General features: G+C 51.8%; 1 protein-coding gene across 1 annotated transcript; it reads left to right on the top strand.

Moving 5' to 3' along the window:
* The first annotated feature begins 62,675 nt into the window (after positions 1-62,675).
* Positions 62,676-133,649, top strand: PSD2 (pleckstrin and Sec7 domain containing 2). Its single transcript, XM_075009558.1, has 14 exons — positions 62,676-63,226; positions 77,155-77,643; positions 83,992-84,186; positions 90,445-90,525; positions 93,503-93,615; positions 101,184-101,242; positions 108,699-108,788; positions 110,093-110,136; positions 114,049-114,239; positions 115,771-115,841; positions 127,056-127,213; positions 130,184-130,328; positions 131,995-132,138; positions 133,443-133,649. Exons 1-14 carry the CDS (start codon positions 62,676-62,678, stop codon positions 133,647-133,649), a joined length of 2,538 nt encoding a protein of 845 aa, XP_074865659.1.
* Positions 133,650-138,264: the final 4,615 nt, after the last annotated feature.

Here is a 138,264-nt window from a genome sequence, read left to right as displayed (position 1 = left end):
AGCAGACCAGACTTCCCCGTACTTGATGTGCTCTTCGCGACTGTGAATTTGGTAGGGCCCTAATGGTACATCGAGGGCCTGCCAGCGGGGATCTCGGCCGAGCCCAGGAGGGCCATGAAGCACGGCCTGTCCCTGCTTGTGCGAGGAGAGCGTGGGAAAGACATCGCAGTGTATCCCAGAAGTCTGCAGGTTGGAGGGCGGCGGGTGGGCACACAGGGCTTCCCACGTTGCCTCCCCTCCATCCGGCCAGGCTTCAGACAGACACAGGGCACCTGTGGAACACGACTGAGGGTGCCAGGAGGTTAATGTAGCAGCACCCACCGGCAATGGGGCCGGGGCGAGGGAGTGGGTCCTTTGCAGGAGAAAGGAGACTGAGGGCCACAGAAGGGAGGGGAGCTTGAGGACAGTGGGATGGAGTTTGCCTTACCACCCCTCTGGCCACGTTGCTGAGGGCCGGGAGGGTCGCAGTGTTCTTCTGTGCTGGGTCTCTAGTACCATTCAGCCCCAATTAGCTCCAGAAGCCTCTCTAATGATTCCCACCGAATCGCTCCGTTAGCAACCGAGGCTCTGCTGCCTTCTTTTGTCTGCAGCTCCGCTGCAAATGCCCCAGCATCCCCGCACACAGAGCAGCCAGCAGGACGCTTGAGCGGAGCACACGGAGCCTGCATCCAGCCAGAGGCCGCCTCGCAACGCCTAATGTAAGTAGACAGGCAGCAGGGTTTAATGAGGGGGAAGGGCTCGCTTAATTAACTCGAGGGGCTCTGTTGTATCGTCTGCCTTGGCGGTCAGGGGAAATACGGCAGATTGTGCCTGGCTAGGTTAGCCAAAAACAGGTTAGTCCCTGCAAGGAGAGCCCTAACTAAGAGCACTATAGTGAGGGTGAGGGGAGAGACTGTGGGAGCAGAGGGTGACCCCTCCTGCCAGTGCAACTGCTCTTGATGGTGGCACTGAGGTGACAAGATGGGAAGGATTGGTCGGATCATATCCTCTGTCAGGACAGGCTCTTGCTCCCTCATGTATTTCCTAGCCTGGGTCCAGCCTAGTCTGGTTTTTCAGGGCTTCAGGTCTAGGTGTTCTGAATGGAGGGTTGCCCTGACTGTTCATGAGCCAGAATTGTCCCTTTCCTGTGCCACATCCCACCCTCCAGAATTAGCTCCCTGCTCTGCACACCTGCAAAATAGCCCCACCGCCCTGTCCTGGCCAGCCCCCAGCCATAGGTCTTTCATACCACCCTCCCGAGTCGTCATCCTTCCTCTTTTCCAATCCCCTTCTCTGCTTCCTGGGTTTGCTCGGTGCCTTTCGGCTCCGTCTGTTGCACTGTGTGTATCAAATGGATCTGGACGACCGTCGGAGGCAGGTCTCCAAGCCTGCCGATGCCCAGGCTGGAGCGGCGGCAAATTACAAGGAGCAAAGCAAACACCTTGCGAGCAATTTGGGTCTTTGAGCTGAGGTGGCCAATAAACTGAAAGTGCCATTTCACGTGGGCAAAGAGGTGTGCAAGAGACACAGGACATTTGTGGTGGGCAGAGCAGAGTCATGCAGGAGACGGAGTAGGACAAGATCTTAGGATGACAGGCAGTGAGTCCTTTGAAGTCTTATTACCCCTCTATAGGGGAATTGCGTTAAATGCCCAGAACAACCTGCTCAGTTACTGATCTGTGGTCTCACCTCCACCTTCGGGGTATGTACGCGGTTCTTCTTACCACGACCAATGTACCCTGGAAGCTGAGCGCATGGGCGGCTGCCCTGGAGAGATTCGTGTGCTGCCTAGCTGAGTAGCAGAGCACCCACAGCCGGTAGCGTGTGTTTCCACTGGTGGCGCATGTTCACATATGTGGGGGCACAGAACACAGTTTATTCTGCCCAGGGACTGGGAAAAATTAGAGGGAGCCCTGACCGCGGTATGGCCCCTTGCTGGGGGATGGCCTCACTTCTAGAACCCCTGGTGGCCTCTTCTTCTGGTGGCTCCACATGGCCTAGTTCCGTCCAAGCCTTCTGGCCTCCAGCCAGGTCACTTAGTTCAGTCCCATTCCGGGACGATGGAAGGTCCAACTCTAAATGAATGATTCTTCTGCCCTTCTTGCGCTCCACTGAAATTCTCTGCTCCTCGACCCCAGTTCCCGAACTCTGCAGAGCTTCTTCTATGCTGTTCCTCCCAGGAGGCTTTTCCAATTGCCTCGCTCCAAGGGGACTCAGGCAGCTTCCCTCAAGGAACCCCGATCTCCATACAAGGTCCCCCCTTACCCCTGCAACAGGAACCAGACGTGATCCCGATGGGTTTCTTCCAGCTGGACCTCTCCGGTCCATTCCCAGACAGAGAAGCTCCCCTCGCCTGGGTCTCCTTCCTTAGGCTGAATTCACAGCTCTCTTGAAGCAGCCCACAGCTGAGCTTACTCGTTATGAACCAGTTACCCACATGCTTGACTGGGAGAGCGTTGTCTGCGCCAAGCTCGCCTTAAAGGCCCAGCTGGCTTGTGACAAGGGAAAAGGAGGGGGGAGGTATAGCTCAGTGGTTTGAGCATTGGCCTGCTAAACCTAGGGTTGTGAGGTCAATCCTTGAGCAGGCTATTGAGGCAAATAGATGTCAGGGATGGTGTTTGGCCCTGCCAAGGGGGCAGGGGACTGGATTAGATGACCTCCTAAGATCCCTTCCAGCTCTGAGGTATATTATATAATATCCACACACTTTATTATCCCAAGCCAATCATTAACAAAAGAGTTCACCTTATACCGAAAGAATGTTAAGGCAGGAATGGAATGTAAAGCATTATAATACACTTAACTCTGTCCTCTGGTGACACCATGCAGTAAACATCAGATTCAGGCATTTTAGTGTTTCTAGTCCCAGATTCAATTGTTTTTCATGTTTTTTCTGCTCATGGGCCTTAATGGGCCTAAAACAGGAGAGGAAGGAGGTGGCAGTGAGCCCCACAGGTGTACTCACATGCATAGCTCCGGTCTGGAGCCCACCAGGAAAGCGGGGCCCATATTTTTGCTAATTCACTCTCACTAATGCTAAAGAAACTTCACTCTGTCTGCGATGGCTGCCCTGTGACAACAAGTGTTTCTAGATCTAAAAGTGCGTGTGGATCAGCCCAGCATCTGCAGCTGTGCACAAGCTCCTGTCTTTGTGGTTAGGTGCAGAGAGAGATGTGAAGGCCCCAAGGACCAGCACGTGATATATGCTCATAAGGAAGGGGATCAGGGAAACTAAGCAGATGGACAACTTAGCAAAGGTTTAGTGCAGGAAATAAATGTTTGGTGAAACATTTCCTGCCAAGGAAAGACCTCTGCCCTTTACCTTGGGGTGGAGGGGAAGGAGCGGAAATAAAGACAAGGACAAAACTTGCTAAACTCAGGGAGTAGTTTCTGATAAAGACAATCAGAGGTTAAGGTGCCTGGGTAAACCCCTGGGAGACTGGCTGTCTCTTAGTTAAGAACAGAGCAATAGAAAAAGCGCACAAATATTTGTTCCTATGTTTAAACAAGTTCACATCAGCCGTGTTGTCCCTTAGATGTGTCCATCCCATGCACCTTCACATCAAGGACTTTATTAGCACAAAGGCTTGTTTTACACACTCGTACTTGAGCACTGATGGAAAGTAAGGTCTAGATTCCCTGTGCGCTGGCACTTGCAAAAAAAAAAAAAAAATTACTCTCGAGAGACATGAAACCAGATGTGACGTCTGTGCCCAGTCAGAACAAAGCTCCAACAGCAAGCCAGCGAGGAAAATAAATTCAGGAAATATTATGAAACAGTTTGCAATAATGATGCCCTCTGAGACAGTCGCCACCTGTTTGCAGATGGACCACAAGCAGGTGAAATTCACCAAGCAACTGATTTGTTTCTAGTTCACTCAATTCAGGCAAAAAAGAAAGGCTTGAATATACCCAACATGTCTGCCAAGGTCAGCAGCAAGTTAGCAAGGCAAAGAAGCAGCTGACATATTCAAATCTTTTGGTGTCCTCCCCCGCGACCGGTCAGAGGTTTGTGTGCCAAGTTCACAATGGACAATTTCCTCCATTCAAACTAGCACCATCGGGGGGGGGGAGGAAGGGCTCCTTGTTCCAAAACTGCTGCTTTTCTTCCTGCTTAGAAAGTTGACCAATTGAATATTAAACAGCCAAGGCAAAGAGCCACGAAAGAGCCCTCTTCCCTTTTGCAGCGCCACTGATCGCAACCATGCGTGAACTGAGAAAGAGGCCAAGCTTGGCCTGAGAAATTGCTCCGGGTAGGCTGGGTTAGCATGCTGGACTTTTTTGCTGCTCGCCAAAGCAGCGACAAACCTCCCCCGCAAAAAGTCTTGAGCTGAGAGCAAGCTCAGAGGTCTTGCTTGCTCGCTCGCTTTGCAGCTGGAGATCTGAAAGGCATTTCTGGCAGCGACCCTTGGAGAGATGCGCTGGTGATGGTTTGAGCCAAATGGCTGGAAAAACCTCCTGTATGGAAATAAATTCAGGCCTCGAGTGGCATGGGGGCAGTGAGCAACGGAACAGAGAGGCTTCTCGTGTTGCATTTAAAATGAATGGAGCGCAGCTGAAAGGTGCTAGGATTCAAGTCAAGTTCTCTGTTTATCCAGAAGATAGGTCCTGCCAACTCCCCTTTTACTGTCCCTGCCCGATTTGCCCCAGCCCTGATCGCCTCAGCTGGCTGGCGCAGAGCCAGCATAAGTGCCCTCCTGCTCCCAGCCCCTGATGGAGGTGGTGGATTCTCCATCCCGAGAGGTTTCTAAGCCCCGGCTGGACAAGGTCCTGGCTGGGATGACTTAGTGGGGTTGATCCTGCTTGATGCAGGGGGCTGGACTAGATGACCTCCTGAGGTCCCTTCCAGCCCTAGGATTCTATGGAGGGGTGAGCTGGGACCACTAGAGAAAGGTGGACACCTTGCACCATGTTCTGTTTGTTCCTCTCTTCCCAGGAGGCTCTGGAGCTGCCATGGGAATGGGAGTGCAAATTAGGGCAGCCCCGAGGCTGCTTTCCTCATATAGCCCAGGTGTCCTGCCGTAAACCCAGCCCAGAGGAATCGTGCCCTGTCTGTTTTTAATCCTTGAACCACTTTGGTTTAAAATAGAAGAGAGGACGGACTGATTGTCTCCAATCTAGGGTAGGTCTGACAAAGCTCTGCAGCAAGTTTCACTTTCAGGCTTGCAGCTGTGTCTAGCCCGGGCAGCAGATGGCTAAGGGGGTTCTACAGAGCGCACCAAGGAGTGAGCGTAGTTCTGGCCACCCTGACACCGTAGGGTGTAGGACACACAAAGGGTTGAGGAAGGGTGACAGCAGTTGAGTTGAAGTCACTGCACCAGTGGACACCACGGTGACGAAATGCCCTGTCAGAGATCAGGTCCTTGTGGTTATGGCCATGTTACACTTGGCGCTCGTGTCTCAGCAGAGGAAAATGACTGCATGGGTCATGGGGACAGAGCTCCCCCCTCGTGGCCACAGGCAGCCCCTCCCTCCAGCACAGCTGAGCCACGTTGGTGGGCTGTGGCAGGAGATGCTTGGATGGCTACTGCTCATGCCACAGCTGTCCCAAGGACAACAAGGGGAGAATTTCCACATCGCATGGTCCATCCAGCATCTTTCTGTGGCACGACACGGTTTCGACTAGGGTGGTTAATGGTAAGCCTCGTCCTAAATGGATGAGACTTGCTGGTTACGGCGGGGTGAGGAGGACAGGGGCAGGGCCTCACAGGGGCAATGTGCTCGGTTTATGGTTGGCAAGCCCAATGCTCAAGGCTGGATGCAGGGGAAGGAAAGCCCAGCAGCTCGGGCTGGTGGGGAAGGAGGATACACAGGCTGCTCTGTTGGGAGGCAGGCAGTTGGGCTTGCTGAGGAACCGGCTGAGACCTGCCAGGTGCCTGTGCAGGAGGCAGACCTGGCCTGGATAGTTGGGTTACCTGGCGCCCAGAGACCCATTGGGAAGCAATGAGGCAGGCTGTTGTGGCTGGGAGCCGGCCTGGCAGGCTGAGCCAAGCGGGGCTGAAAACCTTTGCTGTTGTCTTTGGACATGGGGGGCAGAGGGGGCAGTAAGTGACTTGCTCTGCTCAGTGCTGGGGGGCTTCAGCTCAGTTTGTGTATCTGGTTCAGGTGCCCCGCCGGGAGAGCAGTGGGCAAACTGGGGATGGCTCAGAGGTGGGCAGCACAAATGATCAAAGGTTTAGAAGGTCTGATTTGTGAGGAAGGGGTGAAGAAACTGGGCACATCAGGGCGTTGACCCAATTCCAGTGGGCAGAGGGCCCTGAGAACCACCTTCAGCTGTGTTAAGGCCTCTTCTAAACAGAACAATTCCTATTTGTCTCTCACAACCACGAAGGCAGGCCAAGAAATAATGGGCTTACCTTGCAGCCAGAGAGGGCGTGGCTGGCCGTTAGAACAGCGGTCTGACTCTGAGGACAGCTAAGCTCTGAAGCCCCCATCTTTGGAGGCTTTTAGGAACCAGTTGGACAGGCAGGTCTGGGACAGGCTAGGTTTCCTTGATCCTGCCTCAGCACAAGGGCAGGACTTGATGGCCTCTGGAGGCCCTTCCATGCCATGGGTGTGACAATGAGCCTGGAAGGGCTTGGATGCTACACAATGACCTGTATGGGGAAACACAGGTCTCATCATGGATAGGTGGTCTAGGGGGATCAGTCTCGTACAATGTCGCTTTCCCTCACTGGGGGACTGGCAGACATAGGCCATGTCCATGCAGCTCTGCAGTAGGCCCATATCAGCATGAAGTGCCGTCCTCCCCACCCGCCCCGTCTCCCACGACTCTCCTCTCTGATCCTTGGAGACTAGAATGTCGTCAGGACACGGAGAAACCAACCCTTAAGTACAGCCGCTATAATGCGAGGGGTGGCTGCTTCAGGCTGGGGCCAGAGGGCTGCTGAGGGTTGCTCAGGCGCAGTATGAAGGACACAGCCTCTGACCTGCCGGGGGCTGGGCCATGATTTACAAAGGAGATAAATATCCATTTCACCTGGGAAGTGAAGCCCACGCCCGTGGAAGATGCCAGCCCCAGAGCCTGGAGCCCTCTGCTTACCCACATGGAGAGCAGCAGCCAGTGCTGCTACGGACCTGAACTCTGGTCTGGAGGGTCTAGGGGAGGGGTTGGTGGTAATTTTTCATGGGGGCCCACTCCAATGGTCCGGGGCCGAACTCATATAGAGGGGCCAGGGGGCGGGGCTGGCTGCAGCTGGGAGCTTGGGGTAGGGGACTGCAGCGCAGGATAGGATGTGGGATCTGAGAGGAGTTGGGCTGACGGAGGGGTTGTGACACGGGGCAGGCTGGGGGAGGGGGTGTGGGTGCAGGGGAGGATTTTGGCCTGGTGGAGGGTCTGGGAGGGAGTTGTGATGGGGGGGGCAGGAGAGGGTGGAGACCAGGAGCAGAGAGTTGGGGGGCTGGGGTGCCAGAGGCAGGCTGTGACTTATCTGGGTGACTTCCAGGCTGCAGCACTCCCAAGCAAACTGTCTGCTGCAGCCCCAGATAGGGCAAAATGCTGTCTGCTCCACGTGGTCCTCTGCTCCAGACAGCAGGGAGAAGCAGGGGGCAACCCCCCTGCCCCCCACCAGCAAAATCTTTCCACTCCTATTGGCCAGAAACCAGCCAATGGGAGCTGAAAGATTTTGCAAGAGGGTGGGGCCAGGGAACAAAGCCTCCCCCTGGTGTCTGGAGCACAGAGCTACATGGAGCAAGAAGCCACTCAAAGCAGCATGGGGCTGCTCTGCACCAGAGGGTCCCAGTGGAGGCGGGGTGTGTGCCGGACTGGGTGGCTTGGCTGGCTGGATGCAGCCCACCTGAATCTATGGGGACTTCAACTGCCCAATTCCTCGGCTGAGGCTCCCTGTAACTATTTGGATGTCATGGATCTCTGCCCTGGCGGTGTTTGAGTGAGACCCCCCAGCCCCAGCCCCACCCCCACCAGCACAGGTCCTGGCGCGTTGTTCTTCCAGATGTGAACACACTCTCAAGCCACATGGGGCTTTTTAGAGCACATCAAGACATTGTTCTTGATCCCACTCAGAAATACACAGAAACCTGCTCTGCTGGTGACCTCAGGAGAGAAGCTGAGAGACCCCAGAAAGCACATAAAAATGTTTGTCGTCTGTAGCTCCAATGAGAGTGCCATGACCAGCATAGGATGAGACTGACTGGTACGTTACCCCTCCTGGCTGTGGCCTTATCTCAACGTGACAATGATGGGACTGTGCAACCGCACATCACAGATAAGTGCACGCCTTGGCTGCCCCTACGCTTGCATTCCTCTTTCGAGAGAGGCATGCAAATGAGGGAAACTGAAAATGCAAATGAGGTATAGATTTCCATATCTGGCACCTCATTTGCATATCCTTTCGAAAGAGGAAAAGCCGTGTAGACGCGGCTCTTTCGAAAGTAAACCTCATCTTTGAAACGACCCTTCTTCCCATTAAAAAAGGGGAGGAAGGGCTCTTTTGACGATGGGGTTTACTTTAGAAAGAGCAGCGTCTACACTGCTTTTCATAGCTCGAAAGAAGGTCTTTTGAAAGAAGAATATGCAAATGAGGTGCCAGCTATATATTGCATTTTTGATTTCCCTCATTTGCATGCCTCGTTCAAAAGAGGAATGCAAGTGTAGACGCAGCCCTTGGCTCCAGTTCAGTGTGGCCACAGGCTGGCACTGGCTCTACTAATGTCCGTTCGCATACGCCAATGGTGACAGCAACCCACTATTTCAAGGCAGATTAGCCTTCCGGAATTCAGCATGGTACGAAATGAAGCTTTGCAACAAGACTGTGTCTGTCGTGTAACAGCAATGAAACACTCTCCCAAGCCCCGGCCATCCCAGATAATGGATGCAGTCGCCCTGTGATACATCAGCCATGAACCCACAGGCTGAAGATGGGGGAAAAAAGCTGAAGTTCCTCAATCCCTCATTATAAAGCAGGTGTACACAATGGACTCTTCTGCGGGGTTCGCTCTCGGGACTCGGCGTGTTTTTCTGTCCATGCGGGTAATCATGACAGAAACTTTCCTCCATGAAAGAGCTGATATTTGCACTCTGCTGTGTCTGGAATCCTGGACTGGAACTTATTCTGCTTCAGTTTCCAGGCAGCTGCAGGGCAAGCTTTCAGCCCAGCTCTCTTCCGGAGTGGTTAATCCCCTTAGCTGCTGGGTACTTCTCTTGTTGCACTGGAAGCTGACAACCAGCTGCTGGTAATTCAGTAATAAGCACAACTGGATTGAGCAGTAGAAAAGCTGCTTCCTTTTCCTGGGTGCCCTAGGCACATGCTCGGCTCCCAAGTCAAAGGCGGAGGTGCCATTCCTATATTTGATTTTAAATCTTGTCCATCAGGTTCACTGGGGCCCAGAGCGAGGGCTGTTGCATGCCTCTGTGAACGCAGGCGACCACCTGAAAGATACGGACCGCTCTCTTCACCTGCCCAGGGACTGCAAGGTGCAGGAGACCAAGAAGAGCAGCAAGGTTGTCCAATAAAGCATAGACTCCTAGGCCTGGAAGGGACCTCAGGAGGTCCTTGAGTCAAGCTCCCTGCCCAAAGCAGGATCAACCCTAACTAAATCATGCCGGCCAGGGCTCTGTCAAGCCAAAAACCTCTAGGGATGGAGATTCCACCACCCCACTAGGTAATGCATTCCAGTGCTTCACTGCCCTCCTGGTGAAATAGTTTATACAACCTAGACCTCCCCCAACTGTAATTTGAGACCATTGCTCATTGTTCTGCCATTCATCACTACTGAGAACAGATAAGACCCAGTTCAGAGACTTCAGAGAAGGAACATTGTCCATAACACAACTCCAGCAGGCGACCCTTCCTCCTCAGCTTGGACCCCTGCATTGGAACACCCAGGACCTTACTAGGAGGCTTCTTTATGCCCGACCCTTGGTAGGAAAGAGAAGTCCTTCTCCTCTCACTCTGGGTGATGTGACCAGTCAACACATACTTCTGGTTTATAAAGAAGTTTGCCCCATCACACATACCTCCTATATGCTGAGGGATTAAAGATGTTCACATAGTTTATCCAATGTCAAGTGAAGGACTATAGGAGACAATGGCAGCTTGGCCAATGGCTGAAAGCTCTGGCTAGACAGACCCAGACTGGAAGGACGTGCACAGTTTTAACAGGGAGGGCAATTAGGGAGCTGTTTACCACATCACTGTCACCCGGGGCTTTTAGCTCAAGCTTGGCTGCCTCCCTAACAAGCGTGTGCCCCACATCTGGGTATCTGGCCCTCCATTTCACCTCACTGATGCAGCCAGAGCTCTCACACTGGGTAGGGTTGAAACAAACAAACAGTCCGCTAGGACTTTAAAGACTAACAAAATAATTTATTAGGTGATGGGCTTTTGTGGGACAGACCCACTTCTTCAGACCATAGCTGTACCAGAACAGACTCAATATTTAAGGCATAGAGAACCAAATGTAGTAATCAAGGTTGGCAAATCAGAAAAAAAATGCAATCAAGGTGAGCAAATCAGAGAGCAGAGGGGCGGTAGGTGGGGGTGAAAGTCAAGAGTCAGATAAAACAAAGTATGTAAAAGAGACCCAAGTAATTGGTGTCCCGGTTCAAACCACATGTTAATGTGTCAAATCTGAATGTAAAAGAGAGTTCAGCAGCCTCTCTTTGCAGGTGATTCTTAAAGTTCCTTTTCAGTAAAACACAGACTTTCAGGTTATTAACAGAATGGCCCACCCCATTAAAGCGCTGGCTGACAGGCTTGTGAGTGAAAAGCTTTTTGATGTCTGTATTGTGTCCATTCATTCTTTGTCAAAGTGTGTTTATCGTTTGTCCTATACACAAAGTACGTGGGCATTGTTGGCACATGGGGATATATATGATGTTAGCTGAGGAACATGAAAATGTGCCTGTGATTCTGTGACTAACCTGGTTAGGTCCAGTGATGGTATCTCGAGAATAGATATGTGGACAAAGCTGGCAACAGGGCTTGTTGCAAGGAAAAGTTCCATGATTGGTATTATTGTGGTATAGTCTGTGGATGCTGGTGAGAATCTGCATAAAGTTGGGGGCTTGTCTGTAGGAGAGAACAGGCCTGTCATGTAGGGCCTTCTGGAGCGTGGCATCCTGATCAAGGATAGGTAGTAGGTCTTTAATGATGCGTTGCAGTGGTTTGACTTGGGGGCTGTAGGTTATGACCAGTGGTGTTCTGTTGTTAGTTTTTATGGGCCTATCTTGAAGTAGTTGGTTTCTGGGTATTCATCTGGCCCTGTCAATTTGTTTTTTCACTTCTCCTGGTGGGTAATTCAGGTTTATGACTATTTGGTAGAGATCTTGTAGTTTTCGGTCTCTGTCACTAGGATCAGAGCAAATGCAATTGTACCTAAGGGCTTGACTGTAAACAATGGATCTTATTGTGTGTGTAGGATGGAAGCTAGAAACGTGTAGGTAAGTATAGCGATCAGTGGATTTCCGGTAGAGTGTGGTCCTGACAAGGCCATCCTTAAGTTGTACTGTAGTGTCCAGGAAATGGATCTCTCGTGTGGAGTGGTCAAGGCGTACGTTGATGGTGGGGTGCAGATTGTTAAAGTCTCTGTGGAATTCTTCTAGAGTGTCTATGCCATGGGACCAAATCATAAAGATGCCATCGATGTATTGTAAGTAAAGGAGGGGTAATAGGACAAGAGAGCTGAGGAATCGTTGTTGCAGGTCAGCCATACATATATTAACATATTGGGTGGCCATGTGGGTGCCACTAATCTGGAGGTATAAATTGTCCCCAAATCAGATATCATTGTGGGTGAGAACAAAGTTACAGAGCTCAGACACCAGATTGTCTGTGGTGACAGCAGGGATGATAATTTGTGTTCGCTTGTAATCCATCTTCATGTGGAATATTAGTGTACAGAGCCTCTGCATCCATGGTGGCAAGGATGGTGTTGTCAGGAAGTTTTGCGTTGTTTTGTAATTTCCTCAGGAAGTCAGTGGAATCTCAGCGATAGCTGGGAGTGTTGGCAGCATAGGGTTGGAGGAGGAAGTCCACGTAACTGGATAGTCTGGTGGTAAGGGTGCCAATACCCAAAATGATCAGGCATCTGGGGTTTCCAGGTTTGTGGATTTTGGGAGGTGAATAGAATAATCCAGGCTGGGGCTCTGACGGTGTGTCGGAGCGAATAAAGTCCCACATAGCAGCAGGGAGTTCCTTAAGTAGTTGTTGTAATTTCTTTTGGAATTCCGAAGTGGGGTCAGCGGAGAGAGGTCTGTAAAATGTGATGTTGGAGAGTTGTCTGGTGCCTCCTGTTCATAGGCTGACGGCTTTGTCCCCACCCTGCCCCCAAGGTCCTGCCCCTTCTCCGAGATGCCTTACCCCACTCACTCCAACACTTGGTCTCCCTGCCCTTGCATCGTGACATTCACTGGGCTGGGCCAAGGAGTTGGGGTCCATGAGGGGGTGAAGGCTCCAGGAGTGGGGTGCAGGGTCTGAGGTGGGGCTTGGGATGAGGAGTTTAGGGTGCAGGAGGAGTCCCTGGGCTGAGGGCATGGGGCTTGGAGTGCAGCTCAGGCCTGGGGTAGGGATATGAGGTGTGGGAGGCACTGCAGGGTGCAGGCTCTGTTAGCCGGTGGCCAGGTAATGTGCGGTGAGGTACCAACTATGCCCTTGTTATCATCCAAGTTTAAAACTACAAGAGCAGAGAGCTCGTCGCTGCAAGCAGCCAAGACAGGCTGATGGACTCCCCTGGGTCCTAAGCAACCCAGTTTTTTACTGTTAGAGCAGGCAGCTCCTAGCACTCTTACCTATGGCCAGGCTGTTGTAACCAAATGGTTAAAGTTCTTTTGTTGTGCCGGCTGTGTTGCAGTGACAAAAGGGTTAACAAAATATTTAGGCTCGGATCTTAACTAGTTACAAGTTTATTAAGCTACAGTTATAAGCGTGTGGTTACAAAAGGCTATTGTTTACTTCTTATATGCTAGCAAAGTACAGGTGTTAACAAGTTACATTACAATCCAATACAAAGATATCTGTTACCATCTAACACAATGATATCTTGATACTAGTTACAGAGCTCTAATTCTTTAGCTGTGCACAAAAAAAGTCAGAGACCTAGCATGGGTGTATCTTACCCTCTCTGCGTCTCTCGATACCAGCGTAGCCAAGCCGGATCGGTCACTCAATTCCGCGGAAAGACGAATACGAGGTTGGGCGTCCCCAGTAGTGGACCTCGGGAGGCAATCACCTGACCCGACCAGCAGGAAGTTGGTCGAATGCACTCAAAGTTAGAGTTCTGCTGGACCCATCTTTTATACCCCTTTTGGGTTACGTATTCTCTTTCTTATCTATGGTGCCAGATCATACTGGTTTGTCTTTGTGACTCCAGTTTGTTACAAGGGCATTTCTACTTAGTTTGCACTTGTAAGACAAGAGATAAGCAATTTAGGAGTACAGGACATTCTTTTGTGCGGGCGGGGCACGTCCCCTTCTGAGTGATTGTGTGTGTGCATCATATTGATCAATGCCAGCTGGGGTGATTTCTTGAGGGTTCACCCCCCTCTCTCATGTTGACAGTCTGGCCTGTTAGCCTTCTAGCTGTACTTTCTGCTTCTCAGGGTCACGATAAGCCAGCATATCTGGGCCTCAATGAGGGCATCAAAGACTGTGCTGTCAGCAGCCATTTCCGTGCCCTGTGTGCTCCTCAGTGGTGGGGGGCAACGAGCAAGCTGGCTTGTAAGGGGGAGACTCTGTCTGGCTACAGTGGCGGTTACCTCAGGCAGCTCCCCCAAAGCAGTCAGCATTGCCTCTTGGCTGCTAGGCAGAGGGGTGCTGGTCCTGTGTGCAAGCACAACCCCTGCAGCCCCCATTGGCTGCAGTTTCCAGCCAACAGGAGCAGCGCCTGGACCCTCCCTGGCTCTCCCTGCACCTAGCGGCCAGAGGGACCTACTGTCTGCTTTCAGGAGCCATGTGGCCCACACTGCCAAGTGGACTTTTCACAGCCAGGAGCTTCCCTCGTCCCTTTTCAACCACATGTTCTGGTGGCAAACGGGATCCCTGGCAGCCCTACTTCCAGCCCCCACCATCACCTCTCTTGTGGAGACTCACGTCTTGGTCCCTGCTGGCCAGGGTCCTCCCAGGTCGCACAGTCCCAGCCTTCGCTGGGTCTTTCTTAGCACAGAGAGGATGCCCAAGGACACCAACTCACTTTCTCTTCTGAGACCATGAACAGATGTCCTGGCTACAGTTCTGAGATACCCCTAGTGCTGCCGAGGCAAGCCCACTTCATTCTTATGATGAAAAACCAGGACAGGGAAAATACATTAGTATTTTGTTAGTATTAATAGTGTTCAAAGAAGCCCGGACTGTACATGCAAGAGAAAAGATGACCGGGCAGGTTGTGATGACCATCAGCTGGTAAGATCCTGGCCCAGACCCTTTACAACTGGCTCTCACTACATCTGTTCAAAAATGGCATGATTCCTGAAAGCCAGTGCAGATTTCGTGCCGGTCGAGGCAGTGCTGATATGATACTTGCAGCCAGACAGCTAGAAGAGAAATGTAGGTAGCAACATCAGGATCTCTATGTGATTCTCCTCAACTTGACCAAGGCATTTGACATGGTCAACAGAAATGGCTTGTGGAAAGTACTTGGGCGAACTGGCTGTCCTGAAAAAAAATATCAGCCTTGTTTGGCCTTTTCATGATGGTATGCTTGGGCACGTCCTAAACAATGGAGAATCATCAGCACCTTTGGAAATATCAACCAATACAATGCCAGGATGCATCCTTGCTCCTCTCTTGTTCAACATCTACTTTTCTAGGATGCCGTTAGATGCTTTTAAGGACTGGGCATTGGGCATACAGATGGCAGTCTCTTCAGTCTTCGGAGACTTCAAGCTCGCACTAAAGTGGCTGCTACAAATCTCCACGACCTGCTGTTTGCTGATGACTGTGCATTGTTGGCTCGTTCAGTAGAGGGTGCACAGGAACTTTTTGATCGCTTTCCTTCTGCTTTGGATTCACAGTGAGCCTCCAGAAGGCAGAGACCGTGCCTCAGCCTGTTTGGAAAAAGCCCAGCGCTCCTATGATCTCTGCTGGTGGTACATCCATAAAGCTGTTGAAAAGTTCTGCTACCTCGGAAGAGTACTGTCCTCTAGCATAAACATGGATCGTGACATATCTGCTCAATTAAACAAAGATAGCACTACCTTTGGAAAACTGACAGATGCCTCAGCTGTGGATTGGAATTGAGTACCGCTTTCGCTGGCTAGGATGCCTTTCACAATAGGAATGGCCTATGGAATGGCCAGGGTATTAAATGCCATATCAAGGCAGCAGTTAATCAGGCAGTTGTCCTGAATATCCTGCTGTATGGCTCACAGTCATGGACAATATATCTCCACCATGTTTTGAAACCCGATCAGTTCCATATGTACTGTCTGAGGAAGATTGCCCATGTGAATCGGTAGGACAAAACTCCTAACATGGAGGTTCTTCAGCGGTGTGACGTCGTGGGCATGGAAGCAATGCCTATGAGCAAACAGTCTCACTGAATTGGTCATGTTATGAGGATGGATGATACAGGGATACCAAAAGCGGTCTTCTGTGGCCAGTTTCCCATGGAAAGCATTCTATCGGTAGGCAGTATAAGCACCATGAAGACCTCTTCAAGGCCAATGTGAGGTCATGTGGCATGTCTCCCAACAATCTGGAAACATCAGTTCAGGACAGATTGTCCTGGTGGAAACCATTGTCTGGGCTCTTCGTTGCTTTGAGACTCAGCACACCCAGACACTACAGCAAAAGTGTAGGCTCCGAAAAGAATGCACAACACCTGCAGTTGGCTGGTTTTTATGGGATTGGTTTAGTTGCTCACCAACAGCCTCCTCGAAGATGAGCTCTGTCGATCGACGGCTCAGCCCAAGAAGAAGAGAAGAGCGGTTTGCAACACAGTAGTGCATTCAAGCTAAAGAAGGCTCAGATGCATTCGTGTTTCAGATCCACCGCAGGCTACAATGTCTTAGACAGTGAGCACGAGCACATTTTCGAAATCTGCTCAGTGCCTTGCTGGGGAGGTTGAGTAAACAAGCAAGCTCAGAAAGCTCCCCTCCCCGCCAGCCTGTTGGAGCCAGGTGGTGGCATTTAAACCGTGTCCCAGTGCTAACAGGCTCCCGTCCTCCCTCCCACCTCCCCCCTTGCCACAGCAGGGAGTGGGGACGGGCTCCCTACCAGCTCATTCCAGCCGGGAAGCAGCATTTCAGCTGCCTCCTGGTGAAAATTGGGTCAGGCGGAGTCGGCGTTTCCCCTGCAGAGCGGTGGGTGGGTGGGGGTAATTGACGAATCCCCCAGCCAGCTGGAACTCAGGCCGCCTCGTTGCTTGGGCGCCATCTGGCAGGTGGTGGTCAGCGCCCCCGCCCTCTGCAGCGGCTGTGGAAAGAACCGCCGTGAGGGGAATGGACGAACTTTCACGGCGCTCTTGGACAGTTCTCCCGGTGCACCAGTGCCACTGCGTAGACCTGCCTCTCTGCGTGTAAGGTGACCTGTTACAGAAGTGTTTGTCGCGCTGTGGAACACGTTCATTAGAAACGGAGATGGAGATTTTTGAAGGCGTCTGAGGGGTTCGGACACCCGATTGCTGTTCGTTTTAATGAGCCTTCCAAGCCCCCTGTGGGACTTTGAGCATCTCGGCCGCGAAGCTTCGTTTGATCCCCCTCTTGGCTATTGATATGGGAGATGCGCAAACACAGCACAGCTCCTGCAGATGCCTGGAGGGGCTCTGATGCCTCTGCTGGGGAAGGTTTGCCTGGTGATTTCCAGGGTATTTATATTAGTGTATTTAATCCATCCCATTATTTCCACCTGCTCCCTTGTGGCTTAGTGCCATGCTGATGCCTGAGTGAACCCTAACCCTTCACAGCTTCTGACACAAGCGCTTTGGCATTGGAGACTGACAGCTGCACGGAGAGGGCTGAAAGAAGCGATTGAATTAGCACTTTGACTAAAAACACGCTGTCGTTTGGGAGCCCATGCAGTGGGTATTCGCTTAGATGGCTGACATGAAAGAGGGTGTGTTTTCATGTGCGTATTGAAACAGGCAGGCAGGGGAAAGCTACTTCCACAGCTGATTAGAAAAGCAGCTATGGAGGCTCAGCCTCATTTCAAAAGCTCAAAATCTTTCTGGTGATGGCCTTGAACACGCTGAACCCCTGCATGGCCGTGTGGGTAATCAGTGCTTTGACAGACGTCAGCACTGTCTAGGAAATGGGAACTGGGTTTTTAAAAAGGCTGCAAGATCTGGGCAGCTGCTTTAACTGTATTAGGGTCCTGTAGAAATCTGCAGCTGGGAGAGGATAGATTAACCCGTGGGAATGCTTCCATCCTTGGGCAGAATAAATTTTGTTATGAGCACCAAGACCTGAGCTGATGTGCACCACCAGGCTGCTGGCTGTGGGTGTTCTGCTAATCAGCTGGACAGCACCTATGTTGCTCCTGGGCGCCCACCCAAGAGCTCAGCTTACAGGGAATGCTGGTTGGGGTTCTGAATGTAAAGAAATTGGTCAGTGTCCTCGTTAGCTGGAGGAGGGAAACACGTGCTGTGAAACGCATTCTCCAGCTGTGGCTGTGGCCACAGAGCTGAGACCGAGTGGCACAAAGCATAGATGACGGTTTTCAAACAAGTCAAACAGGCTGTGAGAATTTGGTGTAATTCTACACGGGATTCGTTCTTCCAGGTGATGTCCCCACCGAACACAGTCTCAAATACACATCCGGGGCGCTTTTAAAAGGAAACAGCACTGGAAACAATTATACCCTCAATGGACTGTGAGGATGACTCATGTCAATTACAACTGGGACGTGATTTAGATCATGTGATGTAACTGGATTTCAAAATGAACATGCAGAAAACATTGTTGGGACCACAGGCCTAGGTTGGCAGCAAATTGTGTCCCAAGTGGGCTGCGTGAGGTGTCTAATGAAAGCTGGTGAGTTGCTGAATCTCTTTCTGCTGCTCATAGGTTTGTACCGGTTTTAGACGTGGGGTTGCAAGTGTTGGCTCTGTGCTTGGAGCTGAAATTGTAATATCTGGGAGACTGCAATAGGAGGTGTGCCAACCTACTGTCAGAGGAGTCCTAGCCAGGGAAAGCAGTACTCAGTTCCAATCCACAGCTGAGGCATCTGGCTGTTAATGTCACTGACTCCCCCCCGGCCAGCTCTTCCCTAAGTCTTCAGTCATAAGAGGCATCTTCAGTTAAAAAATTCTTCAGGGGAAGTAAAAGAGTAGGGAAAACACGTAACCAATGGACAGAGGGGAAACTGACAGCACTGACTGCCAATTAACAGAGACCTAATAAGGGCAACTAACAGTATCCATGGCAAATCGATGGCAGGAGAGTTGAGGCTAAGAAGAAAGATATCGATATGAAGAAAGAATGTCACACGATAGTCGCAGTATAAAATTGTCAGAAAGAGACGCACCCCATCATCTTTCCGCCAGGTGGTGCCTGCAGCAACCAGGGGCAGGTTCAGTTTCTAGGGGTTCCTCTCCTTTGGTGCAATGCGGAACTGGGAGCTTCCCCACTTGCATGCTCAGAGCCTGAGGCTGGAAAAGAAACTTTGAAGGCAAGGAGGGAAGTCACTCGGCCTTCATGGGGGGAAAATGCCACAAGCAGGATTCTGAAGTGTGAAAACCGGGAGCAGGACTCCCACCAGGGAGTGTGTGGGGAAAGGTCTTCTGCAGAAGTTCCTTCCCTGGGCCCCACACTTTTCCCTCACCATCTCCCACACCAAGCGGTTGTCCTTGGCCAGTGAGGACCCAGCGTTCAGTGGCTCATCTGTGCGAGTTCACCTCCCACCTGGAGAAGAAGGTACATCGCTCACTCTGTCCTCTGAGCACTTGCGATGACTGGCCAGCCCGTGAACTGTTCTTTCCCTGGCTGTTCCTGCTGCCTGCTGGCTGCTCTTTTCTGCCTCCCAGCTACCTTCTGCTGCTACTTTTCTCTCTGCAGTGACCTCAGCTGGGCAGCTGAGTCGCAATTTTTAGCTCTTAGCATGCTGACCAGAAACACGGTTGAACCACAAGTGAGTTCAGCTCTCAGGGCTTTTAGCTCTTAGCAGGTTGGACGGAAACAAGGTCCCACTGCAGGTGAGTCCAGCTCTGAATGAGCATTTCAAATACCAACGAGGCTCCTACTTAAAGCAATTGAGCCCTTTCTTCGAAAAGTGGGGAGGAACAGGTTGAACCACTCCAGAGACCACTGCAGAGTATCCACCTGTCCTGGCAGGACACCTGTCCCTACCTTTTCTCCACAGGTCTCTGGCTTTCAAGCCCTAGGATTCGTGAGGTCCTTTCTACTGTGTGTGACCCCTCATTTGGGACAGGTTAAGCACAATTGTGTTCCCCTTTATTCAGACTAGAACGACAACATTTCGCTGCCCCAGTATTCAACACTAATGTGATTTGTAACCTAACACCAGCCACAGATGTCACCTTGAGCAACAGTATTATGTCAGCTGGATATCTAAGCAGGGTAAGCATGTCCATGTAAACACAACTTGTTCCTGAATTCTTTCCCCATCCCAGCTAGCTGTCAGGAGAAAATTCATTCAGACCCTGCTTACAATTCAATACATATTTCTGTTCTGTATATGGAAAGAAGCAGGATGATGCGTCCAGATCTTAGAATGATAACAAGATACATTAAACAGTGATTGATGAAGTTAAACATGTTTAAATGTGGAGGATTAAATAAGCAGCACCCAAAAATTTTAAAAGAATTGGCCGAGGAGCTCTGCGTAATTGAGGTGATATTTAAGAAATGAACAAATTTTGGGGAAGTTCCAAAGAAGAGTGGAAAAGTTGATGTTGTGCCAATAGCAAGAGCAAGTGGGATGACCAGGAAGCCATAGGCTGTCTGCCTTGACCCTGAGCAAAATCAGAGGAAGTGTGAAATGAAATGCAATTAGTAAATAACTAATATTGGCAGCATAGTCAATGGAATATTTATGGAAAATAGGTCTTGTCAAACAAAGCTGAAATTCTTTTGTGATGAGACTTGAAGCCAGGCTGATGTTGATGCTATCTGCTTAGACTTGAATAATTGTTTGCAGTGTTGTTATAGCTATGCTGGTCTCAGAATATTAGAGAGACAAGGCAGGGGCAGTAGAATCTTTTTATTGGACCAACTCTAGAAGCTGGGATTTATCTGGCATTGCACAATAGCTCGATTATACCAAATCAATGCAGTAGAATCAATGGATTAAAACCTGACTGGGCGATAGGTTTTTAAATGTTGTTGTAAATGGAGAGTCATCATCCAAGAGGAAGTGCCCCATCCCAGGATGAGGTACCCAGCCAAAGCAGGGTAAGGAAGCTGCAACACACTGTCCTAAGTCTAGACAATAAAGTGACTACACAGCCATGCCATGTTTGGTATAAAACCATTCGCTTGTAGAGACGGTTTGAAAAAATCCAAAACCGTTTTGCGAAAAAATTCTAAATTTATTTCCATTGTGAAGAATTCAGAATGACCATGGGCGTTTTGTTCAAAACATATTGTGATTCCCCACAAAAAACGTATCACAATCGTCAATGACGTGGTTTTTCATAATTTTGCTATTGAAAAATATTAACAACTATTATGACAGTTTTTGATACAAAAAAAAATCAGAAAAAATACTTGGAGGGGAGAAAGGGAGCCTTGTTGCAACATGTGAACATTTTCCTTTTTATGGGAAAAACAAATTGGTTTGGTAAAAAAATGCAGGTTCAGGGGAACAAATTGAGGCCAGGTCAAATAAACAGCAAAGTAAACTAACTACGAGCACGAACCACAGACGACAAGGCGTCAGTGATAGATGGAGAGGAGAGACACCAGAAGCTCTTTCCAATGGCAGTGCTTGGTCAATGGAAAGTGAAGCTATCTGGCCCCTGCTCATGTCAGTCGTGCAGTGAAAGCTAGCCTATGCATTCTGCTTTGAAACAAGACCCTCGTTTTCTCGTGCTGCAAATTGTCCCTTCATAGGATATCAAGTGGCGTGTGGTATTTGCCTTCAAACCTTAGCAGTGCGTCAAACTGATGAATATTGTTCATGATTTCTGACAACTGCCTGACTACAAATACATTAACATTGAGTGGAGGTGAGCAGGTTTGATGGTCACGATAGCATAACCTGAATCTGCCTTTTCGATGAATAAACCTTGCAGAAGTTAAGAATTCCACCCCTGAATTTTCCAGACTAGTATTGGTCTTTCCCATTGCCATGATCTTTATTTAATCTCTCTTTGCAGACTGGTAAACTTCAATCACACCTGCATTTGTTGGCTAACTCATGAATATAGCTGCATGCTGGTTCATTACAGATATGAAACCTGGGAAACAACTTTGTGTGTTGTGCTACAGAGCTACTCCTTGGGGAAAAATATACAGCTGTGTTCCTCAGTGATGCTGTAGGATAGCTAATGTGATACCAATATTTAAAAAAGGCTACAGAAAGACTTACCCGCTGGGATCCTAACTTCAGTAGCAAGCAAAGTGGTTGAAATGATAGTGAAGATCAAACTTGTCAGACGCATAGAGGAACGTAATTTGTTGGGGAAGCGTCAACATGGTTTTGGCAAAGGGAAATCACACCTCGCCAATCTACTAGAATTATTTGAGGTCAACAAGCATGTGGACAAGGGGGAGCCAGTGGATGCAGTGCACTTAGATTTTAAAAAAGCCTTTGACAAGGTCCCTCACCAAAGTAAAGTAAAGTAAGCTGTCAGGGGTTAAGAGAGAAGGTCCTGCCATAGATTGGTAACGGGTTAAAAGATAAAGAAACAACAGGTAAGAATAAATGACCAGTTTTCAAAATGAAGAAAGGTAAATAGTGGTGCTTCCCAGGGATCAGTAGTGGGATACTCCTATGCGACATATTTATAAATGATCCGGACAAAGGAGTAAACCAAGAGGTGGCAAAATTTGCATGTGATACTAAACTGCTCAAGATAGTTAAGAGCAAAGCAGACTGAAGAGCAGCCAAAGGATTTCACAAACCTGGGTGACTGGGCAGTGAAATTCAGCATTGGTCAATGCAACTACTATGCATATTCAGTGATGGAGTCTAAAGTAGCTGTTACCATTGTGGAACATGAGCTGCGGGGGGCGGTGTCCTTGTGGACAGTTCACTGAAAACATCCAGTCAGAATTCAGTACCAGCCAAAACAAGTGAACAGAACACTGGGACTCATTAAGAAAAGGGTAGAGAATAAGACAGAATAGATCACATTGCCTCTGGGGCTGCATCTACACTAGCAAGTTCTTTCGAAAGAGTTTTCTAAATAAGGGGCTCTTTCGAACAATCCCGCAGAGTGTCTACACACAAAGTATTCTTCCAAAAGTAAATAGAAAGAATGCGATGCTCCTTTTAAATTGCTCTTCCTTTCCCGTTTCAGGAAGAGCGCCCCCTTGCAAAAGCTTCTTTTGAAAGAAAACGCATGTAGATGCTCCACAGCCCTTTTTTCACCAAAAGAACAGTCCCCGTGGGACCTGATTTTTCGATCCCTGGCCCTTCTTTCAAAAGAATAGGGACTGCGTGGATGCTTTCTTTTGAAAGAACAGATTGTCTTTTGATCCACTTTTTTGTGTGTGGACGCACTCTTTTGAAAGAAGTTCTTTCAGAAGAGAACTTCCAGAAGGGCTTCTTTTGAAAGATTTCAGTAGTGTAGATGCAGCCTGTATGAATACATGATGCACCCACCTCTCCAGAGCTGTATGCAGATATGGTCACCTCATCTCAAAAAAAGATATACTGGAATTGGAAAAGGTTAGAGAATGGCAACAAAAATGATTATGGGTGTGGAATGGCTGTCTTATCAAGAGAAATTAATCAAACTGGGACTTTTTCAGCTTGGAAAAGAGGTGACCTGGGGTGGATATGATAGGGGTCTATACTATCATGGCAAGTGTGGAGAAAGTAGATAAGGAAATGTTATTAATTCCTTCTGATAAGAACTGGGATCACCAAATGAAATTAATAAGCAGCAGCTTTAAAACAAGCATAAGTAAGTGGTCTTTTACACAGCACACAGCCTTGCCACAGGATGTTGCGAAGGTCAAACTGTCAGAGTTCAAGAAAGCTAGATAAATTCATGGAGGACAGGTCCACCAGTGGTCACTAACCAGGGTGGGCAATGAGGGTGTCCCTAGCCTTAGTTGGCCAGATACTGGGAGAAGGTGACAAGGGAGGGAATACTTGATGGTTATCTGTCCTGTTCATTCCTTCTGGGGCATTGACCACTGTTGGACGACAGGACACTGGGCTAGATGGACCTTTGATCTGACCAGTACAGCCATTATCATGTTCTAACACTACTGCTTGTCATGGTCTCACTACAGTGTCTGGAGGTATGACTGTAGACCACTGAAGTAAAGGGCATTAGACAGCTTTCCAAGGTGTCTGCTGGTAGGTTTTGCCCACGTCCTCAGTGTCCAACTGATCATCATATTTGGGGGCAGGAAGGAATTTTCCCCAGGGTCAGATTGGCAGAGACCCTGGGGAGGAGGGTGTTACCTTTCTCTGCAGCCTGAAGATTGGGTCACTTGCACGCTCATGTAAATGGTAAATTTGCTGTTCCTTTAAGTTTTTAAACCATGATTTCAGGACTTCAGTAAATCCTCCAGCGTTCAGGGGTCAGTTCCAGGACTGGGTGGGTGAGGTTCTGCGGCCTGCGATGTGCAGGAGAACTGAATACATGTTCATGATGGCACCTTCTAGCCTTAAAGCCTATGAGCTCCAGTGCTACTTGTCCCAGGTATATGCTCAGCAGAACATGAATAGCCAAGAGAAGACTTTGTCTGGGCACACCTCCTGGGGGACAGGCCTCCCCATGGGCACACGGATCTAGGGAGAGGTTCTTTTATGGTCCGAGGCTTGAAATAAAGATGATAGTGAATCATTCAGCCATCACCTACATCACCTCTGTCACCGCGCAAGGCTACATCTACGCTACAGGAAAGACCAACCCAGAAAGATCAACCCTGCTGTGCTTGATCTTCTGGAGTTCGATTTAGCACACCCAGCGTGGACGGGCTAAATCAGATGTACACGTTGCTCCATTGACTATGGCACTTCTGCCCCCACTAGGAGAAAGGGAAGTCGACAGGAGCACAGGGTCCCCTCGACCTCCCTTAGTGGAGACAGCGCGGAAGCCCAAATTAAGGTACATCGACTTCAGCTATGTAATTAACATAGCTGAAATTGTGCACCTTAATTTGACCTTCCGCTGTAGTGTAGCCCTGGCCTGAGAGAGAGAGAAATCCAGCACTTTGCTCCCACCATACTGGCCTGTCATGTTAGTTGACGGAGAGCCCGCTTTGGCTGTAGCAGAGCAGGTCCTTGGTCTTCTGTGGCCTCCAGCCAATAGAATATGCACGTGCTCGTTACCCCACATATGAAAGGGTCCAAAAGGTGTGTTGGTTTGTGTGCGCACGCACACACACACACACACACACCCACACACACACACACCCCGTTCCTTATTTCCCAGTCAGTAGGAGTGTGATTTCACGTTTCTCATCAGTGCTCGTGCTGCTTTCCCCATGGAAGTGGTGGCCTTGCCCTCAGGAAGTCATTTGCAAATGAGCCCCTTGTTCTTATGAGCTTTGCCCATGGTCCCAAGACCCAAGATGCTCCATCCAGGAGCTGCTTTTTTATGTCTGGGCAGGGACTTGAGATGACATCAGAATAGAAAGCAGAGTCAGTTTTCCATGAACCTACGGAAACGCAAAGTGTAGTGCGTGGAGGCTTGCTCGTGCCGGTGGGAAGCCAGCCAGGGATACGGCTCCACTTGAAAGCACTGCCAAGCTGGGAGGAAGCCTTCCCAGATACCAATGCATGGGGCGCTTGGCGGGGAAGGACCCTACTGGGGGGTAGCTGCTGGCGATGGGAAGAGTATGGCCAGATGCTGGTGGTACACGGCCCCTGGACAGCTCCAGCAGGGGGAGCCAGGTGGCCACAGGGGAGCAAGTTGGCCCTGCGAAGGCGTTCAGCAGCCACGTGAATTTTACCCAGGCTGGTTGGGGTGGGGGTGTTCATTTATTTATTTATTACATTTCTTAAAGACGGCCCATCTGTTTGGCAGGTATTTGCCGGCCCCAGTTTGCAGGTATTCGATTGGCTGGCCCGCCGCAGCTCTGTCCCTCTGGGCTTTGAGAAAACATTGGCTATCCTTAGCCATTTGCTCGCACTCCACCATAGGGTCTTCTCCTAGACGGCTGCTCAGCCGCAATCTATTCCTCTAGGTTTGTGTAGCAAGGTCTTTCCCTCCACCCTTTCATTGACTGCCATCGCCACCACTCTCTGCCTCCCCTTCCAGTCTTATCTCGCAACCCCCTCCCCTCTCCCTCCTACCCTGCCTGACGGAGCTCTGGCAATCTCTTGACACCTGAAGGAAAGCCTGGGAGGTGTGATCCACTGCAAGGGGGGGAAAAACAATAAAAGGAAAGTCTAGGAAAGGATGGGGGATGGGGCAACTCCTTGTGTGTAGCTGCTGATTATTTTGCATGGATTGGTGAGGAGAAAAGAGCTGCGTTGGGGGGGACCATAAAAGGCTCATTGCTCCGGTAAGTGCAAAGACAATATATACTGTTATCGTTGTTGATCGTGTCCATGATGCATTCTCAAGCATTCTATGTCCTGGTTTGCTTGGTTGGGCACTGCAGCACTATTATTATTATTTGATCTGTCAGCTTTATGCTTGAATGTTAGGGCTCAAATCATCTGTCTGTGTGTGTGTGTGTGTGTGTGTGTGTGTGTGTTTCCAGATGTCCATTCTCTGAATCTGCTTCCAGATATTTTTCCAACTCTCAGCTGGGTGGCTGGACTGGAGATTCGGCGTGGAGGGCTTGCACACGTTACTGCCCCAAAACAATTGATGGTGGTTGTTATTGATTTCCAAGTCCTCTGCCCATTCAGAGGCACATATTAATCCTCCTGGTCATTTAAAGTACCTGGGCTATTTGGAAGCAGAGGATGAAAAAAGGGACTGTTTAATTACCTCCCTCATTTACAGGGCAAGTTTTCTTTACCGAGACTCTGACATATTCTTTACTATGTTTTATAACAAAGCTACGTTTAAAGATCAGCTCAGTGGTGGTTATAGCATCCAAATTACACGGTTGTCATGGAGATGGTACAGGGAAGCTGAAGTGACATGACTGTATCTGGACTATGGAGGGGCTTTACTGATCCGAGGGCTTTTTCTTACCTTCTGAGTCTTTTGGTCTTTGCTAGGTTTTAGTTCTCTATGAATCGTGAGTGAGGCAGGGCAGTATTATGGGATTTAAAGGTCTAGCATTTGGAAGAGCATGTGTTTAGCCACTTTGCACTGTATTATTATCTTAATTTTTATATTGGCATGGATGGCTTGCAGCTTTTCGGTTTATTTATTTATTTATTTATTTTAATACCAGAAAGAGGAAGACGAGAAGGATAGTTTGCCAAACCTCGGCTAGGTATGAAACTATTTTGTAATGAGATGCTTGTAATAATGTGACGTTTTTCTCATTTTGGGACAAAGGAGAAATACTTTTTGAGTTTAGCCTTATTCATTTCTCATTTTTCCTCATCTTAGCTTTGACAATGTAGAGACAGGACTGCCTGAGCGTTTATATACCAGACCATAAGAATTTTTTTTTTTTTTTTTGTAACCAGTAAAGGGAATGTGTTGGCAACTGAAAAAAATATATACATAATTCATGAGGAAGAAATTCTCCTGCCTAAGGCTAGCTAGAATACAAAGAGTATTTCTGCGGGAAAGGCATGTTGTATGTTACAGATGAGTATTTCTCTAGTGGTTTGGATTAAATCGTACTATTGTGCTGTTCATTATTCCGCACGTTAGGCCAGTTTTATTCAATATTTAATCTGATCTCATTGTGTGCTTCCACAATAAACGTGTAATTTGCAGCCAGGGTGACTTACATCTCCAAAATGCATTGGGAATGAATGTGGCTTTGTCTTTCTAAACATAATTTCACCCTTTTATTGTTTGCTGTAGCCTATGGTGGGGATGGAAATAAAATAAAATATATTGGTGGAAACCAGCCCATCGGAATGGCAATGTTTCTGTAATTATAACATCACCAAACATGGGGAGGATTAATTGCTAGGATAAACAGAGATTTGTGGCTGTCGAGTAAGAGGCCGTGGGGTTCCAGGCCTGCATTCTCATTGCTGGTGTTACAGCCTACATTCTCCACATCTGAGTGGATGATATTTTTAGCCAGAAAATGAAGCATATTCTCATTACACTATATAAAAAAGAAATCTGCATGTGTCTACCAGTCTGTGCATTACTGGGGACCTCATAGGGTGCTGTTCTAGGGTTTTTGTGAACAAGGTTTTTCCAGTACAAGTTCAGAGCAAACAATAGGCAAGTCTGAAAGTGGGGGCCTGAGCCCAGAGCGTTTGATTGTAGATTGGCTGTTTCACAAGCTAAATGGCTCTTGGTTCAGGTGCTTTCCCCCAGAAAAAGTTAAGGAGAGGTGCAAATGGCAACCTCTGGTGCTTTCCCCCTTAAGATCATTTTGAAGTGTAAAGCCCAGGGCCCTGAGGTCCCAGGGGGACATGGGAGTATCTAGGACAGGAGGAGGGGTAACTCAGTGGCTTGCACGTTGGCCTGCTAAGCCCAGGGTTGCGAGTTCCATCCTTGAGAGGGACATTTAGGGACTAGGGCAAATAGGTTTAAAAAAAAAATCTGTCAGGCTGTGAGAGCAGGAGACTGGACTCAATGACCTCTAAAGGTCCCTTCCAGCTCTATGGGATAAGTACATCTCCACTTTCTTTAGATACTTTCTCCCCATAGTGACTCTCTGTCCCCTGCAAAAACATGATCCCTGCACAGGGAAACTGAGGCACGGACGGTGGAGTGACTTCACCCAGGTCACTCCACAATGGGTGATGATGCTGGGCAGAGACCCCCCCCACCCCCCGCCAGGAATCCTGCCTGCAAATCTTGGGCTCTAACAGCTAGGCCAGAAACCCAGCAGAAGGCCCTTAGCAAGTACTAAAGTGACCCTGCTTGTAAGGTGCAGCCAGTGGCATCACAGCATTGTTAACAAGAGGCCCACTCGCCGAGGTAAAGGTGCTTCTCTAGTAAGGCCAAGGTTATGGATGCCGGCGGGGAGCCGATGGCCTTATGTAAGGATCAGCCTTTCCCTGGGACACATTAGCAGCCTAGGTATGGACCCACCGAATGACAGTGCTTGCGCGCAGGGCAGTACAGATGCTGTCCAAAAGCAGCTCAGCTGGTGGTAAGGGGAAAGCTGACTTTGTCGTCCCCGTCCCCTCCTCACTCCTGCACAAGCAGGAAGCCTGTGGTGGCCCTGGCTGCATGTGAAGGCCTCGCCGGGAGCCAGCCGGTGTGAGGGGTCTGACTAGAGCCATCCTCCCCAGCTAGAAGCCAGCTCAGGGGACACGTCCGTTGCGCTGGGGCTGGCGTTGTGTCCGATTCACATAGTGCTGAGGGGAAGGAGGCCTGCAGAGTCCCACCCCCAGCAGCCCAGGGGGCTTTCCTGCCTCATTCTCCTGCCACCGTGCACACGCTTTGGAGAGCAGCTCCTCAGAAGGTCCCGGCTCTTGTTCCATCCAGGAGGCTTCCTGCCACACACACAAACAACCCTACGGGCCGCAGGACTAGGTGGCAGGGGCCCAAGAAGCCTCTCTGCTCCCCTTGTGCCAGGGCCAGGCATGGCAGGGCTGGGATGTACAGCCACTCTGAGCTTCGCCTTGGCATTGGCTTACTTCAAGGGAGAAGGGAGGGTGATTTCTGCCCCTGCCCCCATGCACGCGAGTGAGCTCTCCTGCTGGGCTGACACCATCTCACACCCGTTGCAGGGTTGGTGAAAGTCCCTTGTGGGGTTCCCAGCACCAGAGTCATTGAGTTAGACATAATCCAGATGTACCCACTCAACAGAGGTACCATCTAGCTCCTTTTGCCCCATGCAAACCCTTCTGCCCCGTGCAAACCGTAAGGGACAAACCCTACCCTCCCCCCATATGACAGAAACGTGCCTGGTGGGTGCTCCTGGGGCCAGATCAGTAGCAGGTGTAAGTGGGTGCAGCTCTGTGCAAGTCAGTGAGGCTTAGCTGATTCATACCTGCTAAGGGTGCTCCATAGAGAAGAAGGAAGATTCAGTGCTTAAAGAGACCTAGTTCAAACCCCTGCTCTGCTACAGCCTTGCTGAGAGACCTTGGGTAAGTCACTTAGAGCTGCAGGTCCCTGCCTGTAAAATGCGAATAACAGCCCAGGCTTGCCTCCAGGAGCATCGGGAGGAGACAGCCAAGTGCTTGGACTCTGCAGCAAGGGGCAGGGCAGATGAGGGTAATGGATAAACAGGATCTGGCCCATGCATCTCAAGCCTCATCCTTTCTGTTGCAGGAGTAAACTTGGCACGCTCCCCACACCATAGACAGACAGGGACCTGGCCAAAGAAACCCTCAATCCCAAAGGGTCTGCTGGTGGCCAGGACAATCCCCACAGGAGCTCTGTGTCTCTGGGCTGTCGTCCTTGTTCCATTGGCAGCCTGGGTCCTAGAGGAGCCAGTACCACATCCAGCATCCACCAGAAGTTGCCCTAGTCTCCAGGGAGCGTGTTCCTAGGGCAGGTGGCCCTCCAGCAGCATAGGCGGAAGAGCTCGTTAGTCACGCCATCCCTCTGCAGCAAACTTCTGTGCTATAGCACAAGCCTCAGGATATGGGGTGTTTTTCTTCGAGCCCTAGTTCCTGGAGTCTTGGGACTCCGAGAGTCTCGGCTGCCATTTAAAAACGTCAAGTCAGTTTCTAGCCCTCATGCTTGCAAAGAAAAGAAGGAAAATATGAGGGACAAACACAGAAGTCAAGGAAACAGACCCCCTCCGTCCCCCTTTCCCCGCACCCCGGACTCGTCATCTTTAATAGCTCCTGAGTTTTAAGCCAGTCATGGGCCTCAGTTTCGAATTCTTGGGGCTGTCCAAGCAGCATGTTACAGGCGGTAACTATTCTTTGGATGAAGCACAGCAAACAAGACGCTAGCCCTCCTGCTCCCAGGAGGTGAGTGATGGGCCCAGCTCTTGAGTCTGCCACTGACTTCCTGTGGGACCTTGGCCAACCCTCTAATGCCTGCAGAGAGATGCAGTCTTCTCCCTTCCATGGAGATCAGTGAGAGGTAGGACCCCAGTGCACTTTTGAAGGATCTAGGCTTCAGTCACCCCGTGCCTCAGTTTCCCTACTGTAAAACAGTGACAGCGCTATCCACCTGGAGCGAGGCATGCGGCGGAGGCAGCAGGTTGCAGCCCCCCTGGCTGGATGTGGTTTCTGTTCCAGGCGGGGTTTACAGCTTGGCCTCTCCACGCTCCCACAGCCTAAATTGTTCTGACCCCCAGGGGCCACTTCAGCCACTGAGGAGCACAGAGCGCTTTGCAGGCCTCATGAGCAGGGTGCTGCAGAAAAGCCAAGGACCTTGACTTTTGCTAACAGGTCAGCTTGGGAGCCTGCATAGGGAAGCCATGGGGCTCTCAAACGCCCCACACCAGTAGCCTGCCCCCTTGCAACAGGATGTACTAGACTGCCTGGGGGCCTCTTTCCCTTGTTGCTTTATGCAGCTTGGCTCCTACCCTATGAACAGCTCATGGTCGGTGGGGGATGTGTACGTGTGACATCACAGCCAGCTCAGCCAACCAACCAACAGTTGACTCGTAGTGGGTGGGAGAGGGGGTCTGTGAATATATTGGAGCTGTATTGGTTCAAATGCCTTTAAAAGCTTCAGATTTCTGTATTATGCCCCCCCAGCACCATTCTTGTGGCCATCAGCCACATGTGGCTCTGTGGCATGGTACCAGTGCTCAGACAGCGAGAAATATTTCCAGGGGACAAATAGTTAACAATGGGCCTTTTAATCTGAAGAGAAAGGTGCAGCGCACCGTGTTGGCTGGCAGGTACAGCGGGAGATGCTCAGACTGGGAATAAGGTGTCATTTTTAACAGAGGGGGTAACACCCCAAGGGGACAATTGGCCAGGGGTCATGGTGGATTGTCCATCACTGCCCAAATTTTAAATCAGGATTGGAAGTTTGCCTCCAAGATCTGCTCGCTGGATTATCTGGGGCAGGTCTCTGGCTGGTGTTCTGCACGGGATCGGGCGAGGTGGTCTCAAGAGTCCTGCCCAGCCTTGGGGTCTACGAACTGGGGTCCCTGGACAAATTGCAGGCCTGGGTAGTGCTGAGGGCACATTGGTAGGAGTCGATATTGCTGGGGGTCATCTTCACCCCTTTGGCCTCCTTGCCCTCCCTGCCAGGGCTTCAGGGGAGTAATGTTCCAAGCGGGGATCTAGGCGGATCCCCCTCTGGGGCAGGCCAAAGACAAAGAGTTTGCTCTTCTGATGTATCCTAATAAGCCCAGGTGGAAGGGAGTCTTGATGGGAGGAAAGAGCCATATCCAGGAAGGGGGAAAACTCCTCCCTCCCCTTGCCTGTGTTTTCCTCTTCCGGGCAGCACCTCAGCAACGGCACCTTTCCTGCCACCTTTGCGCTTCCGACCCTCCCCTTCCTCGACCGTATGGGGAACCTGAGGCTCCGTCCTGCGCAGGCCCCGTTGGGCTGCAGCAGTGGCACGAAAGGCCCTTACAAAGCTTGTCAAGAGCCTCCAGAGATTCGCCTGGTTACGAGGGAAACCAGACGTTGCCCCAGCAGTGCCTGATGCGGGCGACAGGGCACCCCCTTTCTTTGTGCTTGGTCTGTGAGCTGCACTAGCCAGTCCGTGGCCTCCATTGCTGGACTGCCCAATAAGAGCTCAGAGAGGTGGGGCGCCTCCATGGAAGGGATGGTGCTGGTTGGCTGGCCAGGAGGTGTGGGACAGTGCCAGGGATTGAGCTAGTTGCATTCCTTGGGACGGCCGAGCTGCAGGAGCAGGCAGAAGGACGGCGCTTTACTTAATTAGATCACGAGGCCCCCACGGGCTTCTGACTCATACAAAAAGAGAAATGATTTTTGTAATTGAGGGTGGGGTTTCTGCCAAGAGGGGCTTTAATCAACATTGAGGTTTCCTCCCTTAGCTGAGCGCAAGGGGGCCTGGACCACGGTCACAGCCACCCTGTGCAGAAGGCAGGAGGGGTGCAGGAGATGGTACTTACTTTGGCTGTGATCTCTATCCCTGGTTTCCACAGTAACAGGAATCCCTACAGCCCCGTTCCCTGGAAGGTCTCCACCTGCCTTTCCAAATATTAAGGCACCATCCCCACCATTGTTGTGCCCATCTCTGCTGTACGGATGGGGAAACTGAGGCACGGAGCAGTAAAAGGACAGATTCTAAGCTGTTCCATCATAGATAGCACTGCTAATGCACCACAACTAGTCTCCAAATGCCCCCACTGAAGGATTCTGATGGCCCCCTCCTAATCCCTAGGATAGGGGACAGGAAGGGTAGGGTAGGGATAGATACATAGTACTGTGTGGATTCTGGCCACACAGCAGGGCCCAACATAGGCTGTTCTTGATGGCTTACCAAATGTTAGAGGAGCTGCTGGCTCCTCTGACTTATATCTGGGGCTGTTTTGGAGCAACCTGGATTCTGGAGGATCAAATGGTCATGCAAAGGCAATTTCCTCCTTCCACAGCTTGCAAGGCTGGCAGTGCTGCACAAAATTCCAGCCTGCCTTTCTTGGTGGAGGGCATAGAGTGAGCTAGTGGTAGCAGTAGGAGTGGAAGCTCTGGGTTTCCAGCTCCCAGCACATTGCTTGGTTGCCTAGAGATGCCCTAGCCATGGAAAGTTGTTGCACTGGGACGCTCTCCAGAATGAAAGTTTATTGCTTCTAATAACATGCGAAGGGCTCTCCAGTTGGGCATCCAAAAATCAATCTTAATGGGCCCTTCTGGTGTTAGAATCTAAGATCAATGAAAATCAGAGACCACGTCACAAAACACGTAGAGAGGCACTCAGGAAGGATGGAGGGACTGATCCTTCTCCAGGTTTGTTCTCTCATGGTTGCATGTCCAGCTGTAGCCTTTTAAAGTGTCTGCCCACTTTACTCCTGCCACCAACGTTCTCCTGGACCCTGCCATCAGCAATCACTTCTCATCAAATCTGAAACAGCATCAGAATCTCCGTGCTGGATTTTGGCTTGATTTCTACAATCATCAAGACCAAAGGTGCTCTCAAGCTCAGTTGCGGGACATTTAACATGGTGCCTTTGTCACAGGGGTCAGGGTAACTTTCCAAGCGGCAGCATGTGGCTGGGTCAGATTGGCCTGTCACTTGATTTCAGCACCAGGGGTTCAGGATGATGCTATTTCAGTTTCTGTTGGCTCCGGCTTTAATTTTAGTTTGAGCTGTCTGCTTTTGGTGGAAGTCAGAGAACAGCCTCATATCTTCAAGCTCCTGCCAGGAGCCCCATGAAATAAACATGCCTTGGTCTTTTCTGGGTTTTATTCAAACTTTAGCACTGGCAAAATGTGCCAGGCTTAGAGCACTGAACGACAAGGTTGTGATGGGTGTGGTCATGGAACAGCCCCTTAGGATGTTCCCCAGTGTGCTGATCAAGCCACTGGCACCCACCTTCTTGCCCTCTGGGGCTCCCCACCACCCTGTCCTGCTGAGAATGATCTTTTGGTCTCCCCCCAGACAAGGTACAGAGTTGAGGTTACCCCCCCCTTCAAAGCAATGCAGATACCAATTAACCACATCTCTGGGCAGGTGCAGTTCTACACAGAACACAGGAAATCAACCCCCCAGAAGGGATCAAAACCCCACATAAATCTCTCTCTGTACCAAAGATTTGCACAGGGAGAGCTCCTGAGATTAGCCCTCTTTATCAGTGAGAGGGAGACATGTACAGTGATAGCCCACCCGAGGTAATAACAATTTACACTTGCTTCGGTTATAAAGAGAAGTGTTTTATTAAGCAAAACAGTAGGATTTAAATGGTTATAAATAAGAACAGGCAGATCAAAGTGAGTTACCATACTAACAAAAGAGAAAATGCATTGCTACTTCTGTTCCCCTAAAAATCTAGTTACTTGTGAGTTCTCACCCTAAACAGATGCCTTTATATCACATGAAATCTTCAGATCAGATCTGATCTTATCCTGACTTGAGTCTCCACTGAAGTTTTCTGTTTCTCTTAGGGTGTGTTAGGAAATTTCCAAGGCAGGATGAAAACAAATGATGGAGGAACCCCAGGGCACTCTTTCTACCTTTCCCCTGAGGAGAGAATTCCATTGTTCTCTTTGTGTAAAAGTACACTCCTAGATGGAGACTGTCACATGTGTGAAATCACCTGTCTCGGCCCTTCTGGGCCAATCGGTCATTGCTTACTCACTGATCTGAACTCTGACAGCAAAGTTGTTCAGATGTGTATTAACACCCAGAAAAGGCCCTTTGTTGGCTAACTACTGCTATCCCCTCACAAGCCAAATTCTCAACAGAGGGTAGCCACATCTCCTGTTGAGGTCTTCACAGGCTCAAACATCTGGAACATAAATATGTAGACAATACTCATACTTCCAACTACAAAAATGATACATGCACAAAAACGAGAAGTCCTGTGGCATCTTATAAAACTAATAGATATTTTGGAGCATAACATGAAAGTCGAAATCATCTATCTCAGGGGTCTACTCTGTTGCAAATGATAGGTTACAAGCCACATTTTGTCCAAAGCATCTCTGAGTTATGCATATTTATATTCAGAACCACTTTTCCAGAAAGCGTGGGGAGTGAGTCCATCACAGAGGCCAATCACATATCCACAGATGAGGTCTAGCACAGGCAGCATTCAAAAGAGGTGCTCCTCCATGCTTAGCCAGGTGGACCTAGCCTTGATGGAGAACAGACCACACCTGTAGTGCAAGATGGGTGTTTATTCTCCTTTCATCCACTCAGTCCATGGCTAGTCTCTGGCACACCTGCTGCTAAGAAGGCCAGTTAGAGCTCTCTGGAAAGCTTATAACCACCTGGTTGTGGCATGCTGTTGGCATCTGTCATTGGTTGTAAATGTGCGCTTCATACAGAAAGGTAGCCTTTGAGATTATACATGTTTTCCTCCATGCTTGTGGTCTCCAGCGTTTATTCTTTGTTTTTGCCTGCCTGGCTGCACGGCCTCTTGGCATGTCCAGATGCTTTCAGCGGATGTCAGTTTCTGATGGAAAAGGACCTCTGGAGTAGATGATCTCATTGGCTCGCAAGGGGTATCTCTGGTCTTCTCCAGGAAAGGGCCCTAGTCTCTGGAATTTACTTCCTGCTGTTGGCCCTTCAAAGCATGAATTTATTGTCCTAAAGATAGGTGACCCGGCAATCTCCTTAGCTTACCACTCAGAGGATTTTGAATTCCATTGTCTTGGAGCTGGAGATGGTTTCTCCTGGGGATGTAGATTTGTTTAAAGTTATTGGGGTTCTAGCCCTTGCTATGTATTCAATAATGAGCTAGGGACATTTTATAAATTAAACAATTCATTTATTAAATATGTACCACCTGCTCTCATGTAGTAACTTACAAAGCAGGTCAAACCTGCTGCTGTGTTAGAATGGAATGGCCTGGCCATTGCAGTGGTACCAGACCTAAGCATTCAAAAATCTCGAGTCAAGCCCCCAGAATCGAGAGACCTTGGCAATAAAAGTTAAAATTATTTTTGTTTCCCTTCTGTCCTTTGAAACTTTGAGCTTCTTGTTTCCAAGCTTATGTCTGCAATTACTTAAAAAAAAGAAAAGCCGAGATTTTGATGCATTCACATGACTCTGAGGAGTCGGGCTTTAAAAAAAATAACAAATATTGTGAAATATGTGATAAAATCACGAGACTGGGCAAGGCTGACTCACCCAAGCCTGAAAGACCACACAAGGTGTAAGGCTGGAGAAAAGATACTTGTAGTTGGGCTGGACAGAAAATACAAATTCCAGCATGTTTCACATCATCCTGCAGTAGAGGAAAACCTGGCGCTGTCGAAATTTTGCGGGGGAGAAAGAGGCCCCTTGGAATAGCCAGGTGGCTATACTCCGATCACTACAGCGGCACAGCTACGCCTCTGGCACAGTGGTGCGGTAGTCTATAGGGTAGACACTTCCTGTGTTGATAGGAGTTTTCAATGGTGGTGTTAATGTGCCTTTCTGAGAAGTGGTGGGTAGGTCGATAACAGAGTTCCTCCATCTAGCTGTGGCCACAACTGGGGATTAGGTTGATCTAACTCAGGGCTTCGGGGGGTGGAATTTTTCACAACCCTGAGTGACATAACTAGGTTGAACTAATTTTTAAACATTGACTATTGAAGAGTGTAGAGCTCAGAGCTCTGGGCAGGAATGAGGATTAGGAAACTGACGTGGGGCAGCAGGGTGGTGGGGATGAAGATTCAAACCCTTGCTCCAAATTAGACAGAGCAAGTCCTTGAATGTGGGTCTCCGACATATCATGTGAGTGCCCTAACCACCAACTAACTGGCTATTCAGGAGGCCTCTGGTTTGAACCAGAAAGTCCATCCCACAACAAGGTTCAGAGAGGTAGCCGTGTCAGTCTGTATCTTCAAGAACAACAAGAAGTCCTATGGCACCTTATAGACTAACAGATATTTTGGAGCATAAGCTTTCGTGGGCAAAAACCTGTTTCATCAGATGCATCAGAAGCAGGTCTTTGCCCCCAAAACTTATGCTCCAAAATATCTGTTAGTCTATAAGGTGCCACACGACTTCTTGCTGTCATCCCAGAACAGAGTCCCTCTGGACAGAAGCTTAATCAAAACCTGATACATTTCTGTAAAAAGTTTGGTTTTGACAAACAGGCGTTTAGTGAAGAAAAATAGTCACTCCAAAAGTGTCCAACCCATTCTTGCTCATAGTACCGAAGTTTACAGCAAACTGTGCGGACCAGGTCTTCAGCTTTGCCCACACTAGAAAGTTATGCTGCTTTAACTACACATGGGGTAAGAACGGATGAAAGACAGAACATCCTCTGTAGTTTGGACAAGGTTACATTGCTCTAAATGTACTTTGTAGTAGTAGAGCAATTTCCATATTGAAGAGGAATAAGTTATATCCATATAAAGCACCTTCCTCATGATAAAACTACAACAGTGTAAATTTATCACACCCCTAACCAATAGATACCTCACCTCGATCCAACAGTGTTACATTGTAGAGTAGACCTCAGTCTGTAACAGAGCTGAACAAAATTTCTCCTTCAGTTGTTCTGTTTTGTTTTGATGAAACCTGGCCATTTTGCAAAGGCTGGACTTTTCTTAGGCATTTCAGTCTCTTGAAACGTCTAGGGATTTATTTGCTTGTTTTCGGTGTTCAGTGTTCCAGCCACTGTTCTGGATTTCTCATATTTGTTTCCTTAATGCTAGTTTGGGTCTGTTGGCTTAGTCCCTGGATGAGAGTGTCCATAATAAAAATGCTTCTAAAGGGTGTGGGGGAGGGGAAGAAATTGCTGGCCACATTTAAAAAAATGTCATTGAAAAGTACAATTCGGGGGGGAAAAGGTCAGTCTTTCAATTACAAAAGTGTCACTGATTTTTTTTTTTTAATAAGAAATGATTCTGAAATAACGGACTGGAACTGCCTTTGAAAATTAAAAGGAAAGAGAGAAGAGTTTTAATTAGCTCAAGTTCAGCTCTGTCTTGGTCCTGTACTTAAGCATGTATATAACTTTGATGTAAATGGGAATATTCATAGGATTAAAGTTAGTTCATATGAAGTGTAGCCTAGTGGTTAACTCATTGAACTGGGCCTCAAGAGCTGGATTGTATTTCTGGCTGTGCCATGGACCTGCTTCGTTGCCACTCTGTGCCTCAGCTGTAAAATGGGGATAAAGCCGTTGCCCTTCTCTGCTGAGTACTTTGAAGGCTATTGATAACTGTAGGTTTCAGGACTTGAGGGCCCACCACTTTGACTTACTTGAGTTAAACTCCTGTACTCTGGGTGGAGCATAGGTTATCTACAAGTCTCCTCCACTTCACTCTAGCAGTGGGCTGGGCTCGCAGATGTCCCTGGGAGCTGTTTCCCAGACCGCATTCCTCACATGCTCATGTCAACCTCTGGAGCTGCCCCAAAGCGGGCCTGCAAGGTCTAAAACACTTCTTCAGCCCTGAGCGATGCAGAGCTGAGCCCTTGCCCGAAGTTAGTTGGAGGCACTGATTGGCTCATGTCTTTGTTCAGTTGTTCAGAACCCTATCCTAACCAGCAACTATACACCGCACCACAGTCACTCTATCTCAGGGACCCATCCATGCAGCAAACCTCGTTGCCAGCTCTGCCCACATATACACACCAGCAACATCATTACAGGACCTAACCGGATCAGCCACACCATTGTGGGCTCATTCAGCTGCACATCTACCAATGTAATTTATGCCATCATGTGCCAGCAATGCCCCTCTGCCATATACATCGGACAAACTGGACAGTCCCTACGTAAAAGAATAAATGCACACAAATCAGACATCAGAAATGGCAATATACAAAAACCCATAGGAGAGCACTTCAATCTCCCAGGACACACAGTAGCAGATTTAAAAGTAGCTATCCTGCAGCAAAGAAATTTCAAGAACAGACTCCAAAGAGAAATTGCTGAGCTACAATTCATCTGCAAATTCAATACCCTCAGCTCAGGATTAAACAAAGACTGTGAATGGCTGGCTAAATACAAAAGCAGCTTCCCCTCTCTTGGAGTTCACACCTCCAGATCTACTGATGACAATACAACTCAGCCTGCCTGACTGAGCTAACCTCGTTATCCCCAGCCTTACTCTGGCCTATTTATACCTGGCCTTGCAGATTTCCAGGACCAGCATCTGAAGAAGTGAGTTAACTCACGAAAGCTCATGCTCTAAACTTTTCTGTTAGTCTATAAGGTGCCACAGGACCCTTCATTGCTCTACAGATCCAGACTAACACGGCTACCCCTCTGATACTGGTCTTTGTTCAGATCACTCAGGTTGCACTGAACAGTTTTGCTCCAAGGGTGTACCAATGTCAGGGGGGACCTGGAGGTGTCAGGCCCATCGGTGATATGACTTCAGGCTTCCACAGCACTGAGAGCTCCAGTAGCCTTGAAATTAGGATGTTGCCTCCTCTAGGAGAGGATACTCCAGCTGTACAGGTGTTCTGTGGCCAGGTCTCTCTGCTGGACCAGGTGTAAAGGTGGCCAGAGGGTCCTGCATTCCTGCCACTTCCATGAAAAGATGGTTGTGTTTGTTCCCTGTACTTGCAGGGCAGTAGGTGGTTCCCCATGCAGAAGTGGTGACAGACCCACTCCCCTTTGTTCTGGACCAGCTGGGATATGCAGCATCTTCTCCCTGACTGGCTGCTTCTCTGGGGCTTCACCATACATGGGGGCAGGAAGAGTGTGTTTGGATCAGGGCTTCAGCACACAGTACTGTGGAGACTGTGACACACTCAGCAGCATGGGGAGGCTGCTATAACTTAAATGTTATGCCAGAAGGCTTGTCTCTAGCCCCAGAGCAGCTCAAGGTGAGGAGGGGGCACTCTTATCCCCCTTTCATCCCGTTGTGAATTCTAGCAAAGTACAGAAACACACACACACATACGTATATATCCTGGATCCCACTTCTGCCTCCATCACACTCCTTCTGCCAGACACTGGGCAGCTCACATGACTTTTGTTGCTCTGTTTCCCCACCCACACAAGGTAGATGATCCCTTTCCCCAACGGCACAAAAGGGGGCTTATATGGCTGAATCCATTAATGCTACAGGCTGGAGAAAGCCTCAATATGTAACAAGTTATAGAGTTGCAAACTCAGTGTAAGGGAAAGAACATTTGCAAAACAATTGGGTCTGTTTATTTTTCCCATCTGAGTAAGTGAAAAAAAGAGCACTGCATAAAAGCAGTTAAGGATTTTAAGACCGGCTTTTATTGTGTTTTCTATAACTAGGAAAAGCAGTATTGTTTCCCAAGTTGAAAATGTTCAGGGCATTTGGTTCCAAACACACAGTAATGGCTCTGCAGGCTGTCATAAAAATTAAAAATACAATACTACAGCATTTGGCGTCCAGAGGAGCATAGTCCGTGCACAGTAAATTCTGGATACCCAAAAGGGGCATGGATGGGGAGGAGCGAGAGGGAAGGTTTGGCACGCGGTTGATGTATTTTAGTCTGTGGGTACTGTTTTCTCTGCGGCCTCAGTTTTACGCTGGAAATTAAGGCTGCAGGCCATGTCGTCTAAACAGGCAATGATCGGTGAGTCAATAATGCAAGGGATGGGTGTAGCCAGCATCAGCTGCCAGAATCCAATTCATACATGACTCTGTACATCACCTCCCCCCACCCCCGACAACAGTCATGTTTCAGGAGGCTGGTTTTCTTGGGGGCCCATCTGATTGGGGCAGAGGGGAGCACTCAGGCAGGCTCAGAGGGGACCGAACTATGGCCAGAACATCTCAGGTTCTTTTACAGCCTGATTACCACTGGGGACACACCTCACCTCTACTTCAGCCACACAGCTGTTCTCTGTTCCAGACGCCCTCCTTGGTGCTGCAGGCCCAGGGAGGAGAAGTCCTTCTTAGCACAGGGCCAATGGAGCCACACTGCAGGACTACAGAGTCGCAGGGCATGTGGGAGGACACCTAGGGCCTCCCATGGGTCTCCTGGGATCTGCCGCCTTTGAAGGCAGACCCCCTATATTTTTCTGTGGGGTGGGTAAACCCTAGCCCCGTAGCGAGAGAGCCCGGGGGAACTTCTGTGAGATGGAGATGCCCATCCCAGTCCGTGTCCCCAGACTCCAGTTAAGCTGCTGGCCTGAGCCAAAGCTCACCACAGCCAATGGAAAGGCTCCCTGTGGGCTTTCAAATAGGCCTCCATTGAGCAGGAGGGTCAGAATTTGGCCCGTGTATTTTTGAAGCCATCAGTAAACTTCTGGAGCTCAGGTGGGGTGGAGGCAGCCAGCCATCGGGCACACCAGGGCCAGAATGCAGCCCGGTCATGCCTGCTGGGCTTCCCCTGCACGCCCGAGTACAGGCAGAGGAGGTAGCTGTGGAGAGGGGAATTGCTAAGCCAGCTTTTGCCATGAGCATTGCAGAAGAGGCCTGGCCCTCTGCTTACGAGGGGAGGGTCTCGGGCTTAAATTACCGTCTCATTTTGAAGAGCCCTGGAGAAACATCCTCCCTGCACGACAGCTGCCGTGGCTCTGCCGCTGTTGCTGGCTGCTGCTCTTCCAAAGCGCGCGCACAAAGGGAGGGAGGAAGGGGACAGAATGTTAAAGAGCCAAGGTGGGTGAGGGGACGACTTTCCTTGGACCAGCCTCTGTCGGGGAGAGTGAGACGCTTTCGAGCCACGCGCAGCCCTCCCCTGGAGCCGGAGGGGCGAGCTTGCGACGGTCTCGCTCATCCTTCGTCTGATGACAGCTCTTCCCTCACCCGCCTCGTCTCTCTGGACTCCTGGGTCCGGTAGGACTACAGCCACGCTGCCGCCGGAATGGTAAGCAACTGGTCACTCCCAGCTGGGTGGCGGGGTTGCCGATTTTCTAACGGCACAAAACCGAACCCCCTGGTCCTGCCCCTCCCTGGGGCCCTGTCCTCTGCTCTGTCCACTCCTCCCTCTCCTGTTTGCTCTTCCCCACCTTCCCCTGTTTTCACCTGGCTGGGCCTGGGGCTGGGTGTGAGGGCACCAGCAGGGGCCAAGGCCTCTGGGGCAGAGTTGGGGATTCAGGATTCGGGGGGGAAATGAGGGGCGGAGGCTGGGACAGGAGGTTGAAATGTGTCGGGAAGGGCTCCACCTTGGATGGCAGGGCCAGGGACAAGGGATTAGGGTGCAGAAGGGGGCTCCAGACTGAGTGTGTGGGGGTTGAAAGCTTCAGCTGAGGGCATGGGGTGTCGTTTGGGGTGTATAGGGGCACTCGGGGCTGGGGCAGGGAGTTGGGGTGTGAGATGTGCCAACAGCACTTCCCATGCCTCCCAGGAAGCAGCCCCCAGGTCCCTGCATCCCCTAGGCACATGGGTGGCCAGGGCTGTGTACCTCTCTGCCCTTGTGCCCGCAGCCATTTTCCCCATTGGTCACAGTTCCCAGCCTATGGGAGTTGCCAAGCTGGCACACAGCGCAGGGGCAGCCCACAGAACGTCCCAGGCTGCACCTCTGCCTGTCACCCACATGGACCTCATAGCTGGTTCTGTGCAGAGCCAGGGCAGGTAGGGAGCCTGGCACCTGGTGTAGCCTCGGGCCCCACTGCGCCTCCGGCTGGACTTATAACGACCTGATTGTTGGCGCCGACTAGAGCCGCCAGGGTCCCCTTTCAATGGGGCGTTCCCTGCTAGGAGGTAGCAGGACAGAAGGCCAAAGCAGAGTTACAGCCAAGCTGGGGCTTCCTTAGAAGGCAAAGACGCTCACCTTCTGCTGTCATGATTGCACTGGTCTCACAGAAACTGGCTCTCAGGCACGTGCCCACGCCCCTCAATTCCAGTAACAGCCCAGATCCAACCCACACGTCGTAAAGACGGTCGCAGATCGAGTTGTGACAATGTGTCTTTATAGTAAATTCAGATGCCTTGTGCCAGGCCACCTGTTCAAACAACAGCATGCACGCCAGAAACGGGTCGTGCCCCATCACTCCTGCTCGCTCTGAGGCGACAGGAGCTAGGGGCGAGATCCCACAGACACTTATTCACTGCAGTCCTTGCTCGGGGAGTTGTGCTGCGCCAGTCGCTGATCACACAGGCAAGGAGTGCTCCCAGGAGTAAGCGGTTGCAGGATCTAGGCCATGTGTGCACAGGTGCATTAAAAAAAAAAAAAACGTCACCTGTTACTTCAATGCAGCCACCTCTGCAGTGGATCACAGCCACTGTTAAACAGCGCACAGTAATGCTGTGCAGTAGGCTGGAATAGGAAGTGAAGCCCTCTAGCTAGTTGAAATGACAAGGGGGGGGAGTCCAGGGAGACAGAACGTGATGGTCCAAATTGCAATTCGTCCAGCATCCTGAGGCTAGTCGCCAGGTTGTTCATGACCACAAGTGGCCCAAATTTTAGTTTTATGTGGCACCTGAAAGGTGGATTTAAATTAGATTTTTAATAACTAAAATAAAACTTAAAGCATTTCGTATCTCTAGGGGAAAAAAGGAAGGTAGAGTTTTGGCTTGGGAGGGGGGTGGGCTGGAAATCTAGGTTAGCAGTAGCTGCTGTAACTGCATACGCCTGTGTGTGTGTGTCTGCAGCGGGATGTGCATTGAGAGAAGGGGCAGGGACATGGAGAAGAAATTGCCTGTTCCGACTTGGGAATTCTGCTGATTAATTCCACCAAGATGCCGGCTCCCATTCTCTTTTCTTCACACACACAAATGGGGCTTGGAAGGTAACTTTCAGAAATGACATATGAAAACGCGTCTTGGAGATTAAAAGATTTATGGAAATAGCTAGGTGGGGTAAGCTTCAGGATCCTGCAAGGGTTGTGGGGCTGGCGAGGCTACCAGAGGGAGTCGGACAAAAAGCTTTTTTTCTAGACATTGCAGAATTTACACGGAGTGTCTGAAAAGGGCTGTCAGCGGCCTGGCAAGTGGGGCTCACCCCTCACATTCGTTCCAATGCCCTGTCAGCCCCCAAAACATTCATCACTGCCATTTGTAGGGTAAGCAAATCTGCAGCCTTGCAGAAACAGAGTAGGAGGGGAAAGTCTAAAAGTAGAGATGGGTGCGGGGAGAGATCATTTAGAAAGAGAGGAGAAGAGAGAGAGAGAAAATAAGCTGGAGGTAAAAATAGATTCTGGAGCAAAGCCAAAGTAGGGAAGAAAAATATGCTGAAGAAAGAGAGTTTTAGAGTAAAAATGAACAGAAATGTTTTAAAGGGAATGAAATCCCAGCCGGGGACTACAGCATGGACCCCGCCCAGCAGCAGAGCAACGCCGGTTCAGCATGTAGGGCTGTGTGACGTGCCTGGCGTGCAGGCAAGCTGTACCAGGAGAATATGAGGAGCAAGGATGGCACAAAGTGGACAGGAAGCCAGTTCTTTTGTCTTTGTTCTGTGCTAGATTTCACCTCCACACCACAGTGTTAGCAATTCTTGCAGTGTCTTGCAATATTTGGCATTTATCTTAAAGTCCCAGCACCTGGAGTCCTGTGATTACATGAGACTCTCCGATTCCATTAAAATACAGTGCATTTCCAGCCCTTGTAGTCAGATGTAACCCAAATACACGTTCAAAATGATAGGGGTTTAAATTAACTAGTACTACTCAAGAAAGAGATTTCAGAGTCATTGTGAACTGAGCTCTGAGAACATACTCTAAATGTGCAGTTAAAACAGAATGTTAGGAGCCATTGGGAAAAGGATAGATAATAAGATACAAATATTATAATTCTTCTCTATAAATCCTTGTTGCGCTTACATCTTGAATACCGCCTGGTCACCCCATCTCAAAAAGTACATCTGACAACTGAGAAAAATACAGATAAGTACAACAGCAATGATCAGGGGTCTGGAACAGCTTCCATATGAGGTGAGACCAAAAGGAGCGGGAGTTAGGCTTAGGTTTGGGGGTTCATCTTATGAGGAGATGATACGGGTCTATAAAATCACGACTGATGTGGAAAAAGTAAATAACGAAGTGTTATTTACTCCTTCCCATAGCAGATGAACTGGGCTCACCGCATGAAATTAATGGGCCACAGGTTTAAAACAAGCCCAGGGAGGTGCTTCTTTACACAGTATACAGCCAACCGGTGCAACTCACTGCCAGGGGATGGTGTGAAGGCCGAGAGTCTAACTGAGTTCACAAAGGAGTTACATATGTTCCTGCAGGGTAGGTCCATGACCAGCTGTTAGCCAAGGGAACTCCATTCTTTTAGTGTCCCTAAATCGCTGGCATTCAATGCTGGGATTGGACGACTGGAAATGGATCACTGAAAAACTGCTCTCTTCTGTTCATTGGCTCTGCAGCATCTGGGATTGGCCACCGTCAGAGACAGGCTGCTGGGCTGGAGGGACCATGGGTCTGACCCACTGTGACCATTCTTACGAGGTGTCTCACGGGGCTGGCAGAAGGGGAGGCTACTGCTGCTTGAGCAGCATCATGGATCTCGCTACAAGTCTTCTCTGCAGAGAGAGGCCGTGGGGGTGCAGAGCAGCCCGCACGCCCCCCACGGGCCTGATCCAAAGCCTACTGAGGTCAACAGACTGGCTTTGTTTCTGCCGCGGCTCCGGGAGGGCTGGGGAACAGGGCCAGAATGGCACCGATTAGTCGTGCATTAGGGACACTGCCAGGAGACCCAGCGGGCCTGACCCTGCTCTCTGCTGCACGTGGTGAACACACCCACACTGCAAGGTGGGTGAGACGTGCCAGCACGCCAGCCCCTTTGCAGAGGTGTTGGTACCTCCACAAGACGCTAGGTGGAGGGTGGGTAGAGGACCAGACGCAGGATGCCCAAACCCCTCTGTCTGCGTTAGTCTCCCCAGCTGCCTCTTTCAGGCCAGTGCTCTGAACTTGTCCCAAAGGAGCTGGCTGAGTTTCTTTTCTCACCTCTCCGGTGCCCCGTGAGCTGCATGGCAATGTGTCCTCCTCAGCCTTTCCCTTCTGCCTCTCCGTCTTGCCTCTTTGGGTCTTGATCCAACCCAAGAAGTAAGCATCCCCTTTCACAGAGCAGAAAGCCCTGCAAAGGAGAGCCCTGGGAGCACAGAAGCAAGTCACTCAGCTAGCCCGGCTTGCCCTGAGTGTAATCTACAGGCTTCTCCCTTCCCGTGTCTCTTCTGCCTTCCTGCAGAAAGAAAGAACAATCCGGTGGCTTTTCCAAGGTTCTCTGTGCAGGGGGAACCCTTCCAGGGCTGCATCCCCAGAGGCAAATTAAAAATAAATAGTTTCCACCAGCCATTCAGCTTCAACAAGACCTGGTCAGTTTCCAAACCAAGCTCATGAAAGAGCTACTGTGTTGCGTCCAGCCATGGCTAAAATCAGGCAAACTTGCTTCCTTTGTGACCATCCCTTTGTAATCAGCTCTCTTCCAAAACCCGCAGCGGTTACCATCTGCGTCCTTACTGTATACACAAGGAAGAAACAGGCCAAGATAACCTGGGATGACCAGAGGGATGTTTACAGGCAGTGCTCCGAGAAGACTGAGTCGCTGGTGATATCTGTTCAGTGCTGTTGGTTACCTCCCTCGTTATTCTCTCTGCAGCAATAGTATCTGGAGGCTTCCCAAACCACTAGCATGTTTTAGTGGAAAGCATACAGCACAATTCTTATCATTTTATATGCACTAATCATACAGGTTTACCTGGAACAATAGGTTCTGCTCTGTGGAAACCCTTCTGCTGATACCGCACCTGGCGCGCTTTAGGTGCACTGTCACAGTTGCATAGAGACAAGGAATATGGGGGGCGGTTACTGGGTGCTCCCCCCAGGGACAGAATGTCTCAGTGAGTCGTGACAAATGGTGCCTATTCAGTCCTTGTTCACGAGAAGCTCTCTGGAGTCTATGGGACGAAGGATGAAGGATTGAGTAAGGACTCCCTCTTTAAATCCTCCTGTGAACCACACCCCACACGTGCATCTGATAAAACAGGTCTTTGCCCACAAAAGCTTATGCTCCAAAATATCTATTAGTCTATAAGGTGCCACAGGACTTCTTGTTGGTTTAGGAAAAAAACAACTCTCAGCCTATCTAGTCCAGAAATCAGGCTCAGAACCAGTGTCTGCTTCTGGCTGGAGGAGGCAGGTGGAAGACAATTTGATAGCACTCTAGTGACAATTTCAGCAGGCTGCTTTTTACCCCTGTTGGTTTCGGCAGGCCCCAGTTGGTTTTTACTGACCTCTCTTGGATTCTAGTGGCATGTAATAGAAATTGAAGGATCATTTGAGGAAACAAGTATTTGCAGGAAATGTTGGACAAATAGTCCCTTTACTCCACTCCAAGACCTAGGCTGTCACCTGGAACCAGTAGGAACCAGAGGAAAATGTCTATACCTTTCCACTAGGAGACAGGGTCGGCTTCTCTTAAACTATTCTCTAGGTAAAGCCAAGAATGGAAAGAGAAGTTCAAAAAGCGACTCTGCTCAGTGCACCTTCGCTAAGCTCTTGCAGGCTTGGTCCAAGCACTGGACAGAGGTTCAGATGAGCAGACATCGAGGGGATGAAGCTATGAAGTCTTCTCTGAACTGTATCTCTCTTTGTTTAGTTCCTTGGTTCAGAATGCGGTTGTGATGCATTGATTGGCATAGCTTGGGCTACATGTGCACAACCAGGTGCCTACTAACACACTGCACAAGTGACTGTGGGGAAATCCACATGCAGTAGGTGCAGATGAAGGCTGGGTGAAAATACACTCATCCCTCGTTTAACGAGTACTTGACTTGCGAGTACTCATTAAAACAAGGGAGATACATACAGACTGATGTTCACTAGATGAGTGAACTTCCTCCACTAACACGAGCCAGCCACTGGCAGTGGCTGCAAGACCAGCAGCCCCGTGGCTGGCTCCACTCCCCACTGGTGGCAGGTGGGGCAGTGAGTCCCACAGCCCCCCAGCTGGTTGCGCTCCAGCTGCTCTATCCCCAGCAGCGGGCGGAGAGACCGGCAGCCAGCCGCGGGGTCCCTGGCCAGGGCGGGGGGGGCCCCACTCCCAACACTCCCCCTGTGGCAATCCCCACGCGCACCCACCTAGTCCCAACATTTCCCCAGCCCACAGCTCCTCGTGCAATCCCTACCCCAGCCCACTCCCATCCCATTCCGAACACCCACCCCCGCACCCCACCAGGCATCTCTGCTGCAGCCAGGAGGAACAAGCCGCCACCTCCTCCACCTGAGCCACCTGCAGATTTTAACCCTCCCTCCCACTCATGGCCCCAAACTGCCCCCCGCCTTTAACCCCCTCCCAACCCCACCTTCACTTACCTTTCGAAAGCAGCACCACCTGCTGCCACTCCGAGCACTTGGAACCGATCAGAATCTTTTACACGCATTTTAATAGGAATTTAGTGTCCCTCTTACAAGTTTTCACCTATGAGCAAAACGGCTAGGAACCAGTTGTGCTCGCACAGCGAGGGAGGAGTGTATGAGCACAATAATGATGAGTGCCTGAACAGTGGCCCCTTTAACTTGAGCACGTACCACTGGCAGGAGCACAATGCCCTGAGGGGATCACAGTGCAACTTACACACCTGCGTTTGGAAACGTCCGTTAGTGACCTCATCCCAATGCCGGGGCGACACAGGCTGGTTTATTTCTTCCAGGCGCAGGAGGGCATCTGAAAGCAGCTGCCACAGAATCACAGAACACTAGAACTGGAAGGGACCTGAGAGGTCATAAAGTCCAGTCCCCTGCCCTGCCGGCTGAACCAAATACCATCTACATTGATCTTTTTTTTTTTCCAATTTGTCCTCCTTGATTACTGTTTTTGGTGCTCTGTGCCTTAAATATTGAGTCTGGTCTGGTCTGGCTATGGTCTGAAGAGGTGGGTCTGTCCCACGAAAGCTCATCACCTAATAAATTATTTTGTTAGTCTTTAAAGTGCTACTTGACTGCTTTTTTGTTTTCGTCTACATCAGTGTTTCTCAACCAGTGGTACAAGTACCCTTAGCGGTACAGCGAAGTCTTCCAGGGGGTCTATCAACTCATCTAGATATTTGCCTAATTTTACAACAGGCTTCGTAAAAACACTAGTAAAGTCAGTACAGCCTCAAAGTTCATTCAGCCAATGACTTATTTCTGCTGCCTCACATGCCTAGCGCTGAAACGTACGAATATTTCTATTCCAATTCATTGATTCGATGGTAGAAAGTCAGCCCGTTTACAGTAGTCGTCTTCTGATGTTTTTAGTGTTTTTGTAAGTCGGTAGTTTTTCAGTTTCAGTTAGTTTCAGGGGTGTAGGGTGCTCTGGATAGAGGTAGTAACCTTGTTCTCTGGCAGCTGCGTCCTATTCGTAGGATGGACGGAAACACTGGTTCTCATCCATCTCCTATCTCTCACGTCTGGCTCCAAGCACCACACCCTGGGCAATGGTCTCAGCTGTCCGGCTAAACGACGTGTGGGGGTGGTGTTAACACGGCATCACTGGGCGAACGTCTTCCATGTAGAAGTCACAGGCCAGGGTGGAGGGGCTTCAAGATAAGCTCAACGGCCACGTGTTCAGGACCAAGGCAAGCTACAAAGTTACTGTGGAATTTCGGCTGTGGTCAACAGCCTGAAGAGGGATGGGCTCTGTCAGGCTATCTCGCCCATGACACACCACATGATGACATCTACCACTACCCAACTCATACCGGATCAGTCGCAGCCGGGTTAACAATGACCGCGCCCACCGTTGCACACCAGGACGGAGGTGAAAAGTATGTTACTGGTGACCAGTCAAGCAGGATCCATGGGAGAGACAACATTGTTATCGGTACTTGGAATGTACGTACATTGAGAGCAGCAGGGAAGTTGAGAGAACTGACCCATGAAATGGAAAGATACCGCTGGAACATCTTGGGTATCTGTGAACTGCGTTGGAAAGGCTCTGGTGAACAATCAATCACAGGGGGTCGTAAGTTGTACTTCAGTGGAAAGGAGGATAAACATGAGCACAGTGTTGGCTTTCTAATACACAGCGACATTGTGAATACTGTCATTGGATGCTGACCAGTCTCCAACAGATTCATCACCATCCATCTGAAAGTATCCCTTTTGAACATCACCATCATTCAGGCTTATGCCCCAACATCCGATTACGATGATAGCGAAGAAGAAGAGTTTTACGATCAGTTACAGGATGTCCTGGAGCAAACACCAGAAAAGGACATACGTATTGTACAAGGAGACTGGAATGCAAAAGTTGGAGCGGATGCATATAGTAACTGGAAAGGAACGTGTGGGCCATACTGCAACACTGAAACCAACGACAGAGGCCTTAAACTTCTGGAGTTTGCCGGATGTAATGACTTCATGCTGGCTAATACATTCGGCCCTCACAAGGGGTCCAGACGATGGACTTGGCACAGCCCCAGTGGAGACCATCACAGTCAGATTGATTACATCTTGGTCAAGAAGCGCTTCTGAACAAGCGTTAACATTGCAAAGACACGCGGTTTTCCGGGAGCGGATGTTGGAAGTGATCATGATCTAGTGATGATGTCATTCCGCCTACGCTTGCAGAAGATCTTAAAATCAAGGCACACAAGAATTAAGTTTGACCTTGAAAAGCTCAAAGATCCTGAGGTGGCAGAAGCCTTCCAAGTAAAAATAGGAGGGAGACTCGCACCACTGCTCATCCTTGGCACTGAAGAAGCGGATGAGGACATAATGGCCTACAACTTTAATACAGCAGTAGTAGAAACAGCTACTGAGATTCTTGGCAAACACCACCCAAAGAAGAAACCTTGGGTTACTGCTGATCTGCTTGACCTCTGTGACAAACGGCGAGAACTGAAAAAGAAGAAAGGTGAAGCTGGTGGGACTGAGAAATACAGAGAAATCAACAAGACCATCAGGAAAGGCATGAAGGCGGCAAAACAGAATTGGGTAGAAGACCAGTGCAAGGAAATAGAAGACAGCCTTAACAAAAATAACAGCAAGAAGGCATACCAGACAGTAAGAGAGCTGACAAACGTTAGACAACCAAGAGTTTCCATAGTCCAGAACAAGGCAGGGAACTGCCTCACTGAAGAGAAAGAGATCCTTGGCGGGTGGACAGAATACTGTTCTGAGAGGTACAATGATAAGGTCGATGGAGACCCAGAAATACTGAAATGTCCATATGCTACCGCAGAGGACAGCCTCCCAATCCTTCGGGAAGAAGTAGAGGCAGCAGTGCGATCACTGAAGAAAGGAAAGTCAGCTGGAGTGGACAATATCCCAGCAGAATTGATACAAGCAGGGGGAGAAGCCATGATCAGTGCCCTTACCAACATATGCAATAAGATCTGGCAGACGGGAAAATGGCCTACGTCATGGACCCAGTCGCTAGTGATCGCAATTCCCAAAAAGGGCAACCTCCAACAGTGCCGAAACTATCGTACGATAAGCCTCATTAGCCACCCAAGTAGAGTCTTACTGAAAGTAATATTGAACAGGCTGAAGCTCCAAGCTGAGATGACTATTGCTGAGGAACAAGCTGGCTTTAGGGCAGGGCGGAGTACCACCGAACAAATACTCAACCTGAGAATTCTCTGTGAGAAATACCTGCAGCACCAACAGCACCTGTACCATGTTTTTGTGAACTTCAAAAAGGCCTTTGACAGAGTTTGGCAGGCAGCATTATGGGCCACCATGAGAAAGTACATCATCAGCCCCAACCTTGTCTGAGTTGTTGAACACCTGTATGACAATGCCACCAGTGCAAGTTTTCCACAACGGTACCATTGGAAGCTGGTTCAGAACGACAGTGGACATCCATCAGGGTTGTCTGCTCTCCCCCACACTTTTCAACATCTTTCTGGAGCGCATCATGATTGATGCCTTGGAAGACCATGAAGGAACTGTCAGCATAGGGGGCAGAATAATCACCAACCTTCACTTCGCTGATGATATAGACGGATTAGCTGGAGGAGAAGAGGAACTTGCCAGCTTGGTAGAACGGCCACCACCACCTCGAAAGCCTATGGAATGGAGATAAATGCAGAAAAGACAAAACTGATGACCAATAACACCAATGGCATCGGTAGGGATATAATGGTGGATGGACAAGCTCTTCAGTGTGTGTCCAGCTTCGAGTACTTAGGTGCAATCATGTCAGATGAGGGGTCCAGACCAGAAGTCCTCTCCAGAATAGCGCAAACAACAGCAGTGCTTACAAAACTTAGACCCATCTGGAAGGACAAGAACATCAGTCTGAGATTGAAAGTAAGATTGATGCGCTCACTGGTCATCTCAGTGTTCTTGTACGCTTGCGAAACATGCACCCTGACAGCAGAATTGCAGAAAAAGATCCAAAGCATGGAGGTGAGATGCTATAGGAGGCTTTTGGGCATCTCTGATATTGAGCATGTCACGAACGAAGAACTACGACATAGGATCAGGCATGTCATAGGCCCACATGACGACCTGCTCACTGTGGTGCAGAAGCGCAAGCTCAGATGGTATGGCCACATCATCAGATCATCAGGCCTTTCAAAGACCACCTTGCAAGGCACAGTACCGGGTGGTAGAAGGAAAGGCAGGCAAAAGAAGAGATGGGCAGGTAACATCAGAGAGTGGACGAACCTGAATGTGAGCGAGTTACAGAGAGCTGCACAGGACAGGATGAGGTGGAGTGAGTTGATCAGGAAGTCACCTGTGGTGCCCCAACGACCCTCAAAAGGGGTTACGGATAGAGAGATGGGAGAGGAGATGATGAGTGTTTCAGCGGGGTGTGACTCGGTGGTACGCAAACCAAATCTGACTCCTGAAAAAAGTATCGTAATATGGAAAGGTTGACTGGCCCTTGTTTCAAGATCTCAGACTACCTTAGGACAGGGGTCTGCAACCAAAGTAGTAAGAAGAGCCTTTTTTCAAAATCAGTTACCAAATCAATCCCTCAAGCGCCCCAATGCATGTGAGTACGAGATGGTCCTTCATAAATAACGTCAAACCAGACTTTTTGTCTCCCCTCTATTAAGAACCGCGCGCACGGTGACTGTGTCTGTTAGAAAGTTTGTTACTTTCACCCCAGGGTGGAGAGCAAATGAGGCCAAGGAAAACACTGTGCCTGGGGACAGGCTCTTAAGCAGGAAGGAGCAATGTTCCTGTCAACCCTCCACACACCCACACCCACACACCATTCCCAGGCTGTACCCCCCCTCGGCCTGCAAACCCACCCCCATCTCCAGGCTTTTCCCTCCTTGACCCCCAAAATCCAGTCCCTATCCCCAAGCTTTACACCCAGCCCCAGGTTTAACCCACCTCAGCCCATGAGCTCCTCCAGCTGCGCACACAGCCACAGCTCCTCTGCAGCCACCACCTCCTTCTCAGTGGGCTGTACAGCTCCATCGGGGCAGCCTATGACACGCCCCCCCCCCAGCAATCCTGCGGGGTTACCACTTCCCCACCTGCAGCGCAGGCGGCTCCCTGCCCTGCCGCCACTGAAATACTGGATCTAAACTGAATTGGTTTAAGGGCCATATCCCTCCCAGCACCCCTCCGGCTGTTAAACCCATTCAATTTCATTCCGTGATTTCAGCCGCGGCAGGGCAGGGAGCCATAAGAGGAGTCAGAGGCGGCAGCAGCATCCAAAGCCCCAATGGACTCTTTAAAGAGCCACGCATTGGCAACCCCTGGCTTAGGACCATGTTTCTCAATGGGTGGTACACGTACCCGTAGGAGTACACAAGAGATGTCTGCAATCATCCCTGACGGGTGTTCATCAAACCTGCTCTTAAGTATCTCCAATGAGGGACACTCCCAACCTCCCTGGGCAACTTACTCCAATGTTTAACCACCCTTCTCTCACAGGTTGTGTTTTCTCGCTCTTTAATCGTTTTAGTTGCTGTTCTCTGGACCCTCTCCCATTTCTCCACATCTTTCCTAAAACGTGTTGCCCAGAACTGGACACAATACTCCAGCTGAGGCCTAATCAGTGCAGAGTAGAGCAGAAGAATGACTTCTCATGTCTTGACCACAACGCACTTGCTAATGCATCTCAGAATCATGTTTAGAAAAGTTGAAAGTTGTCAGAATCTCACAGGCACTGGGAATGATTCTTGACTTTTTTGTTTTGACGGCCATCAACATTGCTCATGCAGGGCTTTGCATTTCCAAAGGGACACACAAGAACCAGTCAAATCGTGAGAGAGAGACTGCCTGGGGTCAGGGGACGCTATGTATGGGTGCATATATAGGAGCGTATATCAGTCGTGTTCCTGAACTAGTGGTAAGTTACCTTCTTCACTGCTCTGCGTAGGTCCAGTGAATTCTTATTTACAAGAGTTAGGGAGGATACCCCACAGTGGTCTTTAAGAATCAGATTTGTGGCTAGCCATTTGAACATGACAGTGTTCGAATGTCCTGAGACTCATCTTAAGTGAGGACAACAGGTGAAATCCTGTGATAGAATCATAAATGTTACACAATTGAGGGTAACGCCTGGAAGCAAATGCCTAGCTGGATAACAAACAGGACGTCAGGCCAGCTGGGTCTGCTATCATTTCAGTCCATGGAGAACAGAAGAGTGCCATTCAACTGTGTTGACTAGGGCTACAGGATTTTTTTCCTCCAAAGAATAGTAAATTCATTGAAAAGTGCATTTTTCAGAGCACCAAAACCATTCATGAATTCAAATTCAGCTAATCATTTCAGCTGGGGAAAAAGCCTGAAAAAACCCTAACTTGGAAATGTCAAAATGGTTCGTTTTGACATTTACTTTCAAAATGATGTTTTCAAGATGAAATGTCGATTTTGAAACAACATTTTCTAAATGAAAAGTCAATTCAATTGACATTTGAAACATTTGGTTTGCTCCGAAGTAAAGTTTTTCATTTTTTCTTTTGTTTAGGTTACAAACACCCTGCCTCCCACTCCCCCTATCCAGTTTTGTTTCAGAGCTGACTATTTGTGGCAGATGGCGAGTATTAGATTGTTTCATCTGGCCACTGAACCAAAACAGCTAATCCTTTGCTTAGATCTAATGTTGACCAATGTGGCTCCTATTCAAAGGCACAGTACATCCTTGGGAGGGGAGGAGTTAACTGCAGGACTATATATCCCAGGGGAATTAAGTGGGTGTGGCGGGCAAATGGAGACTTACTGCTGTAATGGTGAGTAGGACATGGGTCAGCACGCAGTAGCGTGTGCTGTAGCGTGAAAAGTTCTGCTACCCTACCTGCCATAGGACCCTCTCCCGGCCCCAGCTGAGCTCCCTACAGTGGTGCCTTCACTTGCTCCTGCAGGCCTACACACCCTCAGTAATGCCAGCATGATGCACACATGCAGCACAAGTGGCCAGCCTCCAGCAGGAAGCCAGTCCCACAACACGCTGATCTCAATAACAAGAAAATCTTCAGAACAAAAAAGCAGCCCAGTAGCACTTTAAAGACTAACAAAATGATGTATTAGATGGTGAGCTTTTGTGGGATAGACCCACTTCTTCAGACCTGCTCTGAAGACCTTCAGGCCTGAAGAAGTGGGTCTGTCCCAAGAAGGCTCACCCCCTAATAAATTACTTTGTTAGTCTTTAAAGTGCTACTGGGCTGCTTTTCTGGTTTGATAGCGTATAGCCTGACATGGCTATCTCTGTTACTAAGAAAATCTTCAGTCTCTCATGGCTGGGGTGGTGCTTTGGCTAGTCTGGGCAGGGAGGGTGGAATTCGTTGTGTGGGCTTTGGAACCTGTCCCTCTTGAGCATGGGATATCATAATGGGATCTGGCCTCTGCTTCTCTTCTCAGCTGGTTTCGTTGCCTGGCGCTCTTCAAGCCCATGCAGTCTTCAGGTGAATTGCTTGCATACAATGACAGGCTATTGCCGAGCTCAGTCTGAGAGAAACATGACCCTCTTTTCTCCTTGGTCACTTTCCAGGGTCCCAAGAACTGCTGATTACTCTGCCTCAATCTCTGCTCTATTAAGAGATGTTCTCTGCGCAGTCACTTAGGCTAACTGAAGCTCTTGTGCTAGCCAGACCTGATCATTTCAGCCATCTCATCATCTTGTCCCAGTTCTAGGTCATTCTGTCTGCTCCCGTCTGCATCCCACTGAGTTTGTGAAACCACATTGGGAGAGCACGGATGATAGTCCATGTCTATGGGCCCAGTCCGACAAGATGCTTAAATATGCATAACCCACAGAGCCTGCCTTCTAGGACAGGCAGGGCCCACTCCCTAGTGAGCTAAAGAGTCACTGTTGGGATCTGGACCCAGATCAGGTTTGGGACATGCTGTGGATGTGAAGCTAACTCAAGACTGGGGCTGTGGTTCAGATTCAGTTTGGACAAAAATCTAATGAGTTTGTCATACATCAAAGACAAATGATGAAAGACCCAGGGTTCCCAATCAACCACAGTTAACTCAAGAAATTAACTTCAAAAATTCATTCTGCCGAATCAGTTTTAATCAATTGTTAAGCAATAGAATCAGAGAACACTAGGACTGGAAGGGACCTCGAGAGGCCATCGAGTCCAGCCCCCTGCCCCAATGGCAGGAACAAGTACTATCTAAATCATCCCTGACAGGCATCTATCTAACCTGTTCTTAAATATCTCCAGCGATGGAGATTCCACAACCTCCCTAGGCAATTTATTCCACCGTTTGACCACCCTGACAGTTAGGAACTTTTTCCTAATGTCCAACCTAAACCTCCCTTGCTGCAGTTTAAGCTCGTTGCCTCTTGTTCTATCCTCAGAGGCCAAGAAGAACAAGTTTTCTCCTTCCTCCTTGTGACTCTTTTTTAGATACCTGAAAACCGCTATCATGTCTCCCCTCAGTCTTCTCTTTTCCAAACTAAACAAGCCCAGTTCTTTCAAACTTTTTTCATAGGTCACATTCTCTAGACCTTTAATCATTCTTGTCACTCTTTTCTGGACCATCTCTAGTTTCTCCACATCTTTTTTGAAGTGCAGTGCCCAGAACTGGACACAATACTCCAGCTGAGGCCTAACCAGCACAGAGTACAGCGGAAGAATGACTTCTCGTGTCTTGTTCACAACACACCTGTTAATGCATCCCAGAATCATGTTTGCTTTATTTGCAACAGCATCACACTGTTGACTCTTATTTAGCTTGTGGTCCGCTATAATCCCTAGATCCCTTTCTGCTGTAGTCATTCCTAGACAGTCTCTTCCCATTCTGTATGTGTGAAACTGATTGTTCCTTCCCAAGTGGAGCACTTTGCATTCGTCCTTATTAAACTTCATCCTGTTTACCTCAGACCATTTCTCCAAGTTATCCAGATCATTTTGAATTCTGACCCTGTCCTCCAAAGCAGTTGCAACCCCTCCCAGCTTGGTATCATCTGCAAACTTAATAAGCGTACTTTCTATGCCAATATCTAAATCATTGACGAAGATATTGAACAGAACCGGTCCTAACAGAGACCCCTGCGGAACCCCACTTGTTATACTTTTCCAGCAGGATTGAGAACCATTAAGAACTACTCTCTGGGTACGGTTATCCAGCCAGAATACCAATTAAACCTTATTCCATATTTTGGATGTTTTCTACATTTTCAAACAGATTTCAGTTGCAACAGAGTGCAGTGCGTACACTGCTCATTTTGTATTATGTTTATTAGAAATATTTGCATTGTAAAAATGATGACTAAAAGCAGTACGATGTTTTTTTCAATTCACTTCTGTAGTGCATAGTTCACCCCTGTAGTGCAATCTTTTGTGAATGTACAACTTACAAACACCAATCGTTTTAGTTTTGTCTGCGGTTAGGTATAAATTATGTAAAACTTTAGACCTCCAAGTCCACTCAGTCCTACTTCTTGTTCAGCCAATCACTAAGACAAGCAAGTCTGTTTACACTTACGGAAGATAACGCTGTCTGCTGCCTCTGTACAATGTCACCTGACATTGAGAGCAGGTGTTCCCAGGGCACTTTTGTATATGCTCCTTCATGCTATGGCCACCATTCCAAAGGGCATGTGTCTATGCTGATGACCATTGTTAAAATAGTGAATCAACTGAATTTGTGATTCAGCTCCTTAGGGAAAAATTGCATGTCTCCAGTTCTGTTTTATCCAGATTCTGCCACATATTTTAGTTAGAGCAGCACAGGTTATTCATTTTGAGATTTGACCTAGCACAAAGAAGATACCAATGTGAGTTTTCCAAAGAGTGCATCAGCACTCAACCTAAGATTTAAGAATCCAAAGTGCTTCCCAACATTTGAGAGGGATGGGGGATGGAACATGCTTTCAGAAGTCTTAAAAGAACAACACTCCACTGCAGAAACTACAGAACCCAACCCACCCAAAAAAGAGAATCGATCTTCTGCAGGTGGCATCTCACTCACATGATAAAAAAGAGCGTGTGTTGTTCTGCCTTACTTTGGATTGTTATCGCACAGAACCCATCATCAGCATGGAGGTAGGACATCTGGCATGTTGGTTGAAGCACCAAGGGACATTGACTCCTTAGCACATCTGGGACAAATATCTGACAAGGCTGGCTGCAACAGTGCCATGCGAATGCTTGGTCTCCCTTTCAGGTGGTGCTGTAAACAAAAAAGTGGACATCGTCTGAACGTAAACAAACGTGTTTGTCTGAGCAGTTGGCTAAACAAGGAGGAGCTCTGAGAGGATGCGTGGGGTCTAACGTTTGCATTGTTTTATTTTTGAAGCCAGTTATTTAGGTACAAAAACAACAAGAAGTCCTGTGACACCTTATAGACTAACTGATATTTTGGAGCATAAGCTTTCGTGGGCAAAGACCCGCTTCATCAGATGCATGAGAGGGGGTTGTTTCTTGTTGATTTTGGAGATACAGACTAACTTGGCTACCCTTCTGATGCTTATTGCGGTACATAATTCTAGATGTCTATGTTCACTTTCATGATAGAGATTACATTGCAGTACTTATATCAAGTGAATTGGAAAGTAAACTACATTACAGTGCATGTATGTACAGGATGAACCTCTCTGATCTGAAGGGCCACTGTTATTGCTGGACCAGAGAGCCTCTGGACCAGAGCAGCAGAAGAGGTGCTGGCGGCTGGGAGCAGAGCTGCTTTGATGCAACCGGGGAGGTGGGGCTGGGCAGGTCAGGATCTGAGCTCTTCCAAGAGGCCATGCAGTAGCCTGGGGACCAGGGTCCTGACTGGTGGCCAGGAGGGAGCCCAAAGAACTGACTTCCTCTGGTCCAGCAAACTCCCTTCTTCGGGACCAGTCAGGTCCCAAAGGTGCTGGGCCAAGGGAGGTCCGACCTGTATAATAAAAATACAGGTTGATCTTCTCTAATCTGGCACCCTCAGGACCTGACTTGTGATGATGAGAGAATTTGCCGGACCACAGGAGGTCAATGTTGTCTAGCAGCAGTACTGATAATTTCACTGCTACTGGGCTTTTAGGTGACAGTTGGGGTAGATTAGAGCTAAATCACAGCACAGAAAGCTGAGAACCAACACCGGAGGCTGCAAGCAAACTTCATGGGACCACAGGAAACTTGGCCACACCCATAGGTGTTCGTCCAGCTCACTAAAACCATGCCAGATTATGGATGTTGCTGGACAAAAGTGCTGGATTAGAGAGGATCAACCTGTAAAGAGCAAAATGAGAGCGTGGTACACTTTATCTTCTGTGTTGTAACTGAAATCAATATATATGAGAAGGTGGAAAACATCCAAAATATTTACACAAATGGTATTCTATCACTGGTTAAGACTGTGATTAATCACAGAATTTATCACAATTAATTTTGTTTAATCACTTGACAGCCCTAGGAAGAACCCTTGCAAGAGCAGCTGTTCTTGTGAGCTTTCCACTGCATCCAGACTTGAACCAGAAACCACGAACCCTTCCGGGTTTGTGTCTGGCCTGGAACCAAAACCGCAGGGCTGGGTTCAGACATGGCAGATCAGATCTAACTCAGCTTTCAAGTGGCCTGGTTCCAGGTGCTGGCATCAGCCCATCTTCCCTGGCTGTTGCTTGGACGTGTTCAACATGGAGGGCAGTGGCCAATGGCAACCCCCCATTGATCTCCATGCAGTGAAATGCCTGTGGTGCAGCATAGCCACCCATTGCTTCCTCTTGAGCTGCCCTAGTTCTCTAGGAGGCTGAGGAAAAGTGGAATCATCCCCCTTTATCGCCTTCCAGGTCTCTCTTCTCTTTCCACCACTTCTCCAGTCCCAGACTGAAGGTTGTCCCATCTCCACCTCCTCCTTTGGGCATGAACATGTAAGGTAGGCAGCAGAATTGGCCAACTGTCCTGAGCTTTCCTCAGCCAGTATGCAATGGCACTGAGGGAGCCCCTAACGTCCATCACAATCATTATCAATAGCTGCACTTCTACAGCATCCAAACATTCAGAAGTGTCCTGCAAACATGAATTAACCCCAGCGGACCCCCTGACAGCACTAACACTAGCCCTGTGTAGCAAAATTGGGAACTGAAGCAGAGAAATGAAATGGTTTGTTCAAGTGAATTAGCTGCAGAACTAGCAAAAGGACCCAGGCACCCTGGGCTCTGCACTATGAGATGCCATCCTCCCTCTGGATACATTTTTAAGTGTCTCTACATCCATGCTTGAACCCCAGCAATGCTGACACCTCAGCAATATTGACGTTCAGTTTGTCAGTTGCAGCTTTCAGCTACGTGCCAAGGCTGGGTGTCAATTGAAACTCCTTTATATGAAAATGCAGTTTTGTAATCAACAGCTTTTTGTGCAATAGCGGCCGATTTTGTAACGATATCTACTGAAGGAAGGTGAGGTGCCTTTTTGCAGCGATATTTGGCCCCAGCAGCACGTTGTCCTTTTGCCCTACACGAGTAGCGTTTCTCAGATATTCATAAAGGACACCTTTGTGATGATCTGAAGTGGCAGCCAGGTGACATGTTTCAGCAGTATTTACGCGCAGGGGAAAGGAGTGTTACTCCAACAGCGAAGGAACTATTTTTAGATAGAGAGAGTCAGCAGGAATAATTTTGCAAATTTGCACATCTCTGCTGTACTACAAGGTGTTATCAAAATTGCAATGAGCCCATTCGTCTTCCCACCCCCCTGCCCTGGACTGAACCTGCCTTTGAATCGGGAGGGAAAGTATCACCAGAGAAACACGGGAGGAGGTACCCTGTACCTCCCTGCCTGCAGTCTGTCATGATCTTATCAGAGAGGTGGCCCTGTTAGTCTGTATCTTCAAAAACAACAAGAAGTCCCGGAGCACCTTGTAGACTAACGGATACTTTGGAGCATCAGCTTTTGTGGGCAAAGACCCGCTTTGCTCCAAAATATCTGTTTGTCCATAAGGTGCCCCAGGACTGCTTGTTGTCATGATCTTGTATCTCCGAATAGCCCTGTGCCCCCACGACTCTGTGAACCAAATACAGTATCCCCTGTCCCCTCCACTATCAGTGGGTGCCTCGTGCCCAGACCCACCTTGGTGCTTCCCCTGATTTTCTGATGTCTTCTGGAGCCTCACTAATCACCACGGGGACCTCTGTCCTCAGGCACCAAAAGCTCTGCAGAGCCACCTCTCTTCTGATTGCTTGCCACCATGGGAGCTCTCCCATCCAACTTCCTCTCCCACCTGTGGGTGTAGCAGCCTGCTGCAGCACCCCATCACGGGCAGCTGTACCCTTCGTATCGCTTTGCACCATGAATCTCTGGCTTCCAGTGCAGGGACACCTGCCCGTGAAAAGCCCTTCTGGGCAGACCAGGAACCCACTGCCAGCCATACAGCTGCCCTGCTTGCACTTTTTTAGCAACGAAAAGCCTTTGCCCTAGCCCAGGGCCCCATTGTGCAACTGAAGAGCAAAACGTGGTCCCTGCCCCATGGAGCTGACCCTCCAAGAAAAAGGGGAGACAACAGATAGAAACAGGCAGGTGAGGGAGCATCGGAAACACCAACCATCTGGATCAGAATGATGATCTCAGCCCAGCCCCCTCCAGCCTACCAGTTACGTTGGTTGTAGTTCTCCCAGCAAGGAGAGTTTGAAGCTGAGGGCAAACCCCAGCAGGAGCATTTCTGGTGGTACCCAGCCATTCCCTGAATGGCTGCAGTCTGAGTATGGAACCTGATTGCTGTCTTTGGTTTGTGATGGGGGCTATTGTATTCTAGTTCTGACACTGTTGTGGCCGGCAGAGTTTTAGACGGAGCAGTATTCCCATGTCGACAGCTGCTGAGCCCGGCTCAGGGCTGGGACAGCTGTGTGAATGTGTTGGAAGAGCAATGCTCCTGGAGTCAGTAGCCTGAGGGCCCTGCCCAAAAACTCTGAAGGACAATATCTGCCCAGGTTCACCTGTAACAGACACCTCTCCTAGCCCAGTGGGCACCAGGGCAGGCTCTCGGGGGCTTGAATCTGGGAAGCTCTCGATTTAAAAGCATGAAGCTTGACCGCCTGTGAAAGCACAATGAGATCAGGTTGAACCTCTCTAGTCTGGCACTCTCTGATCCGGCAACATCCCTGGTCTGGCATGATTGTCGTAAGCCAGTTGTCCCCTTATCATGGAGTGGCCAAGAAATGTGTTTCCAGCCACTGGTCCTGGCTGTCAGTGTTCTGTGCTGTTCCTTAGCTGTAGTTTACCCCTAAATGTCTTCTAAGGGCCCAGCAAGCAGGGGAAGTGTTGGGAATGTGCTTGACAATATTGACCTCCCGTGGTCTGGTGAATTCTCTGGTCTGGCACTGGTCAGGTCCCAGGGGTGCCGGAGCAGAGAGCTTCAACCTGTAAAAGATTCAAATCTTTCCAGCCACTCGGGAGGACAGAGTCACATCCTGAGCACAGGGACAAGTGCCTTTGAGCTGGGCCCTCAGACCGTGTGGTCTCACGGGTGCCGGCTCTGCACTTTCTAGGAGCACCGGCCACACAAGTGCCTCCCCCAGCCTCCTGCTGCTCCGAGAAGAGAGGTTGATCTCTTCAGACTGTAACGGTGTTTGGATCATACGGCTGCTTCCCTCTGTCGCACAGGCCAAAAGCACAAAGATGATTGACACGCGCCACCTCCCCGGCTTCTGTTTTGAGGGGAGGGTGGGAGTGTTGAAAGTTTTCACCCCCCTCCAGCCACCCCTGAGAAGCAGCACTCACCCAGCTGTGTCCCGGGATTCTGGATGCTGGGGGTGATGTGAGTTTGTCTCCTTCCTCCGCCCTTTGAAACGGTCATGAGACAGTCATGTTGTTAATTTCAGAGGCTCACAATTTTCTCTTTCTCCTCCTTTGCAGGTAATACCCGGCCTGGGGTAACTCAGGGCAAGGAGTGGTGCCAGCCCGGCGCGAACCCGCTGAACATGAATGAAAACATTCATCAGCCTTTAGCTTCCGTGGAGTATAATGAGCCTCCGAGCTCGGGCTCACAGCTAGCCATGCTGCCCTGTGCTAACGGGAGTGAGGCGCCGGCAGATCCCTCCAGCGACAAAGCCAGCCTCCTGTGCCAAGCCGAGCCACCCAAAGCAAGCGAACGCAACAGCCTGGCCAATGACAGCCCTGGCCATGGGGCTGACCCTGTGGAAATGGCGCCAGGCGTACAGCAGCAGCGGGAAATGCAGCACATCGGGGGGCAGCAAGAGCCGTCAGAGAGCAACAGCAGCAGCGTCGCTGGCCCGGCGCTGACGAACGGCGTGCATGCAGAGTTTGAGCCCAGACAGGAGGGGGACTTTGATGACAAGGAGGTGGCAGAGGCGCAGGGCAGTGCGGCCGCAGGGAGAAGCGACCCGGACTCGGAGGAGAGGGATTCTCCCTCCCAGGAGCTATACAGCGAGCTGCCCTCTGGGGTTCATTTGCAAACCTTCCTGGACACTCCAGAGGTGCTGAGTGAAGAGGACGCCGAGCAGCAGCTAAGGTAACTGGGATTCTCACTCTATTTCTTTCACTGCTCAGACAAATGTGCATCCTATTCTCCCCACCCCTCCCATAGCTCAGCATATAACCTTGCAGGTCTCCTGGCTGGCTTGGCCCTCCCTCACTGAGTTCTGTGATGCCCTCTCCTTTTGCAAAGCTCTTGCCAAACGGTCATCATCAGAGTTTCACAAAAATAATACAAGCAGTCCTGTAGCGCCTTAAAGGCTAGCAGTGTTATCGATCAGGCATCCAAGCTGGGTGAGCAGAGTCTTGGTGATTCTTCCACTGCAGGACGTGTGGTCTCGCGAAAGAGGCTGGCTGGCTGCAGAGTGTCCGAGGAAGAGCGCTGCGAGTGATTGGAGTGATGCATGTCCCATGTAAGAGTGGAGCAGAAAGAGCTGGGATGACTCTGACCGAGGCTGGGAGAACAGTTTCAGAAGTGTGCAAGCACCAAGCAGGGAGACAGGGAAAATTCCAAATAGGAGATGGAATATTTTGTGGAACAGCCTCCTTAGAAAAAAAGAGGGCAGCCCCTTGCTTGGCTTCCCCGCAACCAGCAGGAGGAAGATAAATGGTGCTTTGCAGCAGTTTGAGTCCTCAGTAACTCCTTAGTTCCCTAAGAATGAATTTTCCTTCACTGCAAAGCCTGGGGCATGGCTGTCCTCCTCAGTCTTCTGCTGATAAGCAGCTCAGCAATGGGGACGTGGGGATGTGAAGCCACAGCCTGAGACCAGCCACCGAGTTTGGGCCAGGGAAACTCCACAGCAGTTCATTGAAACAGCTCCTCAGATGTCTGGCGATGGGGAGGACGAGGGGAGAGTCTGCCCGGACCAAAGCCAGAAGAGCAGCCATGTGGTTTCAGTGAACACTGGGGACACCAATTAAAATATAATACAGACACTGGCACACAGTGAAGCGTGCTAATGCCAATGCAATTATGCCCGTATTGTGCGAGCTCAGAGCTGATGGAGGGATAATGCTTTCTTTGAGATCGCTTGCAGAAGAGCTATCTGCTGAAGACTTAGGACACAACAAAGATGCAACCGTGGACCACTGTGGGAGGCCCTGGGCATGCTAAAGGTGTGAAGCGTTGAAATGCCACATCAAAGGTTGGAACTGAGCACAGCCTGACTGTGCTCTCTAATCCAAGAACTTGCTTTGCTATTTGTGCATTTCTTTAGGCTTCATTACAATCTAGCATAAACCCTAAACCCGGTACAGGGTGAAGAACGCCCCAGAAACAACTGCAAAATACTTCAGCGCTCCAGCAGAGAGCCCTGCTAGGAACCATTTCTTGGTTACCAGCTGGGAGCCCAGTTCTTTCCCTCTGTTCCAGCTTCCCTCTTCCCAGCACATCTCCAGCAGGCAATGCAGGATCAGACACTTTCGAGTCCTTGTGCGTGAGCTTCCTTTATCACTGACATCACATCGTTTTTCTTATAAGTCATCCAAGCCAGCTGAGTCCATGGTCCTAATTTTTGTGTAACTAGAACTTCAAACCAGCAGGGGGATTTTTAATTTAAACAAGCATTGGGCACACTGTTTTCCAAGGTGGGTGCTCCTTAGATGGTTATGGTGGTCCCTACGTTTGACAGCATTGGCCTATGCCGATTCATTTCTTCTCCAAGAAGATGAATGGCCAGACAGAGCTCGAATTCTCGTCCATAGCTCCTTAGCACAGCTCCTCACGAGGGGGCTGCCTTCAGCACAAAACCTGGAGGACTTGAAGAATGCAAGGGAAATTACAGATGCAGGACCCTGTCCGGCAAATACAGCAAACGTGGGCAGGTGTTTTTACAACAAATTAACCAGCAAGAAAAGAAAGGTGCAGCACCCTGTGTAAATATCCCGCTCAGTTCAGTTACATAAATAACCGTTGCTCTCCGCGTGCCACCATACCCAATAATGATGGAAAGAATTACTGGACAAGACACCCAGGCAGCTGGATGTATCATTATTTCAATTCTGTTACAGAGACTGAGGGTAATGCAAGTAAAGATAAAGATCCTCGCCTATGCGCCACGCAAATGTCTTCCATGCTATTTAATCTAATCCACTGAATAGGCAGGTCACTCCACCTCACAAGGCCAAGTTCCATCAGATGCAGGGTCTCACCATGTCTTAAAACTCAGGGCTTGGCGAGGGGTAATCTAGTGCCCATCTGATGCACATCACCGATTCACACACGAACAGCACCTTGCTGGTGCAAACTCAACATGCATGTTAATGTGCATTAGTGTGTTCACCCGCAGAGTCTGTGCAAGCCACTCAGTGCACAACATGTCGTTGATGTGCATTGGAATTCATTCTCTACTGATCCTCATTGCTGCTTTAGGTAGACAAACCCAAAACTGAATGTTGACTGAGTCAGGTCCAGGACATGTCTATGGGCCCCAGGGCCCCAGAGTCTATTTCCAATCTCTATGAAGACGCTTTCCTGTGGGCATGTTAATGGAATGGGGCATTCTGTCAATGACCTCAAGGTATGTGTGTTACTGAAGAGGAATTATCGCACTGTTTTGGAAAGAGAAGCGGCCGAGCTGGCTTTTATATTCAAATTCGGCACAGTAACACATGGTTTAAATCGTGATGGGAACTTTCTGAGTCACTATAGGGGCTCGTCTGCATACTTGGCTCAATCTTATTCTTGACCTTCCCCCCCACCCCTCCACTCTCTGATTTGCTCACCTTGATTATCTTTTTCTGATTTGTCCTCCTTGCTTACTGTTTTTGGTTCTCTGTGTCTTAAATATTGAGTCTGTTCTGGTCTGGCGATGGTCTGAAGAAGTGGGTCTGTCCCACGAAAGCTCACCTAATAAACTATTTGGCTAGTCTTTAAAGTGCTACTTGACTGCTTTTTGTTTTGATAGTGTATAGACTAGCACGGCTTCCTCTCTGTTACTTTCCTGTGGGTGAAACTCTTTTGACCTTGACTGGGATGGTCTTGCTTCATCTCGGACGTGAGGCGTCACCTCACTTTGTCTCCTTCTGGGTCGCGGAAGTGGGAGCGGGGTGAGGGCTGGATTTGGCTTCTGCAGATGAAGACCTGAGGCATGGGGCAGCCCGGGAGGGCTGGGGATCCCCGGGCAGAGCGGGAGGGAGGAGAGAAAGGGAAGCAGGCTGAGGTGAAAGGACATTTGCTCTGGTTCCCTGAAAAGCTGAGTGAAAAGCAACCACAAAAGGGCTTTAGAACAGGCAGTTTGTGTCCGTGTGCTTCATGGTGGAGAAAGAGGCCTGGAAGATAGTGTGTCCCCCCTTGGTCACTGCAGCTATTGTGGGCGTAGCTTTGCAGCAGGGCAGCTGAGAGGGCTCTGCGATATTTATTGTGGCCTACCTGTCCTTCACCGGAGAGGTGAGGCTGGTGGCTGTTTAACGAAGACATCTGCTCTGCATGGTGTTCATTAGTCACTTGCGGTAAAATCAGGGGTCAAACGACCCTGAGGGTGAGATTCTGCAGTGAGCCACTCCAGCGTGCAGTCCAGAACTCACGACCTGTGAAGAGGTGCCATGAAATCCACTTTGTTCTCTCCCTGCCCTGGGGGACAGGGGAGGTCCAGGTGTAATTTAGGCTCTGTCCGGACAGCGCCCTAACCTTGACATAGGCTATTTCGGCAAATGGCGCTGGCTAAATGGCCCCACAAGTTGAAATAATGCCCTATTGCAAGATACCCCGGTACTCGTCCTGCAATGAGGTTCACAAGGAATAGCACACCCATTATCTCAAACGGGTTCAAGACAACGGGCACGTTGCGTAGTCATGGGCATCTGTTTCGGGATACCACCAAATCCCAAAAGAGAGCCCACCATGTGGACGTAGCCCGAGTGGCCTCTTTGAGTTATTCCAGCTCTCCTGCAATCGCTGCAGCATTGGGAGCTGTGTCCTTTGGTCCACCCATGCAGGGGGCTCTCGGGAGAAGGTGTCACAGCTCTCTACCAGCATCTGGGTCCTGCCTGGTGCAGTTACATGGTCCCACCTCTTCTTCAGTGGAATGGTGCCAAAACGGGAGGCGGGGAGAGCGTTTTATCCAAACAGTTTTAAACCGGCTGAAAACCTTGCCCCTCTCTGGTTCTCCTCGCTCGCTCGTGTGCCCTGGGGATGTGCGCCATTCTCCAGGCAGCATTGTCTTCCCAGGTGGATGAAACCTGAATTTCCAACATTAGTGTCAAGTGGGAGTACATAAAATCGTTGCAAATCCAAGTCAGGGAGTGGGCGGTCTAGCGCAGTGAAGGAGCTGGAGGCCAGCACGTCCTGCTGCAGGGCATGGCCACTTTAAGGAATAGAGCTTTATGGGAGTAGCAGACAAGCTGGTGATGGGTGCCGTGATGGTCCGGAACAGCTTGTTCCCCAGTGCCAGGAAGCAGGGCTGTTACCTGGCTACTTGTGGGCTTGGAGGTACGGCTTGAAGTGAGCTGGCCTGGCGGGGCCCCGCAGGTGGGTGGGGCCTGGCTGCTGGGTGGGGCCCAAGGCACCAGGCTGACCACGGGGCCTGGCCAGTGGGTGGCAGATGCCCCTGGGATTTGGAGCTTGCTCACCTCCCCCTAAGGCTGGGCCTGACACTGACCCCAAACTGCCGTGTCTGTTGAAGATCAGGGAAGGGTGAGCCCTCATGAAAAGGCCCCTGCTCCAACCTAGAAGGAGCAGGGAGGGAGGGCAGCAGGCCCAGGATCACATGCAAAGTCACCCTAAGCAGCGAGCTACAAAGGAGTCTGCAGAGAACAGGGATTCCTGCTCTGCAGTGATGCAGGAACCAACCTGTCACCCTCCTACCCCGGGATCTCTGACTCTTGTGTGATAGTCAGTCTTGTTCCTGGGCTTCTGGCCTCTGCTCAGTCCACTGGACCCACTTAAGGGCCCAGTTGCCCTCGCTGGGGTGAGGGGTAGTCTGGGGGGAACCCCATCCCTGCCCCTCGTGCCGGGTTCCAGCCCGGGGGCCCTTTGCGGCTGCTGGTGGGAAGGGCTGACTCCCTTGGCCCTGAGTACAGCAGCTCTTCTCCCTGGGCCACTTCCCCAACCGATTCCCCCGGTACCTTCTCCAGGCTGCAGCTGTAGCAGGTTCTCCCTCTTGATCTGCTGAAGCTCCCATTCTCGCCCTGTGACTTCTGGTGCTCCTGGTCCTCTTCTCTGCTCCTCTCAAACCTGCTCTGGTCTCCTCGCCACTCCCGCTCACCTCTCCCGCTCCCTCCCTGCCCTTCCCACGGTGAAGGGCTTTTAAAGGCCTCTTGTTACACCAGTCCTGGAGTCAGCTGGCCCCACTCAGGCTGAGCCATCTCCCGCCCAGCTGCCTGTGATTGCTCCGCAGGCCCTTCTGCTTGTCTGGGCTCCCTCTGAGGGACTCTCTGCCCTGGCCCTGCCACACGTGCTGCTGACACAAGCCCTCTCTAAGTCCAGCATCTTTTCGTGACGCATATGCAAGAAGTCCTGTGGCACCTTATAGACTAAGAGATTTATCAGAGTATAAGCTTTCGTGGGCATTGACTCCATCCATCAGATGCTCCGTCTTTGCCCACAAAAGTTTATGCTCCGATAAATCTGTCAGGCTGTAAGGTGGCACGAGACTTCTCGTTGTTTTTGTGGAGACAGACTAACAGGGCTCTCCCCCAATACTTGTCGTGGTGCACAGAGAAACTGATGGTACCGTTGGTTGACGCACCACGTAGACGAACTTGCTCATTAGGGTCACAGCTGGTGAATGTTCTTCCAACGACTGGCAGGATGAGGAACACTGAAGCAATCAGTGTTTCCCTGTGAAACACAGCCACAAACTGTGACTCGGGTGATACCACCTGCCGGGTGGTGTGGATGGCTTCCACGACGTGGGCCGCTGTTTGCCACATTTTGTTACCCATCCAACCCAGCGCCCGGATCATTAATGGGGATGATGTTATAGGCGTCTGCGGGAGGTCGGTAGGGCTGAGCCTGTGCGCTGGGGTCTAATGGCCTAACCCAACACCCAGTGAAGTCTCTAGAGGCCTTTGCTGGCCAGCGCCTGAGCTGCGTGCTAAGTGAGAGGTGGCTGGAGAAGGAAAGACACCCTCGTGTACTGCGTTGGCTGTAGCAGTCACACTAGAGACTCCCCACTTTGACGGAGGTCCAGACCAGAGCCCTGCAACTCTGCGGACGTCTTCTCTTATCCACCAGGCATTTCTGCAGATCACAGACTGGAGGTGGAGACAAATGTTGTGTCTGTGAAAGAGTCTAGTCCAGCCTCCAAAGCAGCAGTTCTCCACCCGTTGACCAGCGCCGGCCGCATGTGCAGCTCTCTGGGTTAGGTAGGCCACATCCACACCATATATCTGCTACCGGTAGGGCCCAGAGGATGTCCCATGGGCTGCAGCGGTGTGCTGATTGGGCTTCAAGTTGAGAGCCACAGCTCCAGAGATTCAGCCTAGGCAAGGAGAACCGTGTCATGGCCATGTGGCATCTGGTCCAGTTAACAGCCTGTCCAGTCCCCAGTCAATGAACTGAACATGCGTGCTGTGGCTGAGTCTGTGAAGGCCTGGGCCTAAGCGACCTATCAGACCCTTTCCATCTCCAATAACTATGATCCACTGTCACGTCTCACTTCTGCTGCCTGCAAGGGGGCCCTCTCCATGCTTAGCTGGGGCTGGTCCCCCATCCTGGCTCCTGCAGGCTAGATCCATGCCCTGAGCAAACTCTTGTGGGGCTGCCAGGAGCGGCTGGAGCCTCCTCAGTATTTATGAGATCTGCTAGGGGGTCAGACTGCTCCACAGACACCATCCCGGAAACGTCTCTCTCCTCTGCCTGCCAGGGCTCTCCAGGTGCCAAGGACAGACACACATCATCAACCTTGCATGGTAACTAGGCAGCCATGAGCTAAGGATTATGGGGCACCCGCCACCAGGCAGTTGCTAGGGAAACCTCGGATTCCTTAGTGATTGCTTCAGGGATTCTGAGGCACCTGGGTCCCTGCACTCAGTAGGGGGCCGGACGGCCCCGGGACTGTCCATCCCTGTTCCCCCTGCCCCCACCCCCCCCACACACACTGAAGCAGCTAGGGGCATGGATCCATCCACCCGTCCCAGAAGACGCTGGGAATTCAGGAGGCAGCTGTCAGGCCAGCAGCGGGCGGAGAACCACCTGCGGCCCCAGGAAAGGTGCTGAAGGAGCTACCTAACCCCTTGGGCAGAGGCTGCTGCCAAAGAGCAGCCGCAGGTGGGAGAGCTGCCACGGCCTGGGGCAGGAAATCACGGGGAGAAGGATACTGCTTTGTAAGGCCGGCTGCTGGGCTGTTCTTCCGGGAGCTGTTGGGGAACTTGGGCTGGCATCCCTGAACATGGGTGAACCTGCCCTTGCCCTGAATTTGGATGGGGACTGGGCAGTTCTCAAGTATTGTGCATGGCCCATTGTCCCTCTTACCTGCCATGGGAGGTGGTAACACCTGCCCTCCAGCCTGGCTTTTTCACTGCCACACCTGGCTGCAAACACAGCTCCCCCGTGAGCCCGGGGCGCTCTGCATTCCCTGTCCACGGGCTTTTTGAAGGCCCATCCGGTGCCCTGGAGCTGTGTTCATGAATACTAACAGAGATGATCAGTAGGCCAGGAGACCACATCCACCATCTCTACCCTGAGCTCCCAGCACAGGTACCACCCAACTCCCGAGTCCCCTTGCTGCCCACCCTTCTTCCCACACCCCCCCCCAGAGAAACCTGGGGAAACAGGTGGTTTGCAGGCTGGCCCCAGGCCTTGGGATCTGGGCCCTACCCCCAGCCTCTTCCCAGGTGGGCTGTTGCTCAAGCAGTGACCCAAGAGCTGACCCAACCTGCCAGGGTGCCACAGAGAGCATGGGGCACATTTCCAGTCCCTGGGACTCCAGTGACCGGATCTGAAAGCCAATCTTGACCCCTTCCCCTAGAAAGCCCAGGGTCAGGGTCAGGGTCAGGGCCAAGGCCTGCCGTCCTTCCAAGGAGGCTCACTGCTTCCCCCGTGGTATCACATTCTTTTCTAGCTGGGTTGGCCCATCAGCTGGATGATATGGCTGCGTGGGGAGCACATGACACCCAGCCCATGGCCAGGATGCAGGGGGCTTGGAGCAAGGGCCACATCTGTCAAAGGGATGTAACCTCTGTAGCGAGCATGGCTGATACGATGCATCTGGGATGATCACATCCACCAGCCGGTGAGACAGCCAGCAAGACAGCCGGGTAAAGCAGGGAAAGGGCACTGGCATGATCAGCGCCATCTCCTTTACTTCCTTCCCTTCACTATCCCAACCTAGTCTGCATCAAGTCTCCAACAGCTCACATGCCCTGGGGCCCCCGGCTCAGCTCGAGATCAGCTGAATTCCTCCCTCGCACATCAGCTGCCTTAGAAGAGATGGAAGGACAAGGCTGAGAGCTGCCACCAGCCAATAATGTATGGAAAGGCCCCATCCAGGGGGTGACAGAGCGAAACCCTAAGTACTGCACAGAAGAGTGCCCTCGGGACCAGGACCGCTCTCTGGGTGCTTTCAGAAAAAGGGGATAGAACCAGTCCAAAGAAGTTCCTGCACCAGGCCCCTGCTGAGCCACTGTCCAGAGACAAGTCAACTTTTCACAGCACACCCTGCATGGCCAACCCCGGCTAGAAGATGTATCGAAATCACCTTCTGGTCCACGGCATGAAAGGCAGGTGACAGTAACAGATATAAAAGGATGATTGCAGACCTCCCATCCTCATCCGTCACCGGGATGAGACCATCCACATACCCACCAGCTCAGCACCAGACCAAGGTCTGAAGAACCACAAAGAAGTTCAATATTGCTGGTTGTTCAGCCTCCATGTTCTCCATAACCTCCCCCAAGGATGGGCCATTCCAGCTGGAGAAATTATTCATCACGGGGCTTTTAAGCAGGAGTCTAACTATTGTTTCCATATGGGAAACCGACACTATGGGTGATTTCACTTCTCACCTCCACGGTAGCAAATGGCACATCCTTCAGCATCACCCAAGTGCCTGCAAACCTCTCAGGCTTGGACACAAGTAGAGAAAACTCTGCAGGTAGCCCACCAGGATCTGCACTGAGGCAGCATTCACAGTCAAGCTTCTCTGCACAGCCCTTGATTTCAAAGCTCCTGGCGCAACCAGCTCAGCTTAACCAGAGAAGCCCCAGACACGTCCAGGGCTGTCACAGACACAGGCAGAGGCAAAGATGTTTTAACTTCTTCCTGTAGGGCCACAGTGTAAGATTTCAAAACTCAGTTGTGCTGCAGCCAGACAAATTTGGGGGGTGGAATGGGGCTTTTGCCATAGGTGGGCCTTGGTGAAACACTCCATGATGGCTTGGATTCAAGTGCTGTGTTTGTGTAAGCACACACCAGTTGGGTGTGGTTCAGTGTCGCATGTTGTGGCAGCTAGACCGTGTACAGAGAGAGAGAGAGAATGAGTGTCTGCTACAGCCTTAGCTCGGAGCCAGTTGGCTTCTAGCTCAAGCAGTAGAGGCCCATGCTCTAAGCTGTAAGAGAGCCCAGGTTCAAATCCCAGACAAGCTCCCACTGGTAACACCAACAGGTGGAACTGAACCTGGGACTGCTGGACTGGTGCTCACCTATGGCTGTCTTGGAGACATCTTCCTTCTCTCCATACGTGGTCTCAGTGCCAGTAAATGGGACAGTGAACCACCTCTGATAGGTGTGTGGGTTACATCTGTTCCTCGGCAGTTGTACGACACACTGGTGCATGATCAGCCCCAAGCTGACAGTGGTGTGGTCTCAGGGTGGTGACCCCATCCCACGGCTGCACCCTTGTAGCTGTCAAGCTGGGGTAACCAGAACAGCCTCACAGTACAACCGCCAGCTGCCTGATGGCATCGCAGCATTCCTGGGATGCTGAAATGACGACAGCACATTTTAACTAGGCACTGAAAATTCCTCCCCAGGATGACACCAAGGCTGGGAACCTGTGGATTCGTGGTGACAGATGCTTGATTAAGATAAAAGCATCCGTTTACTGAGCACAGGCTTGAGCTATTCTCTGCAGCTAACGGAGCCATACTCCCCAATGGCACTGCATTAACAAGACCCGGCACTGAAAGCCAGCCACAACACACAACGTTGTCAGCAGAGTCATGGACCCGACTCGATCGGTGCCGTGCTGTCCTGGATCCTCCGTGCAAAGAGCGATCAGGTGGTTTTCAGCACACAGGAGCCCAGCTGCAATAACCCCATGCACCCGTTCCTTCGAAACCCCGTGGGCCTGACACCAAGTCCCTTTGTTCACACTGTCATCCAGCATGGAGAGGCTCCAGATCGCCCAGAGAAACGCCAGCCCAATGCTGCCCTCTCCTGTTTGCCTTCGGCAGCACCAGGGAGCAGCAGGAAAAGCAGAGCTCTTTACCTTCATCGCCTGGCAGAGGGGCTGGAGTTTTGGCGGGGGGCTGCCATGCCCCTGACTTGAAGTGATTTCCATCTTTATGGGGTTACCTTGTGTTCGATGGGTCTCAGCACCCCCCACTATATGGACCCCATCATGCTCTTACCCTTTCTGGGACGGGTGAGCTGGGGGCGTTTACAGGTGGGTACGTACTGGCGAGAGATTTTACAAAACCGGCCCCTACAATTGCTGCCCTTGGGCTTTATTTGCTCACCGTGCAATAACGTGATGCTGGTGGAAAATGTTATGGAACACATCCTTATTTCCCGTCTCTGCCTGTGGCTCATTAACATGTTCCCTGCAAGGGAGCAGCGTTCATTTATCATGGCAACGTACGCCGGCACTAAATCACTAGGACCTCAGGAAGAAGGGAAATGCTAACTCCACAGCTAATGGCACTGTGCTCTGCAGGGAGGGGCAGAGTGCAGGGCTGGCTGGGCTTGTTCAGGGAGACTGGCACAGTAGGGGTATGGGCCCAGCGCCAACCCTGAGACGCTTGAATTTGTGGGGGGGTTCATCTCTGAGTCCCTGCACTCCCCCCCACGCAGGTGTTCCAGACTTGGAGCCGTGCCCTTGTGAGGGTCCATCCTGGCCTTGTAGAACCAGGTCCTGGCATTTTGCACTGAGGCCAGGGGCAATCTGTGCTAGCTCCTTTCTGGTTTGCTTGCTCCCACGGGTGGGAGTACCTTTCCCCAAGCCGGCAGCCAAGCTGGCGCTGACGGCTGTTGGGCCATCTTGCAGCATTGGTGAGTTCTGCACAAGGAGATTTTTATAGAAGGTATAAATACATTGTCCAGGACAGAGCTGGAAGTCAGGACTGCTAGTAAGTGCTGTGATCTCGTTTGGTTCATAATGAGCTTGAAAACCCGCAGCAGAACCACAGTCTCAGGTTCTCTCAGGTCTTGCACCCAGAGGCTGGAAAGGGGGAGGATTCAAACACACCTGAGCTGTGTCTACACGTGCATGCTACTTCGAAGTAGCGGCACTAACTTCGAAATAGCGCCCGTCGCGGCTACACGCGTCAGGCGCTATTTCGAAGTTAACTTCGACGTTAGGCGGCGAGACGTCGAAGTCGCTAACCTCATGAGGGGATCGGAATAGCGCCCTACTTCGACATTCAACGTCGAAGTAGGGACCGTGTAGACGATCCGCGTCCCGCAACGTCGAAATTGTGGGGTCCTCCATGGCAGCCATCAGCTGGGGGGTTGAGAGACGCTGTCTCTCCAGCCCGTGTGGGGCTCTATGGTCACCGTGTGCAGCAGCCCTTAGCCCAGGGCTTCTGGCTGCTGCTGCTGCAGCGGGGGATTCATGCTGCATGCACAGGGTCTGCAACTCGTTGTCGGCTCTGTGTATCTTGTGCTGTTTAGTGCAAGTGTGTCTGGGAGGGGCCCTTTAAGGGAGCGGCTTGCTGTTGAGTCCGCCCTGTGACCCTGTCTGCAGCTGTGCCTGGCACCCTTATTTCGATGTGTGCTACTGTGGCGTGTAGACGTTCCCTCGCTGCGCCTATTTCGATGTGGTGCTGCGCAACGTCGATGTTGAACATCGACGTTGCCAGCCCTGGAGGACGTGTAGACGTTATTCATCGAAATAGCCTATTTCGATGTCACCACATCGAAATAGGCTACTTCGATGTAGGCTTCACGTGTAGACGTAGCCCTGGTTTTTTTCCCCCAGTAGACAACTCATTCTGAACCCCTACAGGCCATACAAGGTTCGGGTTTGATGCTCCACAGGGCAGGAGCTGTATTGTCCTAGATGTCTGTACAGCACCATGAAGGGAGTACCAGAAAAGGAATAACCATAGCAGGTTTGCATCCATTCACACACCTTTTCTGGGCCTCCAGAGTCAGCAGTACCCTGGCACCCTTTTAACAGTGCATTGAAAAACCCTCCGCAGGGTGATCCCAAGGGTGGAAAACTTCAGGTTGGTGGTAACGGCAGCATAGTGAAGGTGCACCACAGAACTCCCAGCGCAGCGCATCCTGCTCCTGAGGTAGAGGGGCCTGCACTCATTGGGATGTGTCCCAAGGAGCAGAAAGGAACACAATCGGGAAAAAGAAAAATGCTTTCCGGGCTTTTCCACCTGGCTTGCGGTGCTAAAAGGCAGCCCTGCTCCCTGCACAAGCCCGTGTGAATGGCTGTTGCTGGAAGCAGAGCTGGGAATCCCATGAGATTCCCGAGTGTTTCCAACCAGCTGCTCTGCACGAACAAGATTTGGGCACTTTCACTTCTGCTGGCTCTGCGCGAAGGCTGCTCCTTTCCCCTCTCTGGCACACCCAGCACAAAGCACGTTGCCCATTTCAGGTCCACTGCACCCCTGTGGTTTGGGGGTGGTTTTGTACTTGAATGAACCCAAACGATTCAGAGCCGACCTTCAAATTGCCGGGTTGCCCCCGAAACTATTAGCATGGGTGGTGATTTGAGGCAAAGCCATAAACGAGCTCAAGCTGACTCGCGGTTGAGACTGGAACAGGTGACGGCAGAGACACAGCTGCCCTGCCGAGCTCTGATCTAGATCCAGAGTGCAGGGCTGTTCAGAGCTGCGCTGGGAGGGCTTTTGCTGTTAAGGAGATACAGTCAGTAGAGAAGGTCCACTCTCAGCTTCTCCAGAGTCCTAGCATGTCAGCATCAGCCCATTACGGAGCTGGGCCCAGCTGCTAACTCAGACGCAAGCGTCCCCAGTTGAGTCTGGTGGGTTTGGATTGGTGGGGTCAGCTGGGCAGCTGGGACCAGCATTCCATGGTCCTGGAGGGTGGAGCTCCGGAGCAGTGGGTCAGAGCCCATCTCTGCTCCAGAGCTCGCTCCTCGCTCTCGCCAATTGCCACTTGGGCCAGCGGACAAGCGAGAGCACAAGCCCCTGTAGCATGGTGTGTCGAGCCCTTGCCCAGCAGGGAGACCCAGGGTCCTGGCCGCCTGTTGCAGTCGCTCCTCAGGTGTTTATCCACAGTGCAGTGGCTTGAGATGGAGGGAGCCCCCTTGCCCCAAAGCACCGTAAAATCCAGTGGTTAGAGCCCTGGTCACAAAGGGGGCCGATCCCTCTGCAGGGGGCATTTAAACTGTGGTCTCCCACAGCCGGGGGTGAGTGCCCTAACCTGGGCCAAGAGGAGAGTTCATCTGCCCCTGCCCCAGCTCTTTTGTGTGTGAACTCGCCTGAGAAGCCTGATCTGGCAGGCGGCCTGCGGCGGTCAAGCCCAGGAATTCCCGCCTAGCGTATGCTTGTGGGGTGGAGGCAAAGGCAGCCGCTCAGGCACCTAGAGGATGGCAATGGCGCAGGCGCCCCATGACCTGAACCTGGCCCGTGAGGGAGAACCTACCGCCAAGGCGCTGCGGGAGACTGGGGTCTCACAGTGCTCCCGGAACAGGGACTTACAGACCTCGCTCCTGTGCGCTCAGGCCGAAGTGACCTGCCTGCGGCCACGCAGGGTTTCTGGGGCAGAGCAGAGAGCTGCTCCTGACCCTCAGATTAGCCCTCCAGCCTCCAGGCTGTCCTCCTAGTCAGGTGCACCTGAGCCCTGGGAGGGGAAGCCGGGTATTTCATGCATCTACCCTTGTGTTGCAGGTTCGCCGCTGGAGAGGCCAAGCACGGCTGCTCAGAGGATGACAAGGAGCAGTTGCAGTTGAAAGACATCAGGGATGGGTTCAGCTCGACCTTTGAAAAAATCGTGGAGTCCGACCTTATGAAGGGCACGTACTACAGCAGCCTGGACTCCCTGGACGTGCTCTCCCTCACAGACGAGACAGACAGCTGTGTCAGCTTTGAGGCACCGCTCACCCCGCTGATTCAGCAACGGGTCAAGGAAAGCCCAGAACTTGGGGAGCAGAAACTGGTTGCCCAGCACAAAGGAGCCCTGCACCACATGGCAGCAGATAAGGAAGAGCAAGCGGCCATGAAGCCAGCAGAGGGGGATTTGGGGAGCCCTCTGAGGCACTCGATAACCAGCAGCCGGTCGGAGAATGTGCTCAGCCGGTTGTCCTTGAAAAATATCCCCAATGGATTCCATGTTGACGGGGCTGAGGAAGACACCTCGAAGCTTATTAACTCCATCAGGTAAGGCAGACTGTGAGCTCTGGGGCCAGGACTGTCTTTTTTGGGGGGTGGCCCGGTAATCTGAATGGAGCTCCCTAGACACTAAGGACTATTAGTGGTCTGACTTCATTCTCCCCATGCTTCCCTGCGTACATGCCACAGTGAACAGTTTTCCTTAGGAAAGGACATGTGTCCATCATTCTCTCTCTCCTATCAGGACCATAGTCAGGGCCAGGCATAAACAGACAATTACCATCTCGCCACAGAGCCCTGGGTAAGCGTGAAGGATGGCACAATCCAAAGTCACTTACATGAGCAATAGCTGTAACAGGAGGAAATGTGTCCATCTGAATTACGGAGGAGAATGCTGTGTGATGTGGCCGGCACAGGAGCTACATTAAAGAAAGGCTGGATATGAGTAAACAGTGTGCCCTTGTAGCCAAGAAGGCTAACGGCATCCTCGGGTGCATTAGGAGGAGCATTTCGAGCAGATCTAGAGAAGTGGTTGTTCCCGTCTATTCAGCACTGGTGAGGCCACATCTGGAATATTGTGTCCAGTTTTGGGCCCCCCAGTATAAAAGGATGTGGATTTGCTGGAGCAGGTTCAGTGGAGGGCAACACAAATGATTAAGGGGCTGGAGCACAAGACCTATGAGAATAGGCTGAGAGATTTGGGTTTGTTTAGTTTACAGAAGAGAAGACTTAGAGGTGATTTAATTTCTGCCTTCAACTTACTGAAGGGGAGCACTAAAAAGGAGGGTGAGAAACTTCTCAGCGGTGTCAGATGACAGAACAAGGAGCAATGGTCTGACGTTGAAGAGGGGGAGGTGTAGGTTAGATATTAGGAAAAACTACTTCCCCAGGAGGGTGGTGAAGCACTGGAATGCTTTGCCTAAAGAGGTGGTGGATTCTCCATCCCTCAAGGTTTTTAAGTTGAGGTTGGACAAGGTCCTGGCTGGGATGACTTCGTGGGGGTTGATCCTGCTTGAAGCAGCAGGCTGGACTAGATGACCTCCTGAGGTCCCTTCCCGCCCTGGGATTCTGTGATTCCCTGCCATCCCCAAGGGGCAGGGAGAAGGAATCACACCCCAGTGTCATGATTTGGTGAGCCTCTGACCTTTCACCTTCAGAGTGTAAGAGGTGGGCGGGGCGGCCATGTGGACCAGGGCCTGGACTCAGTGACCCTTCGAGGTCCCTTCCAGTGCTAGTGTTCTAGGAGTCTTTGTGCCTATTCAGCTGCCCAGTGTTCACTGTCCCCAGTGGGGATGGAACCCACCAAATGTCCACCCACCAGGAGAGGTCCACAGTTCCCACTGAAGACACTGCAGCTGCACTCACTGATTGCTGGGCAGGATTTGGCCCTCTATCTGAACCAGTCATGATGTCTTCCCTCCGCACTGACTCCAGTAAACCTGCCACTGACTTTGTGAGCTTTGTCCGCGTGATGACTGAGCAGCCCCGGCCTCTGGACGTGTTGTGCCCTGACTCTGGCGTCTCCAGGCTGGCCCAGGAGCAGCCAGCACAAAGAGTGGGGCGGGACCAGTTTTTAGAGCGGGGGTGCTGACACCCCCTCTTACTCCTCTCCTTCCCCGCCCCCAGCTGAGGCCAGGAGCAGGGCTGGCAGCTGAGGACCTCAGTGCACAGGGCCGGAAGATAGGACCCCAGGCCTGGAGGCAGCAGCAGGGCCCTGGACCCACGAGGCAGTAGCCAGGATCCTGGGTGCAGAGCCGGCAGCAGGGCTCTGCCTGCCCCTCCTCCCTGCACTCCCTGGCAGGCGCGTGACACAGCAGCCAGGGAAGCAAAGCTCCTCTGGCCCCAGTAGGCTCCTGGGCTGCTGCTTTGGCTGGGTGAAGAGGCAGGGCAGGGGTGGGGAAAGGGCGCGGAAGAGGCGGGGGGGGGCCGGGGGCAGAGGACTGTTGCCCCAGCCCTTCCCTGTGCCGGGGAGGGGTCACCAGCGGGCAGCACCTGGTTCCATGGGTATCAAGCTGGCAGCAAAGTGAGTGGCACACAGGGGGAGTCAGCTGGGGCCCTGGGCGCTGGGCCAGGAACCGGAGGTGGTGTGGTGCTGCTGGTTCCCACGTCTACGAGCTGAAGCCCGGGGTGGGGGCAAAGGTTACCTCTGTGTTACCCAGAGCCTGGAGCCTCTAGGTGCCAGGCTGAGCACTGGAGCCATTGAGGCACCACTATTCAGCTGCCCTGGCCGCCCTCAGCACCAGGAACCAGTCGGGGGGCATCATAGGAACTGCCGCAGTGACTCTGAGCCATCCTGGGTCCCCTGAAAGAGGGAGGCCTCCAGAGGCCAGATCCGGCAGCCTCAGGGCTGCTGTTCCCCACCGCGGTGGCCAAGCGCCGCCAGCGCCCCCCTCGAAGTGAAAGTCTGGGACCTCAAAGCTCCCCCACCCCCCAGGCAAATGAATACAGGTATTCGCTCCCCACATCTGGGCTGTGTCAGTGCCTCACGCTTGGGGTCCCCTTTTCTTCCATTTGGGCTTCCTACATATGGAGGCTCTGGGGACTCAGTCCTGCCAAGGGCTGAGCACAGCCTAGGTCAGGACTTCCCGCCCCTTCTCTCTTCCCGTTGCTGGGGCCAGCCCAGCACTCTCAGCCGCTCGCTTTCCTGGGCCGCGACATCAGGAGCCGTTACGAAGACGTCGCCCCACAGAAGAAGGGCCAACCCGGTCCAGCAGCGTCCCCGGGGCAGCTCAGCTCGGGACTGGGATGGTATTGAAGCTACGTTACATTCCCCTTCCGCGGCGGGTGTGTTCCCAAAGTTCCACATTTCAGCGGATAGTATTTATAGAATGAGCTCACACGTTACACATCTCTTTGCGTGTCACCGAAATCCAACCCACTCATTTGTTCCAGTTCTTTAATCTGTGGTCCCGTTTCTTCCTTCTCTTTGCTTTCGATCCTCGTACCACAAGGTACCGCTCTGAGGTGCTGCTCACCTAGCTTGGACTAAAACAACAAACAAATGTATCTTGACATTGAACAGATTCATATCTCCCTATGCCAAAGCTTACGTCAGTGGAGGCAAAGAATTGTTGGACTTTGAGCACAAAGAGCAGGGTTACAGAAAATGCATAGGCCTGTCTAGGCTGCATAAGTACAGAAAACCCTTGATTTAATGGATTAATAGGGGGTAAGAGGTGTCTGTTAGTGCTGAAAGTCTGTTCAGTCAGAATCTGCAGGACTGGAGGCACTGTGTGGTCCAAGACCTGGGAGGAATGCAGCCAGCTTGGTCGAGTCAGGACACAGAAATGAAATGTGCCCCTGTACTAGGTGCTCATGTAAGGGGTATCAATATAATTGAAGATGTACATCTCCTAGAGCTGCAAGACACCTTGGGAGGTCATCTAGTCCAGTCCCCTGCCACCTTGGCAGGACCAAGCACCACCCCTGACATCTGTTTGGCCTTCTCAAGGGTTGAGCTCACAACCCCAGGCTTAGCAGGCCAGGGCTCAAGCCACTGAGCTGTCTCTCCCCCCGGTAGAGAGCCTCCTGTGTTACTGAATATTGACCACTGACTCCAGCTGCTCCCACAGCCCTAGCCACAGCAGCGAGCCCAGACGTTCTGGCAGTTCCTTCACCTTCACTGGCCCCAGCCGCTGCAGTGGCACCGTCGGCTCTGGCAAGTAGCCAGCATTTATTTAACAGGGGGCATAGGGGCTGGCGGACGGTGTCTGTTTTTTGCAAAGTCCGTTAAATTGGGGTCTGTTAAATTGAGGGTTTGCTCTACAATGAAGCTTATTTTTAACACCATTTGTTCTTAATGCATATTATTATATGTATGGTGCAGAAAATACATATTACTAAAGAGGCAGATAGATATGATAGACAAGATAGATTGGGCGCATGGGGATGGATAGATACATAGATCCGGGGTATGGTTATAGCTAGTATATGGAGATGGATGGATAGCTAGATAGGCAGGCTAGCCCAGTGTATATTAATAACATCCTCCCCAGCTGTTACAATGCTGAGGGTGTTATGAATATAAAGATACAAGGGAAAAACCAGGGGCAGCTCCAGACGATCTGCATGGGCCTGTTGACTCAAGCACTTCCCATGGTGAAGCTCATCATAAATGGGCACATTCAGTGGGACTCATGAATGCAGGCGACATGAATAATCACTGTTGTCACCATCTACAATAGGAAAGAGATTCCTGATAGTAGACAGCTCTAATCTAGCAGAAGGATGAACAATGAGTTTCAGGATTGGAAGGCGAAGATAGATAATTTCAGATTAGAAAATATGGGTCAATTTGTGCGTGTAATTAACCACTGGAACAATTTATCTAGTGATGAGTTGGATTTGCCATCACCTGAGGCCTTCAAATCAATATTGGATAGCTTTCTAAAAAGCTCCACTATGGATCAGACACATGTCAGGGGCGTGGTAGAGAAATTAGTGAGTGAGTTTCTTTGGCCGGTTTTATGCAGGAAATCAGATTAGAGGTTCATAATGGCCAGATGGTCTCAGCTTAAAATCTATAGACCTATGAAACATTTCAAAGTGGAGAGAGAGATTGGTTTGGAAAGGAAGCGTCATCTCTTGGTTACTGCCTTAAATACAGCCCAAGCCATCAGTGAATTCATCTTATTACCCTGACTGCTGTTGTGCGTTTTATTGCAGCTGATCAGGAATTTATTGACCAAATATATTGAATCAGAAAATGAGAATTCATCAAAGCCAAAATTTCCCTGGGGAACATGTTGCTGTTGATTAAAATTTTGTTTAGAAAATAGCTGAAAATAATTTTGGGGGGGAACTCTTGGAATTTTCCATTTGACATTTTCAATAGAAAACGTAACATTTTTGGTTTGAAAGGACTTTTCATGTAGATGTTTATTTTGTGTTAAAAATAAAAAATAAAAGTCAACCTCAAACAATTTTTTTAAATTTATGTTTTGATTGTCCTAAAATGAATTATCCTTTCTCTTTGGCTTTTCAGTTAAAAAAAAAAAAAAAGCGTTTTTTTTGGTTTGGGTTTTTTTGTTGTTGTTGCTGTTTTTGTTTTTTTGTCCAATTCCAAACAAGAAAAAAATCAAAATCTCAGCACATGTCCTGGGTCGGGAAGTCTGTTTCCCAGTCAGATCTCTGGGTTGGTGGATCTCGGTCTAGTTCCCACCAGACAGATGCCCACATCTCACAACCTTCCACCTCAGTTAGCATCAACCAGCCCCTCGATGGCCATCTCAGCCGCGAGGCCAAGGACTTTCTGGGTGGTAGCGGATGATTTCCCCTCACATACTGAAGTTCATGGGTGGAAGAGCATTGGAGCCACTTGCATTGACTTTCTCTGGACAGACGTCAATCCCCCAAGCTGTCAGTCCACTATCTTTCACCGAGTACTGAATTCACTTTAGGGAGATGCCTACTGGGGCTTTCCTTTCACCCCTCCACTGGTTCTTCGGCTGACATATGCCTATAGTGCCTGCCCCCCGGGTCCCATGCTTAGACAAGACCTGGCTTGGCTGCAATACTGTAGTAACTTGTGGCTTGAAGGGCATGGAATAGATCAGAGAATCCTAGGACTGGAGGAGACCTCAGGAGGTCATCGAATCCAACTCCCTTCCCAAAGCAGGACCAACCCCAACTAAATCATCCCAGCCAGGACTTTGTCAAGCAGGGACTTAAAAACCTCTAGGGATGGTGATTCCACCACTTCTCTAGGTAACGCATTCCAGAGCTTCACCACCCTCCTAATGAAGCAATTTTTCCTAATATCCAACCTAGCCCGCCCCCACTCCAACTTGAGACAATTGCTCCTTGTTCTGCCATCCGTCACTACTGAGAACAGCCTCTCTCTGTCCTCTTTAGAAACCCCCTTCAGGTAGTTGAAGGCTGCTCTCAAATCACTCCTCACACTTCTGTAGACGAAATAAGCCCAAATTCCTCAGCCGATCCTCATAAGTCATGTGCTCCAGACCCCTAATCATTTTTGTCATCCTCTGCTGGACTTTCCCTAATGTGTCCACATCCTTCTCTTAATGGAGGTTCCAGAGTTGGACACAATATTCCAGATGTGCCCTCACCTGTGCCAAATAAAGGGGAATAATCCCTTCCCTTGATCTGCTGGCAACACTCCTACTAATGCAATCAACAGAGCTGTTGGCTGGAGCTCAGAGGTTCTCCAAAAGTTGAGTCTGATTAAAGAAACATCCCACCCAGGTCTGATCAGGCAAACTTTGGTTTCCCAGCAAACAGCTTGCAGCCGGTTAAGGTGAGCTGCACAGGTTCCTCTGGAAATGCAGGAATGACAGAGAGATTTGGGATTCAGTTTGAGTCTTGTCTTGTGCAAAGCTCCGGGGGTTCCAAAAATACCATGTCTGCTTCTGTAATTGTTTTCTGTTCACCGTGCAGCGATGCCAGCTTAAAAGATGCTCTCTCCGACTCGGACTCTGACATGGGCAGCACCGAACAGCTCGACCACGGCAGCACGGACACGTTGGCCAACGGCTGCAAAGCAGATAGCGAGGCTGCCAAGAGGCTGGCCAAGCGCCTCTATCACCTGGAAGGGTTCAAGCGCTGCGACGTGGCACGTCAGCTGGGGAAAAAGTAAGTGTCTTTTCCATCCAGGCAGGTGTTAGAGGGTATGGATCCTACTGCCATAGATCTGATTTCCAGTGGTGGGCTCAAAGCCCACAGGGAAACAGGCCTCTTCTATGGGGCAAAAGTGAGTACTGGCTTCATGGGGGAATAGAGCGGGGCAAACGCAGTAGTGTCTTCTTCAGGGAAAGCTCAGCTGTGCCAGGGAAGTCTTGGGCTTCTTGAGAGTCAGGTTCAGTTAAGAGCTTCGGGATCTTTATGGATAGTAAGTGCTGTGTGAAATTGACATGAGCGCAACCCACTTCTCTAGAGGCAAACACTCCTGAGCTTCAGGGATGTTCTGAGAGTGGACCAGGAGCATGATCTTGGTTTAACGGGTGATCCCAGGTAAGTCCTTGCCCCCCCAGAGCAAATCTGTCCTGACTTTATAATAGGTCAAATCAAGACCCTGAAACTTACACCCCCAGAGTCTAAGTGGGTTTTAGACCCAGCTCTGGACTGTTTGGCTTGGACCCAGTTCTGCCAGAATGCACAGACATCTGAAGTAAGCCACCACCTCCTGGCTTTTGCTGAGAAGTAGTAGTTATCAGGAAGAAGCCCAACAGAACCCATATCACAGCTTTTTACTGGATGCCTCCAATGTGCACAAATGCCTCCCAGTCGTGTACAAATCAGCCACTCAGTTTTCTAGGCCAGAAAATGAGCTGCAGGCAGCACTGAAAAGAGAGAACCTCCCCAGGCGCTGTACAGTTCAACGCCGCCTCAGTCTCGGTCTCCCTGGTGATTCCGGTAAGGGTTGGTACTTGGGCTACTCCCTCGCGTTCTCTCGTGGCGGCTGACTTTCTCTTTCCTTGCTCAGTACCTTGGCGAGTTTGATACCTGTTGCTGGTGAGCCAGGATCATCCAGTGGGGGATTAGGTAGAGGGCGAAGAGGAGGGCCTGACCCTGCGAGCAAACACTGCACGGTCTCCTTCCTATCTGGGGCCAGACCCCAGTTCCGGGGCAGCTTCTGTTAAAAGTGCCACAGTCGCTCCAAGACCATTAGAATGTTGAGCCTGCAGCCTGAACGGGGACAGGGCCCCCTGACATGAACAGGGGAGCTGTACAGAGAAGGGTCAGACCAGCCTGTGGCCCCTCTTCTCCTGGTCACCCCATGAACAGAAGAGCAAGAACACCACTAGAGCTGCCCCACCGCAGGAGACAATCAGGGCACCTCTAGGAGGGCATTTTGGACACTGAATGAGCACACTGCTTGCCATGACATAAGAATACCAGGACAGCGGTAGTTCACCAAGGCAGACAGTGTGTTCACCAAGCCACTCTTTTCACCAAGCCGAGTTCACAAGTCAGAGCATGCACAAAGAGATGACAACTAGTCTACTGTGCCCTGCACCACCCAGCTGCCCTGGAGCAGGCAAGAGACCCCCTACCAGCACACCCTTCCAGCCTGGACTGGAAGTGGCAATGTGATCTTCCCTCCTGGCAGGGTAAGTAGTTTCCCTGGACTTTCCTTCTGACTGGTAAGAGGGAATCTCTTTCAATTCACAGCAGGGGACAAAACTGAGCTTAGAGGACAATTATGTAGAAAATTGTGGCTTGTGAATGGATCTTTAACCCATGCAGTATATATTGACTTCTATCCTGGCGCCAATATTCAGGGGAGAATTATCTGAAAGGCCTGGGTTCTGCTCCTGGCTCTGGAATAAGAATATTAGGGGCTGCTACGATCTAAGGCTACATTTACACTATCCTGGAAGATCGACCCACTCAGAGTCAATCCTCCCGGGTTCCATTTCACATGTCTAGGAGGGATGTGCAGAATCAACCTCTCGGGGGTCGCAGCTGACCCCTGTACTCCTGGCGAGGTGCAAGGAGTAAGGGAGGTTGATGGGAGAAACTCTCCTGTCAGCCTTCCCCAATACAGACAGCCAAGTTAGCCGAGCGCAGATACGTCGATTTTAGCTACGCAGTTGCCATAGCTAGAGCTGCATATCTGTGGTCTACTACTTTGCCTAGTGTAAGCTCCTGAGTCATTGCTCCTTAACGTGAGGCTCAGTCTTTGGAGAGGGGAGAACACGCCAGGCAGAAACATGTTAGATATTGGCCCTGTGGGATTTTCTGCTTGACTAGATCCATTAGTCCAGGGAACTTGCACACCCCTGGGCAGGAGCTGTATTGTTTTCCAGGCATTGCTTTTCCTGTACTGTGTAAATTATACTATGAAGTCATATAGGGCCAGACCTAGAGTCCCAATATACCCTAGGGAGGCCCTGGTTGATATCCATTTAGGATTTGATCCACACTCATTGAAATGAATGGAAAGATTCCCATTGGTTCCCAGTGGTTCTGGAATCTGGTGCTTTATCTTTTCTGAGGGAGTTCTGGCTCCCATTGAAATCCGTTTGCTAACGAACATGGGTTTAGTTTCCTTGCTGGGGGTGGGTGCCTTTGGGTAGAGGTCCCCTAAAGCTGGACATTGAAGGGGTGAGCGATGCAAACAGAAGGAAGCAAATGGGCATTTAACTGGTGCAATGCCTTGGAAGCTGGGATCTTCCAAGGCCCTGGAGCGAACAGTCTCTGCATTTAATAGAGAGGGGCTGGCATGCGGTTTTCCCAGTGATGGATGTCCTGGGCTCTTGCGTGTGTGTCCTTTCAAAGCCAGATCTGACCACCTGAAGGACATGCTGCGTGACCCGCATGCTGTGTCTGTCCCAAAGGACAGTGAGACAATGGGACATGCAAGCCACCGCTCTGGCGGTAGTGACTTTGTAAGAGCTGTTTTGCATTGTGCATGTCTCCGATCTATTTTGATGACCTGTTTGTAATGTATTTATCGTGTGTGTTGCGCCTACAGCCCATGGTCCATGCCACTGTACGCTCAAAGTAAATACAGGTGCCAATAAAATCCAGCGCTACTTGCTTTATGGTGGGACTCAGTTGGATCTCGTAAGCGAGGCAAGAGCAAGCCACTGCAACACGTGCTTGAAAGGTGCCCAGGACTTACATCCATGACTGATAAGGGAAGCCCAGAGGTGCCAGGGCTACGAACTGCCAAGGCCAGAGGTGGTGGGACTCAGCCCTAGCCAGCCCACCCACACACTAAGTACTGGATAAGAAACCTCCACAGAAATTTCAGGCACTCTAGGAAGTGGAGCTGGAGATGCAACTGGGCGACTCTCTTCCTCTGACTTAACACTGAGCCAATTTGCCAGGTTCAGAATGTCACCCCCTGGTGCTGCCTCCCATTGGCTGAGATGGAGAACCTCAGTCATGGCCAGCCGTGACCGTGAGCGTCTCAACAGCTCTCATTCCAACAAATAAAAGTTCGGGTTCAGTTCTGAGTCCAGAGCCGTCAAAAGGAACAAACCCCAGCACAGCCAGCAAGTTCCCCGCACGGATGAACCAGCAATTCCGTAACCCCAGGCTCCGAACCTGCACAGGACCCACAGACTCAGCCCTGCTGTCCCCCGGTTCCCATATCCCTGAGACGCCACAGCAGAGGACAGCTCTGCACTCGGCTCCCCTTGGAGGATCGGGGCCTAAAACCCTAGTTCTCCTTGGTCTCTCATCAGGCTTTCCTCCGTTCTTATCACAGGGAGTTAAGTCCAAACTTCAGCGCTTCGGGGCAGTGATATCCGCTGTGCAAAATTCCTTGCATGCTTTGGACCTATACAAATAACAGTCTTGTTCATTACAGTAGCCCCCCAACTTAATGCGCTAATAGGGGCAAGGGGTGTCCATTAATGCCGTAAGTCCATTAAATCCCAAGCGCAGGGCTAGAGGCACCTGGCAGGAGGAGCACATGGTGACCCCAACTGCGGCAGCTCTGGTGGCCCCAGCCTCTGCGGTGGCCCTGGTGGCTTCTCCAGCCCCAAAGGCTCCTGAGATAGCAGCTCCATGGCTCTGGTGAATCGCCAGTGTTCATTAGCTGGGGAGCCAGTAGGCAGCATCTGTTATTTCCAAAGTCCATTAAATCGGGGCCTGTTAAATTGAGGGTTACTGCAGGAGTCCTGGTAGCTTTGCAAGGCCCCGTGGTGCTGATGCTCATCTAAACCCAAACCCCTGGACAAATTCCAGCGCAGAGCTTTGCTTTCTGCCTTCCTAAATTAACCCTGCCATTTACACTGCAGGCATTCCTCTCTCCCTGCCCTGAGCTGTTGTGTTAGGGGGTTGAGCACTGGTTCACTCCAGAAGCAGCTGCATTACGATGACAGATGAATGGTCCTTCTGAGCAGCTGGCACATCACTTTGGAAAATGCTGTGGGATCCTTTGAGATGAAAGGTGCTATATCGGTGTAGGATAATTAGCATGAGGGATTACATTTGTCATGAGAATGAATATATGAATTACTTGGGTGCTGAAGGGCACGTGCTGTTAAGCTGAGATAATTACCCATTTCTCGCAACCATCTATCAGTTACTCCTTCATTAATTTCTGTATGAATATCAAATGCGACCGGAGGCATGGCTTGGCTCGAGTGCTGCAGCTTGTGAGCACACAAGGCGCATTAAGACTTCTGAACCAGGGCACGCTCAGAGCCGGGGATCTCTGCAGCTGGAGGAAATCCACTGGCCTTTACACAGTCTTCCTCTGCCAAGATTTCTGAACCTGGAGGTGTGCAGTTAGGCCCGCGGGCCCATATTTAGGTACCTAAATGAGTGGCCTGGTTTTCAGAAGTCTGCTGGGCTTGGGCTCTGGGCTGAAGATCAGCTGACCTGCACTTTTGAAAGACCAGGCCTCTTATTTAGGACGTCTTCTGACTGGAGGTCCTCTGCTGCTCCCAGGCGTGTGGAGCAAGGCTGGGTTGCAGCTTATGACAGCTTCCTACCCCCTGAGTCAAGGCTGCTCCTTCTTAGCTTGTGCCCAATGTGCCTCAGGTGGCAGGTGACCAGGAGTTAGCCCTGAATTGGGTCCTCTGGTTGACCCAACACCTGCCTCCACCCAGGCCAGGTCCTACCAGGGAGCGTGAAATGAACGTGGATCCTTGCCCCACACGGAGACCAGGATGGCTGAAGTGGTGTGCGCTATGCCCCGAGCCCTCACATTGGGAACATTCTCCCGCTCCACCGCAAAATGCCCCATACATTGTGGGCCCCCTAGAGTAACCTGGTGCCTGGCTGGCATGGGGGAAGCCTCACCTGGTCCCTCAGCAGCCGTCTATGGCTCCTAAACACCACTCACACAGGGCGTAAGGGTCTGAGCACTCCGCGGTGTGATTGCACCGGAGGGTGAAATAGCCGGGTGAGCTTCGACCCAATGATATCCTGGGGGTGCATGCGAGTGGCCAACCACTCTGCCACTGCTTCATCACCCTTCCTCTTGGAGCTAGGCTAGAGCAAAGCTAGCTGGGATGTGTCTGCGTGGGCAGCGGCCGGGCCTCGGGGGCAGCGTAGGTGGAGGATTAGGTGCCTGAGCCCAGATATAAAAGCAGACCCAGCTTTTCTGCTGAGGAGTCTGCTGCGTGCAGCTCAACAGGGCGTTTTTAGCAAATGGATTGTGGTCCACCCATACTAGCCACTCGAGAATGGCTCGCCGGGTCATTTTAACCTTCATGTCCAATGCAGCCACCAGCAAACAGGCGACGAGCTGCTCAGACATAAAAGGCAAGTTCAAAGCAGGTGCTTTGCAGTTGGGTGACGCTCCTTGTCCTCCTCCAGCCCCGCCCGAAATCCCATCTGCATACAGAATAAATTTTGTTATGTGCATCAAGGCACATGGGGCTGTCCCAGCTGTGCACTGCCAGGAATGGATACATCAGTCTAATCCAATGCCTTTGCTTATGTCATTGTTTATGTCTCCCTCTAGCGGCTGGACTCAGCAAAGCCCCTGCTTCTTGGGGCACTGACCCATATCAGAAGATCTCCTTCCGCCCAAAGGGCTGGGCCTTGTGCTGGAGGGTGGAGATTCTGTGCTCACTGCTGACTGTGTTGCCTCTGTGTAGGCAGCCGGGGTCAGGCCACAGGCAGCACAGGGGCAGATTTTCAAAGGCACATGGTGGAGTTAGGAGCCGCACGCCACTTTCACAGGCACAAAGGGCTGCGGGGTGCTCACCTCTCGTTATACACCCTGTCGGGAGTCACTGACTTGCCCTTCATGCCTGCAAAGATCGCCGCCAAGGAGTTCATGTTGGGGATTTCGCCCTGGGTCTGCTAGAGTCTCTCTGAGTCCCTGGAGGAAGTTGGGTTGGCAAGAAGAGGGGACACTGAGGTTCCTGTTAGACTGTTCTTCCCCTGTGAGGTCACTGATTGCGCCCTCTTTAATTGCAGCAACGAATTCAGCAAGTTGGTAGCAGAAGAATATCTCAGTTTCTTTGACTTCACTGGGCTGACGCTGGACAAAGCTCTCAGGTGAGTTGCACTGTTTTCATTAAGCAGTTAACCTGTGACAAAGCGATCTAGAAATCCTGTGTTTCCAAGTTACCCTGCTCGTGTAGCTCAGCTTTGATGATGGGCTGTGCGTATAGTGACAGCTGGAGGATGACAGGTTTGTTGCTCTAGCAGGAATCCAAGCTGAGGGGCAATATTTACCTTGACTGGCGTAAAACCATAGAATACTAGAACTGGAAAGGACCTCAAGGGGTCAACAAGTCCAGTCCGTGGCACTCACAGCAGGACCAGGCACCATCTATACCAGGGGTCTGCAACCGAAATAGCGAGAAGAGCCGTGTTTTCAAATTCAGTTGCAAAATCAGGACTTCAAGAGTTGCAATGTGTGTGAATAGGAGATGGTCCTTAATATGTAACGTCAAACCGGACTTTCGGTTGCCCTTCATTTGAGAACACTTTATATACAATTATCCGTACCAGTTAGAAAGTTGTTACCCCGTCTCCATCTTTACCCACCTCAGCCCCCAGATTTGCCCCCTTATCCCCAGGCTTTATCCCCCATCCCACAAACCTGTCCTCCGTCCCCAGGTTTAACCCCTCTGAGCCCCAACCTCCCTGCCGTGCCCCCAGGATTAACTCACTTCAGCACGCACCACTAATCTGCTGCTCCCTGCCACTTTCTCAGCAGGCTGCACGGCCCCAGCAGAGGCAGGCTCAGCTGCCTGTCCCCCTAGCTCTGCTTCCGGCTTAGACTTCTGCCCACGGTGGGCAGCTCTCTGCCTGCTGCTCCTTTCTCTGACTGCTGACTGCTCGGCGGCTCCGGAGGATGCCCCTGCTTAAACGAAAAAAACCTAAATTCAGTTGGTCTAAAGGTGGGCAACTGAATTTAGTGTTTTTGTTTAAGCAGCAGCAGCCTCGGGAGCTGCAAGAGGAGTCAGCGGTGTCAGCGCTCGGAGCTGGCTCCTTAAAGAGCTACCTGTGGGTCTCGAGCCACAGGTTGCCGACCCCTAATCCAGACCACCTCTGACAGGTGTCTGTCTAACCTGCTCTTAAGCGTCTCCAGGGATGGAAATTCCACAACCTCCCTGGGCAATTTATTCCAGTGTTTGACCACCCTGGCAGTGAAGAAGTCTTTCCCAATGCCCAACTTAAACCTCCCTTGCTGCAGTTTAAGCCCAGTGCTTCTTGTGCTATTCTCACAGGCCCAGGAGAACAATTTTTCTCCCTCCTCCTTGTAACCCTCTTCTAGGTACTTGAAAACTGCTATCCTGTCTCCTCTAAGTCTTCTCTTTTCTAAACCAAACAAGCCCAGTTCTTTCAGTCTTCCCTCATCACGCATGTTCTCTAGACCTTTAATCGTTCTTGTTGCTCTGCTCTGGACCTTCTCCAATTTCTCCACATTTTTCCTGTAATATGGTGCCCAGAGCTGGACACAATAGTCCTGCTGAGACCTAATCAGCGCAGAGTAGAGCGGAAGAATGTCTTCTCATGTCGTGCTCACAATACTCCTGTTAATGCATCCCAGAATCATGTTTGCTTTTTTTTGGAACAGGGTCACACTGTTAACTCATATCTAGCTTGTGGTCAGCTATGACCCCTAGATCCCTTTCTGCAGGACTCCTTACTGGGCAGTCAGGGCAGGTCTACACAGCAAAGTTATTTCACAATAGCAGCTGTTATTTTGAAATAACTATGCCTGAGTCTACATGACACACAAAATAAATAAAATCGAAGTAGCAGTTGACTTATTTCAAAATCAGTAAACCTCCTTTCACAAGGAATAGCTATTTCGAAATAGGTGCTGTTAAGACAGGGAATAGAGCCTGTTTCAAAGTAAGCCAAAGTGCATTCAATGGCTCTATTTCAAAATAGGCTCTATGTGCGTAGACAATATTTCAAAATACAGTAGACCCCTAAGTTACGTGAAAGTTGCGTTCATGGGCAACATTGCGTAACTTAAATTTCGCGCAGGTCAGAGGAGCTGGGAACCGCCTGGTCTTGTGGGATCTGGGAAACTGACCAGCACTAGTGCACTGGTCAATTTCCTGGCTCCCACAGCGGTGGGGAGCCAGGAACCAAGTGGCAGCCTGGCTCCCAGCGCCTCGGAAACTGACCAGCACATCTCTGGTCAGTTTCCTGGCTCCTTCCAGCAGAGGAGAGCCAAGAGCCAGGCTACCGCTGGTTCCCAGCTCCCCACCACTCATGAAAAGTGCTCCTGTCAGGGTGGGGCAGCTGAGAGTCAGGCTTTCTGCTGCCACACCTGACAGGAGCCAGGAAACTGACCAGTGCAGCAGCTGGTCAGTTTCCCCACTCCTGTGAGTGGCAGGGAGCTGGTGCCTGGCAGCCTGGAGCCAGGTACCAGCTCCCTGCCACTCTAAGTCACATTAACCTGAGATACACGCAAGTCGAATGCCCGTATCTCAGGGCTCTACTGTAGCTAAGTGGTATTTTGAAATGCATTTTGTGTGTGTGGCATCTTTATTTCGGAATAAGCTATTCCGGATTAAGGCTGCTGTGTAGACATACCTTCACTTCCCATTTTGTATACGTGAAACTAACTGTTCCTAGTATCAGATACAGGGCCTGAGCTGCAGAGTTTGATCCACACATGGCCAGCACTTGAAGAGGTTTGGGGCTCTTGTTTGGACCCATCTCTCGATGAGTCCAATAGCGTGACAATACTCACAATAGTGTAACAGCCTGTGAGGTAGGGCTGGATTCTGGGAGCAGAGCTAACCCAGAGCCCGGCAAGTCTGGCATTAGCTGGAACAGAGCCTTCGGGACAGGACAGGGTGAGAGGATGCTGCTTTCTGAGTAGGGTTGCAAAGGAACACAGCAGCCCTAGGGCTGAGCTGGAGTTGACAGAGCAGCTCCACAGTCGCTCCGCTGACTTGGAGAGAGGCTGCTGCCCCTTTGCGCCCTGCAAAGCTCCGGTGGGGCGCAGGGCTGTGGATTTCCCTAGAGAGCAATAAGCTGAAATGTCCTTTTCTCTTGGCAGAACGTTCTTGAAAGCGTTCCCTCTGATGGGAGAGACGCAGGAACGGGAGCGCGTGCTGATCCACTTCTCCCGGAGATACTGCCAGTGCAACCCAGAAGAGAGCACTTCGCAAGGTACCTCCCGCCAGCCCCCTCCCTGACCGTGCTGCATCCTCCCAAGCTCACCAAGGTCTGCTGTGTCCCGGAGCCCCTCGGTGGCAATCTGCAAATTGCCTGCTCGCGCTGACTCAGACGGTGTGAGAAACTCCTTCCTGAAGGACAAAGTGGGGTCATGCTTCGGGGCAGGGACATGTATAAATAGTCCACAGCTATAATTGATGAATGGCTGTGACAGGCAGGAGTCATCTGGGGCCCAGGTAGTTACAAACACAGCAGCGCGAGGCATTGTTGATGGTTCTAAGGCACACTGCTAAGCAATCTATGGGCTCCTCCAGCATGGTCTGGTTATTTTAAACTATTGGGGTTGGTAACACAGGCAATTTCCTAACCACAGTAGAACTTCATGTGCAAAGGACCAGTCAGTATATTTGTTACCCCACTTTGCAGCGAAAAACAGCCAAGCTTTTTACTTGAACAACCTCCTACGAATAGAGCCCTGCAAATCCATGGATATCCTCTGTATATCCACGGGCATCTACACCCATAGATATGAATTTAGATATCCACTGTTCATTTTTATGGCTGTGGATGCGGATACAAATATGGGGTCCAGAACCCTGCGAATTTGCAGATATCTGCTCTATATCCGTGCGTATCCACACAGGGCTCAAACTGTGAATATACTGCTGTTCCTGCAGTCTCGATGATCACAACGGTCCCTTCTGGCCTCAAGTCTATGAGTCTGCGGGTCAGAGAAGGTGAGACCTGGGAGTCACAGCCCGTGTGTGTGTGAAAGAGAGAGAGGGAGCGCCCATTGGTGAGGGCCTGTGACATCATGGTCAGGTACTTGACAGTGATTGGGCCATCGCAAGCACAAACTGAGCAGAGGGGGGGAACCCTCCTGCCCCCCACTTTTAAATACTCATCAGTAGCAGCAAAGGGCATCCAGGAACCACTTTGCCAGGGATGGGCATTCATACGGAAATGGTTTATTTATCCAGAGTCACTCTAGGGTGGGAAGCCCCAGTAACCTTGTAAAGCTTCCTTATGAAGGGGAACAGGCCGGATTCACCCCCAGCTTTCTGTAAATTGCATCTCCCATCACCCACCTGCACCTTGTGCAGAAGGAACATTGACCTTGGAATGAACCTGGGCCTATTTACATGTAAAAACAAACTGTCCTTCTCCGTTTTCCTGAGACTGCCTGAAGAGCGACATCCACTTACAACCTAGCTGCCCTCGCACCATTTATAATATTTGTTTCCTTTGGGCATTTCTCTCCACCTGGGCAGTGCAAATAGGCTAGTCAGTTTCACTTTTGTTTTCGCCAGTTTCCTCTTCCCTCTCCCATGCACTAGCAGGTGGCTGGCATGTTTGGCTCAAAGGAGCATGTTTTAACTGAGGTTGAGAAAATAACGAATTTTTCAGGTCAGTGGCTGAACCATTATTTTTCTGAAAATGTCCAAAAGGACCATTTTCATTTGCATTTGCATTTTCAAAACACCTTTTTCTTGCCATGTTTTATTCAGCCAGAAATACGTGCAGCTTGAATCCCAAGATGTGCCTAGTTTTGTTTTCCTGAAAAATGTACAAATAAATACTAACAAATGGCTCAGCTCTAGGTTTAAAGCAGGAAAAGAGCGTTTTTTAAAAAACACAACCACTTCTTGGGGGGTTTATAGAACACTTTTATTGTAATGAAATCTGAATATTGGGTAATGAATGATGTGACAGTGGCCATTTGAGCAACTGACAGCGTGAAGGCAGATTGGAAAGTGATTCTAGACTGATAACATTGCCGAGCACAAAAGCACATATGCTTATAAGACTATAACTGAGCTACGCCCATAGACACCCCCCTACAAATACATGCAGACATCGCCCCTTCCTTCATGTCATACATGCATGCAGTGCGTGCACACAGCACAAACAGACACACCGCCAATAGGCGCACACGCATATGCATCCACTCAGGCGGGGCAAACGTGGCTGCATTTGTGTGCAAACACACATGCTCATTGACAGAGCCCTGCGTCACCCACACTCCCCCAGCCACTCACCCCCACGCTGCTAGGGTTAGAAACGAGGCCATTTCTCTGCCGTCGGCAGACAGCCCAGACCTGCCAATTGCTCTTTTTCCCCCCCTTGGTTTTGAAGCTGTCAGTTGCAGCGGAGAAGTTAATGTTCAGATCTGCCTCCCAGCTTGCAGAAGAGCAGCAGCACTCAGCACCACCTGGTCACTCCGCTTGCTCTGCTGAGCAGGATGGGCACCAGCGCTGGGGGAATCACAGCAGGCTCGTCGCTTGCATTGGCCCGCTTCCAATTTGAGTGTTTTTCTATTCCCTTTCCCTGGGTTCATGAGAGGGGAGGTTGGTTTCTCCCACTTGGCTTGGCAGAGATTCCCCCATGCACGGGAATGTCCCTGGAGCTGTCAGACACAGGCCAGATCCCGAGGAGCTTGATTCAGGTTTTCTTCAGTCCCAGCGTGAATGTAAGCCCGTTGACATCACCAGGTGTCTGCCTATGTCATGGGTGAATGCAAGCTGAGCGAAGAGCTCGGGATTTGGGTCTATGATCCAGCATTACTGAGACAGCAAACTCCTTCTTGCTAATGAGGTGGTGACGAGTATGGCTGTACACTGTGGTTTCATCACAAGCAAACAAACAATCAAAGAGGGAAGATCACCCTTGTCAGTGGCTGTTTCATCATCATCCCTCCTGGAGCTCCCTGTAGGGCTGGCACCATCTCCCAACCTGGACCTCTTGTTCCTGAAGCCGAACGAGCCCAAGGGATGAATATGCCACAAGGGATTTGCCTCATTTGGAGCAAAATGCAACAGGTTTGGCAGTGGCAGATGGAAGTGGTGGTGGACAAAGGAGCCGGAGAAGGCGGAACTAAAGAAGAAATTCTGCCTCCCTTGCCTGGGCCATGACACCGCCTCCTCTCCACACCCCCATGTGATTGGCCACATGGCCAAGGGCGCGCTTGAGCCATACCGTGGTGCAGTGCACTGGAGAGGGACCTGCACTGGCTCCCCTGCAGGGGGCGTGCTGCCTCTTAAATAGCAACAAGTGCCCAGGACCGGATGGTACCAACCTAGGCCTGGAGAAGGCTCTGGAGAAGGGCACTGCTGACCAAAGAATACAGCTTCTTTTCATGGAACCATGGAGGACTGGGTTGGATGAGACCTCGGAAGGTCATCTAGTCCACCACTCTGCTCAAAGCAGAACCAACCTCAACTAAATCATCACAGCCAGGCCTTTGTCCAACCTGGCCTTGAAAACCTCTAAGGATGGAGATTCCATCAGCTCCCTGGATAACCCATTCCAGTGCTTCACCAACTTCCAAGTGAAATAGATTTTCCTAATAGCCTACCTAGACCTTCCCCACCACAACTACTCTCCAAGGGGGGTTGAATGGCAGCACCTGTCTGTGCAAAGAATATGCAGGACCAGCGAGGGAATCCCAGAGCAGGTACGAACAGTAACGATGGAGTTACAAACACGGAGAGGGCCATGCTCGGATGGCACACGAAACATCGTGCCTGGCTCAGGCCTTGCTCAAACGCTGTTTGTTCTAACAAACCACTGAGTAAGGAACAGGGAACGGATATAATTTATTTCAGTTTTCAAAAAGTCCTTGACAAAGTCTCTCCGAAGTGGTGACTAGCAAAGCGGCCTTGCAGGGTTAATGGCCACACTCTGCTCAAGGGACAGCAAACAGAGAGCAGGAATAAATGATCTGTTTTCACACCGGAAGGCATCAGCACCAGGTAGCATCCCACAACATACTTATCGATGGTTTGGAAATGGGGTTGAGCAGCGAGGCAGCAAAAACAGCAGCTGGCACCAAATTGTTGCTGTTAGTCGAACCTGAAGAAGGATTCCCAGGGACTGTATCTAGGAAGCTGAATGGGTCGCCATGTGGCTGCAGGAATTCACAGCCGACAAATGCAGAGTAAACCAGGCTGGACGAAGGTTGCTGGGACCACTCATATCTACATCTCGGTACTAATGTACACCCTGCAGTTTGGCCTGGGCGCTGCTGTGAACAGCTCAGCAATGACTTCTACCTGATACACAGCGAGGATCTGAAAAGCAATCTAACATTAGTGCATATAAAATATGAGCGTGACAATGATCCTCAGGGTACGACGGTGCTGTTAGAGAAGGGTTACCTGTCCCCAGAGTCAAATACCATTAGCGTGTTGCCTTTATGCTAAGAACAAAGAATTCATTAATTTTAGAGGTAAAGTTTCTCTCAACATTTTACATAACTTCTTGGAGCAGCTGTTCTGGAGCTCACCAGGGAAGAAGCTGTTCTTGATTTAGTCCTAAGTGGAGCATGGGATCTGGTCAAAGAGGTGAAAATAGCTGATAATAATGACCATAATTAAATTGAACATCCCAGTGGCAAGGGAAACATAACCAGGCCAATGTGAAAGCATTTAATTTCAGAAAGGGACCAGCACCAAAATGAGGAAACGTTAGTTAAAAAGAAAAGGTAAAATGCTGAAAGCGAAGTTGTAAAGACTCCATAATAGAGGCTCATATTTAAAAGCAAGAGAACCAAAAAAGTGCCACTTCGGCTCAACAACAAAACTAAAAGTAGTAGTAAGAGACAAAAAGGCAAAGTTTAAAAAGTGCAAATTAAGTCCTAGTGAGGAAACCAGAAAGGTGTGTAAATTCTGGCAAGTGATGTGCAAAAATATAATCAGAAGGCCAAAAAAATAAGTTGAAGCTCAGCTAGCCAAAGACTCAAAAAGTAATAGCAAAATAATGTTTAAGTCAATCAGAGACAGAAACCTGATAAATAGCCCCAGGGACACTACACCATCAAGGGGCTGAAGGAGCACTCGAGGACGATGAGGCCACTGCAGAGAAACAAAATGAATTCTTTGCCTTGCTCTTCGTGGGTGGGAGGGAAATCCGCAAGCCTGAGTCATTCTTATCGGGGTACAAATCTGAGATTGAGGTGTCATTAGAAGACATTTCAGAACAAATTGGTGACCAGTAATAAGACACCAGGACCAGGTGGCATTGGCCCAAGAGTTCTGAAGAAACTCAAATGTGAAACTGCAGAACTGCTAATAGTGGTTTGTAACCTGTTCTTTCCATCAGCTTCTGCACCGAACGGCTGGAGGGTAGCTAATGTGACCCCAGCTCTTACAATGGCTGCAGGGGTGATTCCAGCTGTTATAGGGCCTGGAGCCTGACTTCAGCACTGGGCAAACTGGTTGAAGTTCTAGTAAAGAACAGAATTGTCAGACATACGGGCTTTGTCTACACTGCCCAGCTTTTAGTGACAGGACCCTACTGACGTGGCTGTGTCACTGAAAGTCGGTCAGTGTGAATGCTGTTTGTCAGCACTTTTGCCGACAAAATACTTCCACTCCTCTGTGCGGGGTTAGCATTGTCGAGGGGAGAGCTCTGCTGCCGACAACAAGCCATTTACACTGCCCCTTGCCACAGCAAACGTTTATCTCGAAGGAGGGGTCAGCACCTGTGAACGACAAAAGTTTTCTTGCTCAACTGGCAGTGTAAACAAAGCCATAAATGAACATTATTTACTGGAGGACAGTCAAGATGGCTTCTGAAAGGGGAAACCACACCTCACCAATCCGCTAGAGGGCATCACTAAGCCTGTGGACAAGAGGGATCCATTGGAAGAATATACTTAGATTTCCAAAAAGCCTTAAAAAGGTCCCTCGCCAAAGGCGCTTAAGCAAAGTGAGCTGTCACAGGATGAAGAGGAAGGTCCTCTCATGGACTGGTAACTGGTTAAAAGATAGGAAACAAAGGGTAGGAAGAAATGGATTGTTTTCATCATGGAAAGCGGTAACAAGTGGTGTCCCCCCAAGGGCCTGTACTGGGATCAGTCCTATTTGTAAATGATCTGGAGGAAGGGGTAAACAGAGAAGTGGCAAACTTTGCAGATATCAGATTACTCAAGGTAGTTAAGTCTAAAGCAGACTGTGAAGAGTTACAAAGAGATCTCCCAAAATCGGGTGACGGGGCAACAAAATGGGAGATGAAATTTCAGCATTGGTAAATGCAAAATAATGCTCATTGGAACACAGAGTCCCAACTATACATATCAAATGATGGGGTCTAAATTAGCTGTTTCTGCTCAAGAAAGGGATCTTGGCATCATCGTGGATAGTTCTCTGAAAACATCCACTCCGTGTGCAGCGTCATTTAAACCAGAACGCTGGGAATCCTTACGAAAGGGATAGACAATAAGACAAAATATCATATTGCCTCTATGTAAATCCCTGGTGCACCCACCTCTTGGTTAGTGCATGCAGATGTGTTCATCCCATTTCATAAGGTATTGGAATTAGAAATGGTTCAGTAAAGAGCAACACAGATCATTAAGGGTATGGAATGGCTGCTGAAGGAGGAGAAGCTAATACAATTGGACTTGGCAGCCTAGAAAAGATACAACTAATGGGAGATATGATAGAGGTGTATAAAATCATGACTGGTGTGGAGAAAGTAGATAAGAAAGTATCACAGAGGTTTCCGTATTAGTCTGTATCTTTGAGAACAACAAGAAGTCCTGTGGCACCTTATAGACTAACAGATATTTTGGAGCATAAGCTTTCACGGGCAAAGCCCCGCTTCACCAGATGATGAAGTGGGTCTTTGCCTCGAAAGCTTATGCTCCAAAATATCTGTCAGTCTATAAGGTGCCACAGGACTTCAAGATAAGGAACTGTTATTTACTCCTTCTCATAACATGCAAATGAGAAGGTCACCCCATGAAATTAGTAAGGCAAAGTCTTAGCACGAACAGGGAGTGTTTCTTCACACTTTGCACAGCGAACTGGTGGAAGTCCTTTCCAGAGGGTGGTGTGAAGGCCAAAATTATAACAGGGTTAGAAAAAGACCTGGATAAACTCACGGGCTGTGTCTACACTACAAAAATAGTTTCAAAATTGCTTACTTCGTAGTAAGCAACTTCGAAGTTGAACGTCCACACGTACCCTACGTCGAAGTTAAACTTTGAAATAGGGCACAACTCCATTCCCAGGAACGGAGTAAGGACTTCGAAGTTGGGCTCCCCACGTCGAAGTAAGGGAAAACGTGTGTCGACTCTCTGCTGGCTACTTCGAAGTAGTGCCTAACTTTGAAGTTATTTCCTGGCGTAGACACGCCCATTGAGGAACAGCCCTTCAATGGCTATTAGCCAGTGTGGGCAAGGCCATATCTCTAGCCCCTGTTTTTACTAGAAGCTGGGACTGGGCAACAGGGGAGGTGATTACTTGTTTATGCTCATTGCCTCTGGGGTACGTGGCAGCGGCTGCTGTCAGCAGACAGGAGACTGGGCTAGCAGGACCTTAGGTCTGACCGAGTCTGGCCATTTTTATGTTCTTATTTAACGAGCCCACTAAATTCCCGCCCATTGGACCCAGCAGCACTGCTGCGTGTGTTGTTAAATCCGGCCGCATTCACAAAAAGCCACGGCGTGCCCTCCCCTTAACATTGGAGCGCTGAGACAATAGAGGGGCCAGGTGCTTTGAGGACAATAGTCTGGAGAACACTAGCTAAAAGTCTGCTGCCTTTGTTGTATGTTGCAGATGGGATTCACACATTGACCTGTGCCCTGATGCTGCTCAACACAGACCTTCACGGCCACGTAAGTAGAGCTTATGGAGGCATCCCTCCCTCTTTCCTCCCTTCCTGGGCTGTGGCTGTGCTGCAGGCGCACCAGGAGAAGTGGGGTGGGTCAGAAGAGAGCGCTCTGCCGTTTCCAAGGTGGGACTCTCGAGGCCAGACCAAGCAACTGCCCGGCAGGGCCTGAAGGACAACCCTAGAGACAGACTTGGTTGGTGTCACATCCCACTTCAGTCAATGGCAAGTGCCCCCATTGGCTTCGATGGGGCTAGTCTCTGGCCTTTGGGAGAGTATGGCCCCAGCTCAGACAGTCATAGTGCACCTCAGGTCCCTGTGCCCCTTCATGGGCTTCTGCCCTGCCAGGGAAGGACTCCAGGAGCCAGGGAGGGAGGGCAAACAGCTCCCCATGAGCAGTCACTCCAAGGCTGTGCTGGGCTTGCCATTGACTGGGGAATGGCTGTTTGCTGAGCTAAATTCTCCCCGGCTGGTTCTCTAGTGACCTCAGGAGAGTTCCCCTCCATGCATCAGCCTGCTGTGCACTCACTAGGACTGAGACACCCGCCTCACCAGCTCATGTCACACAGCACCATGCACTGAGCACTTCAGACACGTTGGGTCCCCTGGCTACCCCAGCTGCAGCAGGACCTAGTGCACTGATCGGAGCGACAGGTGCTCTGACAAAGGCGCGAGGTTGTTTAGGGCAGTTTCACCAGGCAGCAAAGGATTCCTAGTGCTGCACACAGGACATGTTCATCTTGATGCTGGGAGGAGAGATCAGGCCAGAAAAGAGCTTTTCACAGCCAGGCCATGTGTGAACAGGGAAGTGTCACTGGAGGGGAGCAATGTTTGAACACAGGGAGTCCAGAAAATGCCTGGAAAAATGACTGAGGTCCCAGTCCTACGCCACAAAGGCCACTGGCTTGTAACCTTTAGCTCCAGAAGGGACATATTGTTATAGGGCGTAGTCAGCAGGGTTAGTCTGATCACGGCAGCCCTCCCCAAGGCGCTGTTGATCTGTCCCAGGGACAGAGTGAAGGGTGGCAGTGGGTACTTGGGGAGTCTCAAGTCAATCCTCATTCAACTCTCCTGGGAAGGGGCTAAGAGCTCGGTCTTCCCCTCCCCTTCCCTCCCACCCCCTTGTGACCCATGTTCCTCTGGAACCACATTGCCCACTGGTCCTCTTCCTACCACTGGCTCTGACCCTCCCTCCATGGGTCGGCACAGCACATCTGTCCTGCAGAACCTCACCCTGATCCATGCTGTGGGTTTGTGGGAGAGCTTCCAGCAGAGCCCAACCTGCCACACCTCCCCACTAGCCCGTGTGACCCTCAGGGCAGACTGGTGGAGGGCTCTGGCTGTCCCTGGAGTAGATCCATTGCTCTTGTGGGGGTGGGACACAGCGAGTGACAACAGAGACCTCCAGAAAGAGGGGCATAAAGGACATACCGAAGGAAGCAGAATAGGAGAAGTGGGGGAATACTGCTGCAAGGGGAAAAGACCAGGGCAGAAGGACTTGTCTGTGTGAGCGAGACGAGCAGGAGCCTGAAGTGAATGGGGAATGAGCAGCAGCTCTGGAACGAGCTGGCACAGGATTTGTACCAGGTGATGCTTTCGTTCTGCTGGGCCAGGACTCCCTGGCTCCCTGACCATCCCATCAGCATTAGCTGGTATCCTGGGTGGGGTGTCGGGGAGAACTTGGGCGGATGGCCCGCAGGATTCCCCGCGGCCTTCGCAGCCCTGGGTCGGGGGTCAGAGAGCAAGTCGGAAATCTCAGGGAAGGGGTCATAGGCACCTATCTACAGCAAAGCCCCAAGGATCAAGGCTTTGTCTGGTTGCCCTACCCAGGGTTTTAACCCCATGTTTGCTGGGGCTGATTACCCCTGTCCCCAGAGTCAGCCTGACCCCCCCACAAGCAAAGCCTGGTGCAGGCCATGTGCAATGTCACCTGTGCTGCCCCAGGTGGCAGTCATACCCAGGGACCAGGTGGGGCCAAAGGGGAGTCTCCATGAGTCGGCCCCTCCCTCACGTTAGCCCCTGGTGATAGCAAGGCATGCCAGGGGAGGCACTGTGCCTCCGAAGAATACCCTTCCTCCCCCGTGGGGCAGCTCCTTACTGCCCCAGTGAGCACCAGGCCCCATGTCCTCAGCAGAGCGAATCCAGCTCGGAGCTGAGCCACCCCACGCATAGAGCGCTCCAGTGCGGCGCTGGGTCTCAGCAGAGAATGCAGGTGCTGGGGGCGAGGGGTGGAACCAAGGTGCTAGGAGGAGCAGGCCAGGCTGGCCCGGAGCCACCCGCCTGGTGCTCTGGCCACTCGCCTGGGCGGCGAGTTCTCACACCTGGGCTCTCAGTGTGCATTGGTGGGGGCTGGGCGTTTGCACCAGCACCGCCCATAGACTGAGCCCTCTGGCTGCAAACACTCCTTGACCACAGCATTGCAGCTACCCTCTGCCTCCGGGCCTGGCAAACATAGGGCCTTCCAGGCAGCGGCCCAAGCAGCCCGCCCTGACAAACGCCATTCTGCTGCACCCACCGCTGTCTCCTCCACCACACGCTCCTCATGGAATGCCAGTGGGGTTTAATTTGGGCATGTTCTTCTCAAGGCACCTCTGGGCCCAGCCTCACCGCTGTGGTGGCAGGAGCTCCCCTCTAGCCCCTCAGGCTGGGGACACTGAGGGGGTGAGGCAGGAGAAGCCGGAACTAGGAGCCCAATGGCTTTTCCCTTCCCTCACAGACTGGCATGAGGTGAAAGAGAGCTTCAGGCTGGCAGAGCTCCAGAGAGCTCGGAGCTGGGGGTGGGAGTAGCCTGGGGGGAGAGGTCAGAGCAGGGGATGGGAGTAGCCTGGGGAGGGGAGAGGTCAGAGCTGGGGGTGGGGGTAGCCTGGGGGGAGAGGTCAGAGCTGGGAGAGGGGTAACCTAGGGGGAGAGGTCAGAGCTGGGAGAGGGATAACCTGGGGGGAGAGGTCAGAGCTGGGTGCAGGGAAGGGAAGGGACAGCTCTGGGTGCCCCGTCCCCACCTCAGGAAAACTCGGGTTGCAGCCCTGTGTGGCCTGGAGCTGCACCCTGCAGCCGAGGGCCAGAAAAGACCCCGAGGAGCCATTAGGACACTACAGAGCTACAGGCTGCCCGGGAAGAGCCGGGCCGGGCAGGAAGGTGTTTAACCAGGGTGCGGGGCCCAGGTCAGGCCAGTGGGCAGGATCCTGGTTAGCTGTGGGCCCCAGCACCAGAGGGTAGCTGGAGTCTGGCACGGATTCCTTCAACCCCCCCATCCACAGAGGCAACCGCAGGTGCCATTCTCCCTGCTCCCCGCTCAGCCGTATTACTGAGGGAGGGGGCTGTTGTGCCCAATCACACAGCACCCCGCAGCCCGGGGGACGCTGAACTGTGGGGACAGCCCGAACGATTTGCTTGGAAGCTAGTCCAAGCCATGGGCCAGCGCCTCACCTGCCATAGCAATGGCGCACCTGGGCTTCGGGCAGCTCGGCGGCCTAGTGGCTAGGGAAAGCGAGAGGCTCCGAAGCCCTGACATTAGAGCTAAAAGAGGCTACTGAGAACTTATAGCAACAGAAAGTGCACACGTCGCCTGGCACTCCCTGAGCCGAGCTTTCCACCAGACGGCGTCCCTACCAGAACGTGCATAGCACTCTGTGTTACAGGCTGCCCTGACTCACGTGCCGGGTAGTCCCAGGCCTGGCAGGTGTGGCCCCCAGGGGCAAATGACTCACAGGTTCCCAAGGGCAAGTGTATGTGCTGGCTGGATTGCACAATTCCCGCCTGAAAAGGGAATACTGAGCAAGGTGTTTCGTGCTTTCAGCTGGGGTGGGAACAGGACTGTGCAAGGCAGCACATCTCACAAACCCTTCGTGTGAACGGGAGCGCAGCTGGTCGCCTTTTTTTTTTTTTTTCCATCAAAGCATTTTTCTCCCAACCAAAAATGGTTTTCCAGCCAGCACACAAAATAGGCTTTCGGTCAAAATGTTGCAGGGTTTGATGAAAAGCCAACCCCCCAAGCTTTCCCGAAAACTGGGCATGTTTCACAGAGCCAAGCCACCTGCTGCCTTGGTTGTCCACTGAAAAACTGGGAAAATATCCATCACAAATTTTACAAGGAACATTTTTTCCTACTTGTTCCGGGATGACAATGGGAGAAATGAGGATCACTGAGTTACCAGGCCGAGGAGGTTTCTTCCCGCTGTGAAAGTTCTTTTCTTTATTTTTCTACCTGGGTGACATTAATTTCTTCTTCTCCTTCTTCTCCTCCTTTTTTCCTCCTCCTGCTCCTGGACCTTCTCTTTCTGCTCTTTAACCCTTTGCCAGGTGGTAAGTGCAGTGCCTGTAGCGTTTCACTTTGAAGTATTGGCGCTTGGTGCGTTTCTTTCCTGTGTAAGAAGTCCTTCTGTTTGTGTGGCTCCCTACGTGGTTGTGCATTTCAACAATGTACTTTTAAAAGTATCTGAATTGTGCGTATTTGTGAGGGTGGGGGAGAGCGCAGAGTCGAGGGGAGGAAGGACCTTCTCCCGCCTGCTTACCACACTCCCCTTAATGCGGCCCAGAATGGTTTTCTGTTTTTGCAACATTGTCACACTGTGGACCCATATTTAGCTCCCGTGACCCCCAGGTCCCTTTCTGCAATACTCCCTCCTAGATAAAACAAAGCAGCAGAAATGCAGCACTTTAAAGACTAACAAAATGGTTTATTCGGTGGTGAGCTTTCATGGGACAGACCCACTTCTTCAGATCCATTGGAAAAGGCCCTGAGGAGCCGTTAAGATACTACAGGGCTTCAGCCTGCTAGGAAAGCCAGGCCGGGCAGGAGGGTGTTTAACTAGGGTACAGGGCCCAGGTCAGACCAGTGGGCCCTGCAACCAAGTTAACCAATTGATCTGAAGAAGTGGGTCTGTCCCACGAAAGCTCATCACCGAATCAATCATTTTGTTAGTCTTTAAAGTGCGACAGACTGCTGGCTTGTTTTGGTGGAGTACTGACTAACATGGCCACCTCTCGGTTACTATCCCTCCTAGGTAGTCACTCCCCATTCTGTATGTGGGAAGCTGATTGTTCCCTATTAAACTTCAGCCTATTTACTGCAGACCATTTCTCCAGTTTGTCCAGATCTTTTTGAATTCTGACCCCACCCTGTAAAGCAGTTGCACCCCTCCCAGCCTGGTATCCCCTCCGACTGCACTTTATTGTTCTCCTACCCGACTCCCCACCCCACCCCGGGCGTTGATTAATCCAGACTCTACTGTTGATAATGCGCATACCTGGGAGTATTAGACAGAATCATTTAAATGTGGAACCAGCAAGCAGAGCAGCTCAGAGAGAAATGTATCCTCAGTTCAACCACTGCAGGGGCAAAGCTAGCGCTGTTACCCTCCAAGCCTGCCCACATGGTGTTAGCTAGTGACATGGGACAGAACTGCAACCATCAATGGCGCAGAGCAATGAGCACTGCCAGGGAGTCAGCATGTTCCCAGTTAGCCTCTGCCTTTGCTATGTGATGGGCTTTCCTGCCGCTTGAGGGTCAGTTTCCAGTGCATGGGGAACACGTCTTGGGTCGGGGGAGTAGCTTGTTTCATTGGGGTTTTGAGATTTTTTTCCCCCATCTTTTCATTCTCCAAAACCCACCCGGCTTTGCACTGACTCGGCTCGCTCACTGCAAGCAGGTCCCACACAACACGCCAGCACTGCTGTCACCACTTCCGGCAGGCAGCCCCTGTCGACCTCCTCCTGCCAGCTTACTGGAGACCAGCGGCCGCCCCGCGCACTATCCCAAGCAGCGGCTGCCTTTAACTCCTTAAGCAGCATTTATCCAAGAAACTCTGGCAAAGCACCAGAAATGGGGGGTGCTTGGGGCTAAGGGTTTGTCTCCACAGAGCAGGAGCATAGACTAGGGAGTGTTATTTCCAAAGCGCACTAACATATTGCTCGTTACCTGAGCTATGAAGACCCTGCTGGGGTGCACTAAAGGTTCCCTAAGGCAGTGGCTATACTTACCCCCAGGGATGCACCGAGGTCTGGTGAGCAGCTCCTCCAGAGATTTGCCTCCTTTTACACCAGGCTACAGAAAAGGCATGAGCAAAATCAGAACAAACTAAAATTCCATGCAGCCAGTGACATGTTTATACTGCTCAGTGCACTGCACACTGAAACAGAAGCCCAGCCTTTATTTTCCAATGCACTTATTTTATATTTTATAGGGTAAAAAGCAGAAAGTCCGCCATTTGTTAGTAACCACACGGTGACACCTTTGTATTCGTATGTCTAATCTTACGAGCAATCATTTTGAAGTAAGGTGAAACTTGGGGGTACACAAGGCAACTGGGACTCCTGAATGGGGGCCGGTAGGCTGGAAAGCCTGAAAGCCAGTGGACTAGTTCACTTGAACAAGGGGTGGTTTGAAATGGTCATATGGGAAAGCCCCCTGGGGACCATTACGTGCAGTGCTCTTGTTCCACATGCTGATACTGTACAGTACTCATTGCAAGGTATCCTATGAGAGATGATATACCCCCCCACACAATTTTTGAACATCTGCATAAACATTGTTAAAAGTAAGCCCCACTTCCACCCCACAACAAACTTAATAATTAATACTCTGCAAAAACAGAAGCCCTACTTATAGTTCACAAAGGTGGGCCACCAGCTCGGGGTCAGCCGACACAGGACACATGCATTGGCTGAGAACAGACAGAACATGACCCTTGTGCTGGCTGAGAAGAGAAGAAACACAACCCATGTGTTGGGTGAGACCAGGTGATACATGACCGATGCGTCGGCCAAGAGCAGATGACACACGACCTGCACGTTGGCCAAGAGCAGACGACACCTGGCCTATGCATTGGCTGACAGCAGATAACACACAACCCTCACATTGGCCTAGAGCAGATGACACGCAGTCTGCACGTTGGCTGAGAAGTCCACACACAAATAGCACAGAGCATGAAAACATTGAGCTGATTGTTTCTTGCTCTGCCCCCTTGCTTAGCCCTTTCTAGCTGCCCAGCATATGCTCCCCACCACATTCAAGAGTCATTGACCTGACCTCATGTCTGTTCTGTGTTACTTTGGCCCCAGGGAACCTGGTCCAGTGTTATTTATTACAGTCGGCGCACCAGGGGTGTGAGTCAGCTGTGGTGTCGGACTCGGCCTGGATTCAGTAGCATGGGATCGCCAGGGACAAACCCATTGGAAAAGGCTGGCTCCGGATTTGGACCGGGAACACTACTGATTTGTGTGGGGAGGGGCTTAGATGTCATAGATATGGAGCCAGGTTCAGACTCCAAACACCAGACGCCACAGTGACGAGCACGATAGGGGAACCTCCCATGATAGGGGAGAGGAACTCCAGCGGTCACGGAGATATAGCACTGGGCTGCTGGGTCAAGGTCCACTCTAAGAGCAACTGTCAGTTCCTGGGAGCAGTTTGATGAACAGGGGAACAACGCAGGGGTTTAATGCTCTCTGTGTTTGCATTGCAGAACATTGGGAAGAAGATGTCATGCCAACAATTCATAGCAAACCTGGATGGCTTAAATGACGGCAAGGACTTTGCCAAAGATCTGCTGAAGGTAACATGATCGCTGTATTCGTGTTATTACAGAGGTGCCTATCAGAGAGATGGGCCCATCGTGCTAGGTGCTGCACATATACAGCGAGAGACCATCACTGCCCTGAAGAGCTGTTAATTCAGACAGTCCCTCGGTAGTTCCCTGTCTTATATTCCCCACAGTGAGGGCTGGATTCAGAGCTCCTGCTAGGTTCAGCCCAGGGTAGAAGCCAGGAATTCCTTCATTCTCTCCCAACTGCTGGCACAGCTCTGCCTTAATGCTGCTCCGGCCCGTACGAGCACTGCTAGGCCTGTCTCCAACAGCCTGGTGAGGCCGTCACACATCTGTCAAGCACACAGAGCCTTCGCAGGAGGAGCGTGCAGCTTGCTGGTGACTAGCCCTGCAGGAGAGAATTGCAGACAGCCATAAGTCCTGGGGCACCTTTTAGATGAACAGATATTTTGGAGCATAAGCTTTCGTGGGCAAAGACCCGCTTCATCTGACCAAGTGGGTCTTTGTCCACGGAAGCTGATGCTCCAAAATATATGCTCATCTCTAAGGTGCCCCAGGACTTCTTGCTGTTCTGGAAGCTACAGACTAGCATGGCTCCCTCTCTGATAACAGACAGCCATAGCAAGTCTAGTCTTTCATCCCCTGCTGCAGACACAGACTTCCCCAAGCTCCTCTGCGGTCACAGCTTTCAAACCTGCCGCTCCCCATCAGTGCAGCTCATGCCACTGGGCTCGTCACCCCTCCCCTTTTCAAAATGGGTCATTCCAAACCCCCACCCCTCTCCTCGTGGCCGGGAGCCTCCCCACAGCCTCTGAGGGGGCAGGAGTTCAGCCAGGAATCGCTCCAGGTCAGCAGATGAGCCCAGTGCTTTAGTAATAAGGTTGCAGGTTGGCACGCAGGGCTCCAGAGCTGGTCTACCAGCGGCCCGGTGACCTGCCCTGCTCTGCTTTGGTGCTGGCATTTTGCAGGGAAGCTCTCCCCATTGGAAGGGACTCAATTCCCAGAAGGCAGAGACACCCCCTAACATCCCCCCGACTGGCCTTGCCTGGCAAACGAGCCTGATGCCCAATGAAAGCTGCTCACCTCGGAGGGGAACCGCACTTACCCCTTGCCAACGCCAGCATCGCAGCCCATCTGCAGGACAGGCACCGGCACAGTGGCGCCCAGCTCCCTGTTCCAAACAGCCCTGCACCAACAGAGCCCCTCTCCGAGAGCCCTTTGCTGGATTAAAGGCAGGCACCCAGGAGGCCTCCACAGATGGGACCCGTTGCCTGGAGGAGCTGCACCCAGCTAATGTTGTGCTCTTGTTTCAGACACTGTATAACTCAATCAAGAACGAGAAGCTGGAGTGGGCCATGTAAGTACCACCTGAAGGGCCCTCTGCCCAACAGGTCTCTCTCAAAGAAGCTGGCGGCTCGGGAAGCAAGTGCTCAGCTAGAGACGGCCCAGGGAATGCAGTGTTAACATGTGCAGGGGCTGGCAATGCTGCAGAAGGGGCATGCATCTGATAGGGCCAGTGCCGGCCGGGGGACCAGGGGAGATGTCGCTATGGGCTGTACGTGGGGGTTTGTTAGGGTCTCTGAGAAGTACATCCCCCTGCTGTGTGAAAATGCAGTCGCGCTGCTCAAAAGTCTCCACTTGGAAGCAACGCTCCACCAGCCCAGCCCAGCCCAGCCCAGCCCAGCCCATGGCCACGCCTGGAACTAGTTTTTCTCCAGGGTGACGGCTGCAGCTGAACCGATCTGTGGTGACGTGTCTCAGAGCAGTCATAGCCAGCCTTACCTAGACCCAGCAGCTCGTGGACCCAGAACCGACCCCTCCCATTGCCAGAGGCCTCCTGCGTTGACGCAGAATTAGCCTATGTTTTTTCAGACGTCCTTTGCTTGTGCAGCTTCGACAGACTTTGCTGGGTACCAAGGGCACAGGAAACCACTGCAAATCCAGCCACAAAGGCTGGGCAGTGTGTACAGCACACACGCCAGGGCAGCAGTCCCCAGGGATTAACTAGCAGAAACAAGACAACTCCCAGCAGGGGCCACCATGTAGCTTTGTGGAAAGCACTGCACAGAGCAGCTGCAGCTAGAATGGATGTGCCTCCCTTCCCCCTGGACTAATTCCTGTTGCAACCCCCTTAGCACAATGTATCTCGGCCCATTTCAATGCACACAGTCGGTTGATTACAGAAATCTACTGCACAACCTACTCAGTGTCACTGAAAGCAGGACTGGAGAGATGTACTGCTCGGAATGCCAACCCTTGGGTGATTGCCCGTTAGGAAGCCACACGCCTGCAGGGGATGTGGGTATCAGGCAAAGAACAGCCCCAGAAGAAACAAGGAAGGTCTCTTGCATGCAATTCTGAGCTCTCCAAGCTGAGGGCAGGATGGAGCAGCTGTGCTGGGAACGTGCCCCCCGTCCCCCCGGCTACACTGGTCCCTCTTTGAAAAGCCACACGTCAGCTGATGGGCCTGAACCAAGGTGAGCCAGGAAAGGGGGACACAACCTGACTTCGCTCTGGCTGAACATCCTCTTTAAAAAGAATCTTGTGTGGTTAGGGGTCTTCTGACCCTAGCAGCAACCCCTGGATTTACCCACAGACCTGCTACGGTCTGGGCACTCCAACCCCCTAGCTCTTCAGGCCAAACCTGTTTACGTCCTGGGCCTACCAGTTCCTGGTCTCTCTATGTTGAAGTCTTCATTACCAAGTGTGGGAGTGACAAGATGCAGCCACCGATGTATGAATTGGACTAAGAACCACTAACCTACGTGCTGGAACAAGGGGTATGGATGGGGAGGAGCTTCAGCACCACCTGGAGTGAAGCGGTTTCCATCCTGTGCAGGGTTTCCGGTCTGGGTCAGTGGCTCTCAGTACCTCCACTGTAAAAATTGTCCCAGCCCCCTTGGCCACTAGGGCATTTTTGGAAAGGGGTCATCAGATGGCAATGACGAGTGGTCACTTCCAGATGCTCACAAGCCTCTTATGGCCGACAGGTTCCCTTTCCCAGGGCTGGTTCCCAATGCAGTTGCCTGGTTGCAGAACCCTTGTCACTAGCAAATGATTTGTGCAGTTTTATTTCTCCTGGAAGGCAGGCGGGTGACGAATAAATCTGGGGGAATCACGGACTGGATTTTGGTTCATTGACAATTTCCAAAAGGTGGAGGGAATCATTCTGCCTCAGATAGAAAATAATTTTTTGAAAGAATTCCACGCACTGGAAAGTCAGGGGGAAAACTGTCTTGGGACAAACAAGGCATTTTGTTTGGCTCTGTCCATGCTTAATGTCTCCAGGCATCTAATGCCACAAAAGTTGTCTCAAACCAGCCAGTTTATTTCCCAAACGAACACTGCGCAGAAAGCAAGATGAAGTCACAAAACACTTCAGGATAGATGAATCTTCGTCTTTTGCCCGCCAAAAAAAAAAAACTTTCATCTGAAAAACATTGCCCCGTTCCATTGATAAGTTGGAAGTCCACTAGCCAGGGGTTTGTCAGCCAATGCGTAGCCAGCCGGTGGGACCCCTGGCCAGGGGAGGTTCTGATGACAAACGTAAATCTGGACTTAAGACCCGGTTAGATACATGCTCGGTTCTTGGCCAAGGTGGTCAGAGAAGCAGCCCCGGGCTTGGGCTCTCCTAACCCTCTGACTGGCACTGGCTGGCAGGGGATGGATCAGCTCAGTAACTGCCCTGTTCTGTTCAGTCCCACTGAAGTAACAGCCGCCGGCTGCTGTCAGAAAACAGGATTCTGGGCTAGACAGGCCTTTGATCTCTGCCAGTCGGGCTGCTCTGGTGTGGCCGCTGACCCTATCACATTAAATAGTCAGTGATTAGTAACGGATGTTATGCTCCAAGTGCTGTTAGGTGCATTTGAAAATCCTACCCTAAATATAGGAGAGAGCGAAAGCAAAATCCAAGCAGTGCAAAGCAAACCTGATCCACTCCCCTGCCGGCAGCAGAGCAAGAAGGGAATTGTTGTAAATCAGCCACTAGAGGGAGGCCTCCAGCCCTGCTAAGGCACCAAGAAAGGACATTTTATATAAGAGAGTTCAGAGAAAGTGCAGCTGGTTCAGCTGAAAACAGGGAAGCGATGACACTGCTACTGGACCTCCCGGCGCACGGCCTCTCCCGCACCCAGCAAGAGGGGAGAGCAGAGCATCTGGGCAGCTGCCTTCCAAAAGCTGGGGCTGATCACTTCCCGTCCAGCTGTACCTGCTGCTTTGCAGAGCTCTGCCTCCTGCCGCACCCAGCCCGTGTCCATGTGCTCTCTGGACCAGAGGGAGATCTCGGAGGAAGGGGAGGCGGATGCTGCCTGTCTGCAGGCCGATGAGCTTTATTGCAGACAGGCTGCTTGCAACATGAGAGACCTCTGGCCTCCTGTGTGCTGACACAAGTGTGGCCTGAAGCAGGGAGTGTGCCAGGCCCTGTCTCCCAGCTGTAGTGCTGAGCACAGCCCTCCCCTGACGCCAGGCTGCCTGCCGCATCCTCAGGATTACTGACAGCTCACCCTGCAGCATTCCCAGCCTCCCAAGGGTGTTATGCAATGCACACTCATGCTCCCCATCAGTGCCTAGCTCACGGCTGAACTGTGAGACAGCCTCAGGTTAATCTGTAGCAAGCCCCAGGTGTGCCGTCGAGACACGGGCCGTTCTGGGGTGGCCCCGGAGCCTCAGGTCCAACCCAAGCCCCACACCACCATTGTACGGCCCCCCGCAGCCTGAGCTGCAGGTCAGCTGCCGCAGGCCAGATGTAGGTGTTCGGTTGCAGACAAGCTGCCCAGTCCCTTCCCCGCTTAGTTAAGGTTTTGCCCGTCTCTGCATGGAGAGCTTTTCCCGGTATCTGCTCTGCTTCCATTAGGATCTCTGCCAGGGCCTCCTGCCTGGAGAGCTTCCCTCCCTCTGAGCATCCTGGCTGGCTTGCTGCAGCCTTCCCCACTCACTACGTGCGCCTGCCTCTTATTCCTCTTGCCTCCGGTGTCGTCTGGTCTCAGGTGGGCCCCAGCCCATGATCCGGGGCGTAGCCCACTCCACACCAGCCTCAAGCACCATCCAGGCTCATACCCGGGAGGGGAGTGTATAGATCCCACGGCCACAGACGTGGGGTAATTTGCCCCGCAAATTAGAGCTCGCCCTGTCTCTGATAGCTGGCCTACGTTATGAGGCTGAGCCCCTCTTCCACCCAGGCCTCATTAGCCTGGGCCTGGATGCCTCTGGCCATGTGGGTGGAGCAGGCGAATGGTCATTGCTCAGTGGCGTCTCTGGGTTTCTCTCCAAGCGATGAGGACGAGCTGAGGAAATCGCTGTCGGAACTCGTGGATGACAAACTCGGGGCTGGTGCCAAGAAAGTGACAAGGATCGTGGACGGCAGCAATCCCTTCCTGGACATCCCACAGGCGCTGAATGCAGTTACCTACAAGCACGGCGTCCTCACCCGGAAAACCCACGCGGACACCGATGGGAAGAGAAGTAGGTGTGGGGCACAGCGTCAGAAATCAGGGACCCCAAGGGCAGAGAGGACGGTGGCGTAATACAAGTCGGGTCAAGCCTCAGAGCTGGGGGAATGCAGCCAACACATGCCCAGCCGGTGGCTGCGTCCCCAGATGCTGACAGCCGGGTGTGCCGGGGCAGAGGGCCAGGGCAAGGCCACTGCACCATTGGGTCTCCTTGGGGGACTTCCGTGGTGTGCAGGGCTGTGCTGGCACCCTGCACGGGGTCTATTTCCCCTGGTGCGTGGCGTGAAACTCTCACCTTCCAGCGCAGGACTTTCCCCACCGAACTGTAGTGCCTTTCTCTCCGCTTTCCTGCCTTTGCTTTCCCTTTAATGCTGTGCCCTCGCAACAAAGGGAGACTCGATGGCAGTTCCCACCTGGGTCAGAAGGTGCAGATGGGCCCCACCCTGGGCAGCCTCATGTTCAGGACAGGCCACAAATGCAGCCCTGGGCTCTCCTGTCTCCCTGGGATGTTCACAGGCCTAGGGTGGAGCTAGGCGGGGCTCACAGACCTGGTTGGCCACAGAATGGTGCACTTGGGCTGCCCACATGGCAGTGAGCATATGTCCCTGCATCCTGGGGCCTCATGCGGGGGCTGTGTGTCTCCATCCCATCCCATGATTACACCCCCAACCGCTCCTCTGGAAGAGGGGTCCAAGCCAGATCACTGCCCCAGGCATCGGACAGCTGCGCTTTGCAGCTGGCCCCATCCTGCCACCAGGCTTATCCCGAACTCTGGAGCCAGGCCCCTGAGCTACAGAGAGAGCCCAGCCCCAGAGCCGGTCTCTAGCATGAGCTCAGCCGAAACCCTCAACTCGACCTCCCGCTGAACCTGCGGGGAGTCAGGGTGAAAGGCCTCGGCCGGGCAGCTTTGGCCCGTCCCCATTCTGCCATCACCCTGCCCGTGCTCGAGCTGCATCTGCAACGGGGAGCTGAGTAGCACTGCAGGGAAGCAGGACACAGGAGAGCTACAGGGCACTGTGTCTGGAATCTGTTCTTTAATTACTGGCAGTTAGCAGCAGCCGGAGGATTATTTCTGTTAATGGAGATGGATGAGACCAGTACAACCCCAGGAACTTCTAAGGTTATGGCCCAAGGTCTCCTCTCTCGGAGCAGACTTATCCTCTCACAAGGGCATCGCTACCATCCTCACCCCACCCCTTCCTTCTCAGCCTGCCCAGGCTGGAGGGCCCCTCTGCAGTGCCACACAGCTACTCCAGCCCCACTCTACAGGCATGTGGGGCCACAGGTTCCCTGCAACACTGCCAGTGAGGAAAAGGTCACCGTGGTTAACAGGTGAGTACCCTGTCAGCTGAGCCCAGGAGAGATTCAGGTGCTGCCCAGCTAATTGGCAGAGCGCCCCCAGTGGCCAACATGTGTCTATGGGTGGTACACAGCTGCACAGGCCTTGGTGCACCGAATAAAATTTATTCTGCCCACGGATGGGAAAAACGAGAGGGAGCCCTGGTTCACTGGCATGTGCAACAAGCTGCTTTTCTTCCTTTTAGCCCCGAGAGGAAGAAGAGGATGGAAGAAGTTTTATGCAGTGCTTAAAGGGACCATTCTTTATTTGCAAAAGGTAAAAGCAGCTGACTCTGTCCCACGCTGATATTTCTGATGTCGCGCTGCCTCCAGAGCAGGAACTTCCCGAGACGATGAGACAAATATCGACATGAGAGGCAGGGATTCTGAGCGCGGGCGCACGACGCAGGCACTGAACAAGTGTTTTGTGCACAGAGCGGTGGGCGCCCGTAGGGGGAGCTGTGTCTAGTCAAACTCGTGACGTGGAGTGGAGGGCGCGACTGGGCTGCTGCAGCGAAGGATCTCTGGCTGTAGAAGAAGGCAGTAGATGGAGTCATGTTCGGAGGGTGAAGGAGAAATGAGGCTAGAGCTGGCTGAAGGTCCAGCCCTGCAGCTATTCCTCAGAGGGGCCATTACGTAGGCAGAGGTGTCAGGGAGCCCCTCGCAGCAGAGATGGGCGGAGGGTCGGGATGGCCTTTCCGGCCCTCGGTTCCCAGTGCGGTGAGGCTGGCCAGCTCGGTGCATGGGGATAGTTCCGGTGCCCTCGTGGGAAACTCGCAAGAAGTGAGGCACCGGCTGCAGTGCCTTGCTGAGGCAGGTTCTTACTTGGCTTCGAGGCTGGAGCCTCTCTCCTGGCAGACTGTACCCTGGTCATGCCAAAGGTGGCCACCAACTCCACACAGCTCTCCTCACTGTCTCCAGCACGTATGAGATAAGGTGCAAAGGCCAGCTCCAGAGACCCATTGGAGAGCCCCACACCTGGAGCCTGTGTGTATTGTCACTGGTGGCATCCCCCCATCTGCCTCTAGGATCCTTCCCATGGGTAGGTGATCACGTACATCGCCTTACCGTTTCCCGCACAACAGGAGTAAACAAGTAGCTAATTATATAAGAGGCATGAGAGGCCTGGGGGCAGCACCAAGCTGTGACTCAGCCCCATGCCTGCATCCTGGCAGGTCCCCGAGCCTGACGTGTTTCTGACAGGGCTCTCCGAGATCTGACAGGATCTGATTTTAATTGCTTGGTGCCTGGTGCCCTTGGTCAGTTTGGATTTTCACACCCAGCTGAGCAGCACTACAGGAGGGAGATGTTAGCTACCTCCTTAGTGGGTACTCGGCTGGTCACCGTACAGTAAACCCTCGAAACAGGCGGCTTCAGGTTGCACATAACTCACTTTAATGTGAGTTAAGCACAGCCCGAAGCTGTTCAGTGGCCCCTTCCCCCTGCCATCCCCCAGAAGCATAGCTGTCAGGCTGACAGCCGCGCCGCTGGAGGAAGGTAGGGAGAAGCAGCCAGGAAACTGACCAGCCCTGGGCAGTGGAGATGGGAACCAAGCAGCAGCCTGGTTCCCAGCTGCCCTGCACTGGCAGAACCAGGAAACTGACCGGCCCTGAGCTGGTCAGTTTTCTGGCTCCCACAAGCAGCAGGGAGACAGGAACCAGGCTGCTCCCTGGTTTCTGGCTCTCCACCACTCTGGGAGCTAGGAAACTGACCAGCCCTGGTGGGCTGGTCTGTTTCCCAGCTCCTGCAAGCCCAGGGGAGCCTGGAACCAGGCTGCAGCCTGGTTCTCTCTCCCCTCTCACTTGTGTGAAAATTTGAGTTACACAGGAGTTGGAAAAACACAACACCCACATAATTCGAGGGTTTACTGTACTGGGGAAGATTTGGTAGGTCTGAGCCACTTTTAGTCACCTAAGATCCCATGGTGGGTCATATGCGGTATTAACCCCAGTTACCAATGAGGGTACATGGAATCTGCATATTTATGATTCTCCACTGCAATTTCAGTTTAATAGGCCATTCTCATACATATAAGATGTGCCTTCCTAGGAAGGAGCACTGCAGAAAGTGATCTGAGGTCATAGTGGACCACAAGCTGAGTGTGACGCTGTTGCAAAAAAAGCAAACATGATTCTGGGATGCACTAACAGGTGTGTTGTGAACAAGACACAAGAAGTCATTCTTCCGCTCTACTCTGCACTGATTAGGCTTCAGTTGGAGTAATGTGTCTAGTTCTGGGCACCGCATTTCAAGAAAGACATGGAGACATTGGAGAGGGTCCAGAGAAGAGCAACTAAAATGACTAAAGGTCTAGAGAATAGGACCTGAGAGAAGATGAAGAGAATTGGTTTTGTTCAGTTTGGAAAAGAGAAGGCTGAGAGGGGATGTGATAGCAGCTTTTGAGTACCTAAAAAGGTGTTACAAGGAGAAGAGAGAAAAATGATTCTCCTTAGCTCCTGCTAGTAGGCCAGGAAGCAATGGGCTTAAACTGCAGCAAAGGAGGTGTAGGTTGGACATTAGGAAAAATGTCCTAACTGACAGATTGGCTAAGTACTGGAATAAATTGCCTGGGGTGGCTGTGGAATCTCCATCATTGGAAATATTTAAGAACAGGCTTAGATAAATACCTACTAAAGATGATATAGGTGGTACTTGGTCCTGCCCTGAGGGCGGAGGTCTGGACTTGATGACCTCTTGAAGTCCTTTCCAGTTCAACTATTCAACAGCCTCTCAAAATAGTGGCAAATGGTTGCTGTGCGCCGTTAAGTAATTACCACGTTTCACCCCAGAGGTGACTGCATTTCAGGGAGTGTGAAGTGATCTCGGGGGATCTACTGTGTATTTGAGAGAATCTGTCTGTCTAAGAATTCCTCCTGAGCCGTACGAGCCACGACCACCAAATCCACAATGCTGCTTTCTCTTGTCCTAACTCCAAACAATGTCAGCATTTGGCTGTGTCAGGAAAATGGGATGTGCCAGGGCTGGAACTGCGTCTGACAGAGCTATCCAGGAAAGAGACAGAACCTCTAGGCAGGGAAAGGGGTGGAGTGGGGAAATGTGTCCCCGCCCCCATCCTGGGCTGCCCCAGCCCTGCCCCTCCAACCCCCTACAAGCTCTTTAAGGAGGGTGGGAGGCTACAGCTTATGGAACATGGCTGGCTGTTCCCCCTCATAAGGGAGTGAGGGGAAAGTGCAGCGTTTGTTGCATTCCTCCCTCTAGCTGGGGTGTGCAGGGGGTAGACGAGCCTGGTTGTGCCCCTGCTGGGGGGAACTTGCACCCCACTCCCAGCTGTGCCCACTGGAATTGCCATGGCCATGGTGAGGCACTTCTCACTTGGCACCCGGCCGCTGCAGTGAAAGAGGTCTGGGGGAGTCGTCTGTCCCTGGGGCAGCTGCATCCTGACCCCGACCTCAGAGCAATGACTGAAATGGAAGAGGGGCATTTTCATTTTATTTCCAAAAAACAAGAATTAATTGCGCTAAGGACCCAAGTAACTCCAGGGAAATCTTCTAGTAGTTTATACCTCAGTTATATTTTTAAAGAGCATTTGGTATTGTTTTGAGAGGCAACGTGTTACTAAGAACTGCAGCCCCATAATGCTGCTGTGCTGGAACAATCTGTGCTTGCTAATGCAAGGGCGGTCGTTAAAGATCAGAACAGAGTCGGGAGATGCCCAGGTCTACAAATGCCCACTATGACCTGGAGGCTAGTTACTGAACCCTCACACTGGGGGTTGGTAGAAGAACTGGGATCTCTTCCCCGCCGGTTCTGTGCTTTAACCATTAGGTAGTACTGCCAACGTACCTATAAACATATGTTGCCTCAAGATGGCTGTAAGTAGCAGGAGGTGGGATCTGTTTGGCTACAAATCCCTGGACAATAGCAGTGAAGAAGATGTTACTATGTGCCACCACAATGACAATAAGGAGCACAGATTCTGCCTCAGCGCCACGGAACTAGCTACAAACCGGGAGCTGGGTACACCCAGTCAAGGACACCAATGTACCCGTAGCGCCACATCCACTCAGTGCAGGACCCCGCAGTGGAGATGCCAACAGGTTTGAAGCATTCTCCTCTCTCCCATGAGCTTGTGATATGAGATAGAACAGCCTCAGGGGAGCTCTAACTTGCACCAGACACTAAAGGGCCCTTCCACGGGTCCAGGTGACTGGAATGTCAGCTGCTCCAGCCAAGCCCCAACACTGGAGAGGACCCAGAAAGACGTGCAACAAACCCAACATAGCCGCCACTACACCAAGAGTATTCAATAGGCGAACAATGGGCCAAACTCACACTCCCAGATGTGATAGTGTAGGCCCCAAAATCTTTTTATGTTAATCTCTGTATTATTTTCTCTGGAGTCTGGAGCTTGGCTATACTTTGATGAAGAAACTTGGGACCTTGACAAAAAAATAATTGATTGTCCCTGTTCTACACCTTCCTTGTGAAAGGACAAGCCTCATCTGCTCACTCAACTCAGGCAGCACCAAATGGCTGGGCCAGGGAGCATGGATGAGGTCCTGCCTAGGAGGTGCTAAGAACAGAGAGTCCCACTGGATCCTGGTGGCGAGTTAGAAGGATAATGTGAGAGAGAGAGACCCGCTTGTTGCTTCCAGAGTTGTCATCAGGCTGGAAACAGTGTAGAAGAAAGCCAAGGTGGAGGAGAATCTCTTCATTGGACCAGCTTCCAGGGGCGGAAGAGATATGTTCCCAAGCTACCACAGACCTGAAGAACTGCATGTCACTCAAAAGCTTGTCCTTTCACCACCAGAAGTCGGCCCAATCAAAGAGATTACCTCCCCCGCTTTGTCCTAGATTAGACGGACAGCGCTGACGGATGGGACTGGACAGAGCTGATGTGTGGAGATGGATAGTCGGCACTGTAGCATGGGGAAGGATGGATAGAGTGATGGAGCTGTTGTAGCTGGGTAGGCAGACAGACAGGGCATATGGGGATGGACACATCGCTCAATCGATTGAGAGAGGGATGCAATACAGTGGTTGACTCTCCTCCCATTACTTGCTGGATGGGCAGGGCCTGGCATGACCTAGCACAGTTTGGAGGAGCAATTTCTGGATCCCTTAGCAGGGCTTAGCATGGTCTTGAGGAACAAGTGGGAACTCTGAGCTCAGTTCCCTGCCACATACTGGCTCCTGCAGGCACTGTGAGATTGAGATAGTCAGCCAAAATTCGCACATGCCTGGGGTGTTGGCAGGATTAGGGGCTGAGTGTGAAGTGCTGGGTTCTGTTATGTAGGACTGCTTTGAAGAGCTGCATGTTTGGGGACCATCCCAAGGGCCCGATCCTGCAGCCCTTTCCCCCAAGAGCGGACCTGGCTGAGGCAGGAGAAGGGGCGCTCCCAGGGTGCCTGACCAATGCCTTTAGGTCACTTGCCCTGCGCTAATACAGTACGGCGAACCTGAGACAGGACGAGTTTTGCAAGTCCTTGTAAAAGCATGAGGGCAGGCTGGCCGGGGGGGAGGCGGGTGAGCAAAACTCCTCCATGCCTCAGAACCAGCAGGCCACCATTACTTTGCGGAACCTGGCCCCGGAGGTGCATCTCCTGCCCCCAGCAGGAGAGCGTGAGCAGGGCTGAGCCGCTGGCCGCATCTACACAGCAACAGCAGAACCACGGCGGCAAGTCTCAGCTCCTGCAGTGACTGACTGGGACTTGTGAGGAGGGGGAGCGAGGGAAGGAGGGTCCCGGAGCCCAGCTGCCTACAGCACTGGCCTGGACTCAGACTGGCGGCTGGGGGGTTGCTGATCTCTTCTCCGAGGCTGAGCCAGGGGAAGCTTCTCCATAGCCCCTGAGCAGACGGGATCAGGAGAAGCCCTTGTCCCTCTTCTCCGTGAGCTCTGTCTCCCTACTAACACGTCAGCTTCTTGTCCCGGTTTGGCCTCGCCCTGGAGTTACTCCTGACTTTCATCACGGTGTGAGAGAGCAGAATCAGGCTCAGGAGGTCTAACCCTCTCCTTTGCCGCTCCTCAGATGGAGTAACGGGTGCAGAAAGCTGGCTGGCTCCCCACTCCAGGACCTTGGGGTGGCTGTCTCGCCCATAGCTTCCCTCCCCCTGCTTGCGCTCTGTTGTCCAGGGATTTCTGCTCATAGGTATCTAGCTCCTTCTTTGGGAAATCTCCCCTCTTCCCGATCCTGGGCTTTTCGCCTCTGCCCACCCTCCCTCCTTGGAAGGGGTCCTACTGTGAACCTTCAGCCAGGGGGTCAGGCACGTCCTTCGGTATCCCCCAGCCTTTGGGATTTACACCTGCCCAAAGCTCCTGTCCCCATGGGTACGTTCTGCATCCATCTGCGCACTAGGAATCCGCCCGTTGCAGCCTCACTACCTTTGTACCAGTGAGCAGACTCAGGCCAAGTCCATCAGGCCTTACTGCAGCTTCCTCCCCATCATCACTGGAATGAGGGACAGCTTCTGCTCCTCTGCCCCAGCATTTGCCCAGCCACAGAACTCCGTCCACCCACAATCCACGTAAGGGCGGTCTCCACTCTCACGTCCCGGTCAGCTGCGCTGCCAGCTGACAACCAGTCAGGACCCCCTCGGCTGTCCTCCCCTTTGTGCTCCAGGCCCTTCCCAGGCGGGGTCTCTCTGTACCTTCCCCTGGTCTCCACTTCCCTTCTCAGCCATCCCTCCTTGCTGGGGAAATATGCCTCTATGTTGTCCTCCATACGTTTTATGGACCTCTTGAGTCTATTCCCCTGGTGCCACCTCACCCACGGCTTTATGTTCTGGGGGAGGCCCTGTAAAATCTGCCCGAGGATGAGAACATCCATGATCTGCCCCACTATCTAGGCATCCGGCCTCAAGCAGCGGGTGGCATAACCCACTATGCCCAGGGCCACACCAACCCCTCTCCCCACTTGACTGACTGGATCTTCTCTACAGCCGTCTACCCTCCAGCTGGTCCAGGTCAGCCCCCTTCACTGCACTATCATTCCTGGCCAGATCTTCCCTTAGGCCCACATAGGCCACTTGGGCTTCACCAGCTAGGTAGGGAGCCAGCTGCAGGGCCCAGTTTGCCCTGTTCCATCCAGCACCTGCAGCTGCCCACTCCAGGGTGGATAGGAAGCCATCAGGGTCATTGGTCAGGCTCAATTTACAAAGACGTCGTCGGTGCCTGACCTCCAGCCCCTCCAATGGGACTTGCCACGTTCTGCAGGAGGGGCTGGTGGAAGACTCTGCATTGCCTCCTGCACCACCTGCTGCTGCTCCACCAGTCACTGCCGAGGCTTCTCCACCTCTGGGCTGCCAAACAGTTGCTCCAGCCCAGGAGTTCCAGGACGAGATCTCACTTGTAACAGCAGCTTTGGCTCTGTCTCTGCTGGGACCACAGAGTCTCTCTGAGAGCCTGGGCTCGGTAACCAGTGCACTTTATTTACAGCTTTTTTCTTCTTCTTCTTCTTTTCCACCCACCCACGTTTCACTATTACAACAAACCCTGCACCATCTGCCTTTCTCCTCACTCCATGCTGGCTTCCTTCCCCTGAGGCTTTTCTACGGCCTCAGGCTAGTTCGGTAGCAGCTGTCTCTGCTTCCCAATTAGGGCAGGTTATCTCTAGCCGCCTCTAATTTGTTCTGCTAATGAGGAGCAGTCATGACAGAGGGCTGGATCTGCCCGGGCCCTGGCACAATTTCAGCAAAGTTTTCTATGGAATTCAGCAAAATTGCCCCTAGAAAATTTTAATTTTGGAGGCACTGCATTTCCAGGGGAAACCCCTTCTGGTGGAACATTCCTGTTCACCTCTACTCCTCCCTGTAACGAGGTGGGAGTGCTTAATGGCAAACCTGCCCTCATTTAGCACACCCTGGCTACGTCTACACGTGAAGCCTACATCGAAGTAGCCTATTTCGATGTGGCGACATTGAAATAGGCTATTTCGATGAATAAAGTCTACACGTCCTCCAGGGCTGGCAACGTCGATGTTCAACATCGACGTTGCGCAGCACCACATCGAAATAGGCGCTGCGAGGGAACGTCTACACGCCAAAGTAGCACACATCGAAATAAGGGTGCCAGGCACAGCTGCAGACAGGGTCACAGGAGCTGCGTCTACACGTGCACGCTACTTCGAAGTAGCGGCACTAACTTCGAAATAGCGCCCGTCACGTCTACACGCGTCGGGCGCTATTTCGAAGTTGAAATCGACGTTAGGCGGCGAGACGTCGAAGTCGCTAACCCCATGAGGGGATGGGAATAGCGCCCTACTTCGACGTTCAACATCGAAGTAGGGACGTGTAGACGATCCGCGTCCCGCAACATCGAAATAGCGGGGTCCTCCATGGCGGCCATCAGCTGGGGGGTTGAGAGATACTCTCTCTCCAGCCCTTGCGGGGCTCTGTGGTCACCGTGGGCAGCAGCCCTTAGCCCAGGGCTTCTGGCTGCTGCTGCTGCAGCTGGGGGTCCGTGCTGCATATACAGGGTCTGCAACTAGTTGTTGGCTCTGTGTATCTTGCACTGTTTAATGAAAGTGTGTCTGGGAGGGGCCCTTTAAGGGAGCGACTTGCTGTTGAGTCCGCCCCGTGACCCTGTCTGCGGCTGTGCCTGGCTCCCTTATTTCGATGTGTGCTACTTTGGCGTGTAGACGTTCCCTCGCTGTGCCTATTTCGATGTTGGGCTGAGCAACGTCGAAGTTGAACATCGACGTTGCCAGCCCTGGAGGACGTGTAGACGTTATTCATCGAAATAGCCTATTTCGATGTCGCAACATCAAAATAAGCTATTTCGAAGTTGGGTGCACGTGTAGACGTAGCCAGGGTGGACTCAACAGCCAGCCGCTCCCTTAAAGGGCCCCTCCCAGACACACTTGCACTAAACAGCACAAGATCCACAGAGCCGACAACGAGTTGCAGACCCTGTGCATGCAGCATGAATCCCCCGCTGCAGCAGCAGCAGTCAGAAGCCCTGGGCTAAAGGCTGCTGTACACGGTGACCATAGAGCCCCGCACGGGCTGGAGAGACAGCGTCACTCAACCCCTCAGCTGATGGCTGCCATGGAGGACCCCACAATTTCGACGTTGCAGGACGCGGATCGTCTACACGGTCCCTACTTCGACGTTGAACGTCGAAGTAGGGCGCTATTCCGATCCCCTCATGGGGTTAGCGACTTCGACATCTTGCCGCCTAACGTCGAAGTTAACTTCGAAATAGCGCCCGACGCGTGTAGCCGCGACGGGTGCTATTTCGAAGTTAGTGCCGCTACTTCGAAGTCGCGTGCACGTGTAGACACAGCCCCTGTGAGCACTGGCCCTTAGGCTGCGGGTCCTGCATGCCACCCCTGTTGTCCATGTCTATATGCGGCCAGGGTTTGTTACATCTAAACCCGAGAGTTCAGCATCTCCAGAACCGCTGTCATTTCAGAGCAGGCCCAGGAGGTGCTGTAATGTTACAGTTCCTTAGGAAAAGCCAATTAACACGCCCACAGCCGCTACCACAGGGAAAAGCCCATCAGAGCCGCACCCCATTCAGCAGTATGCGTGCAGCTCCGTCCCCCTCGTAGACACCCGTACACACCCTACGGGGAAGCAACACGGAGGAGGTTTTTTGTGGCTCACCTCTAAGGCATTGGCTGCCAGGCTTTTCTTGGTCTGGCTCCAGTTAGCATCTCCTCACCGGAGGCCTGGCGGTGGATCTGCTCATGCACACAGCAGGATTTCTAACCAGATTTTTTTTTTTCTTTCCCCTGACTGCTTCAGAAAAGCAGCTTTCGGGCCCCTTCCGGTCAGACACGCAGCTCTGTGTTAATGGCCCCTTCTTGCTGCACACCAGGTTTCTGTGCGCTGCATGACTCTGCTGCTACCATCCTGGGGCAAAGGGGCTTGTATCCTCTTAGCCCTGCCAAGCCCATGCAGGTGTAGCAGAGCCCGGGGAAAGGTCTCAGCTGGCCTCTGCACACAGACTGAGACTGGCAGAAGGAACGTGGCAAGATTTTGCCTTCTGCTGTGTGACAAGCAGCGCTGGAAGACAAGGATATTTTGACTTCGGAGGTGATGTGTTGTGAGAGTCACCTGGAGGTGGGGCCTGGCTGATTGCCAGGATCGCATAGATTATAGCGCACTTAATGAAATCCCTGCCATGGCCAGGACTGCACATGGGTGCAGCTCAGTCCCTTCGGTTCTCCGCCTGTGGCACACAGCAGCGTAGCCCTGGGAGGGTCATAGAATCCTGGAACACTAGAACTGGAAGGGACCCTGAGAGGTCATCCTGGCCAGTCCCTGTGCTCTCGCTCTCATTGTTAGCTCAGCTGGGGTGGGGGCTCAGCTCAGCTACTGCTCCCTCATGCCCTCAAACCCTGTAAAAAGGAACCCACCAATGCAGCCTTGGCAGCCCCTTGTCCACCTAAGGCACGAGCCTGGCCATGTGTCCATCTGCACCCAGCTCTGAGCCTGGCCATGTGTCCAGCTGCACCCGGCTCTGAGCCTGGCCATGTGTCCATCTGCACCCAGCTCTGAGCCTGGCCATGTGTCCATCTGCACGTGGCTCTGAGCCTGGCCATGTGTCTATCTGCACCCAACTCTGAGCCTGGCCATGTGTCCATCTGCACCCGGCTCTGCGCCTGGCCATGTGTCCATCTGCACCCAGCTCTGAGCCTGGCCATGTGTCCATCTGCACCCGGCTCTGAGCCTGACCGTATGTCCATCTGCACCCGGCTCTGAGCCTGGCCATGTGTCCATCTGCACCCGGCTCTGCGCCTGACCGTATGTCCATCTGCACCCGGCTCTGCGCCTGGCCACGTGTCCATCTGCACCCGGCTCTGCGCCTGGCCACGTGTCCATCTGCACCCGGCTCTGAGCCTGGCCATGTGTCCATCTGCACCCGGCTCTGAGCCTGGCCATGTGTCCATCTGCACCCGGCTCTGCGCCTGGCCATGTGTCCATCTGCACCCGGCTCTGAGCCTGGCCATGTGTCCATCTGCACCCGGCTCTGAGCCTGACCGTATGTCCATCTGCACCCGGCTCTGAGCCTGGCCACGTGTCCATCTGCACCCGGCTCTGCGCCTGACCGTATGTCCATCTGCACCCGGCTCTGCGCCTGGCCACGTGTCCATCTGCACCCGGCTCTGCGCCTGGCCGTGTGTCCATCTGCACCCGGCTCTGAGCCTGGCCGTGTGTCCATCTGCACCCGGCTCTGAGCCTGGCCGTGTGTCCATCTTCACCCAGCCCAGGCGCTGTGCCCTGGCATCAGTGCCACTTAAAGATAAGCACAGGTTAAACAGCCCCTTAGCCACAGCCCAAATCAGCAGGCACAGGCCAGCTCCGGGTGTCTGACTGCAGTGCAGCTGTCCACTAGCTTCCCCGAACCACACCCGCCCTGGCACTTCATGAACACGCACCAGCTAAGTGGAGCTGCTCTTAGGTCAGAGACCTGTAAAGAGCTCAGTACATTGCAGCCAGTGGCCCCCAGCCTGCGGGGCTTGTTTGTTCAAGAAGCCCACAGAGGCCAGCCTTGTCACTCCCCTGCGAATGCTCCTTCCTACAGGACGAATATAAACCTGACAAAGATCTCTCCGAAGTGGATCTGAAAAACGCCATCCGCGTCCACCACGCCTTAGCCACCAAAGCCTCCGACTACAGCAAGAAGTCCAACGTGCTCAAGCTGAAGACGGCTGACTGGAGGGTTTTTCTCTTTCAAGCTCCGTGAGTACCACAGCGCAGCCCAGCCCAGGGGACTCCCGGCCGGGGCCCCCGCCGAGTTTCTGGGCATTGCCAGGTTGGTTTCTATGTGGCTTGAAAAAGATGTGAGACTCCCCGGTTGAAATATTTGCACATCAGCTGGGTTAGCAGCACCCGGCCTGCTGCACTTCTCTCCGACAGGGTGCAGACACCGTAGGGGAACCAGCTGTCCCAGTTGTATAGGCACAGACCCGCTTTGTGGGAGGGGGCATCTTAGAAAGGCACCTAACTCCCCCGGTTCCAGTTTTTCACACTTGCTGCCTGGTCACCCCAAGCCTTTTACCCCAGAGTAATGGGGGTGCAGTAATCGAAGGGTCGTGGTTTAAGTCACCTGGCCAAGGCAAACAATAATCCAAGCTTGGGGACGTTTCTTGAGGTGTAGATGTCAGACCCCGTGCTCCACTTAAGGCCCATTGGGCTTGCCAACTGTCCAATCACACAAACCCACACATCCTTGCCCTGCCCTCTGCCCTGTGCCTTCCCTACAGTCCCGCCTCTGCTGGGGAGGGGGTCAGGGTGCAGGACAGGGTGAGTGGGCTCTAGGAGGGGGCTCAGAGCTGGGGCAGAGGGTTGGGTGCAGGACAGGGTGTGTGGGCTCTTGCAGGGGGCTCAGGGCTGGGCAGAGGGGTTGGAGTTCAGGACAGGGTGTGTGGACTCCAGGAGGGACCTCAGGACTGGGGCAGAGGGGCGGGTGCAGGACAGGGTGTGTGGGCTCTAGGAGGGGGCTCAGGACTGGGGCAGGCAGTTGGGGTGCAGGACAGGGTGTGTGGGCTCTAGGAGGGGGCTCAGGGCTGGGGCAGGCAGTTGGGGTGCAGGACAGGGTGTGTGGGCTCTAGGAGGGGGCTCAGGGCTGGGGCAGGCAGTTGGGGTGCAGGACAGGGTGTGTGGGCTCTCCCAGGGGGCTCAGGGCTGGGGCAGAGGGGCGGATGCAGGACAGGGTGTGTGGGCTCTAGGAGGGGGCTCAGGGCTGGGGCAAGGGGGCGGGTGTAGGACAGGGTGTGTGGGCTCTAGGCGGGGGCTCAGGGCTGGGGCAGGCAGTTGGGGTGCAGGACAGGGTGTGTGGGCTCTAGGCGGGGGCTCAGGGCAGGAGGTTGAGGTATTGGAGGTGGTGAAGGGTACTGGATACAAGAGGGAGTGTAGCGCTAGGGCAGGATGAGGGATGCATGTCAGAGAGTGGGGGGCTGTCTCCAGGAGGGGCCTCATGGCTGGGGTCGTGGATTCGGGCTGAGGGCTCCAGCCAGGTGGTGCTTATCTTGGGCAGCTCCCGCTTGGAGGCGCAGTGGGACTAAGGCAGGGGTTCCCTGCCTGCCCTGGCTCCATGCTGCTCCAGACGTGGCCGGCACATCCCTTCCTCTTCTGGAGGGGGGCCGGTGGCTATGTGCACTGCCTTCTCCTGCAGGCACCACTCCTGCAGCTCCCATTGGCCACAGCCTCCAGCCAATGGGAGCCGTGAAGCCAGAGGAGGTGGGGCACTACTTGGAGACCCTTTGACTCCCACCAGGGCTGCAGGGACAGTCCAGCTGCTTCTGGGAGTGATGTGGAGCACAGCAGGCCGGGAGCCGGCTTCAGCCCCGCTGCACCACCCCACTCTGAGTGGCCTAAAATCTCCCTGTCTGGCTTCAGTAGCCTCTGGGAGATGGAGACCGATTCCAGGAGACACTGACGAAACCAGGAGGGTGAAGAACATTCCACGTTCCTGCGTGCGGCGCTCAGGAAGGGTCTGATGGAGCTGTAGAACATGAGCCCCCCACGCTAGTCCTTGGGCCTGACAGTCCCCAGAGCCGGCACCTCTCCCACCTGGGGCTACTCACCAGACTCCACCCCCTTGTCACCTCAGGGGGCTGGCGTTGTTCCCACTTGGGTGGAAGGGCCATTTTCTCCAGCCACTGCACTTCCTGGTAGCCAAGGTCCAAAATGCTGGAGGCCTGGTTCCGGTGTCATGGCCTTGAGTTTATTCGAGGGTAATACCACTGGTCTCCATGGCATTACTCCTGATTTGCACCACTGCAAGGGAGATCAGAATCAGGGCCTAGGCGAATCAGGCTGTTTCCAGTGTATTTCCAGGGAGAATAGACGCCAGAGGCCCCAGCCCAGCTCCCAGGTCTACTCTAGTGCAAATTGGTGCAAAACTCCCAATGCAGTGACAGCTGCAGAAGGAGTAACCCCCGGGCTGCGTGAGAAGAGGGCCTGGCCTTGGGGAAGTTCAGCGTCGGGATAAGGCTCTGGGTTGTGGCACACTTCTCTGCCTTTCTTGGGCTTCACCCCTGGCTGCGATGGGCAGCACACACTGTTGCCGGGAGGCCTGCCCGCCTCGCTAGGTTTGCACCATGTGCTGGCCTGGCGGGACAGTCCATGCTTCGGGCCTGATTCTGGCTTCCCTGACCTCACTCAGAAGGAAATGGAATGTGTTTCTCACCAGGCTGACCCAGCCTTGGCATTCAGTGAGGTCTGGTAAGCCAGAGCACAGGCCACTTTCCCTAGGCAGGTCAGCCAATGCACCAGTCAAATGGTCACATGCTGTCCGTCTCAGCCGTGCTGATTGGTTCTAACCGCTCAGGGGAGCTCCAATCCTGCGGAGATTTGTCCTCTCCTGGGCTCTTTGGGACTGAACACTCTGGCAGTGGAGTACGTCACGTCTCGGTTATTACTGACCACCAGAGCTGAGACCAACACATCTGGATTCCCCTTCGAAATCCCCACAACTATCCCCAATGATCCGCGCTTGTCACATAAGAAAATCCAGGAACTGAATGGGCCCTAGAGACTCGGTTCCTGTCTTGGGGCTGTGCAGGACAAGGGCCAGGCCCACGGGTGGAGACAGAGAGCTGGTCTCAGGGGCAGGAGGATGGGGGAGGGCGGAAGGGTAATTAACAACCCCCTGGACAATAAGGGCTGGGCGCGGGAACAGACGCAAACTCTCTCTCCCCGTCCCAGGAGCAAAGAGGAAATGCTCTCCTGGATACTGAGAATAAACCTCGTCGCTGCCATTTTCTCTGCCCCCGCCTTCCCAGCTGCCATCTGCTCCATGAAGAAGTTCTGCCGTCCCCTCTTGCCATCGTCAATGACTAAGCTGTGCCAGGTAATGTCCGCACGAGGGGGTGGGGCCGCAGGGCAGTGCAGGTGCTGTGGGCTGAGCTTTGGGACGTGACCCTGTTTGCTGCTTGTTTCGGGTTCATCCCCAGCCCCCCTGGGAGTAGCAGAGGAACACTGTCCTGAGAATCACACCACCTGCCTGCAGGGCTGAGCTCGAGGGCCAGGCCTAGACAGAGGCACACAAGCCAGGGCACATCACAGGGGCAGAGCTGGAGCCTGAGCCAAAGATTCCCAGAGCCTCAGAGGACTGACAGGTCCTTGTCCCAGGATCAGGCCCAGCTAAGTTATTAGTACAGTTATTCTGTGGTTGGGAACCCTGATGCGCACAGGTACAACACTCGCGTGCTGGGAACGCTTGTATAGTTACAGATAAGTAGTTGATTCACACGTTCAGTGAAGTTACACACACTAACGCAGCCAGGGAAATAGAGAAAATTCCCTGAATTCTGGGAAATCATCCCTTGGCTTTTGCTCCTGGAGCGGTGCCCAGCACAGTAACTACATTCATGTACCTCCTTGGACTGGAATCCACCCAGCCCTGGTGCCCACATCTCATTCAGCATTGCAAGTGCCAGCCCTCAGGGCAGCGGAGGGAGCTCTGAACTCCTCCCTCTTTAGGGCAGAAAGTGGAGCAGTTGAGCTGTGTAATCTGGCACAGGGTCTGGCCAGGCTGGGGGGTCACATATTACAGTAAGGAAAGCACTGCTCAGCTCTCTGGGGCAGCATTTGCTCTCAGACATGTGCTCTCAGGCAGCTGCCAGGCTCTCCAGAGAATACCAAACACACTGTAGCATTGGGTAGGGATCTCCAGGGAGCAGCGAACACAACCCAAACACACCTCAGCATCCTGGAGAGAGAGCAGAACCCTCACTTTCTACAGGAATCAGCCCCAGAACAAGGGGTCAGCAAATGAAATTAATGGGTATCATGTTTAAAACTAATGAAAGGAAGTTTTTCCTCACTCAGCACATGGTCGGCCTCGAGAACTCCTGGCCAGAGGAGGCTGTGAAGAGCAGGACTTCAACAGGGTTCAAAAAAGAACTAAATAAGTTCATGGAGGACAGGTCCGACGATGGCTATTAGCCAAGATGCGTAGGAATGGTGTCCCCTGGCCTCTGTTTGCCAGAGGCTGGAAATGGATGACAAGGGAGGGGTCACTTGATGATTCTCTGTTCAGTTCACTACCTTGGGGCACCTGGCATTGGCCATTGTCAGGAGACAGGACACTGGGCGAGATGATCCTTAGTTCCAACCCACTATGGCTGGTCTTACGGTCTTTGTGTTCCAGAGAGGGAGCGCACGGCCTTTATCCAATGGGAGCCCATGTCATAAGGTCAGAGACCTGGCAGGTCAGAGGGGAATGCCTGGCTCTGCTGAAGGAACAGGACACTAAGGCAACTTCCTTGATGGGAGCTGGGAGCTGAGAGAGTCTGAGAATCTGAACCACGGTTCAGGACAGGCAGAGTGTTAAAGGACATGGCCCAGTTCATGTCTGCGTTGCAGAGGGAGCTGTGGCACCGTGCATATCCACTCCCACAGTAATGATTGCACCTCCTTGAAAAGAAGAAGCCCCCATCCGCAATCTGCTACTGCCCTTGCCCTGGCCTTGACATAGGAGTGCAGCCAAACACTGGCCTGGTTTCTCTCCACAGGAAGAACAGCTGAGGTCCCACGAAAATAAGATGAGGCAGATTGCAGACGAATTAACGGAGCATAAATTACATCCTGTAGAGAAAGGCCTCAAGTCAAAAGAGGCTGAAGAATATCGGCTGAAAGAGCATTATCTAATATTCGAGGTAAGGGAACGTTCAGCGTTCTTGTGAGAAATGAGTCCCTGGACCAGTCTGAGGGGAGCTGGTAAGGGTGGGATGGCTTCTGTGGATGTGTGCGGTTGTGCGTGCGCACACAGCTGGGTACATGCAGCGAGGCCCCTGCACACCAGCAGAGCAGTGTGTCCTGAGGGCAAGGTTGGGTTTTCGTGCACTGAAATTTTTAAAAAATGATTTTCCGTGTCAATTTACAAACCGGACAAAAGCCAGAGAACTCAACCCCAGCCTGCTCTCCTGACCTGTCTGTCTGTCCTGCAGAAAGGAGGTGGGCAGCCCCTCTGTCTGGACCACTGCGGGACTAAGGCTGGCTGTATGAGATCTGAACATCCCCCTGTCCTGGGTCTAGCTGCTCTCACTTACATCTACTGCCAGCAGCCCCTGGAGACCAGTCAGTAATGGGATATCGGAAAACCATGGCCACCCCACCAGCTAGACGTCCTGTAGTGGACAGGTGGAGTGGTAGAAAAGCTGCTACAGTGATTCTAGGCTACCTCTGAAGAGCCCACAGAGGGCCAGAACCTGCAGCTTTGCTGGGTGTGATCTGAGGTTACCCAGTCTCAGCTGCACCTCATCCCTACACGGAGAGCCAGGCTATGCCGCAGCTAGGGAACGTCACCTAGGAAGCACACCGCTCCAGTCTGGACAGCCTGTGCAGAGTCTGAAGGTCCAGCAAAGGCGGGGAAGATGGGGCCAGATGCAGCAGGACTTAATGTTGTGAGGGACCACAAAACCTGACCTAATCTACCTTTGATATTAAATATGATGGGCACAAGGAAAATGAAGCAGTCCTTCCTTTTTATACTAATATGAGAGGACGCCACTGCCTATGGGTAATCATGACCCAGTTAGTGAAGTGCCCGGCACACAGCTAAATTTCAATATGGATTAGCACTAGTATTTTTTCCTACAGATTATAGTTAACATCACAAGAACTCAGCAAGACCAGCACTGTTATGGTTACTGGATAATTTCACACCAATGTTGGTGTATTTACCTATGGGTCGGTAAGAGTGGGCATAACAGGCACACATTGCAATTAGCAATGATCCTGCTTTTCATTTGATCCCACTTTGTTTATCTGCCATAAAGCTGAGTCAACCCCTGTTGTCCGCCTGCCTGAGAGCGAATGGGTTCGCTCGGTGCGTTGTTCCATGCAGGTGATGGATGGTTGCCGCAGATCTTTCTTGGATACCCTCAGCGATCTCGGCACGCCCTTGCCTCATGCCTTCCCCATTACCCAGCTGTTTGTTCTGTTCCGTTTCCCTCTGCAGAAGAGCCGGTATGAGACGTACATTAACCTGCTGTGCGTGAAGATAAAAGTCGGAACAGATGATCTGGAGAAAATTGAAGCTGGCCTTTTCATGGTGGAAGCCGACGACATCTCCTTGCGGAAGACGCATTCAAGCCCTTCCCTGAGCCAAGGACACTTGTCTGTGCATAGCAAGGCGGAAAAGGACACTATAGAGCAGAACACTTAACAGGTAACTCTAGTGTGGGAGAACCCATCCTGTGAGGCTTAGTACTCCTTGGCTAGATCTATGAGCACAATTATACCTAGGAAACCATAGGAACAAAACCGGTAGACATACGGGACATGGAGACTGACCCAGTGAAAGAAATCAAAGAAGCTTTAGTTTACACTTCGCTAATTTTTTTCCCAGTGCCCTGACATTTCAGTGTCATTGACTCTATGTCCTCCTCATGTCTGTAACCCCCTCCAGTGTTTCTTTCCCTACTGCTCCCTGTGTGCATGCAATAAAGGGGCCCTGTTCTTTGTACGAGGGCTGGGCTGCTCGTTCTTCAGCAGCTCTGCCCTGTGGGACTAGAGTTTCCAGCCTTCTGCAGTTTCTGGCAACATGGAGATACAGCCAGGTCTTGGGGTCTCGAATCTGTTCCTTTTTAACAACCAGCAGCAGGTCTGCAGCACCAGCAGCACGTACAGCGAAACAGCAGAAAGAAACAGTCTCGAGGAGCAAAATTCTCCATATTGCAATAATCCAGATTCAGTGGGGTATTTATTGAGGATCCAATGGTGTCATTACCGTGTGTGTACAAAAAACAAGCACCGCGTGGCAGTAGAGATATCCCGGACACTATTGCTTGGGTTTTATACATATAAATATAGAGAGATAAATATATATAAGGAAACTTGAAAATGGTTTTGAAACATAATGTCAGAGGTCCAACTCCGTGGAGGCGAGATGGCTGGGACGCATCATATGGAAGACGATTTGAGGATACAGGGGACTTCATAACATAGCAGAATGTTTTTAAAAATGCAACTGCCTCTCTCTTTTTTCTTTTTGCAATGAAATCCCATGTGGCTTTGCTGTGACACTTGGCTCTACCCTTGGCGCTTATTAAACTAAACAGCCAAACCATGGCTTTGGCCTCTTTGGAAGGGGGCCCCATCTGAGCAGCTGTCCTGCAGCTATGAGCTTTGCTACATGACCAGGACAGGTGGGAAATCAAACTCCTGTCTATTTGTATTGTACGTATTCCATCTTGCTGTGAGCATACTATACTCTTTCAACAGGATATTGTGTTTCTGCTCCATTCTGTTGTCTGTGGTCCGATTATTTGCTGTTGTACTAGAGATGATCTCACTGCGTTTCGGATGCCCAAGGCACTTTATTTATTTTCATTTCGATTTCTAGGCATGTTCACAGTAACCAAGTTCCGATTTTTGAAGGATCTTGTCGCTGCTAATTACAGTAATTTACAGTTTATATTTTTGCAGCTTTTTTTAAGGGAAAAAAAAGAGAATTTTTTGTTTGGACTCTTGCCAACTTTTGAGGGTTTATAGACTCTTGGGTTTCCATAAAGTTTCTAACCATGGGCTCGCTGTAAACGCCTCCGGCCAATTTGACCTCTTCTTTTACCTCACCTCTTCTTTTGAGCTCTTTGTTTGCTTTGTACATTTTGATAGTTTCTGTGAAAGGAAGCACTAAGAATCATGTCAAACGAAGAAATAACAATAAAGCTGAATCTATTGCTAAAGAGAACTGGTCTGAAGTCAACTCCTCACTGAGGCTCATGCTTTCCAGTCGCTTCTGGAGTGCCAGAGCCTTGAATTTAGCCATAATCACCCAATCACCCACAGAAGTATCACCTCTCTAGACTTAAAACTCGCTTTGTTTAGCTGAATTTCCAACCCCATGGCAAAAGGCCAGTTGAATTCAGTGGAGCCAGGTGTTTCCCCCTGCAGTGGAATAATGCCATCATGAGCCAAGCTCCCGAATAGTGTGTCCCGGCAACGCTCCGGATGGGAACTGTACCTGGAGCTCAGCTGGGGTGGCGAAAGCTGATGGCTTAGTGCAGGAGTCTCAAGCTGGGAGTGAACAAGTCAGGGTGGGGGGGGCATGTTTCTACCCCCTATGCTGGTGGCATGAACTTTGAAAGTACCAACTAGGCCCTGCTTGCTGGTCTTCAGGGACCCTGAAACAGCAGCTCAGGAGTCCTCAGGTGAGTTGCACTCCCCAGAAGGGTGACCAGCTGGTGTCAGGGGGCCCCTCATGTTGCTAAATGGGAGGAGGGGCAGGTGGATCCTGGATGGGCAGGCGGAGTCTGGGAGGGGCAGGGTCTCAGTAAGGAAAAGCCCTGGCTTAGTGTAGGCGATTGTGTCTCCCGCTAATGCCAGGCCCTGGGGAGGGTCACAAATCCGTTTGTTTCTGAGTGCTCCTGGGGAGAAGCCTCTGGCTGCAGCACCTGAGGATGATGCTTCAGGAAGCGGGTTGAAGCCTCCAAAGCGCTTATAGCCACTCGCAGGGACACCCCCAGCCACGGGCTGTTTCTAGCCTTTCCCCAAGTGAGGCCATTCCTGCCTGCCACAGAACAGCCCTATGGCATCGAGTCCATTGTTTGCTCATGAGCCGTCAGCATCCGCCCCATTCCCTGACTCTGGCCTCTGGAGGCGTTCACCTCCTCCCCGCCCATACAAGCGCCTGAGGCCCAGCTGCCTTCGTCTCTCTGCCCTGGCAGTGGTCTCTGAGACGCTCGCTCTGCTGGGCTGCTGCAGCACCTCAGCAGGCAAATCGGCGCCCTCGCTCACCTCATCCCTGGTTCCCTCCCCCACCCCCCAGCCTGGTTCAGGCTTCCCAGCAGATGCCACCGTTGCTGGATGATCCTGTTCCCCGCAAGCACCCCCAGGCACCTGCTGCACCCGGCGCTGAGCTACTTCCTCCTTCTTCCCCCTCCAGCCCAGGAGACGTGGGCGGGTGGGAGCGCTGCCTCCCCTGGCGGGCTCTGGAATGCAGGCTAGTGAGCCCAGACTCCCTGGCACCAGGGCCCCTGCAGCTCCCTGCACGCCCAGCGCTTACCCACTCCAGCCCCGGCTTTCCACAGCAGCCTGGCCAAGCAGCCAGGCTGATCCGCTCTGCCGGGAGCCAGGCAGTTCACCAGCGCAGGGCCACGCTGCTGGCACGCCAGTCCTTCGGAGCGCCGCGCACCGCCCGGCTCGTGGGGCGAGTGACGTGCGACCGCTTCCTATGCAGAGCTGGCCCGGCACGGCAGGGCGTTTGCACTGCGCCCTTCCCCGGCATCGCCGTCTGCTGCAGGAGCGGAGGGTAGACTGGCGTGGCTGGGCTGGAGGGCGGGTGGGGCTCAGCTGGGTATGCTGGTGGGGTGTGGCGTGCACAGCAGCCATGGGAGGGAGGGCAGGGCTGAGCTACCGTTTAGCCCCCCCCCCATTTTCAAGCGGTATCGGTGTGCGACATGCCCAGCTGGGCAGGGCTGCACCAAAAGGCTGCGGCCGTAGTGCATGTGCAGCTCCCGTGGGTGTCGAACGGGGGTTGGAGACCCCGGCACGCTGCCACGCTTTTTAGCAGCGGGCGACCCTGCCCTCCCCCGCCCCACGCAGCAGGGAGCAGAGATCGGGATGAGGCGCCATGCCGGGGGGGTGCCGGACACAGGGGGACCCTGGCAGAGGGTGCCCCCTCCCCCCCCGAGTCTGATGGGGGGGGGGGTGGCTCGCAGCCACCTCCCCCCCCCCCCCAACACACACGGCTGAGTGGGGGTCAGGATGGCTTGTGTCTGCCCGGCACTCGGCGAGGGCAAAGTCGCCTGGGCTTGCCGCAGTGTCACTTCAGTGCCAGTCGTTAACCCCTCATTAACCCCCCCCATTGCTATGGTGGGGGGGGCATTCTCACGCTGGCCATCCGGGCGGGGGTCCTGTGGCGTGGGCTTTCCCAGGTCCTGAGCCAGCGTGGCTCAGCCCCTGCGGGTGGATGTGCATGAGTGAGGGGCGGGCAGCAACGTTAGCTAGTCGTGAACATTGGCGCGCACCACCTCATTGGGGCGGGCAGCAGAAGAGCAGCCGGACTGACGTCCCTCTGGCCCCATCTCCCCACGGTGGCCAAAGCCAGCAGCTTCAGCAGCAGTGAAGCTGGGAATGGGAGCATCATTTAAGTCTCTGTTCTGTTCATCCCGCTGGGGCACCTGGCACTGGCCCCTGTCAGCAGCCAGGACCCTGGGGCAAGATGGCCCTTTGGCCTGGCCCCGGCTGGCCGTTCGCCTGTCCCAGTGAATGGCCCGCACCGTTTTCAGGCAAGCCCACCTAGTCAGCCAACGACGGCGTCTGGCGGGCCAGGTTTCCGGGACACCTGGCACATGGGGTCGCATCCCTGGCTTCCTTTCGGCCAGGACCACCTGTTCTCTGGTTCCTTTTTGAACCCAGCTCTAGCTGTTGCCTTCATAGGGCTCTCTGGCAAGGAGTTCCACAGACTGACGAGCGTTGGCTGACGAAGGGCCCCCTCATGCTTGTTTTAAACTTGCGGCCTGCTGTCATCACTGGGGACCCCTGGCCCATGTTTTACACAACAGGGTAAACAACAGCACTGGTTATTTTGGGTGGAGGCCAGTTGGAGAAGGCCCTGCCCAAGGCTGATCAAGTTGGAGTGCTGGCTTCTCTGCGTAGCTGAGAAGGAGGAACCCAAAGCATCAACCTTCTTGGGAGAAGCTCTTCCAGCGTAATTAGTGGCCGCTGCAGTTTTGGGGTTGTCCAATGAGGGGCACCCCAAAGGGGCCTGATGGGCCAACAGTGAGAGCCACTGCCATCTCAAACAGGCTGCTTTCAGGGGCCAGGAACCGAGCACC

The sequence above is a fragment of the Carettochelys insculpta genome, chromosome 15 (genome assembly GCF_033958435.1).
Source record: "Carettochelys insculpta isolate YL-2023 chromosome 15, ASM3395843v1, whole genome shotgun sequence".
NCBI lineage: Eukaryota > Metazoa > Chordata > Testudines > Carettochelyidae > Carettochelys > Carettochelys insculpta.
Note: the sequence above shows the minus strand (reverse complement) of the source record. Positions and strands in the feature narration are given on the sequence as shown.

What these genes read in the sequence shown, in the direction of transcription:
- PSD2 (XM_075009558.1), top strand. Translation starts at nt 62,676, where the DNA reads ATGAATGAAAACATTCATCAGCCTTTAGCTTCCGTGGAGTATAATGAG. An exon ending in ACGCTGGACAAAGCTCTCAG is followed by an intron (nt 90,526 to 93,502) that starts GTGAGTTGCACT and finishes TTCTCTTGGCAG; the next exon opens with AACGTTCTTGAAAGCGTTCC. An exon ending in CAATGACTAAGCTGTGCCAG is followed by an intron (nt 130,329 to 131,994) that starts GTAATGTCCGCA and finishes TTCTCTCCACAG; the next exon opens with GAAGAACAGCTGAGGTCCCA.